General features: G+C 41.8%; 2 protein-coding genes across 2 annotated transcripts; one reads left to right on the top strand and one right to left on the bottom strand.

Moving 5' to 3' along the window:
- The first annotated feature begins 51,048 nt into the window (after positions 1-51,048).
- Positions 51,049-81,108, top strand: LOC106657099. Its single transcript, XM_014378402.2, has 7 exons — positions 51,049-51,285; positions 74,161-74,353; positions 74,453-74,573; positions 74,910-75,057; positions 75,133-75,220; positions 75,294-75,645; positions 75,880-81,108. The coding sequence occupies exons 2-7, from the start codon at positions 74,250-74,252 to the stop codon at positions 78,823-78,825; spliced, it is 3,759 nt and encodes a 1,252-aa protein (XP_014233888.1). The 5' UTR covers positions 51,049-51,285; positions 74,161-74,249; the 3' UTR covers positions 78,826-81,108.
- Positions 81,109-81,866: 758 nt separating this feature from the next.
- Positions 81,867-117,797, bottom strand: LOC106657100 (UNC93-like protein). The gene is made up of 5 exons (XM_014378403.2): positions 116,952-117,797; positions 110,871-111,090; positions 99,356-99,518; positions 90,078-90,345; positions 81,867-84,927 (listed from the first exon to the last, which is right to left on the bottom strand). Exons 1-5 carry the CDS (start codon positions 117,709-117,711, stop codon positions 84,593-84,595), a joined length of 1,746 nt encoding a protein of 581 aa, XP_014233889.1. The 5' UTR covers positions 117,712-117,797; the 3' UTR covers positions 81,867-84,592.
- Between the last annotated feature and the right edge of the window lie 26,382 nt (positions 117,798-144,179).

Raw genomic sequence — 144,179 nt, 5'->3', positions numbered from 1 at the left:
GTAGTCCGAGAGACGATGAGAGAAAGAGGGAAGGAGGGAGGGAGGGAGGGAGGCATTGCAATCGACAAGTATAAGACGACAAGGATAAGACGACCGCTTTTGCCGCTACGGTCCGAGGTAGTGTAAATCATTGCGCTGCTGCCTGTTCTGCTACCGCCTGCGTTGCTGCTGCTGCTGCTACCACTTGCCCCCGAGGCGAAGAATTCCAATTTTCTTGCAGTTGAACGCTTCGTTTGAGGGAAGGCTTTCCTCTTCCTCTCTAAGGATGATGACTAGTCCTTCTTCTTCTTCTTCTTCTTCTTGCTCTCTTGCCTTTTCTCTGTTCTCTCTCCCTCGGCCCTTTTCCCGCCTCGTAGTTTCGAGCTTGTCGGAGAGAAATTTGTTCTTCTTCCACCTTGTTGTAGTATGTATCTGTGTATGCGCAGTTTATATACGTGTGTATCGTGCGAACTGTTACGCACCACGGGGCCACTGCACTCCAGAGTGGGTGGTATATAGATACATATACTGTAGTAGTCGATCGTTATTATCGTCCAGAGAGAGAGAGAGAGAGAGAGGGATGGACTTTCTTCTTCCTTTGCACGCTGCCGCGCCCTCCCTTCAATTCCACTGCTGCTGCTGCGGCTCAACCGAACGAGGAGAGAGGAGCCGAGACGAGCTCGCGCGTTTGATGCTTGTACCTCGATGCGGTGCTTATAGGCTTCCCCCCCTCATCTCGTTCAGACGCCTATTATATATATGCCGTAGTAGTACGAGACGACGAAATCTGCTAATTCAATTTGTACTTGGACGGCAAAAATGTCACGGGCATCAAAGTTGCGCCCGGATTATTACTATTATAATTATATCGTTCGAAACTTTTCCGAAGTTACTGTCTGCACACGGCAGGTGCTCAAGACGAGAGAGAGATAGAGAACCAGTGGGCCCTTCTCAAGTGCGTTGTTGTTGTGTTGTTCCAAATTAAATGAAGAAGACGTGTATCGAATTCTCGCCGCGGAGACGCATCTTGAGAGACTCGTTGGTATGTATGCAAATCAGCGTGTAGGTATATATATAGCTCGCACACTCGGACGCATTTGCATATACTCTCCTACTTCACCTCCTCCTCGATTGTCATAGCATATCAATTTTCTCCTCGTCCTTACTCGAGACGCGGTTCGGATGCGTCTCGCACCCGAGAAGATGTGTACGCGTGCACCGCGCGGCATATTGCAAAGTGCCAGTATAGTGAAATATTTTTGTCATCGATAATGAATTTATGCCATGCGCCGCGAGATGTGCATTCATTTTGCAGCTTCCGCATCCGACACTTTTGAGATATGGTATACGGTATTCAACGGAGAGAAAGAGAGATAGGAAGAGAGAGAGAGAGAGAGAGGGCGAAAGACAGCGCGGAGGGCGGACACAATGAACGTCAATCAATGTCTTGCGCGCGCGAGGCTCTCTTGTGCCGCGCGCCGAGCGTGGTGCCGTCTACTAAATCATGCATACGTAGTCTGTACGCGCGTGTCAGGGCCAAAGTAATTTTTATTACCCAGGTGTATTTATCTTCGAATGTTAAAGTTCGAGCGAGCGTCGACGACGAGCCAGCTCTGCTCGTCTATATATGTCGAAGTAAAAATGCATGAAGCGAAGAAAACGAGCGAAGCACTTTGCTGCGCTGTTGTTGATTATATACACATAGATGAGTCTTGTAATAATCGTGCTGAATAATTGAATTTGGTATTAAGCGCGCGCGAGAGAGAGCCGAATTTATCGAGTTAAGAAGACTCCCTTCGCAGCCTGCGAGTAACAATGTCTCGTAGTACATTGCAGTTTCGTCGTCGTCGTCGTCTTCATCATCTCGCTACCGCTCGAGTAAAACGAGAGAGAGTTACAGAAGATTGCGCGCGCGCGAGGAAGCCTATCTTCCGCACGAAAATTATACACCACGGAGCTTGCGATGCGTAACGCAGTAGGCGGGGTGATTGGAAAAGCTCCGTGGAGCGAGTAGTACGTGCTCGTACGTGCGCGTAGTTATGAAGTAAAACGAAATTTCACCCTACATGCAAATTGCAAGAATCTATATTTACATGTAGTTAAAAACGAGTTTGAATTTTGAATATAAATATAATAAAATGCGCAACGCATTGCAAGCTCACCCCTCCTGTAGCAATAATCATCGTCCTCGTCTCTCACGTGGTCTGAGCTGCTGTGCCCTCGAGCTTGCGGCAAAACATTCATTATACGAATATAGTACCATTTACCAATGAAAATTACGCGCGGCTGCTTGGCATAATATTCGTCGCACGGCCTACACATAAGCACACACACACACACACACACAAGTGGATTTATACATATAAGTGTGTCGTGTGTAAGTGTTTACCCGCGTGCCGGTTAACTCAGGCAACCAGAAGAGTCTTGTAATTTCAGATGCTGTATATGGTAGCAATTGCATGTGTCTCTCTCTCTCTCTCTCTCGCTGTCTTTTGAGCTTATACCGCTGCATACCTCGTGCACAAGAGAGCCTACAGCTCGAGTGTAATAAACGATATTCTCCGTGGGTGGCAATATGTTTCCAAAGTTAGTGGCGCTGCGGCATCACCAAGATTCCGCTCGCTGCTATACGATCGTGTGTACAGTTATCTGTATAGCCAGGGCAAGCAATACGTTGTGCAACTGTACTATGTGTGCTGGCAAAGAGAAACAGACGTTGCTTGCCTTGAGTATTTATTTAAATAGAAGAGTAGTTTTACTCTCTCGTGCTGTCTCTCTCTCCCTTGGACTATTTATATATATCTAAATGTGTATAGATGCCTATGTATATACGTTCACCCTTATATATAGTGCCGCGCGTCTCTTGCAACCTGTTGCTCTCTCGCGTATATATATATATATACGGCCCGGCGTATATAGTGTAGGACTCGGCTGCTGCTGTGCAGCGCCAGTAGTAGGACACTGCGAAGCTCTCTAGCTCGCACGCGCACACAACGTGTACGGCATTCTAACGAGATATTCGTTTCAAAACTAGAAAGTCGCAGCTTTATATCTAGATCAAAATCGTATCTTGCTTGTCCACATAATAAAGTTGAGCGATGGATTTTCAAATTTTGTTCGGCTTCTTTTTATTGCATACAATCATCGTGACAAATTTTCCATTTACACGTTACTCATTGTTCACAATTTCTTGCTCGTATAAGTACGTAATAACGCGCGCGCGCGAGAAGCAGCTGCAAAAGCAAATTTGATTCAATTTAAAATTACAACTCCCCCGGCGCTCGGCTCGCCCTGAGTGCGCACGCACGAGGCGAAAGGGCTCGTAAAAACGATCGTTGCGGGATTATTTGCCTTCCGCGCGGGCGACGACGAGCGCGCGAGAGCTCTGGTGGATTCGCCCAAAACTCGCGGCGGGCCTGGATAAACACACTCGTAGCAAGTTTCTTGGGGCGCGCGTCGGGAAATATTTTTCCGAATAACACACACAGACACACCGTCTACTTATAGCAAAAACATAACGCGCGTAACCGTACATTATACCGCTCCTCAATATTATACGCACATTCGAGGCGAGTAAAAAGCAAAAACACTCCGCGAGCGTAATATACGCGCGCGCTCGCGAGTTTGAAACCGCTGTAGCTGCTGCTACTCGTCGGCGCAGCGAGAGCGAGCAGTTTATTACCGAACATCGCCGGCAAATGAATATATAAAATGAAAAGTCGGGGTGGGCTCCGCGCGCGCCTCGTGCCTACGAGCTTTTCCCGAGCTTGCGGAAGGCAGCGCGCACGGAAATTTGAATAAATAAATACCGAAGCTTGCGAGCGGTTATAATGAGATAATATAAGTTTCATTGGCACGCGAGAGCGCGCGCGCGCGCGCAAGCTCGCGAGCAGGTGGTAGTGGAGAGAGGCTCGAAACTCTGTGGCAGTGCCGGATTAATAGGTTTGCATGACACAGGCAGGCCTGGTGGGAGGCCTATGTGAGGAGAGCGATTTTTCAAAAAATGAAAAAGCACAAGTAATTGCCTGAATATAAAATTTCTATTTATTAATATTTGAAATATCTTTAAAACATGTTGAAATACAAAAATTTGTCAATTTTGATTAAGTTGTTGTTTAAAGTTTAAATAACATTATTGACAAGGCCACTAATTAAATGAGTACTTTACGGCTTTTCTTATGTGATACATGAACGTATTTTCTTTCAAGACCGGGCTTTGAAATTATACAATTTTATCAACTTTATCGCTTGCAAATTTACAGATAAATATATTCGCCATCTAGTGATGAATCCTTAAAGTAGTGTTATAATTTTGAGAAAATTTAAATAATAATTAAAACAAAAACTTAAACACAAATAAGCCATCCATTGTCAATGTATTTGAAAACATTTCAGTAATGGTTACTTTTTGGTCATCAAACCATTATTAATATCGATCACTTCTACCAGGTCTGTTTCCGCTATTTCGGCCTATTTTTTTGTCCATTCGATTTCTCGAACAATCGGCCATGTACGAGCGAGAGCTGTTCACTCTTCGCAATCCGTATACGTATTGATTCGTTAATATGTAGCCCGGGTCCCGTATAAACTTTACCGTAAGACGACTACAGTCGCTCACGTTTTCTCATATTTTCTCTCTGATAAAAGTATACACTAGCGGCTACATGGATATATGCGTATTACAATTTGACGTTGCCATTAATGTGTAACAACAGAAGCTAGCAGGCAACCTTCGTGCAAGTATAACTTAATTAAATTCTGTCGAGTAATTGCAAAGTCTAGTGCTTTCGTGGACGTAGGGTTAATACGCACACACATACACACTTCTATGTACTCACATCGACTAGGTTTATATATTTATACTTTCACGCGAAATTAATCGACTTCACATCTTACCTATATACACGCCGAAAGTAAAACATTTTGACTGCTGCTCGTGTCTTCCAATTATTACCAAAGAAGCTCAACTTTTCAAGCAATAACAGCCTCTCCCGTGTGTAATAATATTTTACCTATTTTTGCCCGTCGAGTGAAAAGAGTATAATAATACGTGGCCGGCCAAGCGCGTATTACATACTCCGACGTGAAATGCGTATGCACTGACGTAGTAGTGCAGCCGAACGCGTAAAGCTCGCTCGTGGAGCTTTCATCAATCTATTCGACTTTTTCAATTGGTATTATTTGCATTTCATCGAAATTACACACACACGGTGCATAACCCAACCCCTGAACCTTTCGTATATTCACGTATGAATCCATGAGGCGTATAAATAGAACCGCTGTAGCTCGCGAATTACCTCTACATAACTTTCTCTCTCTTTCTTTCTCTTTCTCCGACGTATAATTAGAGAGAAAATAGGGTAGAGTTTCGGAAAAAAATGTCCGCGAAAAAAATAGATAAAAGCTCAGAGAGTACACCACCGCACTTTGGTCTTTCTGTACACACAGGCAAATTCTTATCGAGCTTTATACTATGTACACGCGTGTAGTGTGCCGCACCGAGCACCCATCATCTCTCTTTCATATTTATATATGCACTTGATGTTGTGCAATGTGCAGCGTGTGCAGTGATACGAAAACGTGCGTCATAGCTCGACTCCGTTGCTGCTGCTGCCATCGTATATAGATCGAGAGATAAAAATACGCGTGCGCGAGGGAAAAAAAATACTCCGTACACGGTACTTTTGGATGAATAAAAAAAGAAAAAGTTAGAAAATACACGCGGCGAAATTTTAATTCATTTTCCGAGTTTATCAAAAGTTCATTTTTACGCGTTGCACGCGCGGTTGATCTTCAACAACGGCGCGCGGCCGGACCAGCAGCGGCCGGTGGTGGCTGAAAAGTCGCATTTAATTGAACCCCGCTACCCTGCAGCGCGCGCTAAGCTTTATATGCAGCCATGCGCGCGATACACTGCCCTTCCGTACTGCGCGGTCCAAAAGCCAAAAGACGCGTACACATATACAGTACGTGCGGAGTGTAATATTAAAGAGAGAGAGAGAGAGAGCGTGAAAAAAAATCGTTGCGCGTGGCGGGGTAAATTGGATTAGTTTTTTAATTCGAGTGAAGTGTGCGTACAGAGAGCGAGGGGAGAACAATGCTATAAACGCGTGGATGCACGTACGAGTCGCGCGGACCTTTTTAATTATATCAAAATCTTTGCGCGGGGATGCGTTATAAGAGCTTGTGTATGTGTGGTTGCGAAAAAAAAAGGGAAATAAATCGAAAAATGAAATGAAAACAATTTCGTTCTATCTAATACACGAAGAAAAATAAAGATAGTCGGTGAGCCGAGACAGAGATAGAAATGCGGAGAATTACGATAACTCGCGAAGAGAGAGAGAGAGAGAGGAGAAGACGAGAAGACGAAGAAGAAACAAAGTCACGAGCGTCACGTACAATATATAGATAAGGTACATAACAGCTCTCCGAGACTCGAAAAAGAGAAGCGAGAGAGAGAGAGAGAGAGAGAGGAAAGATAGGAAGCGGAATGAATAATAGGCGAGGCAGTTCCTGGCGCTGCATGCCTGTATATATACTATATATGTACTTAGCATTCGCTGGCATGTGCCGCGCGCTAGCTCTAGAATGAGAAAAGCCCAAGCATATTATAATGAGTTACGCCACTCTCGGCAGGCAGCGCAGGCACGAGAGAGAGAGGAGATTTTCTGCAACATTTAGATGCACTCGCGTACTGCTACTACTACTACTACTACTACTACTACTACTACTACAGGGTACTCTCGGGTGCGTGCGCTGCAGCACCAGCATCAGCGGAGCGAAGTTTCTTCGAGCGGACGCACACGGGGTTGCGCCGCGCGCGCCCCAGACAAAATAAGAAAGTTGCAGCAGCAGCAACGACGCGGCGCGAGCGGTATATAATACAAACGCAACACAAAAAAAGGAAGAGAATGAGAATGAGGTAGAGAGAGAGAGAGAGAGAGAGAGAGAGAAAAAGTATTTTACGCGTCGCGAGCGAGAGCGAAAAAGAAAGAGAGAGAGATAGAGAGGGCTAGACCGTATTATACTTATAATGTATACGTCACGCATATTCAGCTCATTCAAAGTTTTTTCGGCTGCCGCCGCTGCAGCTTCCACTACGCTGTGTTATATAATGCATACGCTCGCATGGCACAAGGACCGTATGCCGGGCGCGCGACGGCGGGTGTGCGCGAAGCTAAAATTTTCTTCTCCAAAGTATAAAAGTATATACGAGAAGAAAAAAAGGTCAGAGCGCGAGGGGCCATACGATAAAAGATAAGCGTAAATGAACCGTATACGAGTGATACAAAAACTTATATACAGACACGAACACGAGAACACTCGAAGCTTATACTGCGATTGCCTGCTGTTGTGTGCGTAAGTGTGTATGTGTATTCGTACTATGACATACACAATGTATAGTAGCAGTAGTAGTAGTAGTAGTAGCAGTAGTATACACACGAAGCTCGTGTGCTTGTGCAGCGCTGTATTGATTGGGGAGGTCGCACTGCTTCGTGCCAGGTTGTGTGCGCATGGCACCTCGACGTGCCAGGCTGCGAAAAACGCCATCGCGAGCATCATGCGGAAGGCTTGCAAGTTGTGTATGCGTGGGTGTGTGTATGCACCAACACGCACATACACACACACACAGAGTGAAAGAGAGGCTGAATTTTGGCTTAGCAACATTAGCCACCCGGAGCACAAACCCGGAGTTAGAGGGGATAGGGCGCAAAGGAAGAGGAGGAGGAGGAGGATGGGCGAAGGGCAAGTGAGGAAGGGGGAGCCCAGTGAGGGCGAGAGCGAGAGAAGAGAAGATTGATGGATGACGAGCTTTTTCACGCTTAGTTTACCTCACCGCTAGCTGCACACGGGGCCGAGGCTGCTGCAAAAGCTGCTGCTGCCACTGACACATACAGCCATCGATCGGCTCTCTCCTCTCTCTCTCTCTTCTCTCCGCCACGGCGGATAAAGTACACCAGTACATATATATATATATATTTATACGCAATGGCAATCACAAAGAGTATATCTCGCGCACTACTACTACTGTATCTACGTGCAGGCGGGATAGGACGCGTAGGGATCGTGCTGATGCTGCGTCAAGCTTTTCTTCTCCCTCGCCCTCTGTCCCCCTTTCCTCCCTCCCTCCCTCTCTCTCTCTCTCTCTCTCTCTCTTTCATCCGTATATACCCCATTGTCTGACTGACTTGATTTCATTTGTATCCAAGCCGTGTGCTCGCGCGTCCCGAGCATTGATGAATTCACGCGCGGTAGCGCTATACTACGCGATTCAGCAGAAAATTTTACTTACTGCGCGCTGCACGAGCCTATTCTCGGATGGAAAACAGAGTGTTCAATGTCAATTTGATTATACCCCAAGCGCGGACGGAGAGACAACGACGGAGAGAGGACAGAGAGAGAGAAAAAGAGAACGAGATACATTACGTAATCTTGATGAAAACAACACCCGCGCGTGAAGAGATGTACAACGAAAAGAAAAAAAAAGGAATAAAACACAACTGTAGGAGGCAAGTTAATAGATGAGCGGCTTACCTTTTTTTTCTCGTACAACGAGTATAAAGTTAATTGGACGATTAAGAGAGAGCGAGAGGCAAAAGAAAAGAAAAAGCTTTCTCTCTCTCTCTCTCTCTCTCTCTCTCTCTCTCTCTTCTACATTCGTAATTTCGAAAGTATACATCCCAGCGCGCCGCAAGCTCACGCCATCGTCGCGTAAAAGCCTCAGAGCTAGAGCAGCTCTTTTTCAGCCCCCCGTTGAGAAAACTAGAAGAGAACGAGAGAGAGAAAGAAAACCAGCCGACACAAAAGAGATTTAATAAATTATGTATGGTATTCGCAAAAAAATTGCATTTCCACGTTTCTCTCGCTCGCTCTCGCTGTCTTTCCGCTACTTGCGGTTAGGTTTATAACTCTCTTCCTCTCTCCTTTTCTTTGTTTCAAGACTACCCTGACGTAATGCTCGTATGTATATTTATGAAAAATTAAAAAAATATATCCTCACGTGTACGTTAGTGGAACTCTCGTTCAAAGCCCCCGGAAGAGAGGGCTAGAGTCGTCGCGCGAGAGAGTTCAAACCGCGGAAAGATTAAAAGCTCTCGTTTATATTTATAATAATAAATCTTTATACGAAGTTGAAGGAAAAATCCGCTAGACTTTAATCTCCTCGGGCGAAAAACAACTGCGTTAATTGCTTTATTAACGCCGCATACATACAAGTATAAAACAAGTTGGAGAAAGGGGCGAGAGGCGAGAAATTATATTTGTGGCGAGGTTTTAGCACCACCGCGACGACGACGAATATGAGAAAAAAAGTTGACAAGCGCGCGAAAAAAATGCCGACGCAGAAGTAGATGGCGATTTGCCCGTCGTCGTCGTGCGCGTGCGAGCGGAGCACAAATTTTTATATTCATGAAATTTTATTCGTCAGCAAATAAAACCGTCATTTTTTTTTTTTGTGCGCTTGATTCTTTTTTTTCTGTAGAGTTGAGAGAAAAAACTATGTAAACTCAAGAAAGAGAGAGAGGTAGCCGGCTTATATAAACCTCAAAGATAGAATCCGATCTTTTTTTTGAGAGAGAGAGAGAGAGAGAGAGAGAGAGAGAGAGAAATACGGCCGAGCTTGCGCTACTACTTCCAAGTCGTCAGATATAATGCACTATCTTATAAATCTCCAAGGGATCCATCCTAGTTTTCTTCTCGTCTCCGTTGTTGTTTTTCTTTTTCCTCCTTAGATATATATTAAATCCTACGGATCACCTCGCTGTGTGTGTGTGTGTGTATTTATATAAAAATTTTAAACGAAGCTGGGGCACAAAAAAAAAGAGAAAAAAAGTTCACTTGCTCCATCTATATACTTTCTACTCTTGTTGTAGGTCAGTTATATCACTGGAGACTACAGTAGTTTCGGAAAATGTACTGCCATATAGACAGCATAATATACCCTCACTCTGTAAAATAGGTACCACTCGCGCGTAGCGAGTCGTACGTCATGCACACAGTAGTCCTGAAATGTATGCCTCGAACTTCTCTGCCCTGCTACTCTGAGAGAGTAAGAGAAAAGAACGTGTGATATATGTTTCGCGTAGTAGCATGGTTGTACGTGGGTAAAAAAAATTACCCGTACATTACTAGGTACAGCTTGTGCTTGTGCTGCTGCCGTTTTGCCGTGGCTTTAACATTTTTATGCCCCGTCTCATTTATCAGAGAAGTGTGGCGCGAAACTTCTCTCCTTCTCTACGACCGCTCTTAGGTGTAGTTGAGCAATTACCATGTCTCTAAGACACTCGTACAACCTCTCCGTAGCTCCTTTGTGTATAGTGGAAGCGGCGCGGCGCATTAAAGTTTTAAGCGAGTCTGCGGCACCTGCGGCACCAGCAGCAGCAGCAGCAGCAGCAGCTCGAGACAAATCAATCGCGCGAGGCAGTGCTGCTGCACAATCGCGTCTTCTCTCTTCTTCTCCGACGAATAATCGAATTCAATTTTTTTTTCTTTCTTTTTTTTTTTTGTTATGTAACCAACTCACGCGCCCGATCGCTCGCAGAAATTCGAAATTCCGAACGCGCGACGACGACGTATGGATCCCTTTTATCGAGCGCCTTTATTTTCCTCGTGTAAGTCGCTTATAGTTTAATATGGTCGTGATAAATCTCAATTTTCCGAAGTTGCCCTCGCGGCAAAATAAGCTTTTTACCCCCTTGGCGAGCGCACGAGAAAAAACCTATGCAAAATCTCTCCTGCGCAAGAGTCCGATATATATTGCGGGGTCATAATTTTTTTTTTTTTTTATTTTTCTCTAGCAATACGATTTTACGCATACGCGAGCACACATATAGCATGTATCGATTTCAAAGTGCGTTAAATTTCCATTAAGATAGCGGCTCGTATATATCATATGTATTTACCGTATCAAATTTTTTCACCTTACGTATATAACCAACCCATCGCGAGTGATAAACGCCGCTTACCTATATTAATAGGAATCGCGATACGAGGTGATACTTGAAATAAAAATGTGTGTTATACACTCGACGAGCTCGATTATATGGGGATGCTCATTTTTTTCCTCCGTTGCTGCCACGCGCACAAACACACGCACACATATACACATACACTTACCGAAGGCTATTAATTTATGGATGTTGTGGATTTGACGGGCGCTCGTCGCACTCGACGAGTTGGTTCTTGCCTGGTTGTTGTTTTTGTTGCATTCCTCCCCCTAGAAAACGAAATCGATTTTTTAGAGCAATCCGAATATAAATATATATCGTTGCGTGCGCGGATTTGCATAAACGATTATTATTATTTTTTTTAAACACTATACGTCAGACGCAGCAGAAATATCCCTACTTTTTGTATTTATTTGTTTTCTTTGGATAAACAGTTCATCCAATCGCGGCGCGATAATCTAGACACCTCGCACATTTGTATATATCGGCGTCTATATCGACAAAAGCAATATAAAGGCGGTGCTAACACGGAATGATTAGCAAGCTTATAGTATAGTAGTAGTAGGTACGTTATCGGCGCGCACGAAATAAGCGATGTCATTCGCTCTCGTCGATTCACATCGAGGGGTACTATAGTATAGACGTACGTGTGAGTGCGTGTGTGTGGATATATGGTTAAAGCTCGTTTCGTAGAATCCATCGATTTGACTGCTGCAGCCTATGCTATAAGCGTCGGGTATACGTATTCCGAAGAGCTACTATGAGCTATATAGCTCGGGGTAAATAACGTTGAGTGCTGTAGGCTTGATTGTTAAGCCTATGTATATATAGATGTAGATATGTATAGTTATATATTGAGCCCCCTGTGTATGTGTGCAATCGCGATACCTGGCAAGCAGCAGTAGCAGCAGCAGAGCTCTGCATGCCGAATTAGTCGAGTACTCGGGCTCTTCCCGGATCCTATCCACGCGCCGTAGCCACTTGCTCGCATGCGTATATATGTGTGTATGCTATATGCGTATGCTAGGCATATATAATGTGTACTCTCTCTCTCTCTCTCTCTCTCTCTCTCTCTCTCTCTTCGATCGACTCCATGCGCCGAGCCGTATGTTTACAAGAGCTTGCACACAGAGCAGAGAGCAGCAGAGCTCGATCTCGAATTATTGCGCCGCGCGCGCGCACGAGAAAGTAATACTCTGCGCCTCGATCGTTGAATGAGATATTTCGATTATAGCCGAAGCCAACCGCCGCCAGGGTTGAAATATATGTACATGCGAATGTGATCGCTCGCAGCAGCGCCGCTGCAAGCTCCGAAATGCGGAATAAGGAAAAAGATGCAGCGCGCAGCAGAGCTTGCGAGGGAATTCAGCTCGCGTACGGCGATTAACCAACAGAGTGAGAGAGAGAGAGAGAGGAAAGTCAAATGCGTGTATGTTTAGAGAGAGAGAGTCATGCACGGGAATGCCGAAACCCGTTCGGCTTTCTCTGCATAAACGCCGGCCGTACGTACGTATATATACATAGAGGTGTACGTGAGCCCGAGTCGCTGCTGCTAAAAGCCTATTAAGTACGCTCGGAACAGCCATTGGCCCTCTCCCTACCTACATCTACCCATATCTCTCTCTCTCTCTCTCTCTCTCTCTCTCTCTCTCATGTCTTTCTAATACCCTGATTGAGAATACAAAGTAGCGAGCTTAACGCGCTCGCTGTAGGGCCGCTGCTACGTAGGGCCACGCGCTGAGCTTGCACATGGAGAATTCATGAGCAAATATTAGCCAAGTGTTGTTACTCTCTCTCCTAGATATACATACACAGCGCAGCGCAGCTTGTGCAGCAACAACGACTATCCACAGCCAGTGCAGCAGCAGCAGCATTGTTGAAGAGAGGAGAGAGAGGAAGGAGAGACAAATAGTTTGCCGTTGCTGCGCTGTCGTGCATTACGCCGGATAAATAATGACTCGACTCCGCGCGGCAACGGTGCAAAAGAAAGCTCGCTAGCTAGCTGCTAGACCCGTGCCGAGAGTGAGAGATCGAGCTTTTACACGAGATGAAATGTAAATTGGGCATGGTTGAACGTACGCATACACAACATACGCGTGCACACACACACACACACACACACACACACACGCGTGACGCCACTGCGAAACTCGTAAAATTCATTTGTCATTGCGCTATATATACCAACGTCGAGGCGCAGCACTAAAACGTGCCCGCATATACTTTCGTTGATCGCGCGCGTCGACTGCAGCGCGTGAGTTACGACTTTTTCCCCATTTTCTCTCTCTCTCTCTCTCTCTCTCTCTCTCTCTCTCTCTCTCTCTCTCATTCTGATTAATTTTCATAATTGAGTTTGATTCAAATCGACAGATAGAAACGAATTAGTACGTAATTTTTTTAACCTCTCTCTACTTTTAATTATCCTTTTTTTCTGCTTCTTCTCTGACTCCCCCGACGATCGTATCCCGAAGATTCGTTCAATTTCGATGTTTTACGATGCTCAAAAGTGTATTATCGAAAGAGAAAAGAAAAAAAAGAAGAAAGAGTCCAAAGAGAGAGAGAGAGAGACAGCTCGATATGTGTTTAATACAAGAAAGCACATCCTTTATGGACCAATTCCAGAGGGATGCAATTTATAGATGTTACGTGCCGATTGCTCATATTCTACTTTTCTCGCGTTTTCCTTTTTTTTTATACAGATATACGATACATATATATTTTTTGACTCGCTATTTTTACCTATTTTCTTCTTTTTTTTCGAGCTCTAGACGTATAATTTTGCCCTATAAGTTATACACGCGCTCGAGGCTTTATGATCATAAGAAAATAATGATTGCGAGTTTCATCTTCCTCGTCTTTCCTTTTTTGTTATACCAAAGCTCTCGTCGACGTCAAGCATACGATTGAATACGTTTATCTCCTCTTTCCTAAAGCCTCTTTTTATTTGAAAAAAAAAAAAAAAAAATTGAAGCAAGCTAGCTAGCGGGTGTTTGAAAAAAAAGAAGGAAGAAAATGCTTTCTCCCCGCGAATTGCAGTTGCAGCAGCAGCTGCTGCGTATTCACGCTTTGACAAAAGTCATTAATGACACTCTCCTTCTAGCTCTCCACGAGTCTCCAGGCCATTCTCTCCTATCTTCTTCAAATCCTGTAATTTTGCATTGTAAATTTTCCAATGAAATATAAGAGAAAGTTTCACGTTAAAGGCTGTATCCCTGTTAAGAATCAATAATTTAAAATTTAAAAAGATGCAATGTAAAGGGAAAGAAAAATCTTGTCTCAAAAATAAAGCCTTTCTACGTTCTAAATCAAGTACCCTACCATCTTTTGAATGATTTGTCGGCATGATATTTTTTTCCATATCTCAGCTTTGCTTGGAAGAAGGACGCGTAAAGAATTTCATGAGATTTGTTACTAGAGGAAATTCACGCGAAGGAGAAAAGCTAAATGTGTATAAAAGTTCGGAAGTCTCCGACATTCTTTGAATACAACGATTGAAGCTTGTTTTTTTTTAAACATGCAATAACTTATTCTGAGAGTACAAAGGAAAATTTAGAAGAGCGAATAAAGGCGTGGTAGAAAAATTTTCTTAAAAATGTAATAAAAAAATTCTTGACCGTTCTACAATCTACGTACGGTTCATTATTTTAAAAGTACGTTATGATAACGAAAAAATTCACTATGTGATTATTAAGGTAAAAAAACGCAACAACATTAGAAGCACAAACGATAATATTTTTGATTTACTACTTATAAAATTTCTAATTAATAACTTTAGTTATTGACTTTCTTTTGAAATGCTATACAAAGCCATCATGTATGAAATCACCATATATACAATCTATATATTATTACTAACGCGTAAGTAATTTTTTGTATAAACTATGCTTATAGCAATGAATCATTGCACAAGTCTTATAAGTCATTGGAATCGTAGGTCCAGCCATTAACATACAAGTTTTCGAACTTCGTACCATTAACGTAAGAATTAAACGTCTTTCTTTCGGAGGAAATAAATACCATTTCGAGCTATAGCTAAAATATGAAATATTAATGTATTGTTGATAAAAAAGAAAAAGAAAATAATTTACTAGTTAATCATTAATTGATCACTTGAATTAATCATTTCTTCACTTCCATAAGTAACGATAATTAAAATCAAGAACATAAAAAACATGTCTACAACACATTTTGCGGCAGCACTCTTACCATAAGGGATCGTATGTACAAACTGAAAAAAATATCAAATATACAACAACAAAAAAAACCTATAAGAAATGGAACTTCATTTTATTTTTGGTTTTTAACTACTTTTCTGAAGTGGTACTTCCGAAGTTAATAATTTCAGTTAATAATTGCAACTTATCAGTAAAATAGAAGCGGTATGAACACGGGATTTATAAAGCTCAAATTCACATCCGTAACGGAATAAAAAAAGCTTCACTTCAGAAAAATAAAGCACACTACTTTTCCACTAATGATAGTATACAAACAAATATTGAGGACTGGACGATACCGTCACGCCGCGTAGTGGCAAAATTCTGTACTAGCGCACTAGAGCAATTTTGACGAAATAACATGGGAAATTCGATAAATGTACAAAATATTTAATATTTAATATTTAATATTTATTAAATCGACGGAAAAACTTTGAACTCAATTTTCCCGGATAAAGCGGAAAATTTCGGAAAATCTGAGCTCATCATCGGAAAGCTGAGGCAATTTCCCATCGAAATGATGCGTTACATTTTTCTTCTAGGTGCATTTAGATACTTTTACAGCGAGTTACAAATTTAACGATTCGACTAAATAATGCCGCGCTGTGCGGCACTCGGATATTTGACATTAAATGTTGTTTATCAACACTTATTTATCAACTTTTTAATAGAATTAAAATTTCTAAATTCATATTTAGGTATGTACTTTCAATTAAAAATGATAAATGTACAAAATTCATTGTGCAACATTTATTATTTTGTACATTTATCGAATTTCTCATGTTATTTCGACAAAATTGCCCCAGTGCGCTAGTACAGAATTTCGCCACTACGCGGCGTGACGGTATCGTTCAGTCCTCAATAGAAATGATAACAAAATAAAATTAGCAATATTTTCTAAGTCAAAACCCTGATAAGATCTAGACCACTGTGACTGAAATAACGTTTACAAAAAGTTTGTTCTTTAATAGAGATTGAAAGTGTTCAAACAATCTATAAAATACATAACATTAACTTCTTTTCTGCCGTACACACGACTATAATTATATTTTTAGATGAAGTTTATAGAATAATGAACGAATAAAATTAAGGAACTACACAACTCGATCGTTTTTTGATGCAAGCGGATATTTCGGAGGATTTTTTCATTTATTTTTGCAATTGTTTTTTTGTCCTTAAATGATGCAGCCCTGCAAATTTCTATGACTTCTACAACTTCTTTTAAATTAAGCCTAAAATTAAAACCAGTAACATTACCAAAAATTGAAAAGTTCAGTACAGTGAAATATTAGTTTTTATAGAATATTTTGAGACATTTTAACCCTATTTTATTTAATAGAACTGCAATAAATTCCCAATAAGAAATTAGAATAAAATTTAATGCACTAACGAACAAAGCGGATATAGTGCCTATAATATTTAAAGAAAATTTTGGGTAGTAGTGCTTTTCTAAAAATCTCTCGCCATAAATTTTAACGCATAATTCCTTTTTCATAGTGCTATTTCCTGTAGTCCAATTATCTACCATGTATTGCAGTAGTGGTCTCGACACAATTAACGTGTAATCTATTAATACTGCGCCTGAAAAAAGTCATTTATTGTTAGAAATGAAGGATTTTTGTAGATTGAAAGAGTACAACGCCAGAAAGTATAATCATGCCATGTTTCTCGCCATCGTTGAGTCGATTTTTTCCCAAATATCTTGCATTTTATTGTAACCGGATACGATCTACCGTAGATAATTGATTTTATTAAAGGAATTTTCAGTTTGTTTTTAATGCGATAAACTTACCTTCTCTCCGTTGACCAGGATCATAATGTACATAAGAATCATAACGAATATACAATTAGACAAAAATATCGCATCAAAGATTTCTGTACCGTTGAAACTTTTTATCTTTCAATCCAAACACAGGAATTAGTAACTACATATACAAAATTAATAGAGAAACATGAGTGTTATTATTAACGAAATGATATAGGATATCAAGTACAAGTTCACTTGCAATATTGATGAAAAAGAAGATCCAAATGCCGATTATAATTAGTCTTCCAAGTAGACGGAGTCCTTTATTCATGTCATCTGCGATGAAAAGTGCGTGACTACATAAATTTCCATAATACGCAAGAAATGTGGGTGTATAAACTTTTTCGGATGACAAATTTCTTTCGAAAAATTCCATAATCATTGTAGAAACTAAATTAACAAATAAATTAAAAATACCAATGAATCAAGTTGTTCGATTTTTACAATTTATAAGTTTCGTGCGTCAGCTAACAGTTTGAAATCTAAACTCAACAGTTGTAACCCTTCCGGCATTACACAGTTAACGCAGTTCATGAATAGATCGTACTTTTTAATAAGTAAATTTAGATGACATTGCATAGAAATATTAAAGTAACGGCATGAAATAAAAAAAGTTGCGCTACTGTAGGCTCATATCCCACGTGTTTTTATTTACCATTGTGCAATTGTATTGCAGTCAAGCTCTAAGTAAAATTTTAACAAGGTAAAAATTGAATATTTGATTCTGAAACTGTGACACGTGAACTGCGACGTGATTGAAAATTCCACGAAATTCGAAGATATGTTGATAAATAAAACCTAGAGATACAAAAGGTAACAATTTGTCAAATAAAGGAAGTACCGTCTTAAAAATTTTTTTTGCGTTTTCTACGAACTATGATATCAAGACACAATATGCTACTCTTATAACAGGATATGCAAACTCACTCGTTTACATATGCAATAATCTAAAGAACATTAATAATGGTAACATATTCAACAATAGTTAATTCTCAGCAAGATATGGAAATGAAATATTCACCAAGACTCAAGCGTGACCTAAAGCTATATAGCCAGTTTTTTTTCTTCAACAATGTTGAAATAACAAAAAATGAGCTGTAAACGATGTTCTCGTTTTCAATGACACACGATGGCATATTGACTGGGTTTTGATAAAACTTAATAAAATTGAAATTTTCTCAATAAATATGTTACATCTTTGCTGTTAACGAAGAGTAGCTCATTTCTCTACAGTTTTTAAAATAAATTTGTAATATTGTTGTGATATAATCCGTAATCACGAATCAATTTTTGATAACATGATGTTATTAGATTGTAGGGTATCCCTCAAGGTTATTAATCATCGAGCAACAAATTAGGACTTTTTGAACTTTTAAAACTCGATGTTTTAAAAAATCGAGATTGCACGAGACAGAGTAAAAAACTCAGTGTCTATAACAGGGGCGTACAGCTCGATGCATGAGCCCACTCAACGCTTATTGTAAAAAAACTTGTACTGAAAAATCCCTCTTAATAGAGTTTTACGTAAGGACCACAAATAAAGACATATTAATATTGTAGCAATGATAATGCATTATACAAGAAGACGTGTTAATCAGTTGCAAGCTTTTCTCCATCTGATCTTTATTTTTATATAAACATTAACATAGCAACGCAAAACAAAAGAATACAATAATAGGAACGCATGTGTATATATGTATTTTCCTACAATATTTAGTATACCAAACAAAAGATATGAGCCTACAGTAGCACCATTTTTTATTTCATGCCGTTACTTAAATATTTCCGTGTAAGGTTACCCAAATTTATTTATTAAAAAGTGTGAACCATTCACGTGTGTTGACTGTTGAGCTTAAATTAGTAACTATTAGTTGACTGGCAACTAATAATTTGACAAGATCCAACAACCTCATTCGGTGGTATTTTTAATCTATTTTATTGCCTACTTTCGATTCGAGAATGATCATGCAACTGTTCGAAAGAAATTGGTCACCCGAAAATCTTTATACACCTACGTTTCTTGCATATTATGGCAATTTATGTAGTCGCACATTTTTTGTCTCAAATGACATGAATAAAGGACTCCGTTTACTTGGAAGACTGATTACACTCGGCATTTGGACTTTCTTTTTAATAGATATTGCAAGTAAACTTGTATTTGGTATCTTATATCATTTCGTTAAAAATGAAATGTTATGTCTCTATTACTTTCATACATATAGGCACTTATCGTTGTGTTTGGATTGAAAGATAAAAAGTACAACATTAAAGAAATCTACGAAGCGATTTTTTTCTGTGTTTTTATATTCAGTATGGCTCTAGTGTACATCATGATCTTAGAAGATGATGATAAGGTAAATTTTCAAACTCAAAATGAAGTATAAATTCTTTTTTATAAAATCCGTGTTCTACGGTAGGCTTTAGAAAGTTATAGTAAAATGCAAGATATTTGGGAAAAAATTGAATCAACAATGGAGAAAAAAATGGTTAAGAAAAAAATAAGAGAAAGTTTTATCGTATCTGTTATTTATACTGGTATGTAAAGAATGAATAAACATTATACTAAACCTCAGGATTTTTGACGATGATAATTAGTGAAAATGAAGAGAAAAACAAGAAACTATTTAAGAATTCACGAAAGTCTTGAAATTTGGTTTATTAAAATTAATTCTGTATAGGATCTATATATGATCTGTGACTTTCAAACGCTTTTCGTAATCCTTCTATAATATTCTTGTTTTAAGATTTCATGATGTCCTTTTTGCGAGCTTTTCTTCTATTCTAGAATTTAGAATAGAAAAAATTTAAAGTTTATGATTCACATCATGTTATAATCATGATAACAAAACTATTTCCAGAAAAACCTTATGAGAGATTTTTTCAGGATTAGTGTTAATTGATTACGTGTCATTTGTGTCAAGACCACTACTGAAATATATAGTAGATGATTGGTCTACAGGAAATGCCACTATGAAAAAAGAATTATGCATTAAAATCTATGGCGAGGGATTTTTAGAAAAGCACTACTACCCAATATTTTCTTTAAGTATTATAGGCGCTATAATATCCGCTTTGTTCGTTTGTGCACTAAATTTCATTCTAATTTCTCATTGGGAGTTTATTGCGGTTCTATTAAATATAATAGGGTAAAAATGTCTCAAAATATTATATAAATAATATTTTACAGTACTGAGTTTTTCAATTTTACATAATGTTACCGATTTTCATTTTAGGCGAAATTTGGAAAAAAATTTTGTTGACATGGAAATTTGCAGGGCTGCATCATTGATAGACAAGAACACAGAGGCAAAAATAAATAATGCTATTCTCCAAAATATCCGCTTGCACCAAAAAACGATCGAGTTGTGTAGTTCCTTAATTTTATTCGTTCATTATTCTTTAAACTTCATCTAAAAATATAATTATAGTCGTGTGTAAGGCAGAAAAAATTTAATGCTATGTATTTTATAGATTGTTCGAACATTTTCAAACTTTGTCAAAGAAGATACTTTTTGTAGCCTGTACTGCAGTCACAGTGGTCATGATCTTATCAGGGTTTTGGGTTAGAAAATACCCCTAATTTAATTTTTTTATGATGTCTATATTTGTCAGTATACTTTTTATCATTAGTGGAAAAGTAGTGTGCTTTACTTTTCTGAAGGGAAGCTTCCTTTATTCCGTTCAGGATGTAAATTTGAACTTGATAAATCCCATGTTTATTATGTTTACAGTTCATCCCACTTCTATTTTACTGATAAGTTGTAATTATTAACTGTTATTATTAACATTGGAAGTTCCATTTCAGAAAATTTGTTAAAAACCAAAAATAAAATAAACTTCCAGCCTTGTGGGTGTTTTTTCTTTATATTTGATATTTTTTTCAGTTTGTACAGACGATCCCTTATGATAAGAGTTCTGCCGCAAAATGTGTTGTAGACATGGTTTTTACGTTCGGAATTATACTTATCGTAATTTATGGAAGCGAAGAAATGAATCAATCAAGTGATAAGTTAATCCTACGTTGGTAATTTTCTTTTCTTTTTCTTTTTCTTTTTTATTAAAATCAAATCAAAATTTTATATCATAATTATAGCGAAAAATGGTACATATTTCCTCCGAAAGAAAGGCGTTTAATCCTTATGTTGATGGTGCGAAGTACGAAAACTTGTGTATTAATGGCTGGACCTACGATTCCAATGACTTATAAAACTTCTGCAGATGTGAGTTAAATATTTGATAAATCTAAATATTCGAAAACTTAGCAACGATTTATTGCTATAAGCATAGTTTATACAAAAAATTACTTACACGTTTGTAATTATTTATAGATTGTACATATGACGCTTTCATACATGATGGCCTTATATAGCATTGCAAAAGAAAAGTAAATAACTAAAATTATTGATTAGAAATTTCACAATTATCAGTAAATTAAAATTATCATTACTTTATGATTATGTTATTTGTGTGGTTTATTTATCCCATCAAAACAACATATTAAATCGATAAGCTAATGTAATTATAATAAGCAAGTAACGAAAAAAATAATGATTTCAATTAACCACGACGCACCATCGATGGTTGTCAATAGTCCCATGAAAAAGAAAAGATGCCCTAGACTTCGAAGTTCAAATCAAGAAACCTCTTGATTTCAAATGTAACTCCCAAGTTCATAATTTTCGAACGACTCCTGCGAAATTTGAATTATATACAGGAAGGTTGCAGTCTCTTTGGCGATTCTATCGTATTATAGCAATTCCTGTGATTTCGCTCCCGTAAATTTTCCTGCTCTGAAATATAACCAAGAGCTAGCAGCTATATACATAAGTATATAGAGGTGTTGCGCGAGAATTGCTCCTTGTATAACGAAACAGCACCTCTCTCTTTCCCTCTCTCTCTCTCTCTCTCTCTCTCTCTCTCTCTCTGCACGGGCATGCATATAATATCTACGGGAAAGAAGAGACGTCTAGACGATAGAGCACACCAGCATTGGGATGGTGTTGCTAAGTCGACACACACACATACAGGCACACCCACATACAGAGCAGTCAGACGTGGCCTCTCTGACTCCGGTGGTCTTGAATTTCTCGAAATACAGACGTCACTGGAGCTAGTCTAGAAGAGGCCTGGCAGATCGAGAAGAGATCTTTCTCTATCTCTCCTTTGCCTCGCACGAGCTCCTACATCGGAAATACTACTACTACTACTACTACTACTACTACTACTCTGGCAGCAGCAGATTCTATACGATACGTAGGGGTACTCTTCGCTAGATTAAGCCCTTGTCATTCCGACGCCCGACTGAACATCGCTTATGCATATAGATATATAACTGTCTGTACGTCTATCCGTGCGTTTGTACCTGTGCGAATGTGCGCAAGTCGTTGCTTTGACTATGGGCGCATGTAATGCGCCGAATAATTGTCTATACCGTATAAATGTGCGAGAAGATGAGCCCGCGCGCTGCTTGGCAGATATATACACAGATATACTTATATATATCACACAGACGGATACGTATAGGTAATACGTACGTATGTACGGATGATCGAGCTGCAGGCTATATAGGCCACATGCACTTTGGGGGAATGACTCGAGCTGCTGCCCGTCCGAGTAGCAGCGCGCCCATATATACATGCTCGAACGATCGCCCACGCAGGCAGGAGAGCGGCTGAAATCAGGACGCCGCGAGAAGAGCCCCCGAGTAAAATCGTTTCATTAGGGATGAATAGATACATCGTTCCATCTCTCTAGTTCTGCTGTATTCTATGTGTCTGCTTCTGTATGGCCTGTCGAGTACTGCGCGCGATGTCATACGTACAAATGCTACACGTATTTATATAACTATATGTATCGAGCATTTGACAATCGTACGGCGATGATGTACAATTAAACACACGTAATCAGACGCGACTATTATAACTCATACCGCGAGAGTAGTACAAACGCAAACACTCGCGTGAAATTCGCTGCCGCTGCCGCTGCCGTTGAAGAGAGAAAACGAGCACCACTCCCAACGTTATATATACGCATATATACTACTTCTCTCATTCTCATTCTCTCTCTCTCTCTCTCTCTCTCTCTCTCGCAAGCCTCATTCCGTACACCGTGTGCACGTGCGTATATGCAAGCTCTTATATGGAATTAATCGAAGTTTCCAAGCTTCGCACTCGCGCAAACTTTCTCTCCTGCTGTAAATACACGCATCCACGCGCACACATCTACACACAGACAGGTAGTATACGTGCGCGCAGTACATGCGTGCTGCGCTGCTGCTGCTCGCGCGATGGGTGGGCCGAATATATACGAAAGCTTTCACCATCCAGCTGTGTATAGCTGTGCGCAGCATTTCTCCGATAAAGCTCGAAGCTACTATAGCTAGCTAGACTCGCCCGCGTGCATGATTCCGTCTGACAAGTGCATTCGGTCGGAGGGAAAATCAAGCAAATCAGTCGGCGCGCGGCCCTCCGCGAAAACCCGCATACACACACACACACACACACACACACACACTGATTGTACGCGAGAGAGAAATTCGTGCGCGCATAGTTTCGAGCTAGACGTATAAATGCAGTTAGCGTTACACGGTATACGTATGTGCGCGAGCTATATAAATGCAATTTATCAGAACATCTTATCAGGCGTACGGGAAATCGCATAACAATGCGGTGCCTACGAGGCTTTAAAGTATGCAAAGCTTATTTATTTTCTCCGTTTCACCCGTTTGACGCTAAGTGTGCACATACACGTGGGTAGAAACGTACTCTGCACTGGAATTCGTTGACGCGAAGTACAGTAGTGGAAATAAGACAGGGAGCCTTCTCTCTCCTGCTCGTAGTCGAGTGATTTAATTATTGCGCGAGCTTACAAAGCTTCGCTCGCGCTAGAGAGACTACTACACACGACTTGATGGGGATTGGCGGTTTCGTTGCTGCTCCTGTTATTGTTGTTGTTGTTGTTGTTGTTGTTGTTGTTGCTGTTGCTTCAGTTGTTTTTGAAGCTCGTATATAAGTATTATAGGATAAGGAATAAATGGAAAGCGTCGAGAGATCCGTGAGAGAATAAGAGAAGAGCAGAATCGGATTTATACGAATGGCGTAAGATTTATATAAAGCGACTCTCGCTACTCTTATCCTCGGCGGTGGCAGCAGTCGCCTCCACTCGTGCGTGCGCGCAAGCTCTTGTCAAATGAAAGGCATTACAATTTTTCATGCCGAGCCGAGAGAAAAAGATATATTTATTTCGGTGCGATTCGACTTGATAAAGAAAAATGTCCCGCGCACTTTTACCGCGACACACCACACGACCGGTAAATAATATGATGGTAATGAAAATAAAAAGTCCCCGACTAAGCGATTACGTATAGGAATAATGAGTCGCAAGCTCGTTTCTCTCTCTCTCTCTCTGGTCGTCGCGATGATCGCAGAGTGAGAGACGCAAATCAGTGAGACCTGTGAAACGTCAACCGGAAGCTTTATACGAGGCAAAATCGAGAGAGAGAGAGAGAGCATTGGGTGCGCTCACGGTAGCAGAAACTTTGGGTGCTGCTATGGTAAACGATAGAGAGAGAGAGAGAGAGCTGTGCGTCCTTCACGTCAGCATGATTTGCATGGTAGGTAGGACGACTGTATATACGTATAGGTAGAGAAAACCAGCAGTAGGTATCCATCTCCTCTCTTTCTGGGTGTGTGTCGACACCCACCCAGCTCGCCACCGCACACTCTGTGAATATTTGTTCGGGGCTCGGACCAGCTCGGTCTGACCAACCGAGAGAGAGAGAGAGAGAGAGAGAAGGCAAACTCGTTTCGCATGGCACACACACACTGATTTCTCTCTCTCTCTCTCTTCTTGGCCGTCGGCGATAGTAGCGTGCTTGGAATCGAGCAGCTTCTCTCTTTATTTCTCTCTCTTCTCCATCCTCGTTATCCGTACATTGCGAAGAACGGAAAATCTGCTGGACAAGTGGAATTTTTCCCTTATTCGCCGAGGAGCGAGCGCCGAGAAGGCGCTTGGACATATGTGACTGTCGTATCGGAGAGAAGGTCGGGGCGAAATAGTCAAATTGTGCACGAGTGTCGGGCTGCATGGAAGAAATATTCATGTCCCTGACAGCGCAGCGAAAGAGAGAGAGAGTTTGGCAGTGTTTGTCATCCAGATAGATCTGTCGACTACACTTTTTTTTTTGCTACCTTTCACGATAATGAAATTTATGATACGAACCCGCCAAACTATATCTTTTTATTTGACGAGCGCGATTCCGTCACGCGTTTGTGTTTCGTTTTGAATATTACTCTTTAAATGATTTGTTGGGGCGCGGGGGCATGGATATTCTTTTTCATATCGCGCGCTGCGTTGCTTCAAAAGGAGAACGTGAAAAGAATTTTATGAAATTTGTTACTGCGCGCGAGAAATTCGCGCAGGGGAATAAAGCCAAATGTGCATATACACAAGTTCGAAAGTTTCGGTCGTTCCTCGCAAACTTTAGTTTAAACTTATATACACTTAGGTTGGAAATTTTTTTTGAATGCAATCATCGATACTTGTATTTTTTTAAACGTGAAATAACTCATTATTTAAGTACAAAAGAAAATTCAGAAAAGATTTGAACTTGTTTTTATTCAATAAAAACATCGTATTAATGTTTGTTATGATACGTCATAGTGCGACTAAAGAACATTTTCGACCGTTCTACATACGAATTACGAATAAAGGCACGTTGTTATTTATTCTACAAAGAATGCTAGAGTTTGTTTTAGACCACTACTTTAACATTTCTTCATAAGGTCACCTCAATTAATTTATTAATAAGCACGAACTTTTTTTAAAAGGCATTGGAGGTAGATTTTAAACTATTTATAGGTGACAAGAAAACTGCAAAAAAACAAATAAAATTCATAGCAGATTTACATCAGACATTAACATATTAAAGTAACCGATACCGACTTTTATTTCATTGCTACAAATTTCATTATAGGTTTTAACTGACTTATTTTCATGATTGAATCTAATATGGTTTCAAGAATTTTATTTGACGAACTTTGACATGTAATCATCGTTAAAAATGAATGTTTTACCCAGATTCATTGTTTACGTTAATTTCTATAGCAATAAATGAAAATTCAATTACGATTAAAGCCAACCTCCACCACTAGTTTGCGCGACCTTTAATAATAAATCTGCAAGTGGCAATTAAGTTAACATAATAGTATAAGGCAAAGCACGGCTTTTGAAAAAAAAGAAATACATAGTAATACTTTATGTTATCGTGCATTATACCTTGAAAGTGATATTAAAACAGTCACCACATACTTGGAAGACTAATAACTTTCGATATTTGGAATTTCTTTGTAATAAATATGACGAATATATTTGAACTCGTCATTATGCACCACAGCATTCACAATTTGATTTTATCATTCATTATCATTTTCATAAATTTAGAAACTCTGTTTGGATTGATCGAAAAAAACTATAAGAGTAATGAAATCTTTAAAACGATATAAATTTCTATTTGTCTATTTGGTACAATTATTGTTTATATACTAAATATGGAGGATGGAGAAAAGGTACTTATATTAAATTCACAACAAACTATATTTTGGATACAATTACAATGTCAGTTTTAATTTATCCTAAATACAATGGGAAACATACAACACCTCTTTATTAAAATACTTAAAAATTCAGAAAAGTGAATAAAAGTATCAAAGTTTATCGATCATATGAGTTGGAAAAGACAAATTATCGATTCTGAGGAAGATAATGAAAGCAATTTTTTAGTTTTATGCCACTGTTTAATATTTCTGCATAAGTTCCCCACAATTCACTTAAGTTATGTATTTTATAGATTGTTCGAACATTTCCAATCTTTATTAGAGAAGATACTTTTTGTAGCCGTTTCTTCAGTCACAGTGGTGTTGATCTTATCAGGGTTTTGAGTTAGAAAATATTCCTAGTTTTATTTTTTTATCATGTATACATTTGTTTGTATACTATCATTAGTGGAAAATTAGTGTGCTTTATTTTTCTGAAGTGAAGCTTCGTTAAATCCGTTAGTAATGTGATCTGATAAAGCATGTGTTTATTTTGAGTGCATGTTGTAATTATTAACTGGCATTAATAACGGACATGTTTTATACGTTCGTAGTCTTCATTGCCTTTGTTTATGGAAGCGAAGAAATGATGAATGCCAGTGATCAATTAATTCGAAACTGGTAAATTATTATTTTTTCTTTTATGTTAACATCAAATTAAACTTGTATATCACAATTATAGCACCAAATGGTACATACTTCCTCCGAAAGAAAGACGTTTAATCCTCATGTTAATGGTACGAAATTCAAAAACTTGTGTACTTATGGCTGGACCTACGATTCCAATGACTTATAAAACTTCTGCAGATGTGAGTTAATTAAAAAATACAATCTAAATATTTGAAAACTAATTATCTATCACTACAAGTATAGTCACGTTATACGAATAATCACTTACACTTTTGTAATAATTTTCAGATTCTCAATATAGTGCATTCATATGTGACGGCTTTGTACAGCACGTCGAAAGAAAGTCAACAACTAAAGTTATTGATTAGAAATTCTACAAGTAGTAAATCAAAATATTATCTTCTTGGAATTATAATATTAGCGTTTAATTTCTTAACTCTGTTATTTTTGTTATATTTTTACTTAGGATAAAAACAACATGAGTAATCGTAACTTATTTATCAAAGTTAATTCTCAGTAGGACATGGACGAGAAAATATTTACCAAGGTTCAAGCGCGGCATTAAGCTATATAACGACTTTTTTATCTCCCGTCAGCACGATGCTGAAAAAAAGCTATAAAAGATGTACTTTTTCCATTTAACCATGATGCATTATTGATTCGCTCTTAATCGTCGCGCGGAAAATTACGACTTTTAGCAAATTCGAGTTCGTACGTACGTACGAATGTACGGGTATGTGTGGGTGTGTGTACCAAAGTGTCGCAGTTTCCAAGCAATCGGCCTACATATTTTATATATATAGGCGAACAATAATGTTCGGCGCGCAGCGGCATTTTTGCCCGAGCGAGAGAGAGAAAACTAAATTAGAAGACGCGTTGTGAATACGCTTGGCGCCTCGCCAAAATCATTCGAGTACGCGTGTGCGCACATACATACCTATATACTCACACACATGCACACGTGGGCGACAAATCTCGGGTGTATTCGCAAGGCATCATTTCGCCATTGATTTTATATCGAGGCATATAAACGTGAGTTTAAACGTTTACGATTTGTATATAATGCATCGAAGTCGACTTTGGATTCGGCGTAAGCTATTAGTAATGGCCCTCCGCAATAGGCAAACTTTTTTTTCTACTTCTTTCGCACGAAAATAACTCGATACAGATCGAGCACGTTTGTCATATTACGCTAGCAATCGGCAAGCATGAAAAGGATTCGAGAATTGTATGTGTCTGTGTGTCTGTGCCGTCATTGTTTTGATCGATGAAAGAAGACGAAGAAGAAGTGCCCTTCTACATCCTCAGCCGAGAGGAGAATCTCGAATTTCGTATACGAGAAGTGAATGAGTTTATTTTTTTTTTCTTCCTTTCTTTTGCAATGCGCTCATCGTTCTCATTTTCTCTTTTTTTTTTCTTCTTCTTGCCTCTACTTTAAAATGTTAAACCGAGAGAGAATCCGAGGTAAAAAAAAACGCGGGTAGAGAGCAAAAGAGGTACATTTCGTACCCGACCACTCATCGCGGAAATTAATCGAGTGCAAAAATATCGTCCTGTAACCTGTCGCTTTGAATAATCCACACGAGTTTTGCTTCCAGCGAAAAAAAATTTTTTTCATACGTATACACGTTATTGTACCTGCGTATGTATTAATAAAAGATAAAGGAAGAGGGAAGAGAGAGATGAAAATTCCCAAAGTCACATTTATGCGGATTAATTTTTATACAACGAGCAGCGTACCGAGAGATGCATATTATAATCGCGCGTACGCGCGTCGAACTCTCGTTCGGCTACTCAGCTGCACACGGCTCAGAGCTCCTATCCCCTTTTTGAAGTTTTCTCTTTCGTGTATATACGCACACATACACACGTTCAACGCGTTCCGATCTGACTCAGGCAGGCAAACTTTTCTCTCTCTCTTTCTCTCCCTCTCTCTCTCTCTCTCTCTCTCTCTCTCTCTCTCTCTCTCTCTCTCTCTCTCTCTCTCTTGATGTTGAGGAAAGTAGGCTGCTGGCTGGCTGGCTGGCCCCCATCTTCCTTGTTCGCGCTATATACGCGAGCGAGATAGGCAGTAGTAGTAGAGCATAATCATCCGTAAAAGCCCGTTTTGTTTTTCCCGCGCGCATCTTCCGAACTCATTTAACTTTCAAAACTTCAATCTAATCTCGTGTAAGTGAAAAGTTTCAAATCTCGGGTGCGCTGGCATAGTCCCGGAGGCGAGAGGCGCAAGAAAAATATGTTTTATTCATCGAATGGCGCGCGCGCGCGCGAATTCGCAGATTCCGCGTGTGCTGTATTATTATTATTTTTTTTTTTCACCCTTCGCTTTAAATATAAGCACGTAGGCATTACCGCTATAGGTTCATTGTCAAGTGCAACTGCTACACAATTGTCAATCAATCATCTCGAATTCCGGGGCTTCACGTACACACATACACAAATGCAGTACTACTGCATTACAATTATATTTGCTGGACCTCTACGTATACGAACGAACAATGACGCTCGCTCGCTCGCTCTGGCGCAATGTGACATGATTAATACCCCTTTGTCACGGGATTTATATATGTATGTGCGTGTGTGTGAGTGTGCGTATGCGCGCTGCGGAACGTGTAATGGGGCTCTTTCATAGCGCGCACGGATTCGTACAAGTGTCTTTTAATTACCACCTCTTTGTCAACTGGATTGAATTTCAGGGGGGCAGCAGCAACTCTCGCGAATTCGATCATCTTCTCCGTTGTACACACAAATTGAGTTTCATTGTCACCGATCGCTGCTGCTGCAGCGCCCAGTGCAGTGGAAGAACTTTTTATATTCCCTACTATAGTACCCTTCGGTTATACCGCGACCAATGCGGCGCAACACTCTCAATTGTGTGCATCGATGTATACAATACGCATCGAGAGTGATGTAGGTGAGTGTACATACAGCATTACTCGTTTCCGCGCGCGCGCGAGTTTAACGATAATGAGGATTTACAGCGCATTTGTTTCGAGGCGCGGTGTGTATCGGGACTCCGATGTAATTATTTCGTTGTAATTCGACACGATTATGCGTTAAATACGCAGGCAGCGCGCCCCGCATTATTACGCGCGTTGCGTATACACAACAAAAACAGCGAGAGCGAAACATTAAACCCAGCTGTAAAACACCGAAAACTTAATTGGCCTCGAGGAGCAAAATTTATCAGGAAGTTTTTGCCTCGTCGACGTCAAAAGTTGACCATAGCAGCAGCAGCAGCAGCAGCTAGCTTGCTGTATAGCGCATAGAAGGCAGCAACGCACTCAAGACGAGCTTTGAGAGTTTACGCTAGATATTTTCAATGGTTTCTGTTTACTCTCTTCTATTTCTCTCTCTCTCTCTCTCTCTCTCTCTCTCTCTTTCTGAGCATTGCAGCTGGGAGAGAGATGCTATTGAGTTCGTTTGACGTGAAACAGCAGCAGCAGTAGCAGCAAACCGCATAATACCGGAGAGAGAGAGTCGCGGTATTCCTTTTACCCCAAGTGGAGAAGAAGGAGAAGGAGGAAACTTTTCAATTGATGAAGTTGCATAGAGAGGGTACAAAAAAAGCAACCGAGAGAAGATAAAGTAAAAATTTCCTTCTCTTTTTTTTTGCAAGTAAGAGCGGAAGAGAGCGAGCTGGAGAGCTTATTGCACTCGAATCGCGGCGGAAACAATGAAAATACACACAAACAAACGAACGAGACGCGCGGAGCGTAGTGCCTCCTTCTTTTGCACCTTAGGAATGCACAATTTTACTCGTGTATCGCCCCCGTCGGCCTCCTCTTCTTTCAGTAGTAGCCATCTAAATGCAAAACCATCATCGGAATGCTACTATATACATAAAAGCATCTCGCGCGACACAAAGGCAGGGAAACATATTATAACATTACGTATATACATTCATCTCGTCTCGCGTGGCATTAAACAGAACGCGGGAGGAAAACTCGTGTCTCTATATTACGCGTACGCATAATAACACACTCGCGCTTCAGGTGCGATAATATCGCCGGGAGATTACTTTCCTCTCTCGGTGTGTATATATACATATGCCGAATATTATATACGCGCGTATCGTAATTATTGCTCATGGTGTTAACGCGAGGGGAAACTTTGCTCATATAAACTATATACTACGAGTGCGTCTAACCTTATTCGAGATTTCAGCTTGAAAATTCATTCATGAGAGAGGAGAGAGAGATGGAAACTCGAGCGCGTAAATACGCCTGTAGTATAATGTATATATATACCTAACTTCGGGGGCGAGGGCTGCAGTGCGTATATAGCTATATATATAGCTCTCGAGCGCGCTTCGCGAGCGTCTGAATTTCAGAATCTCATAAATTAAACGACGTCTAATACCGGCGCTGCAGCAGCAATAGCTTATACACGGACTCTATTACCGAGTGCACTCGATGTTGGCACGAAAAGGAGAAAAAAAAGAAGCAGAGAAGGAAGAAAGTATTACGAAAGAATTAATTTTTTTTCATATCTTTTCTGCAGCCGCGCACAATGTATCCCGACTCGTACATTACGTATTAAAAGGTAGCTCACATCACCGGTAAAGCGCGCGACTGCCCCAAAATTTGTCCCGGCTGCTGCCGCCAGAGATCGTATATAGAATTGTGCGCGAGCTCTCGGAGTGGTAGTGCAGTATCTTAATGGAGCCCTCTAGCCTGGGCCGAGACACGACTCGACGAATATCACCATTATATTTTAGCAATTCAACAACGCGTGCTGCTACGGCCGCCGCTCTACACGGAGGTTTTTTGCCTACCATGTACACAGGCAATAGGTGCTTCTAGAAGCTCGACGCGCGCGAGCGAGCACCGAGTTAGCGAGCAAGCATACACGCACAGCACAGAGTCTATACGAGTTGCCGCTGCTTCGCAGTTTTTGCGCTCGTCCGCGCCCGTGTGCGGCTTCTCTCTCTCTCTCTCTCTCTCTCTCTCCAGCTCCCTTTGCCATGCAAATATCCGCATGCGAAATACGCGTGGTATACGTATATATGCTGCGGAGGAAAATTTTCTCTCTCTACCGGTCCCGAGCCAAACGCGCCGCGAAAACGTTTCTCGCGCGCCGTACTTCGCATTCGTAATGTAACGAAATGCAGCGCAAAGTACGTACGTACGTACGTATACCATCATATACGAATGCATATTATATAAAAGCTGATTTTCGTGCGGCGAGCACAGCTAGGCAGCTAGCTCTCTCTCTCTCTCTCTCTCTCTCTCTGGAGCGTCTGCGATGAATTCATCACTGCTGCTGCTGTAGCTATGTAAGTATATATACGCTCTGCGGTGCACGCGTGATACACGCCATTACGCGCGTATATAATTTAGACGCAGTGCGTGCATGTCTACACGGGCATACACACACACATACGCGTATAATGTAAAGCTCGTATACGTACGTGGTGCATTAGGCGTCCTACACATCTACACGGAGAACAATCAACGCTTGCGTTGGGCGCCGCGTTACGTACCGCAAGTTTAATGCGGCTCTCTCTCTCTCTCTCTCTCTCTCTCTCCCGCGAGCGAAACGGCTTGTCTATATCAGCTCTCGGGCTCTCTCGCAAGTAGTGAACTAGGCGCGTGTCATAATGTGTGCCTCCTATCTCTTCGCAGTGACTGACTAGTTGTTGGCAAGTGGCTGTACTACTACTACTGCTACAGCAACCTCGAGGTCATGCGGCACGGCGCATTGCGTATGTATAAGTAAGTGTTATGTACATTATGTACCGCTGCTGTTGCTGCTGCTGGTACTGCGCTGCTCGAGCTTGCGGTTTGATGTAAGCCGGCAAGAGAGAGAGAGAGAGGCTTGAATGACTATCACCCAGTCAGGCAGGCCGGCAGACAGCGCACACACACGTACACGCGCAAATATATACATCAAGCTCGGAGCAGCAGCAGCAGCAGCTCCGTCACTTCGCGCGCACGCATATACGTTATTATATACAGCGGCAGCGGGAGCTTTCACTCCCGTATACAAGCCGCGCGCGGAGATTTTAACTCGACTCTCGAGATATACGTATTTATGCGAAATTGCGCGTGTTGAATACACATACACGCAGCGTGTAGCAGCGTGTACGTACCATGAAATCGATATAATGCGGGCTAGAGCGAAGCTCGCAAAAGCTGCTGCTGCACGCAAGCTCGGCTGTATATATGCATACATATATACATACCGACACTCGTGCACCCACACACACACACACACACACACACACGATGCATACGAATTGAGATTAATGGGATTGTCAATCAATCATTATAGGTAAAGAGGAGAGAGTTAGCTAGCTAAAGCTAGTAGCGGCCGAATCGTAACTGCCTCGCCGCGCGAACGAAACGTGTCGTGTGTGTGGGGGGAGGGAGTTCAAGCTGCACAGCAGCAGCAGCAGCAGCAGCAGCACACGCGATGATTAATGCGATTTGCGAATCACGATATCGCGCGCTCGCTCGCTCGACTCGGCTCGCTCCGGTCGTTGACAGACTTCAGCTCTCTCTCTCTCACTCGATGTTTTTTTTTTTTCATTGAGACTCGGGCAGGTCGGTCGACAAAGCTCAATAGCGCTGTGTGCCATGGAGCAGCTCGTTTTTCTGATTGTTATTTTCACAGCCCCCCGTTAATACGAGCTCTGGCAATACATACGGTAGTAGGAGCGTGTATAAGGGTCCCGGCCAATCGTTTCCGCGCACGATAATCCCTTATATATAACGCTGCTACTGTGTTGTAGGATCGCTTTCTCGCTTTCACACTTATAAGAGCCTAAAGCTCTAGCTGCGTGCCGCCTTTCCTCCCCCCTTATCATTACGTACATAAAGGTATTATTGCACTGCGATGGTTTCCGAGGCTACGACGACGACGACGGATCGCGTAGAGCGACTCGAAGCGAGAGAGTTAGATAGAGAAAAAGAGTAGGAGCTTATGCAGACGTACACATATAGTATGTATATATCTCGCAGTAATCTACTGTGTAAAAGATAGAGAGAGAAGGGTGTGTATAGGCGCGCAGAGTGGCAGGATGAAGATCGCGCGTCGATTTCGCGACGTGTATGAGACTTCACGACGTCGTCAGTCGTCTTCGCGCGCACTCGAGTGCCTCTCGCTCGCTCGACGATCAACTCGAGCGAGCTTTTATTCAAACGCAAACTCTTCCACTGGGCTTGCGCCTATAAAGCAACGCCTAGATATATACAAGTCTAGCTATACACGATATTTATTCTGGCGTGTATACAGCAGCGGTAGCAAGCCTGCGTGTCTGTGTAAATAATTGTAAAATACTAAATACGAGCTTTTGCTGTTGCTATGTTGCTGTTGTTTCGTATCCGTATTATTTACCTCCTTACGAGCCACGATATCTTCTCTCAGCTCTCTCTCTCTCGCTCTCGAGCAGGCAGAGTTGGTTGCTTGCGAGATATTAAGCTCGTCGCGCAGCTGCTTGCGTGGCGCGCGTTATTAAACACGTCGTACGTACTACTACGCGTCGTCGTCAACCGTCATACCGACTTGTATACGTACACGTATCGCCTTCGCTAATATATACGCAATAATACGGGCGCAGACACATATTATAAACTCTCGCGCGCGACAGTTGTAAGTCATTCCCCGTTGCGCTACAGTAGAAGAGCTCGAGAGAGAGAGAGAGAGAGAGAGAGAGAGAGATGAAAATGTCTTATATCCAATCTAAATTGCAATTGCAAGAAGACACGCGCGTGCGAAAGAGAAGCTCGTCACTCGTGAAAACGAGACGCTACGGTGATGGTGGTGGTGGTGGTAGTGGTGGCTTGACGAGCTGAGAACAACCCAATGAAAAATGGCTCGATAAAAGGCCATCAACTCGCAGCTCGCTCGTCTTCAAGCTTGAGAGAGAGAAAGAAAGGAAAGCAGTTTTCCCAAAACGAATCGCGATTTATTATTGTTACTGACTCATTATCTCGATTTATCTTCCAGGCGCTGCCGCTATACTAGCAACACCACTCGGGAGTTTTCATCCGAGCGCCATGCCAAGTCTCACCGGGGCTGCTGCTAGGTCTTGAGCGGCAGCAGCTCCTCCACTCGCTCTCTTGAAACATTTGTTAATTGCGCTAGTACAGTCTGCCATATAGCTCCCGAAAGTTTTCTCTGGGCAACATCACTCAGTGCCTTGTTCTCTCTCTCTCTCTCTCTCTCCCTGCATAGCTGCAATGACATGCCGCCTTCGCTCGTGCACCCGCGGACCCGCAAAACGAAGAACTCTGTTACTTTCTGCCGCTGCTGCCGGGCAATTAAGAATTCGCTCGGTGAATCGCTCAACGAAGCCCGCGAATTTTTGCGTTCCGCGCGCGCGCGTGCGCGTGTATATATTATAATACGCTTGTTTAATTGGGAAACATCTTTCTTTCTCTTTCCCTTTTTTTCTGTCTTGACGCGCGAACGTGAACCAAGCCGACATGGACGACGACGAGCGCAAAACTTTGTTGAGTTGAGTAATTTTTTTTTTTTTTGTTTAACTTCTTTTTTGCACAACCTTCTTAGTGGCTTATTATTAAGAAGTTCGAGGAAAAGTTGTATAACTGCGTGGAGTCGAGCTTCGTTATCTCACATGGTTGGACCCGCGGTGGGGTCACAAAGGACACGCAATTACTAAAATAGCAACAGCGCGGCCGGTCGTTAACTTCATTCGTGAAGCTTATTTGAAGGAAATGTCGTCGTTGTCGTCGTCATCGTCGTCGTTCGCGTTCGCTCGGTCATCCAACGAGAAAAGTACGGCAATATTTTTGTCAAATTTACCACATGGGACAGTATATAAATTAGCTTCTATATGTATATAACGTGGTCAGTGCGTATACGACGGATGACTTTAAGTGTGGCGATTAATCAATTTTTCAGGCGCTGAATTGGGATTCAGACGTTGGAATTGGGATGCATCATCTAAATTGAGAGTCGGTTAAACGAAGAGGGTTATACATCGACGAGAGTTATATACGCTCGCTTGACCAAAACGCCATAGTTCAGAGGATAGAGGAAAAAAAAACGAAGGAAAAAGAAACGTATAGCTCCCCCGATTAGCAAGTATAAAAGCTCTTCCCCTGGCCATTCGCGAATTTATAGAAGCTTTTACGAAAAAAGCTCGCGGTCCACGCGCTAAATTTGTATCTGAAATATATCGGTGTAGCAGTATGCATTCGCGTTTGCGCGAGGAAACACTGTAAATCTTCGCCTCTCTCCCCGTGCGCACGTGCGTGCGTTAAGAAATTGCGAGAGAGAGAGAGAGAGAGAGAGAGGAAGAGAGATAATCTAGCATAAAATATTATATATTTACTCGCGAGCTTACTGCATTTTTCACTCGCATATATAGCTCTCATCTCGTGCGGTTTATCTAAAATAATAATCAAATATATGAGGCGCGAATCTGCACATCAAACGCGTGGAGCTGCCTATTATTATAGTGCCTCTCTCTCTCTCTCAAGCCTAACAAGTTGCACAGAAAAAAGCTGTGTAAATTAAGGTTGAAAAAAAGTATATACGCACTAGTCACGCGTAATAAAAGAGCACAGATTATTGCTGCTCTCTCTCTATCTATCTATATCTATCTATCTCTGGGTGCGCATCGGATCGCTGCCTGATATATAACGTGGCAGCTCGTACGTATACGTATACTATTACTCGTCGCGTATCAAAGGGTACACACGGGTCCGACACGCGTAGAAGAGGCTCGAAGCTTTTTCACGATACCAAAAGCGATAAGAGGATCCCCGTGTATTCGTGTGTGTCTGTGTATTCATGGGTTCAAATACACGTATAGACAGGCAGGCAGGCAGCAGCTACGTATACATTTACATGGATGAAGATGGAAAATGAAAGAGGGCAATAAGCGCGCGGAGCTAGCTGCTGCCATGCCTCCCGAACGAAGCCAAGCGAAAACGAAATTCATACCTGCCTCGGAGCGTGTTCATACACGTACGTACATACATACATACACAGAGAGATGTAGGGAGGCAGTGTAAAAGCATACATATACACAAAACGAAAGAGAGAGAGAGCGAGAGAGAGGCGCTTATTAACGCCGTTCAATATTCCAGGCGCGGCAGCAGCGACGACGACGACGATCTATGTGTATTCACGCAAGAGAGCTGCTGCTGCAGGGGTAGGAAAAAGAGTAGAGGCAACGCGAGCGAAGAATTGCTCAGGGTGTATACTGCGATATAGAGCGAGAGATATATCTATATAGAATTATACCCGCGTACGCTTGAGATAACGTAAAAACTCACGCGTGGTATAGTATGTACCATTTATTTATCAATTTTTTTTCTGTGCTACTTCTTCTTTATCTTCTTCATTTCGATGAAACTTTTTCGCAGCTCTCTCTTGGTTATACATATAAAAGCTCGAAAAGCTCGAAAAGTGAGAAGAGCAGCATTGGTGAAGCGTGAAATGAAAGTCGAGCTTGCACACGTATCGTGCAGTTACGCGAATTGTAATATGCGCGTACAGTTAGATAATATGCGTAGCTACTGCACTGCAGATGAATGTATAATTTTCACCCCCGCGCAGTACGCCACCGCGCGGAGCGTTGGAATTGATACAGCTCGCGCAAGCTCTCGCGAGCGAGTCGAGGCGAAATAGCTATTCAAAGTCAAATTGCTCGGTCGTCGTCGTAGGAGGCAGGAGGAGTAGCGCGAGATAGACCCAGAGAGAATGAGAAAGACGGATGAGACTCGAGCGCATAACTTTGCAAAATTTATGGCGCTCGCGAGCGAGAACGAGAGGCTGGCTGGCAATTAGTCACACGACTCGCGGCCCATTCGCGAGCCGTATTTCATTATATTGGTCTTTCGGAGGGCAAGAGCGGTAGTATCGAGATTAGCAAAGGGATCCTAAATAATACACGAGGCACACAAATTGCCAATTGCAAAACGACGCTACGAGAGAAAGTATATAATGTATAAGCCTGCAGAGAGAGCCACCGCGTGTACGCGCGGATAATAGGAATTTTAAGAGGGCTACTATATGTACGCGGCGGCGTCCGCACCAAAACCGCTGCGTGAAATTTTCGGGATGCCGTAACTCGGCCGCGCGCGCTGCATAGCTGTGGCTCGCTCGCTCACGTACGCTAGTGCTGCTTGCAACGGGTCAGCGCAAAAATTTTTAATCCGATTATTCAGCGCCTGTGTATGCAAAGGATATAAAAAAAAGCCGCCAAAGCGGGCGCATAGCTGGGCAGCGTACCAGTATGCGACCTGCGCCTGCGGATTTACATTTGTGAGCATTTTGGATTCGTTCTTTGCGTCGTGAAATCGTTCTATTTTATTTTTCTCCACAAATGTATTTATATTTAATCGAAAAAATTGTCAAGCTTTGTCTGTGCCGAGCTTTACGCTCGTTTGAAAATATGTATTATATAAACAAAATTAGCATCCGAGTCTCCCACTCGCGTTGAAGCTTGCGCGTGTAGCATTCAACTGATTAATATTTCATAAGTTACTTTTCGCTCCTACTTTCCTCGCAAAACAAGTGGAAGATAATTTTGTGCAAGCATTAATGCCGAGGAAACGCTAAACTAATAAATACGGCATCAGCAGGCAGCATTTTTCCAAGTGTAGTGTAGCATTATACTAGAAACGCCCGAGGAGCTATTTTTCTTTCGACGACCCGCTGCTGTTGCGCTGCTGCTGCTGTTTTTAATGAATTTTCACTAAATTCGACGCGCAGATACCGTCGTAAATATATATCTTTCGTCGTGCATCAACTTGTCATTCATTTTAACAGCTCTTATATATTATTTTTAAACCGCTCACTCTCTCTCTCTCTCTCTCTATCTCTCGTTTTCGCTCGCTCGCGTGTGGCAACCGAGAAAAAAAATAAAAAATAAGAAAAAGTTGGAAAGCCTTAATGATGGATGAGCTTCTTGATGTATAGTACGTGGCATGCCTTATCCTCCGCATCTCTCTCTCTCTCTTGGGTTGAAATTTATAAAAAATGATCAAGTAGTAGCAGCAGAAGCAGCTTTTGCTATGCTGCTGCTGCAAGTCAAGCTCACGCGTATTCTCTCTCTCTCTCTCTCTTATGTTTAAATGATTAAAAAGGTCAACGCATCATAAATCTTCTAAATGTAATAATCATCTCTCAGGGGGATTTTTCTCTTGCCACGTCCCACGAATACGCGTTGGTTATTATATAGAGAAAAATGTTGTGTGTGTGTGTGTGTGCGTCTCACGCAAAAATCCATATTTACAAACTTAAACTCGAGCGAGCATTCGTAACTCTATACGTTGCTCGAGCTTTCGTGAGCAAGGGTTAATTTTGCTGCTCTGTTCTCTGCGCTGCGTTAATGAGGCATACATACGCGGCTCCTCCCCCCCTCCCCTCCCCCTTTCCCCCCAGCGCCCGAGCTATATAGCTGCTAGAGTTCTGCGCGAAAACTGACACGATTTTGCACTTGAGGGTTTTCCCGCGTTCTATACAACACAACGAGCAATACTACGTATTATACATATAAGAAGAATGTGCTGCTGCCTACTTATACTGCTCACTGTTCACACTGTGCACAACACAGGCCGTAGGCAAGCAGGCAGGCAGTGAGCTAGGCGCAAGTTTCGTAAAATATGTGCAACAGGTGTCGAAGGTTAGAGGCAGCAGCAGAAGCAGCAGCAGCAGTGGGTATAGTTTTATCATATATCCAACGCGAACATCGAAGCTCATGCTCGTGCTCGCGTATTATGGTATTTAGCCGCACCGCGCCACGCAGCAGCAACGCACACGCACACACACACACAAATATAATTTCGCGCGCGAAATTTTCGCGCCTCAAAACCCTAAACTCTCGCGTCGAGTTTGGACCTTTTAAGCCGCGCATTATAATATGTAATTCAAGCGCTTTATGCGCGATCGATAATTTCTTACGACTATTTATAATTATATATGCATGCGCAACAACGTTTTGTAGGCGTACAAATGCCGTGCACTTGAGATTTTATCTCGTACACGGTATAATATCGTAGAGTGCTTTATATACGCCATGCTCCTAAAGAAAGTTTCTTGTAGTTTCATGTTAGGCGCGCGCGGCACATTTCATTATCCGTAAGACGTATAATTACTTTTGTCACGTTATACTACACGTTCGACTCACGTGCATGATATAAGGAGCGAGCGAAGGTAGGGAGGGAACGAATTAACTATCGAATTAGCGTGTGTATACTCCCTTGCAATATTTCGCAAACTTTTGAAAGATGCATAGAAATTATCGATAATTCAAAACGTTGATTACGGTGGCCTCGTATTGCCAAGGAGAGATGCGAGCTTTTTTGGCTTTTCATTACTAGTTCATTAAAATTCATCGGCTATCATTTTTTTTTATTCTCATCCGCCAGATTTTCCACCCGCATAAAGCACACATCGATTGAAGAGCATTAGGGAAGATTGCGCCAATTTTTTTTTCGCTATCTTTCTTTCTTCCATACTTTGTTCCGTGAATTATCGATGGAACAAAAAAAGGGTTTTTTTTCAAACCCTGGCATATGTACACACACGTATATACAGTACGGCTCCGGATGAGCAGCGATAATAAAATAAAGTGGCGTAGATATTCGCTCTCTCCTTATCGCTCGAGCAGGGATGAGCGCGTAGCAGCAGCTTCCGTTGGTAGTGTATATGTTCGTGTATGTGTATCTTCCGCGTCGAGTGGCCGCGCGTCTATGTAAGCTCCAGAAGCTGCGTGGCATAGTATACATATAAAAGCAGCAGCAGCAGCCCGATAAAAAAAAAAAAAGAAAGAAAACAAGAAAGAAGAAGTTTTTTCGTTCATATCGACAATAGAACTCGCTGCTGCGATCGAGGATATTGGCTATTTCACATAGTCTTTATGCTTCGCCGAGTATACAACACGGTGTAGTATGTGTGTTTATATATACTGCGCAGGACTATAAGCCATAAACGGCGAATGTCGCGATCGTTTTTACCTCGATACGCACTTTTGTCCCCTTTACCTATAACACATACAACACATACGAACACGCATACTACTACTACTACTACTACTACTTGATCGACGACATAGCGCACCTACACGACAAGAGCTGTTATCCAGGGGAAATAGCACTGCGAATTTTTTCTCTCTATCGATACATATACACACTCGCACGTAAGCTCGATGACGAAATTCCTTCCGCGTATAATATAAGAACAATCGATACGCGAGAGCGATAGCAGATAGCTACAGCATCAGCTTCACCGTTTCGCCATCTGCGGCAATTTTCTTTTATCTTAATAAAATTTTTTTCACCCCTTTTTTTTATTCGGATCAGTTTCTATTTATGATATATACATCGCTCGCGGTTACAATAACTTTTTGCGTATTTTATATTATATACGAGAAAGAAAGAAAGAAAAAAAGAAAGAAAAAAAGAAGAAAAAAAGAAGAAAAAATCATTGAACGTATTTTATGCGACGCCGTAGCGGCGTCGATCGGATCATGTATTATAAATATAACGGAGTTGCGCGCGAGTTAGGCCGCAAAAATCGATGCGTCTTGACTACGTATATAAGCCACGATATATAGCCTCGGCTCTCACTCGACTAATTAAATGCCGATGGATATGTGCAGACGCTCGCAGACAGCAGACACGTTCGCTCTCGCAAGCTCCGTGTGTATATAGATATAGCCGTTAGGCACACATACGTATGTATAATACGTATTACGTGCGTAAACACACAGACACACGAGGGAGAGAGAGAGAGAGAGAGAGAGAGAGAGAGCATTAAGTAAAGAGCATTAAACCTCTTCTCGGAATGAATTAGCAACTCGATGCGGCGGCGGCCGCACACAAGTCTCGCCGTTATAGACACGCGCGCAGACACACAGCGGGACACACACATATATATACGTATATATCGGTAACGAGGATGATCATGCGTGAGTGTGTGTGTTTGTCTACGTATAGTCGTCTCGTCCTATTCTGACCTTATCCACTTGCTCGAGGATCGGACGTGTCTATAGATATATCGCGCGCGTGCTCGAAGTTAGAAGGGCAGAAATGTAACCTCTCTCTAGTATAGTAGAGCTTCCATCTCTAGTGATGGTGCTCCTGCTCTGATGCTGCTGCTGCTGCTGCTGGCTTAGGTATGGGTGGTGGTGGTGGTGGTAGTGGTGGCGATGTTGCTGCTGCTTGGTGGGAGAACATGGACTATACTACTATTGTGCCACGATCGATGCCGGCTTGCAAGTGCGCGACTACTCGCAAGCTCGCACTCACACAGATACACACACGCACATTTATATCTATATAAGAGAAGATCTCGCACACGTGTTTGTATACCTTTTTACTAATACACATACGTACGGATGAAATGCGAAGCGTTCATCTCGAATGGCATAGAGCTTTTATGCTACAGCTCCCTAGAAAGCACGTATATGCATGTCCGATCCGTGTGTGCGGTTGGCTGCGCCCGTTTACGTATAGCTCTGATCCTCGTAATGCGTACGATGGATTTGCTCTTTTACTCGCTCGCGATATACGCGCATTATACATTATACGTATCGCGTTCGCGTGTGCGTAAAGCACAGCATGCGTCGAAGAATCTTTTGAGACTAGCTCTTTCGTGAGCTTTTTTGCCTCTCTCTCTCTCTCTCTCTCTCGTCGATGTAATTTGTCAGAACTGCCGCTGCCGCTACTGCTGAAGCTGTAGCTGGCAAGAAGAATTGAGCAAAAACAGAGAGAGAGAGAGACAAAGAGAAGAAGAAGAAGAGAGAGAGAGGAGAATGACAAGACAAATAGCCGTGAGGAATCGAGAGCGAGAGCTTTCGGAAACTCGCTCATGCCGCGGTGGTGGTGGTGACTCGGCGAAAAAATTCAACCCTCCGCGCGCCCGCGTGCTGCTGCTGCTGCTGTGTGACGCTCGAGGGGGATCTAGCTTCAGCTCTCTTTGCCAACTGCACTCGATCAAAAACCAATAGCCACGTACGTAGACACACGCACACAAAGTATCGACGGATGCTGCGCGCGAAACGTCATTTTTCGGGGTGGCGTCAGCAGCCCTGAAAAGTATACAAACCTCTGTGCGACGAGCGAGATCGTGTCGAAAAAGCTCTCGGAATACACACATCGACGTATACTACGCGGCGCGCGGACGTGTTTATACAGCGTGCAGAAGAAGAAAACCAGACGTAAAAAATATTAGACTCAACCCGCGACGACGCGCTATCTCTTCTCGAGCCGCGAACGGGGCATGCACACATACGTATACCCGAGCGCTTATACTACTATGTTACGCCAACACCCACCCACCTAAACACACTAGTACACATGTATATATTTATCTTAACACAAAGCCATGGGTGCAAGCTCGCGACTTAGACTCACTCTCCTAGCCCTCACGAGCTTGCAAGCTCTCGGATACCACGAGGATAATTCAGAAAATAATGTAGAAGAACTATATTTTCCGCGATTGATATCAATTCGCTCTATTATTTTATCACGGGGCGTGGGTGAGTAAGAACGTATAAAGTAGCGGTCGAGCTTTTTTATATATAACATCGAAGCACTTAATAGACTGCGGTTATTTTATACCACAGTGATACATAATACGTATATACGTCTGAGTCGGGGGTCAGTCGACGAATATATAATAATACTGAAAATATATAATGAGCTTTCAACTGGTTGTGGTGAGCTTTGCATGCGTATTATTATACATATACGTACCTCACAGCTGACGCTCGAACATGTTGCTCGCCACTGGCACTGCTACTGCTGCTTCTGCTGCTGCTGCTGTTGCTGCTGCTGCTACTGCTGCTGTCGCGCACTCACATTCGCACGCGCCTCGCCTCTTGTATAGCCTCTGTCTTCTCTCTCTCTCTCTATACGCATGTACCGATACGTGTGTGTATACGCGCTTGTGTGTATTGCGTTGCATATAGATATTATAGGGAACAACTCGGCTGCGGACTGCTGCTACTACTACTACTACTACCAACTCGCACAGCTGAGGTAGCAGCAGCAGCAGCAACACATAGCCAGCCGCGCGCCGCACCCGCGCACACACAGATGCACAGGCAGGCAGCGACTCCTGCTGCGAGTGTATACGTGTGTGTGTATGCGTATGTACGTAAGCCCGTGTAAGTAAAGGGGGGTATATACAGCTACATATCTGTATATATATTCTATAGAAGTGAGGCTGCTGCTACTGCCTATAGTACATAGCCCAGTCTCTAACGCGCAGCAGTGCGTTTCCTACCCACCGGTTCACTGAACAGCGCCCGACCGACGGACGAAGAGCGAACCCCCTGCTGCTGCTGCTGCTGCTGCTGCCTCTCGACGCTTACACATAGCTTGGGTTTGGTGGGTAGGTATGTGGTAGTAGCCGACGACGACGACGACGACAACTACGACGAGCGAGCGAACCGACCGACGCACACGCTCAAGAGGCAGCGGCAGCGGCAGTCAGGGCGCAGGCGCGTAAAATTGCGTCAGCGGATTCTGTGCAGCAGCAGCACCACCACCAGCTTATACTTTCATACGGACATATTTATATATGCTGGAGATCGCGCACGAGAGCTTTTTCGCCATGCACCGACGCAGACGACGACGACGACGTCCAAGAGAGCTTTTCGCTTTTTGTTTGTATACTACGTCTTGTACTTGCGAGCTGAGTGAATGCGTGTCAACTTGTCGTGATCGAGTCGCTCTCTCGCTCTTTCATTTTCTTTTTCTTTTCTTTTTCCTTCTAGGGCAGCCCCATTGTTTTCGGCCCATGTGGCGCGCTTTTACGATCCCGCGTGGACGGTTAGGCTCTTCAGAGCGTGAAAGCTCTCACACATATATCGTACTTATACGTGTAGAGAGAGAGAGAGAGAGAGGGAGAGAGGTTGAGCTTATCTTTTGAAATGAGTTTTCCGGTAATTGGAAGAGGACAACGTAGAGTGGAATGCAAAGCAAAAATCGCCAAGGATTTGTAAAAGCTCGAGCTAACGCAAAAGACGGGGCTGGCGCTTGAACGCGAGAAAACAATCAAAATGTATCTTATTTAAACGCCGCTTTTTCTGCCCCTTCGTAAAATTACTGCCACATTTATGAGGAATGGTTTATTCGGCGTGACAGAAGAATAGACGAGGATTTACAAGTACAAAACTCGATCTTTTCAAATTTTGACATAAGATGCAGAAACACCTATATTAATACATTTATTTTATACATTTTTTATTTTATATTTTATACATTTTATATTTTATATATTTATACATTTATTTTAAGTTTGCCACTTGCAGATTTGAGGTAAAAGATGCTCGCCACCTAGTGGTGGATGCTGGCATTAATTATTTTTGAATTTTCATACATTTTTTGAGAAATTAACGCAAAATCTATTACGGTATAAAACCATTAATTTCAAAGACAATTATTAAAAAATAATGTATTTAAATGCACTTTCACCCATTTTTCGTGCTGTTTTTTTATAAAAAAATTATTTAGATCTGATTTATTAATTTTCAATAAATATTTTATGTAAAAGTACCATAAATCAAATTTAATATCGGTTAATTTTCACTTTAATATTTGATTTTTAAAGTCTGCATTAAATTATTATTTTTTTTACACGGTGTAAGCGGGAAAAGAAAAAAAATAAAATAACGCAACAGCATGTTTTTACTTAATATGCGCAAATACATTTACAATCACGTACCAAGTTCGTGCTTGATCAAGCTAATTTAAGCTTATCAAATAGCCATGCCTGTCACGGCTAATGTGCAGCAGAAATCAATAGACATATGACCATTTTTTGCCGTGGTAACAATCAAAACATTTTTCGAATAAAAATCACAAGACCGTCGATTCGATTTTTCAACTATTACTAGGTCAGAGTGCGCCTCGCATCTCTTCATTTCCTCGCTGCGATTCAATCGTTAACATTACGCAGGATTTTTTTTGCCCCACGGAAATTGAATAACTGCGCAGGGAAAAAAACGAGCGAGAGAAATTGGCTATTCGCATGCAGTCGAGAGTGTATATGCTGCTGCATTTGTAGCTGCAGCAAAAATCAGCTCTCCAAAGCGCGCGCGGCACGCAACGAGAGAAAATTTTAGAAATCCAAACAGGTGGTGGTATTTTTTTTTCCTACGAGCTTTGCGCTCTTCGCGCGATGCACAGTTCGGAGTGAGTTGACGTTCCTTTTTGCTTTTTTATTATTCGTTTCGACTCGAACTCGTGAATTTTCATTTCTTTTTTTTTTTTTTTTTTTTTTTTTGTTTCAATGGACAAGTGGATCGGTATTCGCAAAATTCCCGAGTGCCCCGTAAAAATAGCCCCCATCGAACGAGATTAACTCTTCAATCCCTCCCGAAAAGTTTGGAGAGTAGTTCGATCCCCGCGACGCGTCCAGAAGCGTAAACAAATTTTGCCACGTAATCTGTCATACGTATATAACTAGCTTTGTCAGGCGCAGTGTCAAATTAGATTATCGCCGATGCAGATCCGGGGGATCGGTTATCGGCACCGCAACGCCTGACTAATTGGTAACGTCGTCTTGGATAAACAGACGCTAAGCCGGCCGATTTATTATTTATACGGATCCACGGTTAAACGGTGGCGTTACGGCTTTGAAAAATGACTCAACGTTTAACGACTGATACGTATTTTTATACGTTCTCGTTATTTACGAGTAATACACTTATTGCGAAATGATCTTGAAAAAAAAAAAAAATCATCGGTACACTGGGTCATCCATCAAAATCATCGAATAGGGCTATACGGCGCTGCTCCCTGTAAGTATAGCCGAAATTTACGAGGGAAGATGTTTTCTCTTTTAACGGGTAAATATACGCTAGCAAGCGAGAGCCCCACAATGGTTTGTTTTGGCTTGTGCTGCATCGTGTCTTACATTCGTGAAATTTCACGAGGTTCTCTCCTTCTTAGCTCTCCTTTTACCGAGCCATGCATTTTTTATTTATTTTTTCCTCCCCCTATCGCAATCGATAAATTATATACAGTTATATATCAATGTCTTTTACTTTGTGCGCGCGCGTCTATGGCTTCTCTTTTTTCCTTTCTCTCTCTCTCTCTCTCTCTTTCACTCCCCCTACACGTTTTTTTCTCCTTGGCCTTCTCCTAGGATATGGGAAGTAAGCCAAAATATCCTCAAATGCTGGCAAGGCAATTTATCTCCTACTTGTCTGCGGACGTTTCACGGCGTCACATCTACTAGACTCAAATACCAGACTTCGAGTGAGAGAGAGGAGAGATCTTTTGGGCACGCTGCGGTACTACTCCCATTCTCTCTCTCTCGTACGCGATTCGAGATAAAAATTTTTTTCATTCCCCAAAGTTTTGCCCTCGAATATCTGTGTGTGTGTGTGCGGTGTGTATGAAAAAAAATCGTCGCGAAAAATGTTTCGCGAGCGTGCGAGCACGCGCGCGAGCCACGGCCGCTTTATGTAAGTACCGTTACTACGTTTTTGATAGCGCGCGATAGAGAGATATGTCGCAGCGCGAGTCAAAAGAAAGGGAAAAACTCGACGCTCTTTATCGTCGTTAAAAAGTTTTATTTTTCTGCATCATTACACTTTTGAAATAAGTGTACCTATGAAGCAAAAAAGTAAATAAATACAAAATAAAAAAAAGAAGAAGGGAAGGAAAGAAAAGATCGCCTCGGCATCGTACAGTACTAACTGTATACACCCTGGAGACTTTTATTTGGCTTATTCAATTTCGGAGGTCACTTTTTTTTATACACTCCAACTTTGTTTCCTTTCCGTCTCTTTGCTGCCTTTCTCTCGCTCACTCGAATGTCGTACAGTGACCCACACTCACACCTTTCCTACTGTGCGTTGCGACGCTCGACCTTAGCCGTCCTCGGCGAGAGAAATGACTTTTATATATATAAACGCGCGTGGAGCGGCGCTACGGTCCGAATTTTTTTTTTCTTTCTTTCTCTTTTCATTCTTTTTATTTTTATTTCCTGTTTCTCCACTTCGTCCACGGCCATACTTTCTAATTTTGCTATATCCTTTTTGTCTTAGTTTCCTGAGCGGAGCTGCACTAAAGCCGAGTAAGCTGAAGTAGTATAACCCTCAACTTGCAGGTATATAGTTATACGTAATTCTTTCTCGCGTTTTCTCTCTCTCTCTCTCTCTTTCGGTTCGGTTTATCTACGCAGTTAGTTCTAGGGTGCCGTGCACGACACTCTCTTTTTTTTTGCACCGTTTTCTACCTCACCCCAAGTAGTTATCCGTTCGTTTTTTCTCACTCTCTCTCTCTCTCCCTCATTTTCCATTTCCACGTTCGTAATTTCTTTCACCTCTGACGAGTAGTAGCATAGTCCTGTTCCCTTTCAAAAGAGCGAGCGACCCTTCACCCCTTCGTTTTGCAGCGCTGATGTTGAGTACATTTGATTTGCCTTGGACTCTGTGTGTGCAGGCAGCTATATAGCGCCTCGGCTTTGTTTCACGCTTGCAAGCTCGTCTCGCTCGAATTTTTTTTTGCCTCTCTCTCTCTCTCTCTCTTTCTCCCCGTCTTCTTGCTGTATACGTATTTATACACGAGGCATTACGTATGTATACCAAAGCCACCGTGTCACGTGAGTGAGTATGCGTGTTTGTGTGTATATAAGTGTGGCGCAGCCAAGCCATTAATAAACCGTGCGCGCAGTATTTATACGCGCGCGGAGGCTTTAAAAATATCCACCGTGCGCGTACTTGAAGAAAAAAGCTCGACAGCGCGCTGTCGAATCAATCGATCGCGCATGGCTGCAGCAAAAGCATCAGAAGCAGTAAAGGGAGAGGGGGGGGGGGCTGAGAAAATAATAATAAATAAATAACGAAAGCGAAAGAGGTTTAGCGCGTTTACGCGTGAAAAGCTCTCAAATATTTGTCAGCGATAATACTTGCCATTACAGGTCGACTTTTCAGCACGCAGCAGCAGCAGCACCATTACCACCGCGACTTTATAATACAAAGCTCGTGCACGCTTGCACCCGAGCCGCGAGAGGAGTGTACATTATGAAAATTGCTTTTACACCCATAGCATATAATACATGGGGATAGACCACTGCACAGAGAAAGAGAGAAATATATATATTCGTGTGTCTTTGTGTAAGCAAGATTCCTCGATCGCTCGGAGAGCTTCGTGTATACGTATATATACACACAGAGACGCGTAATGCGTAGGTATGGTAGCTGCTGCTAAAGGTTGCTGCCAGGTCTACTACCGCTATATAGCCCTTAATTTCCATTCCACTGATAAGTCAGGCTCGAGCTGCAAGCTCGCGCGCGCGGCTGTACAGCTCGAAAAGGAGGGTACTTAACTTACGCGAGAGAGCTTGCACGAGCTTGCAGCAGCAGTAGCTATATACGAGGGAGAAAGAGAGCCGCGCGCGCGAGCGAGCTTATTGCCAGACTGCTGCGCTGCTGCTGCTGCAGGCAGACATTTCTATCAGTGTGTAGAGGAAGGCGCATCTCTAGACTGGTATGTATATAGAGAGGGAGAGACAGAGAGAGAGAGAGTAAAATATATGTATATACGCGCGATGTAACACATGGCTCTTTATTAAGCCCTATACACTACTACCTCACAGACTGTCGCGCTCCACTCTCTCGCGAAGCGTATAGTGCAGAGGTATATATACCCCTCGTACCTACTACTACTACTCTTGTCTCTGTGCCAAGTAACTTCGCGAGCGTGCACTTAGATACACACCACGCACACATACACCCATACGTATATCATATACGTACACCCTCAAGGCCACCACCTCAAGCCACTGCGTGGTATTTCTACGTATATACTTTCTTTTCGGGTGTGTGAGTATTCGCTGTTAGATGAGATCTCGATGCTTTTATACATAATAACACTCATAGGATTTGTCGCGCCGCGAGTGAATTTTTCGTCAAAATCGTATTCCCATCGGCGTTACTCGGGTGTGTGATATATATTATACAGTGCAGCACACGCGCTTTGTGCGCTGCAGCCTACGTATATATTAATACACGAATATAGGATCGCTGCCTTTTGTACTTCATTTCTTTTACTTCGAATTGATTTTCAAAATTTCGGTTGTGATCTTGTGCCTAGTACCTTGTGTGGTAGTGTTTCTCTCGTAATTACTGAATTATTTTTTATACTTTTGTTCATGTGAGTTTTTAAAATAGAAAACTAACAATATTTTATTGTAGAAATGTTAGTTTGACGAAGAATTTTATGGAATACATTTGATTTTATTATTAGCATCTTCTCGTAGAAAGGATATTCCTTTTGGAATATTTTTAAATACATAGCCAATAATTAGCTTGCTTTCGACTCTTTTTCTGTTTTATCGCATTTTAAATAACTTGAAAATGACAATTATTTGTTTCAAAGAATGGAGGCCAGTTTTCAACCTCTTTAATTATGAAAATAATACTTGACGCGTTCGCCACTAGATGGCGAGTACATTTATTCGTGAACCAGCAAGTGGCAAAGTAAAGATAAATATTTATATTTAAGTCAGTAGAAACAAACTGTAACTTTATTTCTCACATTGTTTTCATCACATTGTAACGTTTATTGACAGCATAAAATTCGAGTAAGTTATTATCTAAAGTATACACACCCTTTCAATGGTAATTTTTAGATTCCTACATTTAAAATGTAAAAGGTCAATTAAATTAACATTATTAATTTGAATTTAATAATATTATTTTTAATTTTTTTACTTAATTGTGTAATGCCGGAACTGGCATTATCTGTTGGGCCGCCCTGAAGAACCATCGTCGCCTTGATGAGTATATTATTAGTTATAAGAATAGTTATTAATCATTGTATTTTGAATCTGATTTCATGTGATCGCCAAGTGTGAAAGGACAGAACGTAAACACGCGTATACGTTAAGATACGAGAGCGTACATGTAAACAGAGGAGAGTCGAAGATTTGCTTCGAGAGCGAACGGAGCTCGAGTGTGCGAGTTGAGCGCGACATCCTCGGGGATGTCTACGTCGGATTGACGAGTACCGCGCGGGTAGTGAGATCCTACTTCACCCGAGTGAAGAGTGCGAGTGCCGGTACAAGTCGACCCGAGTGCGCGAGGAAGAACCAGTGGATTCAACGGTCGAGCGGACCACAAGGACAACCAAGGGTGGATCTGGACCAGGAGAAGATCTCGACATCGTGCGGTGAGTCGGGCCCAGCCCTCAGTCGTTGTGTTTGTTATTCGCACGCGCCGACGCGCTCACCAGGGCTACGATCGTCGCGTCTGTCGTCGACCGGGCATTCTGGTACTCTCTGAGGCGGTATGGAATTTATATCCCACGGCCCCAATAATAAATAAATTAAATATAATCAAATAAAATAAAAATGAAGATAATTACGATGCATTTATTGCATACCACATAATTCCAAAGAACTGTTTCTATGGTCAAACATTCTTTTAGGTGCCATAAACTGAAAAAAAAATCATAACTCGTAAATCGCAATGATATACGACAACACGAAAGTCGTAATATTTTTATCTCGTAGTCTCTGTATTCGTATCATACCGATATCAAAACTTACGACTATTTTAGCGAATTGTCCAGCAGTGAGTTGTTCATAATTTCGTCAGCCCGGCCTACCTCCCAGTTGAGAGTGAGACCCTTATTTAATTCAATCGTTCACGAAGCATGATATTTTGTATGAAGAAAAAAATTTGATTTACGACAATCTCACTTTGTTATGGTCGTCTATCAGTACACTTCATGCGTGAAGATCGCGTCACTGGTTTTAATTTCAGTTTCGTTCAGTAGAAGCTGCAGCGTGTAATATCGAAAACCATGCATCTACTTATGTAATTATTTCCATTTTGCTAGTTGCAGATTTACAGATAAAAGTACTCGCCATCTAGTGGTGAAGGCTTAAAGTTGTATCATCGGTAGAAAGTTGGTCTAAACTTTTTGAAACAAAATTAAACTGTAACGGATCATTGAAAACGAGCTCAATATTTATAACACAATCGTAAACAGAAAATCAGCCAAAAGCAAACCAATCATTCCAAATGCTTATTTTTTCAGTCATTAGATCACCATTAATTTCTACCGAGAGCCATGAGAACCTATGCACAAAGGGAAATCGAGAAAAGCGAGCCCTCGAGGGCTGCTCGCGTATACACAACATCGCCTTGACAGCTTTATACGCGCGTCCTTTCGATCCTCCTGCGTCGAGTACCTGTGTACTGCGAGACTCGAGCTGCGCTTCGCTCCGCGTGCATTAGCGCAGAGATTTCAATTTATATGCGTGATATATAATACGACGTGCTCGAGTACAAAACACTCGCGATTTTGCCGTCGCGCTATAGCTACGCATACATAGCTCGTTGACACAAAGACTAGAGCCATATAAGAGAGTGGTAGTCTGTATGCATACCTGTTTCGTCTTACACGTATATAATTTTGTTTGTCGCGCATATAATGAATCAATTTTCATTAGGTGATGCTGCTGCTGCTCCATGGGGTATACACTCTATGTCTAGTACTCAAGAGGGGCACCTTTGGCATCGTATACTACAGCTCTTCGAACCCGACGACGAGTGATCGTATCGTCGTCGTCGTCGTCGTCGTCGTCGTCGTCGTCAGCGGCAAAGCATGTCAGGTATAGGCACATCATAGATATAATAATAGCAATTACTATTGCTCGCGTGCACGTGTGGTATGTAACTTAAAGTCGGAGGGAGGGGGGGCTACTTCTCCCCGTGACTGCGCCTAGCTATATCTATCTGACTCGCCGCACACGACAAAGCAAAGGGACATATTGAAATTCCACCGATTCGATGAGTCGGAGACTACCTATCCTATACTCGTCTGCTCACAGCAGTGCACAGGTGTCTGTGTAGAGCTGCTGTCCAATATAGCGAAAAGTGTATCAGTCAGACGTCATACTAGCTAGCTACTGCATATAGACGACGAGTGAATGCGATTGTGTGCTTCAAATACCACTGAGCTACTCTCTTTATATGCTGCTGCTGCTGCTGTTACTATGCCTATAGCTGCCGTTGTGCTACAGAATTTCTCTCTCTCTCTCTCTCTCTCTCTCTCTCTCTCTCTCTCTCCTGTACATTTAAAGCTCAGAAGTTGAATTGCGGAGAAGAGTTAATTCATTTGAAGAGTAGACACTCGTGACTTTGCGAGAGCAGCAGCAGCAGCAGCAGCAGCAACTGCAGTGTATATACGTGTGTGCACGCGGGAGGAGTTGGTATTTTACGTATACGCGAAACTCAGCCGTTGCTTTTAAGTACTACACAATTGTCCATGCATACACACAGACATCGTACGAGAGGAGTGCACAAACACACGTATACAAATATCTGCTGTAGGATAAACTCTCGAGCGTCTGAACGGAGTAACTCTCTTTCTCTCACTCGAGTCTCTTTCTCGAGCACACAGCGGGAAAAAAAGCTCGGTAGTGAAAAATAAAAAAAAAAAGGATGAAATAAAAGGAAAACCAACGGTGAACGAACGTAAAAGCACTTATTTGGAAATACGTTAAAGCAAAAAGGAAAGAAAGAAAGAAAGAGTATACACGCAGGAAACAAAAAATATTTTAGGGACTAAAGCGCAGAATTTAAATGCAATTATTTAGTTAAATCTTGAGAGAGAGAGAGACTCTCCACAGAGAGATACAAAAAAAATTTTACCTCGCGAATAATTCACAGCCCTTTTTGCATGTGTTTGCGTACGCTATATACGCAACAGCTACTACCACACCTCTCCTTCGCTCTCGTTCTCTGCAGCAGCAGCAGCAACAGCAGCAGGTGGAGACAAATAAATGAGTAAATAAAAATAAAAAGTAACGAAAATGGTCGCACGCGCCGTGGGCTTATCGATTTTTCCTCGCGCACGATGCGTCGTTGTTGTTGTTGTTGCTGCTACTATCGCTGTTGCGTCGCGTGTTGACCGAGAGCTGTCTACAGACCTCATGCTGCACCTATATACCACTACCACTGCTTTTACCATACGCGTATTTAATCTTGAGAGGCAAAAAAAAAAAAATCAACCGTCGACAGAATGCAGAAGAGATGGAGGAGGAGGAGGAGGTGGTAACTCGCTCGCTCGCACTCAGCTCTCCCTTTACATGTATGGGATGGCGTAGTCTCTCTACGTCTGCCACATATATGCGTGCAGCACACTGGTAATAGGTGCACGGAACTTTCCCCGGAGTTCTCGCTCGCTCGCGCGAGAGAGAGAAAAAGGGTTGGTGGCTCGAGAGAGAGAGAGAGAGAGAGAGAATGCAAATTGCCACCGTCACTATGCGTTCGTCCGTCCGTTCGTTCGTACATACGCGCGTATGCTCGATTCGCCGTTGGTCGAGCCATCTACACCGATGCTGAGAAACGAACTCAATGAAAAGGCTTTGGCCTGTATAATTGATGGTCCGAATGACCCGAGAGCTGCTGCTGCTGCGCTAGACTCACACACACACACACGACGCTCTCTTTCTCTCTCTTTATCTCTCTCTCTCTCTCTCTCTCTCTATCTCGTAGCGAGCCGAGCATTTACGTATACCAACTACTACAATATGGAGGTGCACACGCGTGTACACACACACACACACACACACACATATATCTAACGAGAAAAACGAATTGAACGACGTTACAGTAGTGCTGCCCCCCGCATGTATTGTGTTGCGAGCCGCTGTAGCTGCTGCTGACACCATCACCAGCCACCACCACCACCTATTACTAACCATCTCGTGCATATTGTGCAGACACACACACACACACACACACACATTACACACTCATACACGTATGCATGTACGTAAAAGGGAAGTAAAATTTTCGCATCCTCTTTCTCTCTTTCTCCCTATAATAGCTATTACTAGATGCTGCGAGCTTGCTGCATATATATACCGCTGCTGCCGTTTCATTTTCCTCTCGCTCGCTCGCAGCAGCAGCAACAGCAACGGCAGCAGGCAGGAGCTTTAAGCGCGCGTGGGGGAGGAAGCTTGCCACCCAGAAAATTAATGATCTAAGAGGGTTCGCTGACCTTTGGATAAAGTTTGCAAAGTTCGCGCTGCTTTCTCTCTCTCTCTCTCCCTCTCTCTGCATGTATGTGTCTCTCACCTACTCTACCGCGCCTGTACGTACACGAACACACATAGCTGTGCGATATCTCGCAAGCTCTATACATACGTATCTGCGCAGCTTTCGCTTACGTACGTGTGTGTGTGCGCACGTTCAAGTATACATACTCGGCCCTTTCTGAGCTGTCGCGTATTCTTATCGTCATGGGCTTGCCTCTATGTATTCATCTCTGTACACACACGGACGTACACAGACATACACACACCCACACCCGAGCACGTATAATGCGAGAGCCGTGAGCGCGCGCTAAGTATTAAGCTCTGCTGCTGCTGCGCAAGAGAAGCCGGCAAATTTACTTGTATACGCTGATAAACGACTTGATGCACTTATGAATAGGCGCATTAGTTAAACGTCAAATAAGCTTACGTAGCGTACTATAACTATATACGTGTGTTCTCTGAGATGTGTTTATACAAAGCTCGCAGAGAGAAGAGAGAAAGATCGCTCGCCTTACGCGTTGGGGTAGATATAGATGTGTTTCGACGTCCTTCGCGCGAACAAAGTTATACATACACATTTAATACATATGTATAAGTCGACGCTATATAGACACGTAGTTCTTCGTTCGTTCTCCATTCTCGCGCGGGCCAAAGATCTGCATGAGAATGCGTATCGAAAGCTCCGTTAGCTACTGCTGCTGCTCCTTCAGTCCTCGAATCACAGTACACGTTTGGCAGCAGCAGCGGAGCGCAAGCTCGAGGCTTTTAGGAATCTCGTTCTATCTCTCGCTTATTCCATGCGAGAGTCCGAGCGCGTCGATCGAGAGAAACAGCTCGAACGAGCAACGAGGAAATTTGAGGCTTGCGCTTCCAAAAATGCACGTGAACACATCGCTTCGATTTACAAATGTCGTTGGAAGCTATATGGCACCTTTCGGAAACCAATACCCGTACTCGATCGCGTCGTCGGGAATTTAAAACTTTCGCTCGATGCATCGCTCGTCATTTGCTCAAATCCAACTACCGATCACAACGTGTTTATTACAAAGACAAAATCGAGCTGTCGCTTTGTTCATATAGTAGAGATCTATTTTGCACAATTATCATATGTGACTGCCGTACTTATTTATAAGTACTATACTTATCTTTTGCGCGCGAGCAAATTGTGCGTCTGGATGGATGTCATTTTCACTACAATTTCGTTTTTGACACGCGAGTGTCTTTATATATCGCAGTATACACTAACTGCGCACAGCCAGTCGACGATGGAGGGGGAAGGTACCGCTAAAGAGTTCCTCGCCAATGTATAACGAGTATTAATTTCTAATAGCACTCGCAGGCTATAGGTGAGGACTGAGGAGTCCCAGGTTCGACTCCTGGTCGAGGTTGAATTTTTTCACTTTGTGTACAATTTAAATTGCACCGTCGCTTCGATAATATAGTCACCTTTAGATGTTTTCAGATCCGCAGATTTGAAATTTGGGTAGAAAAATTTCACGTATTTTAAATCATCAAAATCATCGCCTAATCTTAGCTATCGTAGAGGATAAAAAATCGATACTCATAAAATTGTGCGATTGAACTACTGTCTAAACTGATTGCTTAGAGAATTCTAAAAAAAAATTGGCATTAGTACACTTTGTGCTTTGACTTATTTATAATTATTTTACTTTGACACTTGCAGATTCACAGATAAAGGTACTCGCTATCTAGTGGCGAGTGCTTAAATTATTATTTTCGTTTTAAAAGTGTTTTTGTAAATTCATTAAATTTTTTTTCTTAAGTAGAATAATAACTATCAGAAAAATTAAAATACATTTTATATTTGTAATAAAATTGTAACAAAAAAAACTCTCAAAACAAGTCAATTAATGACCATGCATGTTGAAAAATTTTAAATGACAATATTTATTTAAAATTGGCTGATTTATCTAAAAAAAAGCAATCATTCAACGCCAGGCCATCACTTAATAATAAATTTAAAAACTCGCTGCATCGCGACAATTCCAACGACCAATCACCGACACGTTTATCGCAATATGTCACTATCAGGCTTTCACCTTTTTCAAGAAATACGGAAAGGACGTAAGTGACCAGGGCTATGTATAATACAGTCCTCGGTGAATGCGGCGATCACAGCATAGCGCACTAACAACAGGCAGTGGCATTCGAGGCAGTGAAACATATACACGCAATAGAGAGGGTTCGGATAGAGGAATACTTTGAAGTTGCGCGGAGCTTTCTGGTTGACACAAGAACGCCAAGAAGCCGCTGCAGTTGTCGTTGTCGTTGATGTTGTTGTTGTTGTTGTTGTTGTTGTTGTTGTTATTGTTAGTACATACCCTGCCCCTGGTACACTGCTGTTATACATATAGCTAGCTCGTGTGCCAACCACCGCACCACCGGACGCTGTTATCAAGGACACGCGCCTCGCTCGGATTTTAGAGGCAGCAACGTCAACCTCTCTCTCTCTCTCTCTCTCTCTGTATAGCACCATTATAGTCATCAGCAGTCCTCTGGGCACACAGCAGCAGCAGCAACAACAGAATTGACACTCCAAAGTCCAAAGCTTTAGACAGTACTAACGTGGCTGTGGCATGGTGTGTAGGTAGGTAGGTAGGTAGGTACAGAGGTGCACACCATGGCTGACGCGCGCGGCGGCGGCGCCGGTGGTGGTAAGCGGATATACGCACACACCAGTACACGCGTATAGTATCAAAGGACACGTTAGTCGAAACAAAGCCGCACCACCACCACCACCGCCACCGACGTCTCTGTCTGTGTTTGTCATACAGTGTCGGTGTGCATTTGTCCTACGTAGTACACGCGCGGATATATCGCGTTTGCTCTCTCGTTGCGCGTCGCGCGCGCACGCGAGTCGTCTAAGAGCAACTTTCTGTCAAAGGGTCCTTTTGTACGTATTACTGTACATACATACATACATACATTAACCACGCTATGTAACATTTTCTTCTTTGTTTCATTTTATTTTATTTTATTTTATTTATTTTTTTTTGGTTCAAGCGTCGCAAAAGTATCATGTATACGTACGCGAATTGGCTAGCGGCGATGCGCTTGTCATTCTCCCTCGAGAGCCCTTCGTTTGATCATAATAATTACGTCGTATATATATGTGTGTGTTGTGAATTGCCCCCTGTAAGCGCTTCATATAATGCCTCTACGTCGCGCTACTCTTCTGCTGCTATAACTACTATACCACTGCTACTGCTACAGGAGCACTTGTCGCTCTGCGTATGCCACTGCTACGCGATACACACTTGTGCCAGTGACAGAGAGATGAGAGAGAAAATTTTTTACGCATACGTATATTGTTAGAGAGCTTTATATACGTTCTTCAACGCTGTGAGATGAGAGAGGGATCCTTTACATTCTTTTAATGGACTGATTGGCGGAATTATGTAATAAAACGTTACGTGTAAGCGTTTAAATGGCCTTGTATACGGAATGTTGCTGCCGGCGGCTAGGCTTTGCCCAGACACGCACGTACACACACATACACACCCAAGAGGCTTTTGATTCGTTTCGTTAGGTGTTTAATTTACGTTTTCGCGAGAAAAGAAAGCTTTGAAGCTGCGCTGCGGCTACCGTAAACGTATGCAGTACGTACGCTGCATATTTTAAGGAGCGTCAGCTGCACTCAAAGGCTAATTCTTTCCTGTTTTCTTTTCTTTTATTCGCATACCGCACATAAGTGTCCTTTTTTCTCCTCTTTCTTTCTCTCTTTCGAGTTTGATAATAAGATTTGCATACGATTCAAAGTATTCGCCGAGAGCTGTCCAAAACAATATTGGTACTGCACCAGTGCAATTGTCGTGCGCGTGCATAGATAAAAGGCAGTAGCATAGATGCAGCACACGATGCAGCAGTAGTAGCTACATATCGAGCGCTATATACTTCCACGGGGGGAATTTTAGGGAATGTATAAAGCTTTACGTTTAATATAGACACACATACAGCATTGGCAAGCTCGAGCTGCAGTATACGCAGACCGCACGATAATCAGTTAATACAGGCTCGACTATGCAGCGTACGGGTCACGAGCCAAAGTAGCTTTTCCCCTCTTCCCTCTAAAATGTGCTCTGCTGCTGCTATCGCTGCCGCTGCTCCCTCTTATTCCAAAAACCTAAATTAGAATCTAGATAAAATCGCGAGTAGATGGTGTACTATACGTATGGCGTCGTTGGTCGTTGAAAAGCTCGGCGAGGACCACTAGATCTCTGCGGCGAGATTAAATAGAGTGATGTACACTTATACATCGCAGGGAAGAGGATGAGTGGAGGAAGAAAAATTTTTTTAAATGCCACGAGGACATTTATATAATTGCTGCCGCTGCCGCTGGAAACTACCTCTGTCGCGAGACGAGTATAAAAGACGTGTCACGCCCGGCGAAAGTGGGCATTAAAAAAAAAAAAAAACTGTAATAAATCGTAATTGTACGCAAAACGAAATATTATATATTCAGGGTTGGTACATGCCACTGCGTATCTCTCGTTGTGCGTCCGCGCGTACGCGTGAAAGACGAGCTGCAGCGGTAGCAGCGTGAATTTTTAGTCGAGTACAAAAAAGTGAACACCACTGACGGAGCACAGTAGTGGCACGGATTTGACCAGAGACTTTTGTTTCGAAAAAATACAATAAAAGAGAGAGAGAGGAGTAAATTCGAGCATTCGTGTGCGCTTGAAAATACATTCGCTCTGTCTCTCGGTTGGATCGTATGGACGTATTGTATACAAGTGGACGCGAGGAACGCCACCCGATGTGTGCAACTGCAGGGCGTTGCGGCGAGCTGTATTTCCTTGGCGAGAAATCGCTATTTTTCATAATTACACTTTCGGAATTATACGATGTAATTCGTGTGTAAAGCGTGTTGCAGTAGCAGCGGTCTCGACGCGACGCGCATAGTCGCACGCGAGCGAGTGAGTAACAAAACGTGTTAATCCGCGCGTGGCGACGCGTCGCGCGATCGTGCATGCACACGTGCGACGACGCCAAAATTTTCATATACGATTTTACGCGCACGTCCGGCTAGCTCTCGCCCCCGAAAATTCGTACCGTGGGCAAATTCCGGCGAGTCGCCTTTTATCGAGATTAATGGGCATTTATATTTCTCTCTCTCTCTTTCACCTTTCGTGCACAAAATAAAGGAAAAAAAGTGTGTGTGTGTGTGTGTGTGTGTGTGTGTGTGTGTGTATGTGTGTGTGTGTAACGATAAATTTTTTATTCGCGTGTCTCAATTTCTGTAGAAAATTGCGTACGTATACGCAGACAGACACAAATTCCCTTTGAATATATATGGGTAAGGCTCAGAATTTTTTAAATAAACCTGCGCTCGTATGTCACCGATCTTGACACGCTTTTGATATGTTATAGTACATGGTAAAAAGGTCCCAAAACCAAAATTTTAGACCCCCCTCCACCCCTATAAATGTCCATTTTCGATCTATATTTTTTCTGAAGGCCTGAAGCTATTAAAAAACCTGAAAAAATTCAAGGTTGTTTGGATTGTTGAAAAGTACCTTCATGAATTTTTTCAGATTTTTTAATAGCTTCAGGCCTTCAGAAAAAATATAGATCGAAAATGGACATTTATAGGGGTGGAGGGGGGTAGGAGGGGGGAGGGGGTCTAAAATTTTGGTTGTGGGACCTTTTTACTATGTACTATAACATATCAAAAGCGCGTTAAGATCGGTGACATACGAGCGCAGGTTTATTTAAAAAATTCTGAGCCTTACCCATATATATATGCGCCACCACTTTTACCTATAGAGTAAGCTATTTCTATGGTAATTACACGATTTTTCCCAAGCGAAATCCAATCACAATCCCCTCAATGACGTGCCTCTAGCTCGCTACTGCTACTGCTGCTGCGCTACGTCAACCTATAAAAGGATAAAATTTGCGCTTGAGAGTCAGCGCGCGAGAGAGCTGCAAAGTTAATTTTCTCGCGCTTGAACCGAAGCTCTCTGGGTAGAGAATCGGGGTGAGTGTTATGTATTTTATTATACATATAATGTGAGAAATGTTTTGCTTTTATATATAGGCGTGTACGCCAGCGAGAAACGCGAAGCAATCGGAAAATTACGCGTCGAGTTAAATTGTTTATACAAGCGGCTCTGCGAGATCGAGCGAGCTCGAGTGAGAGACGATGATGTCTCGAACTTTTTAGGGCTTGGATACTTAGTTATTCATAAGGAAAATTAAAACCGTACTTGTTAATTTATTTACAGGCACAAGATGCTGCCTGTAGGTATAGCTAGTCGCGCGTCACTCATTCTCTCGGTCTGCCCAAGGGGCCGCTCGAAACGCGCGCCGCTGAGGGCTCCTCGGGAGCTAGTTAGCTAGTAGATAGATGTGTAAGCCTGCTTGTAAGCCATAGCCGCACAGCAGCAGCAGCAGCAGCAGCAGCAGCAGCAGCAGCAGCAGCAGCAGTAGGGGCCGTACCAAGTATATATAGTTTCATGGCCTCGCCTCTCTCTCTCTCTCTCTTCTCTTCACCTCTCTTCTCTCTTTCCTTTACCCCGCCCCCCGCCGGTTTCGTGTGTAGGCATGGGCGCAACGCGCGGATGACGTCATACTCGTGCGGGGAGTTCATGAAGAACATATCGTGCGCCTAGGCCCTATAATACCATATAGTAAAGAGACTCACTTCAAAACTCTTGCAGTCGCTGTATGTGCTGCCTCCTCTCTCGATGATGTTACGACCGCCGAGCGAACTCGTGTATGATATACGCACATGCACACGTGTGTGTTCCAAGCTGCACGAGCAGCTACTTCATCTTGAGCGTGTGCCGCGCTTACTCACATCGCCCAAGTTTTTCGGCGGCTAAAAAATGCATATATTATATAGAGTACGTGATATATCTATAGTATAAGTAGGCGGAGGCTGGAATTGCCAAAATGTCGATGAGGCACTGTGTACGTATACTTATATACTCGTCGTCTTCGTAGCGATAAGAAAATGTTCGTCTACGATAACAAGTTTTCCGAAGTGAAATCGTGACTAGCCCCAGCCGCGGGGCTAATCGGAATTTTAAATTTTCTCTCTCTCTCTCTCTCTCTATACGATTATATATGGGCGCTTGACACTTTCTAGCGAAAATATTACTTAGCATATATTATTATATTATATGATAGTCCACGCGTGTTTGAGAAAAGAAAAGCTTGACTGCCTCGGCGCGCAAGGGGACACTACACACGGCTTTAGGGAAATATATATATATGGCCGATTCTCTGTGAAATCGAATGGCCAAAAAAATTTTTTTTCTGCAAATATGAAAAACTTGCTGTTCCCGATGTCAGAAATGTCCCCAAATTTTATTAGAATTTTTGGGACCATCTATCACTCTTTTTCAGAGGCCCGAAGTTGGCCATTTTAGGGTTTTTTTGAAATTCATGAAAAATCACAAATATTCAAATAATTCCTGGATTAAAGTAGAATGATTCAAAAGTAAAAGTGCCCAGCAACTTTTTTGTTGGAAATTGTCCAAATTTTCAGAAAAAAAATATGCCAAAGTGATTGGAGCCACCTAAATACCTACTAGTGGGAAAACATAAAAAAAAACACAAAACAAGAAATCTACTCGAGTTCGAACCGGACTTTCATTTCCTAAACTATGTAAAAAGCTTCCCAAAGATGTCAACTACTGCCTGATAAAGTTTTGTAATGGGTCTTAAAGTTTAACTCAATGTAGATAACAATGTGTGGTGAAAAACGTGCAAAAAAGGTCAAAAATGGGCCTAAAATGCCTAAAATCACCAAAAACAGCCATTTTCAGTCCTTTTTTGCACGTTTTTCGCCATACATTATTGTCTACATTGAGTTAAACTTTAAGACCCATTACAAAACTTGATCAGGCAGTAGTTGACATCTTTGGGAAGCTTTTTACATAGTTTAGGAAATGAAAGTCCGGTTCGAACTCGAGTAGATTTCTTGTTTTATGTTTTTTTTGCAGTTTTTTTGCTTTACATTTACCTAGATTGTTCCAATCACTTTGGCATATTTTTTTCTGAAAATTCGGACAATTTCCAACAAAAAAGTTGCTGGGCACTTTTACTTTTGAATCATTCTACTTTAATCCAGGAATTATTTGAATATTTGTGATTTTTCATGAATTTCAAAAAAACCCTAAAATGGCCAACTTCGGGCCTCTGAAAAAGAGTGATAGATGGTCCCAAAAATTCTAATAAAATTTGGGGACATTTCTGACATCGGGAACAGCAAGTTTTTCATATTTGCAGAAAAAAAAATTTTTTGGCCATTCGATTTCACAGAGAATCGGCCATATACGTATAGCACTGGACGCGCGGCTCGGATTGAGCCAAGCTTTTGGCTTAACGCTTGCATATCATAATACGCGCTTTAATGCATATACCGTACGACGCGGACGGTTTACGCCTCAAGGGTACAGTCTCGTCTTTCTCTCTCTCTCTCTCTCTCTCTCTGTTTGTACAGTATATACCGAGTATACTAGTACGAGACGTGGTCGGGCCAACGTATCGCGAGCTCGGATGGGACAAAAAGCCAAGCATATACACAGAGACAACTTAGAGACTCTATTCGACGCTGCGCTCGAAAATAAACGGCAAAAGCTCGTACTCTGCGCGCACACACACGTATATATTTAGAAGTGCTTTTATAAGCCAATATATGAGGCTCGAGTTTTCGGGGAGGAGTTGGTTTTCTCTCGGCGTTGCTATTTAATCAAGTTATTTGCCTTGTAACAGTCCTACTACAGGCCTCGAGGCTCTCTGCACTTCCACCTGATTATTTTTTTTTCTTCTTCCTCCTCCTCCATCGTCTCCTTACTGCTACTCCGTTCGAAACTTCTCTCTCTCTCCCTCTCTTCTAGCCGGCAGGTAAGACAGAGAGGAGAGAGAGAGAGAGAGTAGTCGGAGCCGTGACGCGATGCCTTAATTAGACATAATAATGACTTTATAAACGAGCACGTTTTCTTTTACTTACTACTCTCTGCCTATCTCTCTCTCTCTGCCTCAGCGGCAGCGTTGTTTTTTCTTCTCTCTCCCTATACCTTTTTTTTCAAGACCGAAAACTTTTATAATTTTGCATAATTAAGGGCATCAGCGTCAAACTTTATTAAGACTTTTCCGATAGTTACTTACTCGCGCCTCCTTTTTTTTCTTCAAATAACCGAAATTGGAATTGAATAGAACATTTTAATCAAACTAGAAAAGATAGGCGTTATAAATTTTGAAAAGCGCACGAATAAAGTTTTCGGGATTGCCTATCCAACTATCGCCCCCTCTACATAATATAACTTTTGCGGGCGCAGCGTGGATATACGCTCGCGAGAATGACAAATAGCGTTTCATATTCCCTGGCCCGTCCGGCCTCGGCGTGAAAGCACGAATAATCCTTAATCTTACATTTGAAATGAAGAAGAAGTAAAAAAAAAAGAGCTCCAGACCGCGTCGAGGTCCGATATTACAACTCGACGGGGTAGGGTGTTGAAAGTATAAAAAGTCTCTGCTCTAAAATCGGAGAGAGAGAGAAGTCATAGCGGATCAGGAGAAGCGTAAAGGGAAGGAAGAAGTATAGGAAGAGTCGTCGATCTTCCAAGCGTGGGCAGCTACCATCGTGCGTGCTGCGGCGCAAGCTTAAACTTAAATTCTGATACACACACATACATACATACAGACGGCATAAAATATCCAATCTTACGCTCGAGTCGATGGGCATCAAAAGTTCTCAACCCTTATACACACAGACAGACAGACGCACTTTATACGTATACAGCAAAAGAATCACCCTTAGCGTTGCTCTATCTGCCTCGAAGCTATATCTATAAATGCGAAACGACGACGCGTAGTATACCGCTACTATATTAAGCGCGTGCGGGGCATGTTGCTGCTGCAGCGTTGCGCGCAGAATCCGAAATTCGAAGCGTTGCTGCCACTACTACTACTACTACTACTACTATGTGCCATATATATATATATGCTATACTCTCCCCGAATTCTATCGACGAGAAAGAAGGAGACGGAGATAAATAGAAAGAATGAATGTATCAAGTTGAGGATATAGGGGCGCGCATGCGATAGAGAAAAGGGAGGGAGGGGGGCGCGTTAGAGCGGTTCGCTCGCTCACTCGCTCTCTGTATATAAACACCTATATATATACGTAATAGCTTACAGATACATGCGCAACTCGGCGCGAAACTTCCCCTTTCGTTATTGCACGTGTATGTGTGTAAGCGTACTTTCTCCCTTCCATCGCGCATTGGATTTACTCACTGCTGCGCCGCTGCTGTCGCTTGTGGTATACAACATGGCCAACACACTCACACACACAACGTGCACACGAGCGAGCGGGCTTCAATGAATGTACCTACGCCGCTTACAAATACGACGAGGACGACGCCGAAGGTACGCCGAGTTGTATATATATATATGCGCCGGCATTTAGCGCCCGAAAAATATTCGGCCCATTATGAATGCTTTTCATCATGAATGTTATATGAAGCGTCTCGTCTCGCACAGAGCATCAATACGTAGAGCACAAAAATGTAAGGTGTGTATGGGGTGCATACGTCTTTGTGTGTGGGTAAATGTCTGTACGAGTGAATGAAAAGTCACCCATATTATATGGAGTACATATTATATGGAGCGGACACGGATCGATTGATTCACGAGTACTATACTCGGTATACAGCACTTAACAAGCTTATATATACGAAAGTCTTGACCTTTTTTTCCTTTTTATTTTTTTTTATTTTTTTTTTTTTTTATCTGAAACTTTTTTTTCAGATCAGAAGTCGAGGATATAAAGACGACAGCACTTATAACCGAGGATATATAATGTCATCAAAAAATATATCCGCTAAATTAAGCTTTTCGACTTATAAACGAAATAATTAACGCGCGACGTGCAATATCGATCGCAATTAAAATGTGTGCGTGCATAATATAAGCGATGTAACTCGAGAAATCCCGAACTACACGCAGCAGCACTTGGACCTCGTTGTTGAAAATGTCGCTTCTTAACTCACGGCGCTGTTGCTCAACACGAGCCGTCTTCTCGGATACGTGTATATTTAATACGTGTTGGTATACACGCCGAGTTAGAAGCAAATTGGATTTTAATCCAGTCCACACACTAGCACACACGCACACACTTGTATGCAACAGTCACCTATTAATTTCAAATGGCATCTCGATGAATAATTCATTGGTGCCGAGCACGGCAAAGCGTTGTCTTTGCAGCACAAGTCGATGTGTGTGTATGTATGTGTAACACACCTTTGCTTACACACGCGTTATTAGAATTTCTAATCGAACGTCTCTGGGTGTCCGATACCTTGTCCGAAATTTGGGGAAATTTGTGTATTAAATATTATACATCACACATGCGGCACGCGTTGGCCGATCATAATTCAAAGGCAATCATCGTCCGAATCAGTCTCGAATTTATGATAATTCGAAGCAATTAACGCGCCCGGATGAGTCAGAACATTGCGCACGCACACACACGAACACATACCCTCTACGAATACAGATTTCATTAAATCCTAGAGGTATATAGGTGTGAGCACATATTATTCGTGGGGCCGATTCGCTCTCCAAATCTTTTAATCTCGAAATTGATACAATTAGCGCCGCTCGGGATGCGCAATTGATCATTCGACTCTCAGCCGCGCGCATCGCATACGTATTCGCTTATCATTAACGAAGCAATGTTATTTTGCGCAGCAGAGCGTCTCTCTGCCACTTGTATACTATGCATACGATGTTATTGTGCTATACGTCGCGAGAAACGCTTCGCGAGGCGCGTAGTAGAAGTAGTATACTACGGGGCACCACACGGGCAAGTCACGCAGATCGATATGGGGAAGCAGACACAGAGAGATACAAGAGAGAGAATAGCGGAGAGGGATGTGAAGGGCACTTTTGAAAGGCAGAAACTTTCTCCGGCAAGCGCAAGTGTGCGTATGTGTGCGAGTTTACGACCAAGTCAAGCCAAAAACTTTGGTAGACACATGCCTATAATTGGATCATCGGGATTTTTGCGGTTTTATTTTCTTTCCTCTATAACAACAAATAACAATAACAAAGTCAAATCAAATCCCACGCGTATTTACTATAACTTAATCTACTCCGAAACCCGCGAGTGTAATGCGTACTACTACTATTACTAATATGCACTGCCACCACCACGTGTGCTTCGAATAATGATGATTTTTGCCTGTTAGGTACCTATGTACTATACTCCTCCACACTCTGCGCTCCGAAGGAATCCGACAAAAATCAGTTGTAAATCGGTGTAAACCCGATCCCCAAAGCGAATCTCGCCTTTCTCTCTCTCGCGCTCGCGCTCGGTTTACTATATATACTGCAGCTATATAGCGCGCGAGCATGAAACGGTATAAATGCCTGTTCCACCCCCCCGCCGCTTGGAGTCGATGGTTGGTTGTATGTGTGTGTGTGTGTGCACTTGTGTGCGTTAACGTAGGGGTACTACCGGCGTCGGCACTGCACACACATACACACACGCACCTGCATACACCATCGCGCGAATTTCATGTCGGTATATGCGTTTATATGCAGTAGCAGCAGCAGCAGCGGTGGATGATGGTGGCGGTGGTGGCGGCGTCAGAGGCGACGAATGAATGGACGAAGGAGAGGGGCGCAAATAGTGCGTATATATACGTATGTACGTGCATCGTTGTGTAAGTGCATGCGGCACGACTGTACGACGGTGGTGGTGGTGGCGGCGACGGCGACGGCGGCGATGCGCGCAAAAAGGGAACTCGTGTGCGCGCCTCTCTCTCGTCGTCGTCGTCTCGTGTGCTGCTGCAAGCGCCGCCACCGCCGTGACACCGTGGGCTTCTCTCCACTACCTCCATGCTCTACTCTCTCTCTCTGTGCGCGCAACTCTCTACGCTCTGCTCTCTCTCCCTCGCGAGGGATACAGTAGATAGCGGTGTAGCGCAGCATTACCCACTCAGTAGCAATATGGCCGTCGCCGAGAGCACACGGCTTGCTTGAGGCAGCAGCAGCTAGCTCTCTCAGCGACAAACACCCTCGACGAGGGAAGAGAGCGGAGACCTCCTCCCTCGTAACGTTTAAAGTTCTCTTCGGGGTAGAGAGAGAGAGAGAGAGAGAGAGAGGCCTGCAACGTCGTGCCGCAGAGTTCTTCGAACTGCTCCTAACGAATAGAAATAATAAAATAAAAAAAGGAGCGCGAGAGAGAGAGAGAGAGAAAATAATTTTTTGCCGTTGGTCCTGGTGAGCGAGAGCGAATATATCACACGCTTGTGCAGAGTGTGCTGTGTGTAACTGTGCGTGCCGCAACTTTGGTGTCGCGTGACGTGCGAGTGCGGTGTGTTGCAAAAAAAAAGAAAGAAAAGTAAATTCGAAAAAGAAAAATCAAATTCGGAGGTATTCGGAAAAAAAAGGCACGCGCGACTACTACTCGTGCGTTGATTTCGTGCGTGCTAGAGCGCGTCTATGTCTGCGCATATACAGATTTTAAAATTATTAGCAGAGCAACCCCCTGTATAGAACGTAGCAGCGGCGACGAGCTCCGAACGCAATTTTGTCATCTTACATAATTACTACATGCCACTAACAGCAGCAGCAGCAGCGTGCGAAGATGACGATGCAGCATCGGTATCAGACTCGTTTCATTAGCTTGGCTCGTTGCAGAAAAAAACCAGCAGTCGTCGAGCACTCGTCGTTGTCGTCGTCGTCTTCGGACTCATCCTGCGAGCGAGAACAGATTATCGTTATTCGACGCGGCTACGACGCCGGGGTAGCAGCAGAATCGCAGACAGTATGGTAGTGCGTGATTTTCCTCCTCTTCGCCACCGAAAAAAGAGAGGTTAAGGATCGAGTCGAGTCGAGGGAGTGCTCTGGAGTGCTGGGGCTCTGGCTGCTTGTGGGTGCCGCTGCTGCGTCTCTCTGCCTCGCACGCACACGCGTAACACGCACGCACGAGAAAAGTAACGAGTGCGCGGGGGTCGCAAATATAGTATATACATCAGAGAGAGAGAGGAAAGAGGCACACGCTCGTCGTAGTCGTCGCAGCAGGAGAGAGAGAGAAGCGTCGCTCTGCTGCAACCCCCCCGAAGAGAAAGAGAGCGAGAGGAGGGCCGATTAATTGCCTCTGCTGCGAGCCTAGTCCGTGGTGTGCTGTTGCTGCATTTTTTCCTACGCTTCGTTCGTTCGTTTTTTTCTACTCTCGTTCTTACCACGCATACCACTCGCTCGCTCTCGCTCTCTCTCAAGATGATGCAGTCGGCGGCGGTGGTGGCTGTGCAGCACCAGTCGGCGAAGGCAGCAGCAACGTGTGCTGCTACTACTACTACTGCTACTACTACTACTACTTCTACTCCCGGTTCGTACTTACACCCCCTCTTTCGTCATTGTAGCATGCTGGATTTTTTCCATTTTTTTTTTTTTGCTGCACGTTATTCAACGCATGTCTGCTCTTATATATTCGCACGCGCGAAAAAGTTACTCACCTTATTTTACACTCTCACCTCTCCCAAATCACACAAGGGTGTGTGGATTTCGTATACACATGCTCGAGCTCCTCATCTCTGCGCCGCGCAACACTGTCGGTGGGCTGCTGTGAAAATTATACTTCGCGTGTGTATTACGGTGTGTATGCATGCGGATGAGCACAAAACTTGATGTACCTTCATCTCTTGTACGTACACTCGCGCAGTCACTCGCTCACTCATCGAGTCACATATTATGCACATCTGTGTATATCGTACGCCCTCGCGAATCGTCGCCTCTATATCGCACTTTCGCGACACACAGTGAGAGAGAGAGCCAAGTGCCGATCGATGTCATATATATTTCGCTGCTGCTCTGTAATATATGTAGAGCTTCCCTTTGAGCGACACAAAAGAGACGACGCGATAAAATGTGCTCTATACATTGTACAGTGCCTATATGCATACATCTCGTTCATCGTCCGACACTTTCGCGCATTATCATTATAATTATAATTATTATAATAATAATAATAATAATAAAGACGCAGCGTGATCCACACACAAACACAAAATGCAGCGGCCGCGTATGTACGTGTTCGCATAAACTCTCGGCTCGCCCGAGAAAAACGCCAACTTATATTACAGTATACGCTGTGTACACGCGGCGCGCGGCTCGGCAGCGATGGACCCCCTTTTCTGTTGACAACCCCGGAGTATACATAAATACACATAATGCTCGGGGCTTCGTTTATGTTTTTTTTTTTTTTTCGTTGCCTTCTTTCTTAGGCGTACATACGGTACTGGCCTTCGGCCCCGCAGTACTTACATTTAGGTACGCGCGCGCGCGTGTGTACTGTGTGTGTGTGTGTGTGTCGCTGCAGAGAAAAGGGTCTCGAGAAAAGAGAGAATTCGTTGGTCGAACGTATGTACTTCGTTTATATAATACACACATGGATGCGCTCCCAAGTTTTCGCTCGATATATCTCTTATCTTCGTTCTTCTTCTTTCGCTTTTGTTTAAATAATGGCGCTTTTCTTCTTCTATACTTTCGTCGCAAAAATTGAACGCGTTAATTTTCCTCGGCTTCTCGTTTCTTATCGACCAATTTATACGTATAACGACGACGCGCTGTGATAGTGGTACTTTCATTTTAATTGACGTTCGAAAACTTTTCGGGCGCGCGGGATTATACCGAAGATTTTCATCTATCTCTCGCTCGATGTATCTGCGCTTGGCAGTGTCTCTTTAATGTTTTGGTCCGCGCCAGCTTCTTATCTCTCTCTCTAAACTCGACTCGATTATATTCTTTACCTCGAGTCAAACTTTTTGCGTCTATATACCGTATATAAACCATCCTGTCTCGAACCTCCCGCTTATTTTGTTAACGCGCGATGAAACAGGAGCGGATTAGTAGGTGGAAAAAAAAAATTATTCAAATTGATTCGTCGATGCGATGCGATCGGTCGTCGGGGCGCTTAATATGACGCGCGCGTGAATTCGTGTCGAGTCATGTACAATCACACCGCCGCGTGGTTTATTAACCTTATTAAGCTTCGATGAAAACTCGACGAGTTACGACAGATGTTTGCTTTTTAAATTACGAATAGTACCAATACCTACATCGAAATTCGATATTTTATTTTTTTTTTAGATCATAAATTCGTATTTTATGTAGCGATTTGTGAGACAAATTCATGAGAGTATTTACGGCCGGCAAATTAGGTTGGAGTCACTTTTCTATATGCAAATATTGATTGCAAACATGATTATTATCCTCTCTCTCGCGCCGGGTAATTAAGAGAGAGAGAGAGAGAGAGAGAGAGAGAGAGAGAGAGAGAAGAAATTGCACGCGCCCGACGATAGTTAGTTATAAGGCTCGAATATCGAACTTTATATACAGGCGCGATGACAGGTTAATTGCGTAAGGCTCGCTCGAGAAAACGCCTTATATAGAGCTGTGATTATCGTATAATAATAAATTTGTATACCGAGAGCTTCTAATAAATATATGCGATTATCAAACACACGGAGTGTCGAGCGAAGCTGCAGCTTATTAAGTTTAATATGCAAATCGCATTGTGTGTCGATGTTTGAAAACTTTTCGCAAGAACAGGATACAAAGCGGCATCAATTATTGAAAAGTATAAAACCCAATTTAATGTTTTAAGATATCTTACCTAGCTCTCGAGAACGACGCGATTGTAATGTATAATGTAACAAGACTTTGCGAATAAAAAAATTTCCATTTAGCACGATATTATATTAATGAAAGAATCATCTCGAATAACGATTTTAAAATGTAATTACAATCTCAAAACTCACACCGAAGAGCAGCAGCACAGAGTCCGAATCTGAAAATTGGCGATTCATCGTGGCATAACTCGATTCTAACGCATCAATAGGCAGTCTCTTGTCAAGTCTGGGATCGTTGTGTATAATTTACAAACAAAACCACGCAATTATTCAAACGCAATGTATAACAGTTCATCGATGATATACAGTCGCGTTACGTATTCTACCGTTATCCCGCGATCGTATCTTCAAATTTAGATAACATGCCGGTATGTTATAACACAACTCTCGTATCTCACGTGTCATCTTCTGATCTTCCTCTCACTTTGATTGGATTGTTTATTTACTCCTATATTTTTTTCGCGTCGAATCGATCGCTGCTCTCGCGACGCAAGCAGCAGACACCCGATACACGCGCTGCGGTATAATATAAAAAGGCCATTCAATACCCAATTCTCCCCGAAAAAAACATCCGCAAATTTTTCCAAGAAAGTCGCTCTCTTCTTTTATGCTACACCTTCCTTTTGAGCCAAAAACTCTGAAACTCTCTTGCCTCTGCACAATATAAAGTGTCTCCCAATAAACATTCTCAGGCTTATATAGGTAAATACGCGCAGGGCGACGATGTTACGATTCCATTCGGTCACTGCTAGAAAAAAAATGCGCGATAATATAATTTATGAATTTCACGGTTTTTTATTGTTACGTGCTAAAGATGCGTAAGTATTACATTTTCTCTCTCTCTCTCTCTCTCTAAAATATGTGTCCGTTACGTTCACTACACAACAGCAGTTGCGGCCGGCAGCTGCGTCTCTCTCTTTCTCTCTCTCACTCTATGCGTATATTCCCTTTCTCTCTCTCACTCTCTCGACACTATACTAGGCGAGCGCTGCGCTACGCGTATTGTTCGGGAAATCTCATTTTAGTCTGGCAACGGTTTTCGACGCAGTAGCATCTTATTTCCTCGCTTACGCTGCGTCTGTGTGTCTGCGCGTCTGCTATACGCATGTGTGTCTGAACGCGTCTTGCTGCTGCTGCTGCTGCTGCTCTTTCTCACTTTCGGAGCAACGTGAATATCACTAAACACGCGCTCGCTGCGTTAGAATGATTTCTAAAATTTATTTCCTAGGTTTTACTTTAAAACATGGGTCTGTGTTGCTTACCGAAGTTTGCCGAAGAGAAATTTCGTGAGTATTTTAGCCATTAAACAAACGAATTTAATTTAAACAATTAAACGATGTAAAGGTGGCGGATTAAAATCGTATTGACATGGCATTTTACTCGCTGCAACACGCGTTGTATGTGTGTGTGTGTGGTTAATTTTCACCCGGCTTTACACTAATACGTGTACACATTTTCTTCATTCTCATTTTTTGGTACTGCACTATTAGTGCGTAATGCGGCCCGATTATTATTGCTTATTTTTGGCATGATTGTTTAACAGCTACTTATTTTATACTTTTTTTCCACATGTGTATGAACTCACTCCAAAAGCACTATTTGTGGAAAACATTTTAATTTAACACTGCAAAAACAATGACAATTTCAATTATTATAATAACTTCCAACTTCTGAGTTATACGACATATTGTTATTTATTATTTGATAACTAAGAAGGAGGTACAAATAACAAAATGCTTTTTATTTTTTTGTACAAACAATTCGTAAATTAATTGCTTTTCATTGCTTATTATTACGAAATTAACAATAAATATAATGAAAAATTTTACGATCGATATTATATTTATTTGATATTACGACAAAGGAGGTATACCTTTAAAAGTAGTCAATTTGTAATTTTATCTTTTGTATAATCAACAAGAACTGTATCATCATATGAAATATATTGATTTACTTGACGTTTAATAATTCATTTATCGAGCGACCTCTAACACCTAAGAATTCAACTAAACTTCACTAACTTACTCGCTATAGTGACGTGTGTTTAGAAAGTACCCTACACATACATACATGCGTTTTCATACATATATATAGCACGCACAAAACTTTCAAACGCGAACTTCTGTGTGGAAAACATCTTACGTGTAAAACTATGTTTCAACTGCTATGACTTTAAATATTAGTGTTTTGAACTAATTATGCGTGTACACGTGTTTAAATACAACAATGATAAATTATGTCAACGATATTTTCCAAATGAAAACACGAGAAGCGTGAAAAATAAATATGAAATTTTTTACCTTTTTTTCCATTCAGAATCCATAAAGACTAAAGAAAACATCAGCCATGCGAGAGAAATACAAATACCTCGTCCAATTGGATTGCTCTTGAAAAAGCCAATCACAATGGAAACATTTCCATGGACGAAGGAATTTCAGGGTCTGTGCAAGTCGAGTCTGACTCCGACTCGCTCGACGACCTTAATAATGCTGATGACGTTTTTGCTTAGGTAAACAGACACAGTTTTGAGATTATTTAAACATAAAACAACCACCGTAGGAAAGCCAACTTTTCAAAAGATTGATGATTTCTTTTCTTTTAATTATAGTAATGCTAGAAAAGGTTTAGAGCTGTGTTACAAGAAATCTTTACGAGCTGCGAAATTGAAGGAAATAATTAAAGAAGCATTACCCTTCTTTACTTACCTTCGCCGTTTCGAGAATTCTGAGGTAAGGGCCCATTAATTCGTAAAATATAGACACGCTTTGTTATTTCGCTCTCTCGCGCAACAAAAGCATCTCTAGCGAGTTTCGAAAGTTTAAAGTTTTAATTCAAAGATTAAATGTAGTCATGATTTTTCGTAGCGCTTTTGCGGATTGATTTTATTTGGAAATAAAAATATGTCATCGGAGAAATGTATAAATTTAGCATTGCTAAATGGCGTCGTGTATTGAATCGATAATCTGGATTAAAAATTATAAAGCGAGAGAACATTGAGTCAATTATGTACAATGAAAGATTTGTACCCGAAATTATGAAAATAATTGAAAAATGATTTATTTTAGGATAAAAAGCAGGCACAATATTTTGAAACGATGTCTGACTTATTGGCTATTTATGTGGACCTGGAGTTGATTTCGTCAAAAAGAGACGTGCAGCCACAAACCGAAAGCATTTCGAATAGAATTTCTAGTTATATCATATTAAATCTCGGTAAGCATTATTTCTTATGCTATTTATTAATAGCTTTGTTGATATTTTATAATGAAAACTGTTTATATTTTACAGAAAATTTAACAGAGTATATGCTCGAAACTTTAATGAAAGTAAGCCTGATAAGCGAGTCCTACAACAATATACTGGATCCAGTTTTCATGTAAGTTTAATCAAGATTCTTCGGCCCTTCTCCGTGCCACTTTCAATTTATCAATTCTTTTTTGGCTTTTCAGGAGAATCTTCACTCGGATCCCCGCGAACCCGGAAACCGAGCTCATGTTCGTGCGCTATCTGCTCGTGTTCAAGCTCTGGAAGCGCATGAAGAGCAACATCAACGATCGGGCGAAGATCCAGAGCGCCGCGATGCGCTCGCTCGGTCCCGCGCTGCCCGAGGCTCTGCCCAAGTCGATCGTCGAGCGCGTCCTGCCCCAGTCCTCCGATCCGAGGATGACCAAGTCGTATCTGCGCGCGCCGATCGACTTTCGCAAGGCCTGCGCCGAATTTCTCGATTACGTACGGGAGAAGAGGTCGGCCAGGAGAAAGAACGCGGCGGCGGTGGTCGTGGACAAAGAGAGAAATTCAAGGGTTTGTATTTGAGCGATTATACGTTCCGACCCTTTTTTTTTTAATACCATGAATCATTAGGTGGAGATCGTTGCATGCTTTCTAATAATTTGCACGAAAAAAAAGTACCAAAACTTTTTTGATACACATTGTCATTTGTGGGGTGAAACGAAAATTAAAATCAGTAGTTTGAACGGAGAAAAAAAAATCCAATAAATAGGATGATGATCTATCATTTTTGTTCTAAACTTTCAGCTGAATTGTTCTAACGTCATAGAAGATGTGACAAACAAAGTAGATCGTGTAAATAGCTCTTTAAATAAAATTAATAAGTTAGATAGTACGCTCGAGTCAAAAATCGATCCCCGCGCGAATCACAATAACAATAACAATGTCGGTACGCCCAAGCAAATTACCAATAACAATATCAATAGTAAAAAAGTCAAGAACAACGATATTCTAATCGATTTGACTGACGACGACATCACGAAAGTCATCAAGCTGTCGAAGCGAAAAAAAATCGGCTGGCTCGAAGACGTAAAGAAACACACCGAGATGAGTGCCAACGGCAGCAACAAAATTACACTTTCAGCGAAGCCGAAGAGAGAAGACGCATTCGCGAGCAACTTCACGAAGATCACGATAACCCCGGAAATTCATTACGATCGCAAGGCGTTCGCGGCCAGTCCCCCGGTGAGATGCGCAAAGGCCGACGCGACCAACGACGAGTCGACTTTTGAATCCGTCGATATATCGGAGGTAAAGGACAAAAAGCCCGAGGTATCGACGACGACAACGACGGCCGACGACAAAGCTGCAGCGGCGGTGGCGGCGTCAATGGAGCAAGAAAAAACAACAACAACGACGACGCAGCAGAGTCAGACAGCGGTCGTTCAACCTCGCTTGATCGTGAGTACGCCTACGACACAGGGACAGAACAAGAAGAGGAAGTCCGACCCAATTATTGCGCCGGCCTGTGTAGAGCGTAATAATATGTCGGAAAAGGAAGAAAAGCCTGTTTCCAAAGCTCTACCTCGTCCATTGGTCGATAATAATATATTTGAAAAAGACGAAGTTATATTGCCTGCTCCTTTGACGAACGGTATATCGGAGAAGGAAAACAAACCTATCATCGAAGTCTCGAAGTCCGTTTTGGTCGTTAACAAATCCAAAAAGGACGACCATCCCGTTCCTACGGTTTTAAAATCACCCGTCGCAAAGCCGAACGAAAAAATCGACACCGAAGCCTTCAACAAATCTTCGGTGATCATCGATCCATTGATACAAAAGGACAAGATGGACGTCGACGTCGTCCCACCGCCCTGCCGAGAATATCAGCATCACAAGTCGTCTCAGATACGCGACAGTATTCTAGTATCGACCAAAAATCTACAAGACGGCGTTGCAAAAGTTGCGAAACAAATCAGTGCCTTGCGCGATGCTGATCATAATAAAAAAGTTCCGAAGAAGCAAGAGGTCGAAGAAAAGTCGGCGCCAGCAATTAACAATAAAGTATTATCGGATACCGATCATGTGTTCACTGAAATCAATAAGTCTCTCGGTCGCGAAAAATCCATCGCGGACGCGAAAGACGAGAAAACGGTACGAACCAAGCTGGACTTTGGCTCGAAGGTGATACGCGTGGCGAGCGAAGAATCGCTGCGCGAATCGAAATCGAGCCCCGTAAAGATCAAGTCACCGCTGGCGATGGATTTTAATGATAAAATCGACGAGCCCTTAATGGACGCCGAGAAGTACGCGGACATCGTTCAGGCCAACGACATCGACGGGCTCACGCTACTCGCCACGATCTCGGCGAGGCACGTCAAGGTCAAGTCGGAGCTTGAAAGCGCTGCGGCCGAGTATCTCAACGAGAAAATGATGAAGCTCGAGGCCGACACCAATCCGAGGCTGCACCAGGAGGCTGCGTACGGTCACGAGTTCAAGTTCGATCCCGCGTCCATCGACGGCAGCAACGAGCACCCCAACGTCATCCTCAACGGCGAGACCGTCCGCCTCTTCCAGAAGTCACCCAACAGCAATCTCTACATCATCAACAAGGCCGAGATGGAGGAGATCAAGTTCAACTATCAGAACAGCGCGCAGCAATTGCAGCAGCAGATCAAGACCGAGTTCAAGCCCGACCCGGAGACGGCTTATCTGCACGGCCGAGACGTCGTCGCGGAGAAGAAGCAGAAGAGCGTCGTCGTCGTGTCCCAGACGCCGCCCCCGCCCGAGCCCTACGATCATCATCGCTATCCGAGCTATCTGCCGCCGAATCCGTACTGCGCCTTCGCGCACGTGAGGGGCGCCCATCTGCACGACTGTCACTGCGCCCTGTTTCGCGCGGTGCCGGCGTACTACGTGCCGCCGACCGGAGCCCCAGCCACGTCAAATATTGTACAAAGCGATATGGCCGTCCACGAGTGTTCGAACAGTAGTAGTGGTGGAAAGAGGAAGAGAGACGAGAGCCAGGAACAACTGGAAAAAATTATGGGTAGCGCCGTGGAGCAGATGCAAAAAGAGCAGCAGCAGCAGCAGCAGCAGCAGCAGATCAAGAAGGTAAAAGTAGTCAGGTCCAGTGGTTCGAGCAGTTCCAGCTGTAGATTGCCGATAAAGAAGCGCTACATGGCCGAGCAGAAGCTGCAGGAGGAGGAGTACAATCAGCATCGTCGAACACCGGTGCCGCTCGCGGTCGAGTCGGTCTCTCCGCGAATGCTGCTCGACGACTGCCGCGACGATTCCGACATTTTCAACTTCGCGGCGGCGAGCTTGGCGATGCACGAGAAGCCACCGCAATCGCCGTCGGTGATGTTGTTGGACCTCGGGGCTACCGTGGAAGTCACGTCGAGCACGGAGTCGCCTACTACGGCTGCTGCGGCTGCTCCTCCGCAGCGTGGCAGGGGTCGACCCAGTGGTAGTGGCAGTAGCGGTGTCCCCGCGTCGCGCAAACGAAAATCGAATGCCAACGATAACGTCGGAGTCATCGTCGAGAAGAAAGCGGCCAAGAAAACGATCGTCACCAACGGCAACAGCAGCAGCAGCAGCAGCAGCAGCAACAACAACAGTAACAGCAGCAACTCGAAGAAAGCGCCCAGGGCGTCCAAGCGAGCCGTGCCCGTGGTCAATTACACGCAGCTGCAGTCCGACGATCAGGCCTCGCCGGCGTCGAAGCGCAAGCGCAAGAAAAACGCGCGATGATCGGCCGCGTTCCCGAGGATTTTTTCGCCGTCGGATCCCGGCGTGACGTCACTGAAGCTCAATCCCAAAGACATTGAAGATTACGAAGACGAGGACGAAGAAGAAGAAGAAGATCGGTTGTACGCTCTGAGAGTCGCCGCGGCCGAGCTTCCGTTAACCGTAGTAAACTCGAATAATGATAAGTCGCGAATCATTGCAGGTCAAATCAATACGTTAAGATATTTTGCCAATAAATTCGTTGCTCCCTGCTTGGGTATTTCATGAATAATTTTTTGAGATGAACTAACTAACACGATTTTAACGAATTCATTTCGATTATTATATTCTACTAACGTCGTCTGAAGTTTTTTTACGATTTAAGATTTAATAATAAGGTGAGAAAAAGTATCCTAACATTGCTATTAATACTCAGGAGACAGATTTAGTTTTTTTATTCGATTTTATTTTTCTACTCGAATGTATATTTTTTTAATGACGTGATGTAGAATCGTCAACGTTTTTAATATAAAATCTTGACTCTATTATGTTATAATTGCCAATTATAACGAACTATTTTTATACAAAAATTATTCACACGAACTTGTGAATATATTTTTTTCGATTATAAATAAATATCGAGAAACTAATTGAAAGACATAATTCAAGTTCATTCGATGCATAACTTGCATAACTTTAATAACTATATTAAATTTTCATTTCAGGTAATCCGAGCTCGACAAATTCAGCCTGGTTGAAATAGCATTAATTATTTTCTTACAATTAATTTGCAATCGGCAGAGAGTCATTCTCAAAAAGGTATTGAAAAAAAAACATTCCAGTTGGCCAACGGAATTGTTTTTGAAAAATTCCACCGAGCATGATACGAAATATCATGGTCCGCGTCAGAGAGGTGGAGGTTTCGAATTGAAACATTTTAATTATCGACTGCTCGGTACCATACTTTGTTTCTATAAGATAAGCTTTAAAGACCCCCCCGAGATAAAAAATTTTTTACATAAAATCGAGGAACAAAAAGTTCGAAACTTTTTTCTTCGTGCAACGACACGATTTTATTTGAAAAAAACTCGCCTTGCTTCGAACAGCGATTGCATTGATATTTGTAGTTAAAAAGAAGTAATTATTAATTCTAGCGAGAGTTTAACATAAATTCATCTGAGCCTTAATATCTGCATATCCTTTCCCTATTAAGAAAATTAAAAAAAATTATCGAAATGATCGCTGCTCGAAGTTCTTGATGGACATTTCTTTAATAAAAATAAACTCAAGACTTAAAAAACAATTAAAGCTAGTCAAAACGACGTGAACTCGTCACACCAATGAGTCCAAGTGTTCAAGTATTGTTTACCCACCCTTTAAAAAGTCATACAATTGACCACTTTAGTTACTTACGTTTTTAGTGAACGAAAAAGTACTTGATGTACTTAATTTTTAAATTATTAGAATCTCGTTTTAAAAGTACTTAAATAAAAAAATCGCAAAATATAGTGTGTGTTCAACGACCATAAACTATTCACATTTAACGGCGAATGTGCCAATAGATCATTTTTAAATAAATCAGTTGAATCGTCGATTCAATGGTTCATAGATACTTATAACCAAAAAAAAGTAAAAATGTTTGTAAGTCCGTGACATTCTAAACTCATATAAAGTTATAAAGATTCTCAATGCGTTATCTAAAATAAACATTACGGCTATAAAAAATTTAATTTCCGAAAAATTCGGTAATGCCGAATTTCTAGAGTTTAAATCTTGGATTCTTTACAAAAAAAATCCATAGTTCGATCCGTCAAGTGGCCAAACACACATAATTGAATGTTTGTAGTTTTGTATCGAAGCAGCTCTTTACTCTAAAAAGTAGTATTCAAAAGAAAATAAAGTAATTAAAAGATGCTTATGGTATAAATGTTGCATTCCACATAATTATAGACAAAAAAATTAAATTAAATAAATAAAATAAAAATGAAAACGAAAAAGCATGTAGTTGTTCCTGTTATCTCCGTCGAAAGGCTAAACGTTTACTTCAATGTTTGTCATCTTTTACAAAAAAAAAGTAACACATACACATTGTAAATTGTAGTCTTCTCGAGTGAAAGACTGATAATACTTAAGTCAATTTGTGAATATTGAATACTCAAAAAAAATTGTATATTTTTTTCTCGCTGTAAGTATATATTGTTTCGTGTAAATATTTGTAATTTATAATTTGTTATCATCCTCCTTACATAGGTGTAAATGTTAAATCAAAAAATAAAAAATGAAGAAAAGAAATATTTGTACAGACTACGAAAGCTTTTTTTCCTTAATAAACTAACGGTAAAAAGTGTACAATTGATTCTACATAATCATCATGATCCTATTAACAAAAGAAAAAAACGAAACAAAGTTAAAAAGTTTTCCTATCGCAATAGATGTACAAAATTAGATTTGGATTGTGGGAAGGAGAAGAGGTCTAGAAGCAGAGATAAACGGATCGAAAGTGTATTTCTAATATAACGATCTATAATTACCGTTGCCAAAACAAATTTGTTCACGAGAAAATAAAAATCATCAAAAATAATTATAATGGAGTCTACGGATGTTACGCGTTTGTGTACCAAGTTTCGAATAGAATGAAAAAAAAGAAGAAAAAAATAATATTTGTAAATAACTCTACGAATGGAAATTCTGAACATATTTGCATTTTACAGAAATATTGAAAGTGTATCTTTCAATGTGTTTTGTTGATTGAAAATAAAACTACCCTTATACTATAAATCTTTGTGAATATTCAATTTTTTTACTCCCTACCACAATATTAAAGTATTCTATAAAATAGTGCCTTTTTTGTTTTCGTCGTCAAAGGAAAAGAGGATTACTGATCGTATCAAGTTTGTCTGTGCTGAATTTTTCAGGGGTTGTTGTTGCAACACTTTTCATTCAAAAACAGTTTTTTAATCTTTATTACGGATTAAATCATTTAAATCAAAAGTTTAATTATTTTTTAACGGGATTTTCGAAAATCCAGGAAGGCAACATAGATATGTCTGAATAAAATACAATACTTTTATAATTTTTTCATTATTTTAATTATAATCAATTACTTTAGTCAATTTCAGCTTACTAACGCTATATATGCATGTTTGAAGTATCATAACAAGTTACAATAATTAAAATGTAAATAACAATAAATTTGGGTCTAGTTAATTATAACAACTATCGAAGCATCACTCGGCATTTTCCAAAGATGAAAACGCAGTAAGTAACGCAATAAAACGTAAACTAGGCAACAATAGAATATATTTATAATATGCAATTATTTAATAAGGCTAATGAGTGGAGTAAAATAATTACGTGCGTGCGATTACAAATGGAAATTGTTTCTTTTTTTTCTTCATTATATTTTCCGTAAACTGCGACTCATAACCATACCGATCCAATATTCAACGATATAACAAAACAACAAACGATTCATTATTAAAATCGTACAAACGTTCTACATCTCGAGTTTTCTCGTTTTGTTTCCAATATATACGTTGGTCACACTCACATATACACATTCATACGCACACAATCACCCACATAATACAAGATGTTATACATTGCGTCTCACCGAATATCAATCGATAGCTTGTGAGTATAATAATAATAATATGTAAAATTATATATCTAGATTTTTTTCTTCGTCTAAATCAAATTCGCAGGAAGAACGCGATATTTAATGCCACTGTTCATACCGTGCATTTCCTTACTTAATAACACAGAGACGTTCTGTACAAGTTTTCGTACTCATTTTTTTTGCACAATCCCGCGTGACATTCCAAAATTAAAATGATAATATTAGCTACCGATATTACAATGACAATAGTTAATAGTAAATTAATTAATTAACAACTGTTGTAAGTATAATATAACGTGATTAAAAAGTGAAACATTTAACAAATTCACACCTGCCACTTTTGTTATTTTTGTGCGTGCGCTCAAGCTCAAGAAAATGTTTCGTCATTTTATCGATAAAAATATATATTTATAATAATAAAATATAGCCTCTCTCACGGCGTTCATAAGACCTATAATCAAGAATTATTTTCATGCTCATAGCCTTACCAGAAGACACTTACAACTTATTTAATATTAATAATTGCGAGAGGTATATAGAGACTCGAACGACGAAAAATAAAAGAATTTTTTTGATGTACTGTGGTGGCAACACAATTGCGGCAGGTAAGCATACATGGTATATAAGATTCCTTTTCTTTATATATGTTTATGAATGTATAAGGAAGAAATTCTACGAACGACGCATTGTGAACATCGAATTATTCGGTCGAATGTAGATCTACATGATTCTTTCTCTTTACCATCTTCTCGAGATTTAAAATTTTTTCTTTCTTTCTACAATAAAGTATATATTTTTAATGTCAAAATACTGTTTCAATTAGTCTTTTGAAGATATAATTCCAAGTCATTTTTTAGAACAATGCTCGACCAACTGTTAACTGTTTTTTTTTTCGAACACATTTCATCCCTAATTATACATAAACACCCATTCAAATACAATTGCGATGAAAATGAATTTCTCAGAGCGAACGAATAGACTTCAATAACAAAGTAAGTAGTTTTTTGCAAAAATAAAATTTTTCTCGTTTCTTCCGTCTATACATTAAAACAATTGAGGGCCCAAGCTCAGCCTCCTAGCATTATATCTCACAGCCTACATAATCTAGGCCCCGTCTTAGTTTTCTTCCAACACAATTATTAAGTCTATTCTCGTTGTATTCGCTTTTTCGTGTGAACATTATATTATACTTTATAATTATATATATGTACAAAAAGATTTGTCTACTCATCATGATTATCATATCGAAGTTTTCTACAAAAATAAAATTTCGACTCATCGATATTTCTTATTGTTGTTACAATTCGTGATGATCTGTCGTACACCTCGAGACCGGGATAAAAAGAGAAACAAGCCAATAGTGTATGATATATTTTCGTTACATGTAAAGGCACTTAAATGATTATCATCGTATAACATTCATATGATATTCAAAAGGCGGCCACCAGCTTTAGCCCACCTATTTTCTCTCTCTCTCTCTCTCTATATATATATCGTAAGTATACACACACATCGTGATTCGATATCGATGATTTCCTTTCATCGGACGCGGCGCGGCGCGCGTCACATTTCGCAAAAGGGCTACCTACTGGCTACCTACTGCATTTTTCATGGAGCATCTAGCCGTGCTATGCTAGCTAGCTAGCTCTGCGCGCCTATATATATATATATACAGCATACACATACATTCTTCTGGGCAGCTTTCAATATTCAATTCGCTTCAGACACGAGAGAGCGAGGCGCATTGCGCTCGTCTCTCTTCTATTTTTATCTTTCTCTCTCTCTCTCTCTCTCGTTTTCTTTCTCCCGACGTAGTGTTCGACCGATAAAAACCGAATAATAATCACCATAGGCTCGAGCTTATAACAAAAACAAATTTTGTGTAATCTCTCTCGTGACTCTTCGTTATCACGCTTCTACGTACGTGTAGTCAGGAAAACGATAAAAAAAACGGGATAAATAACTGAAATAGTTTTTCGTGCGAGAATGTAAAAACAAAAACATGCGTCGAGTAAAGAAGAGAAGATAAAAGAGAGAGAGAGAGAGAGAGAGAGAGAGCGAATGTACACAGGACACTCCGACGACGACAACTTCGCATCGAGTAAAATAAAATATACTTAATCATAAATAATAAAGACAAAAATCAAATCCGCGCGCGAGGATTGATCATCCTCACAGATGCGTGATAATGATGTCGTCGTCGATGTCGTCCTTCTCGTCGTCGGTCTCGTCCAGCTGTCCCGCGGCCGCCGCGTCGCTGGCCGCCTGCGCCGCCTTCGGATTCTCCGCCAGGGCCTTCAGTCTCCTCTGCTTGCGCCTGTGCAGCAGCTCGACGATGGTGTAGCCGATGCTGCCGATTATCAGGACGTTGAGCATCACGTAGAGCTTCATGCGGGCGCACAGGTGGGTGCTGTAGGCGTAGGCGATGACGAAGCCCGCCGACTCCCACAGGCGGAAATTCGAGAAGGCCGCCTCCTTGTTGCGACGGAACAGCGTGCCGTAGAGGCCTGCGGAGAACAAAACGACAATTCTTCATTCATTACCTTCGAGTTTCAAAGTCATACGGATGATGATTTTCGGATTGCAGCGCGCACAGCGCGCGGTAATAATCAAAGTATCGACTTTCGTTACGTACTCGCTCGATCGAATTTATTTTTTCCGAGATTATACTTGCGCAGAGCCGAGAGAGAGAGAGCTCTTATACTATGGGTGCGCCCCTGACATCGCCCACAATTACAGTTATCATACCGTCAAAGGAATATTGACTTTTCTTTCTATCTCTCTGCAGAGTTGCTGCTGCTAGCTGTGTATATAGCTTTTTGCAATACCCCAGTGTCATTAAAAGAGAGAGAGAGAGAGAGAGAGGAAAAAATACTATAGCACTCCTGCAGCAACAACAACAATAACAAAACGAATTCATAGCTCGAGCAAATATATAGCGAGAGAGAAAACGAGAGCAGATGGCGTGTCGTTATCGAATTAAATAATATAAGTTGCCAGGGGTTTATGGTAATGAGGCCTCGAGCTATTGTGCAAGCTGTAAAGAATTTTCGTTTAGTTTTTCTGTTTTTTTTCTCCGCGCACGCAAATTTAGTCAACCTCCGCTTCTGCCCGACGGGCAATAATAAAAAAAAAATAGAGAGAAATATGGAAATACCAGCATTTATACTGCTTTTTATTCGCGAGCGACAATTGAGTCGCGCGCCTGATCAACCCGAAAAATTTGACCAAGCGGATGATGTAAGTTAGCACTGCTTAATGAAAGGACGTAATGAATAACAAGTCAAACACAAACACACGTAAATTAAAGGAGCCGGCGCCAAAAACGGCTAGAAGTAAAAGAATTAATTTTTCTATTCTTTTTTTTTCTCTCTCTCTCTCTTTCCCTCAAAGAAAGTAAGTATAAAGTCTAATTGCTTTCAATTAAAATACTCGCTACTACTTCTCTCTCTCTCTCTCTCTCTCTCTCTCTCTGTAACCCAAAACGCCTTGGTAACGCAATTAAAACTTGTTGCTTTGTATGCGCGCGCGCCTGTTGTAAGCCCCCCGCGGGGTGAGAAAAGGTACGTTTTGTTAAAAAATTGACCTCATACATCGCGGCTCGGTGTGTGACGCGAACAAAGTTCTTTTGATTAAAATTCATATTTCATCTTGCGCGCGCCCGCGACTTTTTATACATTCATTGCCACGGTGGTGGTGGCGGCGGCAGCAGGAAAAATTGATTAAAGAAATATCAACAAATCACTTGGGAATTCAGTAGCAGAAAAAAAAATTTGAATGGGAAATGGGCTCTCCTCTGTGTGTATGCACACCGTCAATTTATATACAGAGCAGCTGCACCTCCGTGTCGGCGGCGCGAGAGAGAGAGAGAGAGGAAAAGATAATTATTTAAATTCATTTGAATCTCCGTTAGTCTTTGAACTACTCTCGCACACTCATTTATACGCCTAAGTTGGGAAAAGGATTTAAAGCCTAGTAGGTAGTGGTAGTAGTAGTAGTAGCAGTAGATCGAAGCAAGGTTTGAAAAAGTTGCCCGTAAAAGAGCAAGAAATAAAGAGAGAGAGAGAGAGAGAGAGAGAGAGAAGGAAAGAAAGACAAAGACTCTCGGGCTACCTTACCGCACTAGTCCTTTCAATTTGCAGAGAGAGCGAGAGAGAGAGAGAGAGAGAGAGAGAGTGAGAGTGAGCAAGCGAGAGAGAGAATCATTTTCTTTGATTTTCTAATTAATGAGAGACGATAAAAGAAACGGTTGCTGCTAGCTGCTGCTAAAGAACATTTTCAAGATGAAAGCTCCACGTTTCCATGGCGCCCTATATACAGCGCATATATTGTATAGCAAAAAAAAGCTTGGCTTTATATTGTTCCTCTCTTTTTTGACTCTTTCTTTTTTTGAGAAATAATTGCTCATAAGAGACACACGAGCGACGTCTGAAAAAAGCATGCCAAACAAACATTACACACACACACATGTATACATCGCGACAATTTGTAGCACGGCTAACGACTTACGAGTATACAATATGTACGAAAAAATCTATAAATGAACGGTCTAGATTTTATAACGACGAAAAACATAGTGGCGCGACAATGGGAGAAAAAAGAAAGAAGACGAAGGAAAAAATCGCTTCTGCTGGGGCAAAAAACGATACGAAAAAATGTATACAATTAAAGCCTATAAAGGCAGCTTCTATACTGCTACAGCAATAACAGCAGCAGCAGCAGCGGAGCATTACAGATACATAATAGGTAGTACGATGAGTAGCGACCTTGTGCAGCACGGCTCGTGGGTCTCGGTGCGCGAATCGATCTTTGATTTGCAACCCAAGCGCCCCAGCAGCAGCTATACAGCAGCTTCGAGGAAAACTTTATACTACTTTTTAAAAAGGTCCAAGTAAGAGCCCGAGCGAGAGTATCGTTTCTCCTACCCGACGAGCGATAAAAAAAATGTAAGAAGGAAAAAATAACGAATTTATCGATCGATCGCACAATGCCGCGGAGCAAAAGCAAAAAAAAAAAAGTTTTTTCCATCCTTCCGGCAAAAGTATTTACTTTCGCCGTACGCGTAGCGTAGAAAAAGAAGAACTTTTGCCAACTTCTGCGTGTCCGACAGATGCAGTGGTTGCTGTGGCCAGCTCAGCCTAGCAACGTAATATTTATAATTTTATCGCCCGTATTACTTAGCCTACTACTTGTCGAAGACACATCAATACGTAGAGGCGTTATACTAATTACGTGGTAAAAATTATGCAGAGTTCTGAAATATCATTCGCGCATGATGGTATGTCTACGGACGAGAAAGAATGTTGTGTGTAACTTGTTACACACAAATCAAAATAAAAATAATGTTTTTTATATTAATGTTATTGATGCTCGCCCCCCCGACCAGCATCACTCGCTTCGCTCGTGATGCTAATGTCGGGGCGAGCATCAAAATTCGAAGCTTAATTACAGAGTCGTATTTTAAATTTTAGTATGACTCGCTTCGCTAACAATGCTAAAAGTAAAGGAAAATAATTCGCAGCACATGTAACTGATTTCATGTAAAAGTCAATAATAACCATAACCGCTTTGTTTTTTGCACAATCAGACGGCAAATCAAGACCTCGATGCGAAAGAAAAAACAAATGCAAGTCCTTCTGTGCATTGAGATCTTGAATTTATTTTTTTATTTTGAATTTATTTGGATAATTTTATGAAAACTTTTGCGCGGGGATGGAAAAAAATACTATTTCTTACACGGGTGAAAAATGAAACACCCTCATACACGTGATATGACGCCTCGGCTTCGCCTCGGCGCCATTATCACGTGCATGCGGAAGTTTCATTTCTCCCCCTTGTAAGAAAATCTACTATTCTGTATAAGGTAAGTGTGTATCGTTAACCTTGTGCTCTGCTCTGCGCTGCTGCTGCTGCTGCTGCCACTCGATTCCTGCGCACCTTATCTCGATAAATTACAATATAATATGCAAATCGCGCTTGACGTATCGCGGGTACGCGCGCGACATTTACAACGATACATTATATCGCACGCGGAGGAGAATATAACGCGTTTATTACGGGGCGACTCTAACTACGTGTGTGTATGTACAATTTAATGGGCATTCTTGAATTCCATAGATAATTATCAGTGGTGGAGCCATTATTGCTATACACAATATACGCTCACTTTTAATAGTCGCGCGAGAGCAAAGAGTATCCTGTGCGTCGTGTGTGCACGTGACACTATAGACTCTCACCTCGAGAGAGAGAGAGAAAGAGAATTTATATGCCAAGTAAATTTTAATTTCGTCTGGACACAATCGAGCTAATTTTCTCTATAGCAATGAGTTGGCCCGAGAGAATGCAAAAAAGCATAGTATTAACAATCCGTGCTTTTTTCTACTTTAATTAATTGTAAATAAAATTTGATTACGCGGACACGATGCCGAATAATGACTGGGTGGTTGGTTGCAGGCGATATCGACAAATTTGAAAGGAACGACTCGCGCGGGGTTGCGATAAAATCAAAGGAGACCGGGACTCTATTTTTTCGTACTCGTGTGGGTAGAAAACGCATCGTTATTTATTATCATTGCCATTTGAAAGTGCAACTTTGTGATTGCTTCGCTTGGCTCGAATAAATATAAACAGGATGCAGAAAAAGAGAGATAGAGGCACAGGCAGAGCTTGTACATTATCGTCGATTCATTGATTCGGAACCATCCGCGGCGTGTACTATACAGACGAGAGAACACCGGTTAACAGTCCCATTTATAATTTCGAGTCAAAGGTGACACGAAATTTCAGGGCTTCTGTATCATATTCTTTATTTTTATTTTAATTATAACGTTAAGTGCATCGAAGGAAAAAAAAGCTCCAATACTGTTGCGCGTTCTCTCTTTTATTTCGACGCAACGTACTGTATGACTGATATTTATTGAGCGCGCCTGTGAATTCTACTCTTCTCTCGGATGAATTATCCATCTCGAGCGAGAGAGCAGCAGCAGCAGCAGCAGCAGCGAGCTTCGAAGTCTCTCAGTGATGAATGATTGAAAATATATAAAAAGGAAAATTAAAATATAAAAAAAGAAGTAAATATGAAGTTACTTTAAAATGACTTGAAAATTGGCAAAGCGAGAGGAGTCGAGCTTGCGGCTCAGAAGAGCGTGAGAAATGTTCGCTCACCGACGAGCGACGTCTCTCGAGGATTATTTCTCATCGGGCGCGAAGCGAATTAAACTTTATGTACAAGGAGCGAACGAATACACACACACACACAGACAAGTACGAAAACACAGACCAATAACGCGAAGTAGCATCAATCAATAGACAGCTGGGTGTAATACCCGTAGCCCAAGAAGATATCTGCATTCAAACACAAGCCTCGGTAGCAGCAGCACACGTCGATGTGCTCAAAGTTTCGCGGGGCTTATGTATATAGCTCTAACATGCGCACACACAAACAATACGCTTTACTGTATATACACTCATAACGACACTCTGCGGAGCTTTTGAAACAATCGAGACACACAAGCTTCTCTCTCTCTCTCTCTCTCTCTCTCTCTCTCTCTCTCTCTCTTGGTCTTATCCCAACGATCGTCTTCTGCGCAAGCTCTCGGATATTACTACAGAGAGAAACTCCGTGTCTTGCGCGATACTCTCAATTATCGCTACTCACCGTTGATTTGCGTCTGCCAGACGGCGTCGCCGACTCCCCACAGGCCCGAGACCGTGTAGAAAACGTAGGCCGCGTCGGGATGCGGTCGCCACATCAGCAGAACGCCTATGAGCGACGCGTGGACCACTGCGCCCAGGGCTATCAGCGGTTGGCGCCCAACGAACTTCATCATCGAGCCGAACAAGAGCGAGCAGCCGGCATTGACCACTCCGAAGCAGATCATCACGTAGCCGACCCGGTGCACGCCCAGCGCGCAGGATATGTACGCCTGGAGGAAGGAAAGCAGTAACAACAATTATTATCATTATCATCATTATTATTATTAATATTGTTATCGTGTCTTGATGAAATTTCATCCGCAAGCTTGTGAATATTTAATGCTATTATCTTCTTATGTATGTGCCATATATGATATGTATACCACACGCGAACATGCCCCCGACCAATTATGCATTACAAGAGGGATCTCACGGATGCCGTGAGTTATAATGTATATAGAACTAGCTGCTACCACCGCGTTTATTATGCTACGAGCTTGTTCGGCCGAGCGTGCGCTCTAGCAAACATCAGATACATCGGAATCAAAAATTACCACTGCTATATATACTACTAGCAGCAGCAATAACGTTTCGCAACCCTCTCGTGCAAGCGCGGCAAGTGTATGGATTCAACGAGAGAGAGAGAAGCTTACAAGGTCCGTTTGAAATTAGATAATCCAGACCACCGTAGGGCATTGCATACATACATGTACGCGTCTATGTATGAGCTTTTTCATTTGATCTAGCCTGTAGTAGCAGTGGTGCAGATTTGCCAATATATACATAGATAGAGAGAGAGAGAGAGAGAGAGAGAGAGAGAGAGAGAGGAAATATGCGTACATAGAGAAATTTTGAGCGATGCCAAAAAGAGATTCCCAATTTAATGGGACAGTTGAACGCACGCACACATACGTATACATGCGTGCGTGTAGAGGGTGGGGAATACGTAACTTTGTTTACGGCAGCAGCAGCGTCAGTGTAAAATTAACGTATGGGAATTAGATTTTATACGTATGCACGTGCAGCAGCTCCGGAGCTTTTATCCGGTCAACGAGCAACGTATACAGAGCCTGTATAAATATATGTACGCGTACCCACACACGCAAACACACGCATACACACACACACACTCTCACACTCATAGACCAAGCAAACTGAATAATTGGCTTTAGGCTCGGTGGCGATGTAGCCGCACTGCACCGTTGCACAGTGTCGATTTACCTCTCTCGATGCGCGCGCCTGCATGGATGCTATATCGCCGTTCACGCGTGCATAGCGAAGCAACTGCAAAACGAAATATATTTTTTTTCGCTGCCGCGTGACTCTTTTTCATTCCCCGCCGTATTATTATTACGTGTTTCGGGCTTTTATTAAATTTTTTAAGCTCNTTTTTTTTTTTTTTTTTTTTTTTTTTTTTGATCTTATACGCGGACGCACGTGTGCACGCGCGTATACACTTTTTTTTTGCAAAAGTTTTTCATCCTCAACGGTTCCGTGCGCCGAAGCTCGTCATGCGAGTATAAGGACACGTTGCCATACGGATATATATACTTTAGCACCACCGATTGAATATTCATGCCCGTATGCTTAAAATAAGAATAAGGATACTGGGAAAAATTTCTTCGAGTTTCTAAGAATAGAACTGGACTCTCTCTCTCTCTCTCTCGTCTAGCAGCTGCTTTACACGATAATTTGCGCGCGAGCCGCATCACTCGCGAGAAGGATATAAATGAAAATAATTACATCGCTTGCATACTTACACTACATGCAGCAGCGTATCGTTTTTCCACTTTCGTACCGAAAAAAAGGAAAAAATATAAAAAAAAAGAGAATCATCCTATATCTCCGTATTATGGACACGGCGCCAGGCTTAAAATAGCTCGTAGGTATGTACGTACGGTGATCTCGTTACGCGCGCTCGAACGGGTAAAACGCGAATATTTTCCATCTATAAATAGATTTTAATAAGTGGCTATAAGCTATACGCGAGCGCCGATGATCGGCACGCCATGCCAGCACTATAGATACGTCATAAACGCGATTATAATTACCATATACGGTCGAGTTGTGCAGGATATACTACTACCTATACTCATCGGCTCTCGAGCTGTCCCACATTGTGCGTATACGAGAACGATGGAAAATATTGTATATCGCGATCGTCGCATCGGTGCACACTTTCCATATACATACACATTTGCCTCCGCCGATCGATCGATCTGCAGCGAAAGACGATTCGCGCGACATTCCTCGCACTCGCGTTGAGACAGAGAGGTGAATTTTCATTTTTCGATCGCGATCTCTGCTCCGCGGGGCGAAGATCTCTGTATTGACAAAATTGACTCGTTTCCCGCAGACTACGACGCGATGTGGTGGAGAAAAATGTTAGGTTACGGGGGAAATACGAAGGAAAAGAAAAATAATCGTAATCTTTTTTTTTCTTTTTGCCCCGTTAACTGTAACCGGCGCCTACGGGAAACGAGACGTATTACATAGGCGCGATTCCTCGGTTTCTTACTTACGCGCTATACGCGACGCTCGTCGTGCGAATCGGATCAGAAAGAGAGAGAGAGACCCCATGAGAGGGTTATACACATCCGAGTGTGTGTGTGCTGTGCAGTGAAAGACTTGACGATGTATGTGTACCAGAAATAGATCGATAATGATATACCCTCTCTCTCTCCTTGATGTACGTCTATTTATGCTATCTCTCTCGTATAGCGCCTTATATATAGAAAAAAAATATCATATATATAGAGTGAGCGAGGAAGAGAGACTAGAAGCCAGCGTGTGCCCTCTCATCCGAGGACTCGTTTTTTCTCTCTCTCTCTCTCTTCGTTTCTCTCCTTTCCTTTTCGATCTCTGATGCGCACTGCCGAGATTACGCTCACTGCTCACGAGGTAGGTAGGGCTTTAATTGCGCGCGACTTTTCTTTCCTTCTTTTTTTTTTTTTTATTTTATTTTTCGCTGCCGCTGCTGTTTCGTGTGCGACTTCGCGATTATGTACCGCTATATAAGCCACGAGATTTTCGCGTATTGGAATATACATGAATAATAGTAGTCGTAGTGGCAAAGTCTCGAAGGATCGAAGGGTAAAATAAAAAAGGAAGTGTGCGTAGGTTCAATTATCGTTTAGCTTAGAACCGCGTCCTCGAATTTCCCTTGCGAATCGATAGGTTAAAAGGCGAGCACATAGATAGACACATCGTACAACCCCGCCTCTATTTTCTGCCACGTCGGAAAGCACAAAGACAGAGAGATCACTTTAACTTATAAAACTAACGACTTCGAGGCTCTTTACTCTTTATATCTCTCTTTTGTCGTCGACGGTGTATAACGAGGGCCTAGCGCGCTATGTACCTAGACCTCTACACTCGTTACGCATCGTGCGGGGGAAGAGGTATGAATATAATTAAGAAAATTTCTTTCCCCCTCACCCTCCGTCCATTCACTTGCCCTTCACCCTTTTGAAGCAGCAGCAGTAGTGGAGTCGCAGGTGGAAAAAGTTGCAGAGAAAAAATTATTACCGCGACGGGAGAAGATCCTTCTTTAACGAGAAATCCATCTCTCTGTCTCTCGGCCTTGTACTCGCGACGTTGCGTTGCGAAAAAGCCTTTATCCGCGGCAGTTTATAATGATTCTGTCATCGGCTATACGGTCCTGGTCAAACTTCGGAAAAAAACATTTAATTTTGCATCGCGCGCGGGGGTCCTGGGATAAATAGATCATCGAGTTTCCCATGGCGTGTTTTGTACCGTTACGATTCAATTGCTTGTAGCATGATTTAATATTGAAACATTTATTTCGTGAGAGAATTTAGTGTGGCAGTGACAAGAATTATATTGATCCATACGTATAAACTCAAATTATTGGGTTTTAAATAGTAATTTCATTCAAAAATACGAGGTGCTAATGCCAAACTTATTGAAAAAAAAATATTCCGTCGATGCTTGCCGAATCGTATCAAAATCATTAAGAACAATAGGTTAGAATCATTTCAAACTAAACGTCTTAATGTCCTTCAAACTCTTCAATTTTGTTCGTGTGTTTAGAATTACACTGTCTCTTGACACCTAGCGGTTGACGCGATAACTATGAAAGCGACGGGGCGCATTATCGTCGTACGTGAAAATAAAAATTAATGCACACAAATTCTAACGACTGATCGGAATACCTTACTTTCGATGTCATCAATTAAAGTATCATTTTTTCACAAGGAAAATAATAGATATGAAGTTAAAAAATACCATTATAAAATGAAAGAATAAAGAGAAAAAGTTTGTAAAATTATTGATGGGACTGCAGTAGTTTTTCAATTACTACTTGTTGTTCATATGACTTATTCAACTTCATTTCTAATATTTATGGGTTTAAAGATATTATAGATCTCTATTGTTGTGGGAATGTTTCTTCTCATATGTATCGGTGTAGTTTGAATATTAATAACTGCGTATATGGACCGTTCGACGACGGTGGGGGAAAGAATCGCCAAGGAGCCATGGCAATCTCGAGTAAACTTCGCTAAAATATCAGTAGTGTGTTCAGTCACTAACGAAAAGCTAAATTCCTGCGGTAAGCAAGTGTTTACAAATTGGTGAAATCTAGGTGTAGTGTTTTTAGCTACTCGAAGCACATAACCTCACATATTTTTTCTCAGTGTTCGAATATTTTCTCAAAAGTTGCAGTGATTACAATCAAAATAACGATGGGAAGCAAAGAAGACACGATCAGGTATAACAATTTTCTTAGCACGTCATGATATTTTTTCAGGCAATCGCTTCATTGAATTTTTTTATCGCTTAGCGTGAAAGAAGAGCCGACCGATACTGGGGCAGATGCAGGTGATGATTACCATTTCGATTCGTCGGACTTTTGCGATGCTAAAAACGTTCAATCATTTATATTGTCTCATAAATCATCTGTGAGTTTATTGATTTGAATTATGTTTCACTATCAAAACCTATTACACAATTTTCATTTTAGGAAAACAACATGAATGAGGTTATGTCATTGCAGAAAAAGATAGATCAGAAAATATTCATCGATTTTGAGTGCAGAGATGTTAAACCTGAACCGAAGTCATTATTGACAATCATCTGCAAAACTGAAGATCAAAGTTGTCTACCTACTGTGAAAATAGAAAACGAAAATCAGATCAATGATAATAATCAAAATATATTCATTGATTTTTCAATACATAATCGAATTAAATACTTCGATTGTCATATCTGTAACAAGTCATTTGGACGAAAAGGCCATCTCAATGTTCACAAAAGTACAGTGCATGATCGTAACAAACCCTTTAAATGTAATATTTGCCAAAAATCATTTGGACGAAAAGAAAATCTTAAAGTTCACACAAATACAGTACATAATAGTAGCAAACCCTTCGAATGTGAAATATGCCACAAATCATTTGGATACAAAAAGAATCTTAAAGTTCATATAAATGCCGTACATGATCGTAGCAAACCCTTTGAGTGTGTAATTTGTCACAAATCATTTGCGGAAAAGAGTAATCTCAAAAAACACATCATAACAGTACATGATGGTAGAAAACCCTTCGAGTGTGACTATTGCCACAAATCATTTGGACAAAAACAACACCTCAAATGGCACATGAATACAGTACATGATCGAAGCAAACCGTTTGAATGTGAGATTTGCCACAAATCATTTGGACAAAAACCAAACCTCAAATCCCACATACATGCAGTACATCTTCGTAGCAAACCTTTTGAGAGTGATATTTGTCACAAATCATAACTCACATCATTGGAGTACATAATAATAGCAAAACCTTCGATTGCGATATTTGTCACAAATTGAATGCATCTCAGAATAACCCCAAATTCACGTGAAGTTGGTTTATGATTAGATCAAACCCTTTGAATGTGAGATATATCACCGATCATTTGTATCTAATAGTGACTTCAATAGACACATAAGTGTAGTACATAATCATAGAAAACCCTTTGAATGTGAGATTTGTCACAAATCGTTTGGAAAAAAAGTAAACCTCATTCAACACATCGACGGAGTACATAATCGAAGTAAACCCTTTAAATGTGAGATTTGTCAAAAATTATTTTCAAAAAAGAGTAATCTCAAATGTCGTATAAATGCACATGATCGTAGCAAAACCTTTGAATGTAAAAACTGTGACAGATCATTTTTATGTAAGGGTAGTCTCCATAGACACATAAATAAAGTACATAACCGTACAAACTCTTTCAATGTGAGATTTGTTAAAAATCATTTGGACAAAAGAGTAATCTCAAAATTCACATAAATTCAGTACATAATCGTCACAAACCCTTTGAATGTGAAATTAGACCATTTAAATAAGAGATTTGTCAGAAATCATTAGGATAAAAGAGTTACCTTAACAAGAACATAAATGCTGTAGTACATGATCATATCAAACTTTTTGAATTTAGCAATAGTCCAAAATTATTTGTATATCAGAATTGAATACCAAGGTACATAATGAGATACGTAGTCGGAGTGAACTTCAGGAACATGGGATTTGTCCGGAGAAATTGGACCCTAATGAAGTCATCTACACTAAAAACTGTAATTTTACGCTTTGTACATTTTTGAAAAATAGTTCTTATAAATATCCTTCAAATATGCGTAGAACAATAAAATGATTCAAACAGTTATTTATTTTGTCTCGATTGTGAAAGTCACTTTTTAATAATTAAAAAAAAAAATTAACAATATTTCGTGTTGAATTAATTCTTTGACTGTTGAAACCTTTCTTGAAGTATCAACTCCTTATTGATTTTTCAATAGAAAATCTTGGCTTCGAAGAAGTAGTCAATCATTAGCATCGCCCGACAACCCCCTTAACTGATTCCAGTATATACGGAAAATTCAGTAACACCAATGGTTGACAAAAAAACAATTCTGCAAGCAGTGATAATTCAGTCAACTCAATGCAAATTTCATCTCGTATCTAATGATTGAAGGATATTACACGGAAAAACTATTGACCATGTTTCACGCTCGAATACATGTATGTATTCTCTGTAGAGATACATTCGCGCTTTGAGTCGAGCACAATTCATGCTCAGTCAAGAGTGCGAAACGCCCTCGAGTTGTCTAGCACTAACTATGATCTTAAGTCAGTCTCTGAAGTCTCAGCTCAGTCTCGGGGCTGAATCGCGCGCTCAGTGCTGGTGACGAAACGAGCTGAGTAAAACTCGCGTGTGATTCGTTTTCAGAATTCGAGCGTGAAACATGATCAAAAGTTTTTCCGTGTACTTTACAGTTATCGTTCGACTCTGATTAACACGATCGGACAAATTTTCGTACTCCCTCAATAATTCTTTAGATAATATAATTTTAAACATTTTACTTAAATTTTATAAATATTTTGAGATCCATAAAATCTTATGAAAAATTAAAATCAACATTCATTTAGACAATCCGCTTTAGTGAAAATGCAATTTCCCGTAAGATTTTTCATATTTAATTATACAGATAGGAACTATCGCATTATTATAAAAGCAAGCCCTTTTCCGATGTATCAGCAGCGACTTTTTTCAGAGACAGCAGTGATTAAAAAACGCGTATCCTACGAGAGAAAAGATGCCGCGAGTCATTACCTCACCCGGCGTCGACGACGAGGATGTGAATAATAAAAAGGATTTTCCACCGCGCGGTTTAATTGTCCTTGCTTCAATCTAAGCATTTAATTGTTAGAAGAAAAGCTCTCTGCTGTACACAAGAGCCGGGTATATGGAGCTTTCGCGAGCTTGCAAGAGACAGCAGCAGCAGCTCGCAGCGTGCACGAGAAAGGAATGGAGCACACAGCTCGAGCTCTGGAGCGGGCGACTAGAGAGAGGATATACAACGAGAGGAGAGATTGACAGTAAAATTACAGAATGCGTACAATGAGAATGAAAGAGAGCTAGAGCAAGAGAGCGAGATTTCTCAATATGTGTGGGAGCTCTAGGATATATATAGAGGAGTGAGCTCGCGAGTCAAAGGGTATCTTCCAGCTCTTTTCATTTCAAAGCAAAGCGCATCGCATCGCATCGCATCGGATGGGTACTACTACTCGCGTTCAGGCATTTTTATTACAACGTAGGCTCGTTAAAGCTCTGCGCGTGTGCAGAGAGTCTAGTTCGCAATTTAATCCTGACGTGTATACAGTACGAGAAGCAAAAAAAAATACTAATAAAATAAACGTCGTCTTATTTTGGAAATCGAGCTTGCAGCAATACGGTTAAAGCAAAGTTAATCTACGCGTTGCACGCGCACCTATAGTCGCTGCTGCCGCTGATGCCTATACAGGTGGGTAAACGCCGCATGTCAAAGTTACGATACAAAACTACTCCACGCAATTTTGTGTTTACACGTATACGTACACGGGGATCGGCAGCGGAGTGGCAGGGCCAAAGACCGATACAGGGTCAGACACGGCTGTGCGGGGGAGGCGAGCGAGCGAGGTAGACGTCAGGGAAATGGCTTTCATAGTGGCGCGGCGCTGTACATTCGCATACCAGTACACACTCCAGCGGCAGCGGCAACGCGTCGGTTCATCAAACTTCGATTTTCCGAGAGTTAACTGCAAAACTGACACACGCGCGCGCGAGTGTATATGCACGCAAGCGTATGTACATTTGCAAGGTAAAAGAGACATTCATGAAGAGCCAGAGAGCTCGAAGTCGATGGGTGCAAATAATAATACTACGCAGCGGCAGCAACAGTATCAGAGGCTTTTGGATATTTCAACTGATTTTTCGAGCGCATGAAAGAAAAAAAGTTGATTCCGCTAAATGTGAAGTACACGCATACATCATGGGTAAGGGAGAAATTTTTCATTGCCGAGCATTTTCAGTCGATTCGTATTTTCCTCTTTTGAATGCGGCTCGCGCCGTTGTACATGTGTACCACCGGTTAAATTAATTAAAGTCACACAATAGAGCTCTCTCTCGCGGTGGTGATGGTGGTGGTGGTACGTACATAATAATACTTTACAGCGACGAACTGCACGTGCATCGAGTGAACGAGAGAGTATAAGGCACGGGTACTACTGCTGCTGTGCCGTCGAAACTTTTAATTGACATGGCGCGAGTATACAATGCAGCGGCAGCAAAGAGAGTCGATGCATAATGCTGCACTTAAAATTATAATAATAAACACGCCTAATAATGCGCGAAACGGCATGACGAACAAATCGATACCCATTATTATGTTACAATATATCGTTATATTGTTTTACGTACCTGGGTGAATTCGGCGCCGATGAACGCCTGCTCCATGCCGATCCACACGGTGATGGGTATGAGCAGCTGCTGATACGGCTTCTTCAATTGGTAGGCCGTCGCCGAGAGCAGCTGTATGCCGCTGAGCGGCTTGCTGTCGTTGCGATGCTGCTTCTCGCCGTACCTGTAAGTACGTATCGATATGATTATGCATCATCGCGTTGCGGAACACACGAAAATACGAGCTTCTATTATACTTTTTAAACGATACATATGAGATAACGAGTTAAATTTTCCGTGCTTCAATAAATGCAATTATGTTCGCTTTGCCACTTGCAGATTAGCAGGCATAAATGTGCTCGCCATCTAGCGGTGGAGACTCAAAATGACATCAACGTATTTCAAATGGTTGAACTTTTTAACAAGACTAATGATGGTACTGTATTTTGATACATTTTAAATCGTCAATTTTGAGTTATTAGATCGCTATCAGTGTTCAGAATTTTGACCAGACGAGGTACACTGCGAATCTGGTCGATTCTCAAAATCTCGAAACAAACACGCGTAATCGCTATAACTAAGTGTTGTATAGTTGTCGACTATTTGAATAGAACCGTAGTAAATGTACGAATCGTGTTCAGCTCACCTTGACAAGATTTTCAGGGTAATGAAAACCCGATGGTGTTTTTTCTATTTTATTTTAAAGGATGGTGTACTTAACAAATACAATATTTCGTATTTACGTTCGACTCGTTGTAACAAACGTATAAGATTCGTTCGCTCCGGTACATATACACACAAATTACGCATGACCCAACATTACGTATACAAATATGGTGTAGGAAAAACGTATTCCTCGAGGAGTATCTCTTCAGCAAAGTTTCACATGGTTTCCTCGGCTATCGATTCGCAAACTCAACTCGCCTGGAAGAGTCTAATTTCCCGAAACATGCCCATTATTTTATTTTCCTCAGATAATATCGTATCTGCGGTATATATTCGCATTGGATCTTCTCTCGGATATCTCTCGGAGAATATCATATCGTAATGAGCGAAGTATCGTAACGTCAAATGGTAAACACGTAGAAGGATTCGCCATGTCCGAGGGCTGAATAGCCAAGCGCAGCCTGTAAACACGCGTACGCGAGACGCCTCGAGGCCACCACGGCACAGGTTGATCCCTGTATACTCGTAATAATCATCGTTATGTATTATCCTATCGGCTTTTGGTAACTAGTCGTAACGATAACAATGACATCGACGATTTTAGGATGAAATACTGAATCCACTTTTGATTATACGAGTTTACAAAAAAATAACTAATTATTACTGCCACTTGAGAACATAATGCCGTAATGAAATGAATTGCGCATTTCAACTGTAAAAGTAAGCCAACGTCGCGAGACAGAGGCAAGAGGAAGAGAGAAAAGGAGCAGCACAAAAAAAGGAAGTGTAAAGAGAAACACAAATTGCAGTTTTGCAAGGACATTAAGATATGCATTAGACGCGTAGCAGAGTGGAAAAGAAGAAGACGAAGACGAAGAAGTAGCAGCAGCAGCAGAGGCATCATCGTCCCTCGCATTAGGGGGGCAAAGAAAATGAAAGAGGGAGAGAGAGAGAGAAGAGAGCAAGAAAAAGAAGCAAGAGATTAGAAGACTTAAAAGATGTTTTTGTGTGCGCGTCGCTTCAAAAGGAGGATTTCTTTTTCTCTTCTCTTCGTCTTCGCTCGCTGCTCTCTTCATCCGGTTTATATTATTCGAGTAGATTCAACCGTGTGTATTACCGGTGTGCCAGAGAGAGAAGGAAGAACCGTTCAGACGCGATTTTTTAAATATCTTCTAATTTTTCTTCTCTCTCTCTCTATCTCTACCTGAGACAGCAAATTACTTTATTTCTCAATTTCTTACGCGTTTATAGAATAATATAAATCGAAAATAAATAGGAACGAGATTGTATTAGGTGGAAAAATTATATTAACATAACCAGGAAAAGCTTTTTCTCCTTCTTTCTCGCTCGCTCGCGCGAGCTCACGTTCTGTTTACACCCTCGAGAGACGACTCGCTACTATAGCTCTTTCTTTTTTCTAGTCCTCCCTCAACCTTGTGTTTTTCGTATTATTATATATACTCGAGTGTGTAAAAAATACATCCCCCACGCACACACACGCATACGTATAAGCGAGCAAAGCTGACACTATATAGCTTCAGTCATGATAAAACTACGCCAAGTTTGTAAATAAGACATGACAAAGTTTATTCTCGTACATCTGGTATAAAATATCTCGCGCGTCGAGGAAAAGAAATACTGCCAGCTGTTTATTTTTCTTACGCCTCTTTTACTACGTTTTTTTTTTTTTTTTTTTTTAATTGATCTGCATGGGGTTCGCGCGAGCACGCGCAAAAAATCAAGTTTTTTCTCTCTCTTCGCTGAATTCTCCGAGTAAAGGCAGGTATAAATGATTCACACCGAATACACCTGAATGGTAGAGAATATCGTGCGGAATATCGGGGCGAAAGCGAAACAGACTTTATTATGCATAGGGACCCGTGCGCACAGTGAAAAGAGAGATCCTCGTACGGACGCCAAATCCAATCTGTATGTCTAACGATCCAAAATAAAATAACGATTGCATGATGAATTCGTTCGTGCACGAGAAACGCGATTGATTTTTCTTAATGGAATAACTGGATGTATTAATAATTGACAAATGTAAGCAAATTTCTCCGTGAACGGCCAATTAATTTTATTTCGCCAGCAAACTTGTGTTTCGAAGGCTTAAGTGTAAAACATTGCTTCGACTTTGTAACGGCGTGGGAATCAAACATGATAGGAAGAAGTGTATCGTCTCGTATATCTCCCGCACATATTTTTATAACTTTATATAATTATTTTCACTTTAGCCGTTTATTTTGATTTGTAGATAAAGGCATTAGCCACCTAATGGTGGAAACTTGGAATAGTAATATCAAATTTAAATTGGTTAAAAGATAAATTCAATTTTTGAAACCATAGAAATTGTCATTTTCAGTTCATTTAAGTGGGTTCAATAATGTGATGTGGAGGATCCAAATTAATTTGAGTAGATACAACTTATACAATTATTTTGACTTTGCCACTTGCAAATTTACAGCTAAAGGTACTCGCTATCTAGTGGCGAAGACTCAAAACTGAGTTTTAAATCGGTCTAAATTCTTCAAAACTATTAGTCATCTTTAGATAATTAAAAATGCTATTTATAACATAAGTTAAGGAGGCTGTAGCGATGCAAGGTGGTTCTGTATTAGAACGCTATATGCGTTACGCAGCGTATAGCATTAGCATGGCAGAACATAGGGGAAATGTGTTGGACTCTTAATATTTTTGAAAATGGTCGGAAACACCCATTTATAATTGTATCATTCGAAAGCAAATAAGATTTCCTATAACATATATTAATTTCATTAACTCTAAAGTGATTTGAGCTCACAGTACACTAAAAACTGCCACTTCCTATATAATTCAATGTTAAATGGCCAAAACTTTGAATCTCATTATTTCCCAAGTTTGCATGGAAATCCCAAATTTTTTTTACCAAAAATCTTGTAATTTCATGAACCATCACTTCGATCTAAATTTTTTTTCATTCTCGCTACAGCCTCCTTAAATAGAAAAATCGCTAAAAGCAAGCGAAGGCAATGTATATTTACAAAAAGTTTAAATGATAATTCTTTGGTCATCGGGACATAGTGAATCTTAATCATTTCCAACGAGTTTTGAACAATTCGCACATATGCACCGTAATTAAATTTATCATCCATCGAAATAAATCTTCTCTTTTTTCCCCGTATCAAGTTCATCGAGCTCAGATACTTCATACGCGTTTCAAATAATGAAAGAGAGAGAGAGAAAAAGTAGCTCTCACCGATGCGCGCTGGCATATGCAACGTATACATCGTTCGCCTGCACGCACACACACATACACGCTCCAGAAAAGCGTGTACATTATATTATAACACAAAGATGCAACCTTGACTTTACGGCGAGTTACGAGTGTGTAGTACGGCGCTCGTCGGGTATAAGGATTACGCAACAGCGGTGTACGTAGCAGTAGCAGTAGTAGTACGGCACGTGAGTTTTTTTTCTGATGGATGTGTTCGCGTCTTCTGAATCTGCTCGATCTCTTTTCCCTCCCTCCATCTCTTCCTCAATTTTTTTTTGTATTTCGCGTATCATCCGCATACGTATGTTATGCGCGCCGACACACACACACACACGTATGTGAGCACGTCCTTCCGGCAGCACTGCACATGTGTGTACTTATGTTATATATTGTAAACGCGGATCATGTGATTAGCGTTGATGCGAGCGGTATTATACAAAATCGAGCAGATATACACACAGGCAGGTGCAATTTATCGTCGTGTTCTTTCGTTCGTGCTCTGTGATTTTCCATATCATATGTCCAAAGTGGCGTTGAAGTGTTCGAACTATTGAGAAATCGACTACTTTTGAAACTGCATAATTTGGACCGAGAAATTAATGAAGAGAAGAAAGAAGGGTATCTAAATAATATCGCGTATATTGTTAAAAATATTTACTTTATAATTAATGCAAAGGTGGAGGAAGTTTTTCGCCCACACGTGAATGAATTGAAATTTATGTAAAAGCATTCAAATAAATATGTGTTAAAACTTGAGGAATTTTCATGAATCACGTAAAATAAAATTTAAAGTTAAAATTATTTACATTTAATATTTTCAATTCACATCAATTTTCAGATAGTTTTTACAATTTTTTACAATTCTCTAATGTAAAACGTTAATTGTATTGAACGTGTACGTTTGAAATCAATGACATTATTTTCATTGCTTGTGCTAGAAAATTAATTTAATTTCGAAAAATTCGTTACCATCAACAGGATTGAATTCCGAAAACCGCCTTCGAGGGTTCTTCGGACATCTTAGAAAAAGCGGAGATTGCAAACATAAATTATGCTCGGGTAATGCCAATAACATTGATATAAACCCAGCTTTGACTTATATACAATTAATTTGACATTGCCACTTGCAGATTTACAGATATAGGTTGGTCGCCACCTAGCGGTGGATGCTGGCTTTAATGATGATAGAATTTTTCATGAATTTCATTCCTAATTTCAGTCAAAATGTTCAAATCACGTTGTTTACATTCATTATATTTTGTATTAAAAATACTGTGCATAATTAAATTTTCTTGAATTGTTTGAGAATAATTTGTTTAAAAAATAAATCAGTACTGTTACATTTATGTTCATCGAAGATTTCAATAAAAATCAGTATCGATTACTTAAATTTCCATTTCTGTTATTACATTAAATCTACATTGAATTCAAGTATATTTTTCAACAGTGTGGGTAAAAAATCATAACTGAATAATATAAATAACACGCAGCTTCTTAATCCCTCGCGATCCTTGAGCTTATTTTTCTTTATTATACTTATATCGCACAGCCAGCTCTGGTGCGAGCAAACGAGCCAATCGACATTTTTCTTCGTCTCTCTCCTTACAAGCATAACTACCAATACTAATAATGCATTCGACAAATGATCGGCGAGTAAACTTCGCGAGCCCGAACGACTCTTGCGCCCTGGGATAAATCAATACTCTGTAAGCAGCTCACCCAGCTACAGCAGCATCACGACTGTGGAGTATAGTCTGTATACAAGCGGCTTATATACACAACGTTATATATATATCGCTTATAACGTATCGTGATTTATTGTCAAAATCGGCCGAAAAGCATCGCGGCACGTATCCACGTATTTTGCTATACACACCACTGGTACTACTGTAACTAGCTCTGCGCGATAAGATGAATGGATTCGACGCCGACTCGCGCGCGGCTTTTCGATGCATCGCAAAACGGAGAGTCGTACTACTGCTGTGCTGTAACACACACACACACGTATAGCACACACAGCCTCCCTCTTATCGTGTGTCGCGGCGCGCGCGACTCGAATTCATATACGTGCGCGCACACAAACGTGCATATACGTACACACGACAAATTATAATGCGTGCCCGTATTATGCCGAGAGTAGAGAGAGACGCGATCATCCTTCCTGCCGTGCGCCACTAACTTTATTGCTTCGTGATTTATTGTTTATTATTATTCTTTTTTTTTCCTCTTTTGTTCCTTCCAACATACGTACACACACACGAGAGCAGTTGTAATATGTACAAAGTGGGTCAAGGTACGAGCCGTGTACTTACATTCGATATTTATTATCATCTTTTTTAATTTTTTTTTCTCTCTCTCTTCTCTCTTTTTTTTAAAAAGAGAAAAGAAAACGCGCGTAAATTATTTCTACAACGCACGGATTATTTCGCGTGTACCCGATGTTGCTGCTCTTTTGAGCTCTCGTGAGCCGCGCGCAACGTTATGTATTATTTAAATTTAAAATGTAACAGAGATATTCTTTAATTCGCAAACGTCGAAATAAAAAAAAAAAAAAAGACCGAGCGCGCATACATAACATGACTCCCAAAGAGCGCGTGCGGTCAAAAACAAAATCCTACTCACTCTTTTTTTTTGTTGTATGTGCTTGCCCACCTACCCCACCCCCTGTTACAACAGGAAAAAAAAATAGGGAATGACATAGTCCGCGCGCCGCACACATGACTCCGAATTTGCTCTCTCGCGTATCTCGCGTAAATTGTACAGCTCGGAAAATACAAAAAAAAAAGGTAGCGAGAGAGGGCCATAGGAGACACACACATACCGCGCGAGAGAAAGAAAAAAGAATAAAATAGGAAAAATCAACAATCGAGACTAGTTACATTCGGGCGCGCTAAAGATTTCCTTTGAGAACGGGAGCTAGCTGTATAGCTGTGCGCAGCCCTCGACACAAAATAGCAGCAGCAGCCGAGGCCAAAAGCCTCTCTATACGCATTTACGCGATTCGCATAAATATGCCGGCTCACGTAGCAGCAGCGCAGCACCCACCAACGCCACCAGAGCCACACCAGAACTGCCCTTGCCACTTTATTCGGCTGCGCGGCATTTATCGCAGCGGCAGCAGCAGCTCGAGGTAGAGAGTACGTAGCTCTCACGCATACAAACACATACACACACACACACACTCACCGAGGCACACACGGCATGTACATTTAGATAAAGTAATAGTTCTATGTACATAAGGGAGGACAATAAACCAAGTGAAGTACTCGTGCTGCGTGTTGTATTTGTGTGTACGTGTGTGTGTGTGGAGCGTATAGAAAACGTCCAACTCTCGAATTGCAACTGTTGGTTGCGTTTGTATTTATCGAGTCATTCGATTTAGCACGTCGATGAATGTATATATTTATACGGCGTGGAGGCACGTATTCCCTCTGCTCGCCTATTATACAGAGAGAGAGAGAGAGAGAGAGAGAGAGAGAGAGAAAGAGACCCGTACTACTGCTCAATCCTAGCCACCCGTTCATTGTCATCTTTTTTTTCTTTCGTTTCTTATTTTTATTTTTATGTATTTTTTTTTCATTTCAACGTGACATTGAAAAAACGTAATTTAATGTAGGCTTTTGACGTGGACGAATATATTGCGCGATGTAAAAATAACAAAAACAAGGTTCATGGATGTACATATCGTATACAGTACAATCGGTTAATTGATGTTTACATTTGTCGAATGGAAAGAAAATAATAAATAATGAATAATCATCGCACTCCCAAAAAGTTGTGCGTTATGGATTAATAAAAATTTTTTAGTGCACTAAAAAAAATCACAAAAAAAAGAATCCTGTTACATAATACACGGGTATAGGCCAGGCATTGAACGTCGTAATATATATACGCCTCTGTCATCATTTTGCAATCAGCAGCTGAGCACACGAGTTCACCTATTGCACGGATTATATTATTATACATATCCGCATGATAATGCGCACATGTGTGCATGTGCGCACACGAGCCGGACCATAATATAACGCGTACATCGAGTGGCGCATCAAAGCGTGACGCGGTAATGAAAGAAAATGTTTATCAGCATTGTGTATGTGTGTGTGTGTGTATATTGTGCAGCCGCAGAGGCGGCCTTTCGTGCTGGTGCACACATGCGCGATATAACATTATACTGGCACAATAGCCTGCGGGCCGTTTACAATTTGACTATTATGGTAGTTCGGTAAAAAAAAAAATCTGTCTGTTGCCGCTGAATCAACACAACGGGGTGAACAACAACAACAACAACAACAACAACAACAACGAATCGAGATATCGTTTTTTTTTTATTCGAGCATTTTTTAATTTTAAAAGTGTTTCTTGGAAAATCACCAAGCACGAGTTGTAATATCGGCGCACGAATTAAGTAATGCAAAAATCAGGTCAAGTAATAATTGTTTCTCCAAGCCAAGGCGTATAACAGCTTCAGCTGCCGACCGATCGGCTTAATACCGAGAAAATCTCTACCTCGATATAATCACTCGGTGAGCGCGCGCGCGCGAAAGACTTTCATTGCATACGGTTATACCCGTGTAAATACAGTATATGACGCATTAAAAAAAAAGAGCGAAGAAACCTTGAATTTCTCGTGCGGTACGCGTGTGCACAGCACATTTCGATGAAAATTAATTCGTCCAACGTTGATTGAAAAAATCTCGAGATGTTTGAGTTTTTCTGACGCTCGTATTGCATTGCCTCGACAGACGTACTATTTATCAGCGAGCGCGATCTCGAGAAAAAGAAAAAAAAACAAGAAAGAAGATGCGTGTTGAAGAAAATGACGATGAATTATCGTCACGCGAATTTCGGCTACGTATGACAACTTGCTGAGCTCATATTATAATTACTGGTCTTGAATCGTATAGAGATCGAATGCAGATCTTGAAATGAATCGTCGTAAAAAAAACTCGAAATTAACAATCTTTGTGTAATGCCAAAACTCGTGTGTGCCCGGGTATAAATGGCAAGAAGCCAGTTCATATGCTTGTTCATACAACATATTAAACGAAAAGATGCCGCGGTAGCGATGACAGTAGTATATACATACGTCGTACACACTTATATTTGCGAGGATACCGGAAGCCGCTCGTTAATTACGTTGCCTCTGCTGCTGTTCAATATCATACGCTGCTCATGAGCATGAGACAACAAAACGAGACTGCTCCGTCAATTTCGTTTCCTTTTTTTCATTTTCATCGTTCTTTTTTTTTAGCTCGAAGGAGAATCCGATTCTAGATCGTGCAATTAATCGTCGATGGTTTCAACTAGGTTTCAACGATTAAATAATTGCCTTATAACGTCTTGAAAAAAAAAAACGAGTGCACAAAAATCGATGCGTGGCAATAAGACGTGTGTACGTGTATAAACGCGAGCAATATTTTTACAACCTCTGCGAAAAAAAAAATTACCCGCGCCACGGCGAACAATGAGCTATAAAGACCGCGAAGAATCGCGTGTATAAAAATGGAGGATTTCAATGAAAACAAAAAGTACGCACTACGCGTCGGTGGTATATACATCATTTTCGCACTCGTTAACTCGTGTCCGCGTAACGGCCAAACAAATATCGTTAAACGAGACAGCTCGCGGTAAAGTGTGGTAAACGCGCGCGCAGCCGACGGCATAATTTCAAAACTATAACAATAATGAAATTGACGTAGTCGTCGTGTGCGTTATGGGATAATCGTATATAATGTAGAATTACACGCATCCGTACGCGTGTATATTGTACCGCAAATCGTCGAATGACAGGTGCTCAAAGAGACGACTATATATGCCGCGTGTAATGCAATTATTACGATTTATTTATCGGCGGAAAAAATATTAAAGCTTGTAAGAATTAGATACGGTTAATACGCACGCTCGAGTTCTTCCATAATAATGCCGCTGCCACTTTGGATATAGTCACTTAAATACGTATCCGTCATATCAATCAATTATTATGCATTAGTCTTGTGATATATATTGCAGCAAATTTAACCGCATGCTACTACTACTACTACTACTACTACCGCTGACTTACTGCGTTACATAAGAAAATTGAGGATTTTTTTACTAGTTTTTTTTTTTCGTCAATGACTAGAAAGTCCTCCACGATTATATACAGTTTTGCGCGCGAGGATATATAATTCACCGACTCGTTGCGGTTTCAGCTGGTTTACGCGGAAGATTCCCGGGACTCGAGCAATTATTATTATACTCGAGTTAAGAATTGCAGACACATAATTTCGCGTAATCGTGTGCATAACGACGACGAGTTTGAAAATTACTTACTTATGTGCGCGTAAAAGTTGTTTCTTTTCTCTTTTTCAACTCAACGTCGAGATTTAACTCGCGTGGAACAATGTCTACTTGCGGACGATTCGGACACGTTATAAGCTTTCACGGGGTTGGGGGAGGGGGGGGGGTGGCCTCGAGGTTTTCGAGTGTGCGTTATACACGCGTTTCCAAAACAAACCCATTCGAATCGCAGAGTCGTGCGAGGGGTGGGTGGGCGGCATAGTTTATCGTGTTTTTAGGCCATCTCTCCGCTGAAATGCGGCTGTGTGCAGCAGTTGGCGCGGATATATACTTAACTCCAGAGAGAGAGAAAGAGGATTTCAAGTGGTTAGAAACTAGTCAAGAGCTATTGTCGCGCTACTAAAATAATTCAGAAGTACATTTGCGTACGTATACGTGTGTAACCGTTGATGTAAAACCTTATTAAAATGTTTAGCTGTGATTATACATTTATGCGTATCTCTCTCTCGTGTATAAATACACGAAGAAGGTTGATAAATGCTTTGACTGCGCGTGTTTCGCTCCACTCTCGAGAGACTTTTCGAAGACTCGGGTTTATGATCTTGTTTTAAGGAAATTATATTATACTGAAAATCACAGCGGCATAAAACTGACATAAAAGCAATTATGATCGGAGACGAATATATATAGCCTGCGAAAAGTGTTCTTGCCACTTGGGAGTTTACAAAACTCCATCTGTTGATGGAATCAAGAAATTTCAAGTCATGGAAAACTGTGTTTAAAATTTTTTTTGATGTGAAACATCTTTATCAGCGTTTGGCATGAGGGGTAAACCCGTGAAAAATGAGTGTCCGTTCGTCCATCCGAGCAAGAGCAAATTTGGTAGTATAAGTGTCTATACAGCGTCGATTTGCGCTGCGCGCTGCTATTGGCTGCCGCGCTAGCTACATCGAAATCGATGACTGCTTTCTGCTGCTGCCGAGACTGTTGCTCTCGGGGGCACATATATCGCGAGACTTTACTCACTATCAGGTATATTTTTTGTATTTTATAATTGAAAATTTTATCGCCACTTGCGACTCTACGATACTCCATCTGTTGATGGAATTAAAAAATTCGTGGGAAAATGTGAAAACTTCATTTCATTTAAAAAAAAAAAGAAGTAACCCATTTTTTAAATCGAAATGCAGCTGTATACAATATTCATGTGTACAAATAAAACACTTGTATGTATTACTGTGTATTTACGTGAATTCATAAAGACGTTTCTTTCCCAATGCCGCATGAAATAAGTTTCACTGCAAAAATCGTAATTGGAAAATCAACAGCCAGACTCACCTGGAGAGTGGATCGACGAAGAGGGCGACGATGAGCACTGCGACGAAGACGCAAGTCAGGTAGATGGCCGAGATCTCGTAGATCTCGGAATCGGGCGGCCTGTGGAGATTCTCGTGGCCGCCGTTGCCGATGATGCAGAAATTGGCCCCGCAGCGGCTCACCTTGGCCGCGGTCGCCGTCACGTTGCTCCCGATCTCTTTGAACTCGCCCTCGCTCAGCACTGAAAAATAAAGAGAGAAAGCGATTACTTTGATGAATATAAACGTTGAGAAATGCAAATCTGTCTGGGCAATTATAAAGGGATCTGCGTTCGTTTGTTTGCGACGATAGTATGTTTTACTTTGGGAACCTTACTAATTGTAATTAATTATAATTGGTTAAAGTTAAACTATAATTATCAGTTAAAATGAAATCGAATGGATAAAAGAGTCTATTTTCACCCATCGGGATTTAAAATTTGTACAAATCGATAAGCCAAACTTAATTATAAATTATACATTCTGTTATTTTTATTTTACTTATTAGGTCAATCAATTTACAATCAACTCATTGGTAAATTTTCTCAATTATATTTCAAACTTATAGCTCGAAGACTATAAAAAAAACTCTGTAAATACAGTTTCTTATATCTACTCTCGACTCGCAGCTGTGAATTTCAATTAAAAAATTGGAAATTTTTCCGAATCTCTCTTCGACGTGCTATGTACAAGATGACATCGTAAAAAATGTACCCAAGTACCGTATCGCGCGATGTAATTGAATATTTTTGCGATCGAGGTCCTAGATGCAATTTTTAGTTATCCTCATATACTGCAGCCTGAAGAAGATTGACGTGACAAGCCGATTTTTGCATGAATAGATATCGCGCGCGAGCTCCCGAATTTCTAAATAATGTATTCCGTGGCCAAAAATTTGCAGGCGAGGCACTCATCTTGTTCCTCTGTTTCCGTCACGTGTCAAAATCGCGAAGAAAGGAATAGTATATTACTGCCCTAGGCCGGGAAAAATAGAAAAGTCCCAGGGCGCTTGAAATAAGCGACCGAGACGAAGCCGGGGTCGATTAGCACATGCACTGAGGCTTTCTTTTTTCCCGGTATAGGCCAGTATACGATTTTACATATAAGGCCCCGGGCCCGAAAATAGCAATATCCCGTTTAGCGCAGCGGCCGGGAAATGCTACTTTCGGGCCGCTGGTATGTAAAAAAATATTCATCTCTCGTGCATCTTTGAAGCTTGAAGCTCCTAAAAAAGTTCGCGCAGCGATTTATCGATTACACGACGATGTTTCGACAAAAAGCCCGGCGCAACGAAATATCGACCCCCCCTAAAACGCCACAACCGTAAAATATATTATATATTATCAAATACCAACAACTTTAATATTTGGCAGGTAATATAATCCCCCTTCCTTTCTTGCGTACGTACACACGCTGCGCTATGTTCGCCAGCTGAAATCTCTATCCTCCTCCTAGCCTTTAGCCTCTATCTCTCCTTTTTGGCTTGCGGAAGACATAAGCAAAAGTATAGCCAGCCACCGCTGCCACCGCGTGGTTCAAGGGGATTTATTTATAAAACCGCCCCCCCCCCTTTTCCCTCGCAAGCTCTCTGAAGCTAGCTTGCTTGCACTGAAGCCTTTTCCACCCTCTCTTCTCTTGCTGGAAGCTATATCGCTCATGTGCCTTGCAAACAACGCTCAGGGCGCGCGCAATCGCAAACTAACACAATCCATTTAGCTAGACTAATCCAAACACATCCTCTGCGTGTGTGTGTGTGTGTGTGTGTGTGTGTGTTTCGCGACGAGAGGAGCAGTTGCAGCAAGAAAAGCAGAGGCCGCGTATGCGACAGCTCCATTGAATTATGTATTATGTAACGTTGGGCCGAGATTTTAGGGATTGTTATTTCTATGAATGACATTTTCAGAAAAATATTTCAATTGTTAATCTCAAAAAGTGTATTAGTATTACTACTACTAGTAGTACGATAGAGAGAAATAGACGAAGAGAGATCGAGAAAACTGGTTTAACTTTTCGGACGTCTGTCAGTCATTGGAGTGTACCGCTGCTGCATGGCCGGCTTCAATTACGATTGATAAATCCTATCGAAGGGGGATTTTAACGAATTAGCCCCCGGGTGCTTTTGTGTTCTATATATATTCTGCTCTAGCTCGCACGAAATTAATCCCTGATCCTATTCTCGCTTTAATGAAGACAGGAAGCCGTCGAAGAGACTTATATACATTCTGTGCGTGGACAATTAGAAAATCGAACCACACACCGCACCGCACGCGTTGAGCCTCCTATTGAAAAAAGCAAGGGGAAAAAGATATAAAGAAGCAGTAGGCACCCCCTCAAGTAAAATAAATAAAAACTTCCTTACAAACACGGGATCCGTGCGAGCGATAAATCGGTCGTCGAAGGCCGCGAGACGTTTAAAATTGACACGCCTCGAGAGTGCGATCCGTCAAACAATAGAAAATAATTCCCAGACTTGTCTATATAATATATATTTTAAGCTCGTTCAGACGTACACAACAAAAACATAAGCCGAAAACAGTAGTGGTATAAGGCTCGGAGAAAAGTTGGTGCGCGCCGGCTCGAAAACAACTTCTCGCGCGCACAACGGGGAGTTGCCAAAAACTTCGATTGGCTCAACAGTTGGAGGCGCGAAAACAAAAGACTTATTTTTGCGAGAGAGAGAGAGAGAGAGATAGAGAGGACGCGGACGCGTCGGTGCACGCTCGAGATGAAAAATTCAAAAGAGTGTACGAGGCAGTAGAAGCAGCAACAATCGTAAACAAATCGCAATAATCGGATCGACAATGGTAAATCTGTTTATTTTTTGCAGTAAAATGTTTTTTTTGTTTTCATCGATATTTTCAAGTTTGACGAAGGCACTTGTAGAAATATTCGACAATAATAATGATAAGAAATGATCATTTAAAATTTAATAAAAAGCATAACCATTTTTTTGTTTATTTTTGACGATTTTTTTTGTTGCAATTACATTGCAATGAGCTTATTTCAAATGACCTAAAAATGGCAGTTTTACTTTTTCAAAAACACTAAATATAATAACATTACTTTAAGCCTCGTCCGCTAGGTGGCGAGTACACTTTATTTGTAAATCTGCAAATGGATAAGTCAAGATATCTCTATAAGCATTTTTGGAACAACCCAGGCATTGTAGGTGTTAGTACTACTTTAACTTTAACAGAATAAAATGATAATTCGATATGACTCGGCACGCTCGCTACGCTACAATATTAAACGGTTACAATATCCAACGTTTCATTTCAAAATATATACATCTAACACAAGTATAATACATAAAATATTGAGCATTTCTATCAAGGGGCTTGTTTCGAGAAAATAACTACTGTCTAGCCGAGCTTTGTATTTCATTGTCGATCTGTATAACGAACTGAAAAATTTCACAACCTGATCTTACACCTTCCTCCCAATGAATATTGCAATTTTATTGTACACATGTATACACAATTGTGAATGTATTCTGCTGCTGCTGCTGTGCTCCCGGAGAGCCGGAAAAAAATCACTGCATACGAACAACGCTCGCAAATACTGGTTATTACCGGTTCGATACAGATTATTATATATACTTCTCTCTCTCTCTCTCTCTCTCTCTCTTGTGCGCGTGTATAATGACGCTCGCATATGTATATGCATTGCATGCATGAATATATATACCGTAGTTGACGTACACACAAGATACATAAACTCGATTATTATTATTATTATTTTTTTTTTATTATTCATCGGATTCGTCGGTGGCTAATGATAACGAATCGAACCTCGCGTTAATTTTTCTTTTTTTAATTCGCGCCGTTTTTTGCAATTCAAAATTCCCCCGGTCGAAACGCGAGAAACCACACACGCGATAAAGTAAATATACGCACGCGAATGTGCAGTGGTGACTACGTGCCGTGTTTGCTTTTGAAATAGTTTTTAATTGCCCAACCCCCGCTTGAAACCTCACAGGCATTGCGCAGCGACAGAGTGACGGACAAGTGAAATTCTCTCGCCTATAACCCCCCTCGTTCATCAATCGAAACTTTCGGTATGTCCAGGCGCGCGCGCGCGATAGATCGAAATATGTAAATGTCCGAGGAATCGCGTAGTAGAAATAAAATCAAGTCATAACCGAATTGAATCACACGTCGCGCGTTGCTGGTACAACTCTACGTACGAAGTTATATAGCATTTGTTTATTTGGTCCCCCTGCAGCTCTCGCGTATGCATGATGCAGCACAGTGATGTACGTGTGCCAGCGGCAGTATAACACCGCGCGCGAGATATCTCGTCAACGCTCGTGCACGCGAGTAATAAACATTTGCATTTTTTCGACGTGTCCAGTTTGAATCGAAACAAACAAACGATTCGTAATTCGAGATGTACGAGCGTGCGCTAATTCATATTTCAAAAACGAGCAGTCGCGTGCAACACTTCGGTCTGACCACAGACCGACTCGTTCTACTTGGTATGATGGAACATGGATCGTCATTTCGGGATAGGGTCCCGTCAAGTGGCCATGATGATTATCGACGGTTCGATTATCATTTTTATTCACGAATCTCTCGTCTGTTTTACGTCTCTGGCCTTTTTAACAAGCGCGCACCCTCTACTCGACGTATTTCACGCATTTATGCCGCAGCAGCCATACAAAGAGCGGCAAAATTACGCGGGTGCACGCGCGCCTATGTAAATACAACGTGATTTCTCGCGATCGCGTCGAATCGCGTGTGTTATATGCTCTATCCGTAACGCGAAAATTGTATGCAGCTCTTGTTTCACGCTCGACGCGCGGACTGATTGATTAATCGTATGAATGCTAATATTATAATATGTATATTACAGAAGAGAGGAGCAATTGATAGCTGTCGCGAGCGTACTCGAGATCGACCCTCTCTGGCATTGATGTCATTTAATATAATATTATGATGTAACGCGCGCTGCTGCACTTACGTATTTGTACATTCGCAGCCGTGTGCGTGCGAGCGGCAACATCAGTCGATATTATAATATACACCCGTTACGACGATATCATCGTCCCGTATGTACGCGTATATTTTTCCGGCGCATTTTGCGTACCGATCGAATGCCTTATTCGTCGTATTATAATACGATTGAGGTATTATGTACGAGGGGGCAGTAAATAATGCGCGTAAAAGCTCGGCGCAAAAAGCTCCGTATCGTGTTTCTTTCAAAACGATTTTTAATTAAAGTTGTAAACAACGCACTTTTTCAAATAATTTTAGATCAGACGCGTAGCTAAAAAAAATAGAGATAATTCGTGATGAGCGTTGCCAATTATAAGCTTCGAAATGAACAATACCTGCACGCAGTACGGGTATATATACTACTGCGAAGGAGCTGCTCGCGCGACGCAATTAGTCAACTATTATAATACGCGACTCGAGCTGTACACACGATCCTCTCGCTCGCTCGCGATGCGAAAATATTCACTTGGAAAATCCAAGTGTGCACGAGAGGGTGTGCGGGGCTTGAACCTGCGCGCGGGCATGAAAAATAACTTTTAACGAGCTTTCTTGTGTACAGTGCACTGCAAGCACCGGGGTCAACAGCTACGTATATACACGTACGTACGTGTGTACGTACGTCGGGTAGCCCGGCCCGATGTTACTTTACATGCTTATATATCGAGGATTCATAATTAAACCATAAGAGCCGGAGAGTATGTAGAGTGTGCCCTCCTCCGCAGCACGTGTAACTGGTATACACACGCGTATGAAAGCAATGAGAGCCCGAGAAAGTTTGCCTCGTGCACGCGTACACACAGCCGAGCGGGTACATATTTATATGTATATTTACGAGCGAATGCACACACATGGGTGTATGTGTGTTTAAGTACTCGAGTGCTCGCGGCATGTGTATCGTCGTTGCCGTTGTTTGCCCCTCTGCGTTACGTATTTACGTGCGAGTTAGCCCGCAAACTCATCCAGGCCCAAGAGCTATAGATATTCCAAACGGAATCGCTCCTTTTTCGTCCTCGGATTTTATCGCGCATCCGCAATAAATAATAACGAATATAACGGTTGGTACTCACCGAGCGACGAAATTAGATTTCCCCAGAGCTCGGCCGTCTGCCAGGCCAGAAAGAAGAATCCGAAGAATCGCACCACGATGGCGTCGGCCGGCTCGTCGGTGAGCTTGGCGTACACGCCGCCCACCTGGGTGAGATAGGTGGCCTTGGCGGCCCACATGGGCGCCGCGCCCAGACCCAGCAGCACGCCCGCCGGCACCAGCGTGTAGAAGCGCGGATAGAACTGCGAGCCGATGTAGGGCGCGTAGCAGAGCATCGACAGGCACAGGGTCCACTTGACGGTGAGCCGCTTGATGAGGAAGGTGGGCACGAAGATGCAGCTGAGCACGAGGGCGGCGTAGATCGCCGACAGCGACACGGTGCCCAGGCCGTCGCTGGCGTTGATCGACGACTGGAGATTCGCGGTGCCCTGGAACGCGGTGAACTGCACCATGAACGCGACGCTCACCGTGCCGATGTTCTTGAGGATGCGCCACTTCTCGCCGCGCGACAGCTTGAACTTGCGGGACGACTGGCCGTCGTCGTCCGGCAGCTGGGGCGGTTTTCGCGGCTCCGGGGGCATCTCGTGCAGCGCGGCGGGCAGCTCGTCGTCGCGCTTGAAGCCGCGATTACGGTAGCCCGAGCTGCTCAGGCTGACGTTGCTGAGGCTGACGTTGCTGCTCATCTGGTTGTTGTTGTTGTTGTTGGAGGTGGGGGGATCACCGCCGCCGGGTCCGGAGCCGTCTCCCGAGCCGATGCGGTTAGCGGCGCTGTCCGATACCATTGTTCTACTCGTCGACGTCGATGATGATGATGATGATGATGGCGATGGCTATCGCTGCTGCTGCTGCTGCTGCCGATACCTGCCCCGTCGCTGATGACGATGATGATGATGATGATGTTCGTCTGCCCTGTGGATAACACAATTAACGGGGAGCACAGCGATAAGAGAGTTATATTATAAAGAGGATAGAGAAAGAGAGAGAGTCAAAGCGAGTTGACGTTAATTTTAATTTTATGCCAAGGCCGCAAAAGCCATCCACTCGCACCCTCGCTCTGCTTCTATTCGTGTTGTAGCGTAATCGGGTATATACCGGGTTTTTAGCAGGGCTTTATCGGCATACACACGTGCAGCGCGCAAAGGTCCATCACTGTATATATACATAAAATAATGCGATGCTGCCGCTTCGTTTACAAGGCGCGCAGTAGCTTTGCTGCCCTCGCGTACACATAATATGTATCGAGTAATTAAAACGAATTGAATTTCGTCGAGTAATTTCGCGCTAATGATAACTCATTATACCCACCAGAAAATTTTCGTTTCAACCTTGCATAAAGCAGAGCAGCAACGTCATGCCGTGCTACGCTGACCCTAGCATTCGAGCTTAATTACAGTAGCCCACACGCCTTTAATCAACTAAAAATTATTCATTAGTAGTGCGAGATTTATAATCACTATGGATAATAGAAACATCGTGTCGTAGATCAAACGATTTTATGGCTTATATTGTTGATCGTTTATTTATTTATTGAGTTTTTGATAAAATCGTTACAATGCACTACCGCTGCAAGAAAGTTAATCCAATCTGCTGCTGGCAAGATCGTACGAAATAAAATTAATAACGCACGCAGCTGCTGCTGATGCTGCCGCTACGCACGAGGAAAAAGAGAGAAAATGAAAATTCCCTCTTCGCTAATTAGCCGCCGCCACCGCCGCTGTCGCGCAATATGTGCCGTACATTATACAGATGCAGTTTGATGGGTCCGGCTGCTGCAGCTTGTGTCGCGGATACATGCATGTATATGTATATAAGCGCTCGGGGGTCAATAAACTGGGAAATCACTGGGCTCCACGCACCGCGCGCGCAATATACATAATACGCGACAGCGGAGGCAACTCGATATCTCCGAGCGTGTATGTGACTGTCCGTGCGTGTGTGTGTGTATATAATCTTCCAATGCGTATACACGCATATAGTGGCACAGTGAGTCGTGTGCAGTATCGAGCGAGCTAATATACATGACAAAATAATAATTGTTGTTCGTTATACGCTGCGTCTCCCGGCCACGCGCGCTTGTATACATACCTGTTTGTTGTTTGCTCATTTGTTTGTTGACGTTTTTTTGTCTCTGTTTTTTTCCTTCCGATATTGTATATACACACGTTCGATATACATCGTACGTACATCGCGTGGTATTCGTATTATATCGTATACGGCGCGCGCGTGTGTCTCTCCGAAATCACACGTGCGTTTACATAATTTAAAGAGGTGAAAAGGAAAAAAAGCCACGTTTCAGCCACGTGAAAAATCACCTCGTGTCCGTGTAACTTCGGTCAATTTTTTCAATATCGCGTTTCCTATTCATTTATTATTTTTGAATGCGTGTGCTTCGTTTACGCCTTGCCACAATTGCCGCGGCATTTGGCAATCATTATTGCTGTTCTTCTGTGCTTTCACTTATACTATTATATTCACTTTACCACTTGCTGATTTACGAATGAAAATACTAAGCCATCTAGCGGCGGAGGCTGGCATCAATCATCATTGAATCTTTATAAATTTCTTTGAGCAGCCAAAATAAAATATAAATCAGCATTGAAAAATTAATTTTCGATTTAAATGCATAAATTTAAGTTTTGTTTCTTTTGGCATTAAAACCATTGTATGACACTTCAATTTCATGGATGTTTTAGGCAGTTCGAGTAAAAAAATAATTTCATGTAAAAAGAGTCCTCAAGCAGAGACATCATTTTTTTTATCCAAACAAACTTTTCAGCAGCACGGGAACAAGTTTCCATGTGCAACTTTGAAACGAGAGATACCTTCCACAATTTGTACGTATGCTCCGACTCTCGGGTATGGTTTTTTACGCCGTCGCACGCGATCCTTAACGCGAGGCATATATATTTAATTGATGGCTTATTTCTCATGTCCGCGTTTCGCACCCACACACGTATACACAGACGTAGTAGTCATGGACAGACAGGCAGACAGTCAGACGGGGGGCAACATCGTCGAAATACTGTACTATATAAACGTGACCGAACTTCATGCCAGCTTTAGTTATATATACGTCGTATATGTATGCCAAGCGAATTATACGTGCACGAGTGGACCGTTTGATTGGGCGATATTGTCTTTCTCGCGCGGCCCCATGGCATACGCATATATACATATACACCTATATGTACTTCTACGTTGTGAAATGGAATCGCGCCAGTCTGCGTGCTGCGCGTGAACCGTGGTATAACGTACACATACGACGCATATAATATGTGAGCGTGGCTGAGGGCTGCAGCCGTCAAATTTCCATGACTTTTTCCGCGCACCTGCACCCGCTGCACACCATCGCCACCACGACACGTACGTATCGCGTACACATGCACGCGTTACAATTGCATCTCTCGCGCTGCCAACTTGAAGCAGACCTTAAACTATCTCGCATAGCTGCTGACCGGCCGACTATAATAGATATAGTCCAGTCCAATTAGATCTGACTCTATGTTAAAAGTGAAAAAATTCGCGACCATCGTTTCTCACCGGGATTCGTTAGGGTTCCATGGTAGGAATGAAGTAATAACAAATGCCACAGTTGGGTCGATTGGAATTTCAAGAATTGGGCCCTTTGAAAATAGGAAAATCGGGTTTTCGGCTACAGAAAACCGTACATTTTATGAAAAAAAGTTTCAAACAAAAGTTGTAGGTCTTTGCAAGACCTTCAATTTAATATATATAACATTGTAATTGATTACTTTATTTATTAAAAATGCCTCAATTGTCAATATCAATAAAAGGGACTTACAGACATCGTAAGAATACCTAGGTGTTCTCAAATCAAAGATAATTTCTTCTAATTTTTTTATATACGATAAAAATAAGTTATTTTACAAAAGTAGATAAAAATAAAATTTAGAATTCTTATAATTCATCTTGAGTCTGAGAAAATGATTGGGGATTGTTTCTGAATAAATTGATGCAAGTATTTTTTATTTCAGTAAGCTGCGTAAGTATCATACCCTGGTAGGCACGCACATTATTTATTGGCTAGTTTTTGGCCTACGAAAATCAATTCAATTTTATACTTCGAATTTAGTAACGATTTAATCAACTGTATTTAAGAACTTGAGCTTTTAAATGAAACGCTCGTATTTTTTTTCAAAACCTTGCTTTTACTTATATGATTATTTTTTCTTTTTACCACTTGCAGCTTTGCAGATCAAGGTATTCACCATCTAGTGGTGGATGCTTAAAGTGGTATTATCGATATTTAAAGTGATTGAAACCTGGTCAACGTATCGTTAATGCTTGTACGTATAAATGAATCCGGTTACGTCGCTTTTATTGCTAATAACACTATCGAATTTCGAAAACTTCCAGCTGAGAGAGGTACAAGGTATAATGTTTTCGAAACCACGCTTTCACTTATACGATTATTTTTTTCTTTCATGACTTGCAGATTTACAGATTGGAAGGTTCTCGACATCTGGCGGTGGAGTCTTAAATTAGTATTAACGTATTAAAGTGGTTGAAACCTTATCTTAATTTTTGGATTGTTCAATATGCGCATAATATTTTTAACATGATTATAACAGAAAAACAAGACACTTTATGATAACTAATTTAAGACGATGGAAGATCATGTTTTTTAAAAAATTTCAAATTGTCAGTTTTCATTCTTAGATCCTTATAAATATCGGGCTGTACTATTAGGGCTAAGATTGTAGAATAAATAGTTGTGTTAATTGAAATATTTACAATATCGTGCTTTTTTGCATGTTAAAGTGAACCTGCTCTACGAAACTTTTTTTTCTGAGTAAAATTTATGTGTCTATTTTTCGATGAAAATTTAAATCAATCAATCAAACTCCATGGCACGAGCTAGGCAATTTTTATACCCATTATATATAGTAAGCAGTCGAGCCGCATCTTGCGCGAAAAAAAACGAGACACATATCTCGCGAGTTAATTTTTGTTTTTGGCATAGTTTTAGCTTTGTATACGGCATAATATGCATACACACACATATACAGAACATATACAGCGCATAGAAAGCGCATAATTTGCATACGCATTGCGCGTTTACGCCGCTACTCCGGCGCGCGAGCTCAATTTATCGAATTTTCACACTCTCGAACGTTCGATATATGTCTATGTATACTATGAGCGTGCTTATAAGAGAATATGAATTCCTGGCTCAACTTCTTTTTCCGCCATGCAGCCGGCGAATTAGCCGCGTAATAAAAAAGAGCCTCGCGCGCGCGCGAGATTTTCTCACGACGAGTAGTATATAAGGGGCGCGACAGAAAGGAGACGATTTTCTTTTCATTTTTTTTTTTTTTTCTATATTCTTTCATCTCTTTCCCTTTTTTTCGGCACTCGAGGCTCTTAACCTCGAATAAGAGAAAATATATAGAAGATAGAGAGAGAGAGAAGGAAACGCAATTGTTGTAACTTTTCAAAGACTCGCGCGAGAGCGAGGCGCGCACTCGAGGTGGTGGTGGCGGTGCAGGACAAAAGAGAGGAGGGCATCGTCTCTCTTTCGTAGTCGGAGAAGGAGGGACAATATTTAACTGCTCGCGAGAAGATAACTGCTTGGAAACGTTGTGTTGTGCAAAGCGTCGAGTCCGTGTCGTCGTCGTCCTTGTCGCGCCAACCCAGTCATTTTCATATATATAATAATAATAATAATGATGATAATAATAATGACTATGATAATAACAGTAATGCGCCGCCGACTTGGTCGCTGTCCGTCGGGAAATGCCGCGCGCGCCTCCTCTCTTGTGTCCCTAAACTCAACCGAGTGTAACGCGCAGAGCTAGCTCGGTGCTACTACGATGCTGTCACCGTGTATGTATATAGCTATATATATACGTGCGTACCCTATTCTCATTCAAATGCTCGGCTTCTTTACTTTCTCTCTCTCTCTCTCTCTCTTTGTCGCTAGAATTTCTGGAGATTCGGTCTTTGACTTTTGAAGAGACCAGCGAGGTATTAAAGTTGTGTCCTACGACGATTACTACTTTTGTAGAGGACGAGTTTTCCGAGTAGAGAGTATGTTTTTTGAAACGCAATGGCAATCCTTTTTTTCAGAGCTTAAAATACAAACGATGGTATCACGAATAATCGTACGATTTCGAACTTTTCTTAAATTAAAGTCAAAACTACGATGTAAATTGTTCGGTTTCGAATTAAATGCCAAGGTATTCAAAATAGAGTAAAAATAAAATTGTCTAAGCTATAAAAATTTTAATTTGATTTTTATAATATTTTAATCAAGCTAAACATAAAAATGAAAGTTTTCACACGTGTGTGTGATATTCCTATAAAATGTCATAAAAGAAGATCACATATAAATCTGATACAAACTTAGTCGGTATAGTCCATATGTATAAGTCAAGCAATTCGCGTTATTTTGAATAATTTTTACAAACCCCTGTTAAAATACGCGTTAGAAACGCTACCGTAAAATTACCATTAAAATTCAATTTCCTTAAACAGCATCACGCGATCGATTTGTGAAGTAACGGTATCATCTAGAATTTTGAAATGCTATTTTATAATCAGCCTTAAATTTTATAATTTTGGGGCGAAAATTAGTTTACATATTAAGTCCTCAAAAATGTTCACCGAGAAATGCTCATCATGCTCAATGGTCTAATGATAAAAAAATGCCAATTTAACAAGTTATAAAATACATAATCATTTATTTGCATTCAATTTTTTCAAAATACTTAGACCACTTTAAATGCAATATTAAATAAATTGTTCAACACTAGATGGCGAGTACATTTAACTGTAAGTCTGCAAGTGGAAAAGTCAAAATAATTTTATAAGTAAACAGAGAATCTTACGTCGTGATAATAATTTTAGCGCTATTGACTAAAATGGATGCAAATAAGAGCATATTACTCTAATACCGAAAACCCAGAAATATTGCAGTTTTCTGCCAGAAAATGAATCGCTGATTTATCTATTACCTAATGCAATATTTAATTATAAAAATGAAATCTGTACAAGTATATTGAACACGTATTTTTCATTCTCGTATTAGAAAAATCATACGATAAAATTCAACAAGGTACCCTCGACACAACCTAATACACCCTAGACACCTGTGTAGTTTCAATGGCCGAAGGCGAGCTCGCGCAGATGTAGGCTCGCGATAGCCGTGACATTCGCCAATGAGACATCACACGCGTGCACGACGCGGCGTCGCCTGCGAAAGCCTCGGCAAAAAGGGATCGATAAGTTCAATGCAATCCATCTATATAATTCAATGCTGTGTCCTATCGGATATTATACAGTAGCTGTGAAGCTAGCACACACACACACACACACACACACACACACACACACGATGCTCCGCTGTGCCGCTGCGTACAAGTCCTCCTTTTGCTTATATACGTATGTTAGCGTCCGAGCGCGTTCAATTATGCCTCATACAATCATCGAATTACGCAAATCGGATTTATAAGGGAGGCGTAGAGAGAGAAATCCTAGCAGCCTACTTTTAGGGAGGGTGCGCTTGAATTCGCGTCTACCCGATTGCATTTCGTCAATCCCGTCATCATCGACGACGCGCAGTGCTCCTATATCGTCGCCCCAGCGCAAGAACAGCACTAATAAACTCAAGTGGCAAAAAAGTGCCTTAATCGTATCCTTTTAACATAGGACTAAGGCACGTTTTTGCTACTTGAGTTATTTGTGCGGTTCTTGCGCTGGGGCGACGATATATTTCTCCATTAACGTCGCGGCAAAATTCGTTTACCTTTACCCCCCTATAATAATACAGAATCGGAAGCCGATTGATGACGATGACCCGGGCACACAGCGCGAAAACTGCAGCGAATCCTCGTTGCAAGCCCATTATTATGGTATATATAATATATTAATAACTATAACAATGCGGCCCCCAATTAATTCACTCGTGCGGGTCGGGGGGCGAACGGCGTCGATGTGTAAATCGGCTCTACTCGGCAAATTAAGATTCGCAATTATCAAGTCATAGCTGCAGCAGTTGCATCTATATACCTATATGTACAAACCGAACTGCACACGACTGTCGTTGATTGACTATATTATACATACAAAAGCACACACTTACGTAACGTACATGCGTACATCGACAGAGACACACATATATATAGACATATTCGATCTCCGTATATGCGGCAGTGGCGTGATGAAGCTTGCGCTGCTGCTGCTGCATGCATCGAATTTGATGGAGGTATGCCCGATGAAGTTTACTCTATAGGCGTGTACGTCGTCTATATACATAGATACAGAAACACGTGTGTGTGCGGCCGGAGAGGCGAGTGAATACAATTTATATATACACACATCTGTACGGGAATTCTATTGATTGATTGATGAACCAGTGTGGCGGTTACCGTGTGTCTCTATATATAATATATAGTAAGCCCAGGACGTTCAGGATACATAAAGGCCGAAGCTTATGTGGTTCTAAAATACGTACAGATATATAGATATACAGTTAAGACTTAGTCACGCTCGAATCGTTGATTGAGACTTGCCACTTAATTAGAGCTTACGGATGTGTCCCTCCTATAATATATAATACCGATAGTAACACCTTGATGCTCAATAATATCAAGCTGTACAGTGTTGAGCTGTTTTTTTTCAAGTATACGCAAATTTTCATATACCGACACGCGCTTTGCACCGGACACACAATATAATGGCTCGTGTGCGTGTATGCATGACGCAGTACAGTAGTATTTCTCTCTCTCTCTCTCTCTCTCTCGCAATTTAATGAAAATATCGCCGGAAGATTTATTGCTTTTCATTAAAAAGGCGGAAAGTACTACGCGCAGTGCGCTGCCGCATCTCGAGCTTATACAGAGCGCTGTCAAGACTTTCTCTCTTTCGCGCGCGTTCCGCAGTATCTATGTATCGCGCACTGCACGAGCGGAGGCTAAATCTTCCCGCACAATACAATATTACACTACGCGCGGCCGTATGGACGAGAGGTGCTTCATCATATCTTGACGAATGTTGTGCGTCTGTGTGTATGTGTGTGTGTGTGTGTGTGTGTGTGGGCACCCACAATGGTTATGACTGCACGAAATATCGGAGCACGCGGAATATAATGACAATAAACGCGTATTAAAGATGTATTTATTATATTATATCTGTATAGCGATCCTCGAGCTTTCGGTCGGGGCAGCCGAGAGGTGAAAAGTTAAGCGGCCAGGCCACGGGCTATGCAAGCTCGCAAAGTTTGGAGAATGTGTATGTAAGCGCAGATAAAAGCTCTGTGTGTGTGCATCGCCGCCCGCGCGCCAAGAGTCATCGATCAAAATGTTCGGTCGGACCAGCGACAGTTAAATAGCTGTATAAATGTGAGCTGTGTGTGGGTGCTTGCGCTCGCAAAGAAAGACCTTTGTGTGCTCGAAAGCGCGTCGATTTTAATTTCTATGTGCTTGCGTTGAGCGAGCGATCGACGATGCGGATTCAGGCTGCGAGGTTGAAAATATTTACATTGAAATTGATGTAAAAGTGAAGGAAATATTTTTTACCTCCCTGTGGATAAAATTGATTTTTTGTTTGAAGCATTTAAATTGATGCGATTTGATTTACATTTCAAGATTTTCATGAGTACACTGATGCATTTCAAGGATATGATAACAAAAAAATTGACCTTACTAATGTGATGGTACTTTGACTTATACATTTATCTTCACTTTACCACTTGCAGATTTTGAGATAAATGTAATCGCCATCTAGTGGCAGACGGTGGCGTTGATTATCTTTGAATCTTCATAAATTTCTTCGAGCAATTGATGTAAAAAATAAATCAGTATTAGAGCATGAATTTTCAGAGAAAATTTTTGAATTTGAACATAAAATTAGGCCTGCATTCTACGATACTTTTACGATTCTAAGGGTTGAATTATAAGTAAATTTGAAGTAATTAAAAGAGGCAATGAGTGATGAACTTTTTGAGCTGAAAATATTTACCGATTTTTCGTTCCATCTAAGAAGATGGCATAATTTCTTATGAAAGCATTAAAATTAATGAGATTTTTTTTATACTTCAAGATTTTCATGAATCCATTAGCGATATAAAGTATAAAGCAAATATATATAGTTAATGATATTGACAAGCTAAATAGAGTGTATTTCAATATTTTAAAATAATTGTATTTACACGAACTCATGTATATCGATGTTGTGCCGGTTTGTATGTGTAACTTTCGCTCAGCTGACATGTAGCCGTTAGCTACCTATAATCGCTCTGATGAGGCTGATAAACTCAGCGAAACTTTAGCGATACTTTTAATAAATTTTGACGTTTTTTGCAAATATTCGTGTTTTATTAATGTGTTTTATTGGCAGAAGCATCGAAGTTCAAGTGTCACCCTACAAAAATTTTAACTACTCAATGTATAGTTAAAAAGGTGCTTCGACTTACATGATTATATTTTTATTTTACCACTTGCAGATTTACACACCAAGGTACTCGCCACCTAGCGATGAAGTCTGACTTTACTCGAATTCGCACAAAGTTAATCCGAACACATTAATTAGAACATTAATTTTTTAAAGAAAATCTTTAAATTTGAGAATGGAATTTAACCTTTTCCGTTCATTTTTGCATTAAAAATAACTGTGTAATTGCATTTTCATGTACTCCTAGTTTGAGTAAAAAACTAAATCGATACTCGTATATTAATTATCACCGAATATTCCATACAAAAGAACCTCAAATAAAGTGCTATATCGGTCGGTTTTCGTCAATGCCCGATATTAAATTAAATCTGCCTTAAATTCAAGATTTTTCCTCGACAGCATAGAATATTGTAAAAGTATCGTCCGCGATGACGATCATCTATGCGCAAAGCAATGAAACTCTTGATTTTATGTACCCACTTCGTCGAAGAGGAAGATCTCGCGCGAAGCAGACGCGTATACAGAGACACACATACGTATACAGGAATATATAATATATAATTCGCTAATTGAAAATTTTCCAATGCGCTCGCAGGTCGTACTTATTATACATACCGGTTTTTCGTGTGTGTGTGTGCGTGTGTGCGTGCATGTGCACAAACGTAAAATTTAACGATAATTCCCAGCTTTGGTTCTCGAAGCCTCGCGCGAGGAGAAAACTTTCACGCGCAACGCGCGGCTATAAAAGTAGATCGCGTAAGAAAAAAACAGCCTCGCGCCCGCTTGCCGCGCACATTGTAAGAAACGTTCGCTCGCTCGCGTCTTATCGGCGCGCGTGCATTAATATATATTTTAGACTTTTGCGAAAACGTTATCGCGAGGATTTTCAACTTGCGTATAATATAATAATATTCAGCGCGATCATCGTCGAGTAGTCCAGAGCCGCGTTATTATCATTATTGTTACATATACGTCGTCGTCGAGAAACTTCTGGGCTTTTCCAAGAGCTGCTGCTGCTGCTGAGTGCACAGCCGCCGTCGCTGAGATTTAACGATATTTGGTTTTGCCTTTAGCCGCTTGAGTTTATCATTCGTTAGGAGTTGGCAACGAGAATATCGCCCCGCGTTCCCACCTATCCTCGCGCGCGGGAGTGACATTATTCACGTCCCCGCGGCGGCGGCCTTTTCCTGATATACATACATTTTCGAGTAAATGTTTTACTGTATAAAATAGCACGCGGGTGCCTGCGTCTCTCGGGCGTGTGTTTGCGTTAATCATTTATTACTATATGCTCCGATAAGTGAATTTTTAAAGAGAGAACTAGAAGGAATATAAGCCCGACGATTTACACACGCGGGAGATTAATCTTGGCACGTGCGCGCGCGAGACTGAATTATCGCCCCACGTGGCGAATTATTATAAAAGCGGCATGAACTTAAATTTTCTACTAGGTCGTGTGCGTGTGTATTTTTGTTTCCATTCAAATATGTACGTATATAACATATGTGCGCACGCACAAGGACGAGGATATATATTGTCCGTCTGTGTCTCTGATAGATAAATCCGTAGTGTCATCCTCCTCTTTTGTGTCATTAATAAAGACCGCGCACTTTGCCGCAGTCGACTGTAATTGAGAGTCGGAGCGACAATAAAAAAAAAATAGCATAATTCTAGATCATCATGCTGTCTGTACTCCGTGCAAGTGCTGTTTAGCGATTACGTGGCATCTGATGCAGAAAAGTATACGCGTGTATATGGATATTGTACGAGAGAGGAGGACCTTCTTCTGATTGTAATGTCATTATCGCGAATTACTACTGCTACGAGAGAATACGTCGAATTTTCGAGGCCCTAGCCTAATGACGAGCAAATATTATACCTCCCCCCCGCGTATGTCCAAGTTAAAGTAATTGACGTAATCGTAAGAGTATACACACGAGACAGAGACGAGGAGTAGCAGTAGCAGTGTGTACGGAAAAGGCTGCCAAGAATAGATTATAGCATAATATAGGAAATATCCTGGCAGGAATTTTATACTAATGAAAATTCTCTCTTCCCCTGTCCCGTGTGGCGATTTTACATTATTGATGTGTATGAAGACCGTCTCATCAGACATTCGCGAATTTTCTTTTCTTTTTTATTCCACAGCACTGCCAAAGACGACTGTACGATATTACAATGTAATAATGAGGAGGATCGTTTCGCAAACTGCACGACGATTATTATTAATGTCAACGAGTTTATAAAGACCCGCAGGAAACTCAAGGTCGCAGGCAACTTGGTGGCAGATCTTTCCTGCAATTTCACATTTTTCACAACTTTGTGTTTGTGTTGTGTCTGTGTACCGTGTATCCACTCCCAAGCGCGTCGTCGTCCGCATTGCGCCACACGCAACTTTTCGAATTGCGAAATCGGAGGGGTCCATTTATATTTTTGCGCGTACAACGCTGCTGCTCCGCGCTATTGTAGCTCATTTTTTATCGAGTACATAAGCTAATTATTCAACGTCACGGCGGCAGGAATCAAAGTGTTCAAGTTTCTTTTTATTTTTATTTTGCTCCTTTTTTTTTATAAATTCGAGCATGAAAAATCACACGCTCGCTCGGGCGAGAGCGGAGCAGCTAGCAAAAGGGCGGGCTGTCATACGTATATATACTATGTAAAACTACTCTTTTTTTTTATTTCATTTTAACGCGACCGGGTGACTCTCTGCTCTCTCTCTCTCTCTCTCTCTCTCTCTCTATTCGTCCAAAAATCGTCGAGCTTGATATTGGATTTCAGCCAAAAATTCAACTTAGCGCGCGCGCCCGCGCGCACATTGAAAGTGTCTGTCTTTCATATATACGCGTACGTGCAGTAGCATTCGATTTTTCAAATCAGTCACTTATGCAAGCAAGACGCTCTCTCCTCTAGCAAGGGAGATAGAAAGACAGAGGCAGAGAGAAGATAAGAGACACAAAAAAGGAAAAGGAAAGAAGAAGCAGCTAGTAAGAAGGAAAAGTTCAAAAAGTTCTAAGTAAACATAATTTTTTCCCCCAAAATATGCAGGGACGATTCGTTTGTAGCAAAAAAAAGAAGAAGAAGAAGGAGTAACTTCTTTCCCAGAGCAGTATACCTAAATGGGTCAAGGATCTCAAACTCCCTCTCTGCTGCTGTTGCTGGTACTGGTGCTGCTGAGCTCGAGATAGAGAGACACACGAGAGAGAGAGAGAGAGAGAGAGAGAGAGAGCGAAAAAGAAGGAGGAAAGGAGGAAAAGAAAAGTCACTCGTGTTTGTAATGACCGACTTCTTCTTTTTTTTTCTACCTCGTGCTTCCTACTTCCCTCTAGCCCTTCTCTCTCTCTCTCTCTTTCTCTCACAAACTTTATATCTCGAGACGCATATTTTGCACTCGAGAGAACTTTTGAAAAATCCAAGGGAGACCTACACAGACGCGCAGGGGAGAAGGGAAAAAAACTCTCGGCTCTCTCTTTCGTGATAGTGTAAATCGATATACATACACGTATGTTTAATACGCCGGGGCATGCTCCGCGTACTTATATATATTTACACATGAAAAAATCTGATCAAACGAACTTTGACTCTCGCAGTTATACGTAACGTAACGCATGTATACCCGTACGTATATATGCCGATATATATTATAAAAGAAGTCAAGGACTTTTGCTATTGCCGCACGCGTTAAAGGTACGGCAAACACACACACACACATAGACTTACTCCAGTGCCCTTCGAGCTGCGAGTGCCAGAGCTCGATGCTTTTTTATATAGTATAAGGAGTCGAACGAAAGACTTTTCCCTTATACGTAAAGGAGCGAGAGAGCCGCGCGCCGCGATCGTAAGAAATGATTCGACTTTTCGAGCGAAAAATTGCTCGTAAATAACTGCTCCCACGCGCTTTATTATATAAGTAAAAGAATAAAGTTTCAGAGTTTATTGATACTACTTTTTCCTTTTCTTGCTTTTTTTTTGCTACGTTATAACAAGGTATATTCCGATACATTTAACGCGCAGCTACGACGGCACGCGCGCGTGTAAAATAGCTCCGTTGGCTAATGAGTCCCGCGTATGTGCAGGACGTGAAACAATACGAAAATTGGCTCACGAGAGATAATAGTGATAATAATAATAATAATAATAATGGTAAAAAATAAAATTGAAGAGGAGAAACATATACGCGAGTTGTACACACAAGAAAGCTCAATTTACCGGAAGGATCTGTATCCATACGTGTGGATATCTATACCTCCGTGGAGCAGCCTGTGCTGCTGCAGTAACGAGACTTGGCCAATTGTATAATATACGAAGAATTCACGTATGCGTTATGTGTATAACCTGCGCTGCGCCGAGAGATGTTTGAAATAATAAAGCTCCCGCGTAGCGTATGTATATACCTCCCTTTTTCCCTCCTCTCTCGTCCTCTCTTTCACCGGATAACGAATTACGTCCTCTATCTCACTGGCATATTTTTCCTCGTGCGCTATAACGCCGTTTTCCGCTACTGCCGCCGCTGCTGCTGCTGCTACGACGCAGAATTTAATTAGGATCATGTGAAATCGTAGGATATTACTTGGAGACGAATGTATACATATCCTTCTCGCCGTAGTCCTCTCGTACGTATACGCTCGAGCTGATGCTCAGCTACCGACGTATATTACGTATATAAGTCGGCAAATATGTGCCGCAGCAGCAACGCCCGCCTCTTTATATAGCATATAACACACACACTTGTTATACATGTATTTCTTCTCTCTCTCTCTCACTCACTCGGGGGAATTTTGCTAGAAATTTACATATCATTCATTAAAAGTCTACGGGCGGCGAAAGATACAGAGAGAGAGAGAGAGAGAGAGAGAGAGAGAGAAGAGAACAGAGAGAGGCGACGCGTAGAAATCTCGAGCTTTCGTTGCCGCAGCGATACAGCTTCCTATTTTTACCATTTTTTTTTTTACTTTATATGTATTTGCCCATGCGACGCGATGTGTGTGCACTGTGCACCATACTCGTATATATATACATGACCGAGCTTAACGAAGCGTATTGTGTGGGTGGTGGATTTATAGAGAATAGATGGATTATACGTGGGCAAAGCTTCCCCGGTGTAAAAACGATAGGAAATTATTCAATACTCAACGATGAGGAAGCGTCTTCCACTGCTTCCGCTGCTGCTGCTGCTGCTGCTGCAAGTTGACTGCGGACTTGACGCTGTACATTCGCGTTAAATTATTTCGTAGATTTTCTTCTTCGTCTCTTTCTCTCTCTCTCTCTATGTATATTTTCGTGTGGTGCTATTTCGTCTTGTATATGTACACTCGTTGTGTTGCGTTGCTTTTATTTTTCGACCACAAGGCACTAAAACTCACTCGAGGAAACAACGAACTCTTACGCAACCTTATACACAACGGTTAGGCTGGTATATAATACCGTACACTACGCGAGCGAGCAGTTCGATTTATCACCCTTTGCTACCTCTGCTCTACGTTATATATATATATCGTATATCTAACACACAGTGCTGCGAAACGGCTCGCGTCGCGCGATCGAAGTGTACACGAGGCGGCACCAACGACGAATAACCCATAAGACGACGATATGACACGATGAAAAAGAGAAGAAAGGAAAAAAAAAACACAGGACTCGCATAGGCGCGCAGACGACACGAGCCGACCTTGCGTGAGCGAGCTTTTTTACACAGCACGCGTGTGTTATGTAGTAGTTACGTACGAGTGTGGGTGTATAAGCCTTTCGCGGCTGAGGCGATGTAAACAGTACAGGTGGAAGTGGTGGTACGCGCGCGACGCGCAATTCCTGGCGGCGATGTATCGATCACGAATAAAAAGGTGTGTATTTATACGCGGCGGCGCTGGACGACTACTACGCGTGTCTTCTTATAAACACATCGCGGAATGACGCGCGGCTCTCGACTATACCGCGTCAACGACAAACTGTCACCACCCCCGGTTCCCATCCCCTGCGATCCAGCCCCGTATAGCGATAGCGAGCGAGCGAATTGTTACGACCGCGGAGGAGTTGCGACGACGATTCTTAAAAAACAAGTAGAGTAAAGGGGCAGAGGTACTTGTGGCAGGGCAACAAAAAAGTTTTTCTTCCATCTCCGCTTGGTTCTTCTTCTTCTTCTTACTTGCGCCGAGATAAAACAAAAATTCATACAAACGAAAAGGAGGCGAGTACGCGTTTTTATCGTAAAGCATGATATACGATTCATTGCTGGCTCGTGGCAGTTTATTCGTTTATTCGCTCTATAGCTAGCTCTTGCGTGTGCAAGCGCGGCCGCTCTTTTATATTTACGTGTAAGTAGGAGAGCTGCATCTTTACGAGCGCGCACACACACACACAAATGAGATCCTGCACGCGCAGGGTAGGAAGAAAACTTGCAACTACTGTATGATATATAATAATTCTTCTTAAAAAAAAGAAAAGAGAGTGAGAGAAGGCAGAAGAAGAACAGTCGTGAAGAGAGCAACGGCAACGAGAGAGAAAGAATAATAAGGCATTAAAATCTTAGACAAAGAGCTTATGAGAGCGTTTATTAAGGCAAATTTATAACATGTAGATGGCTATAAAAGCGCGCTGCCGAGTTTTATGCTAAATAGCGGAGAAAGATAGGGAGTTGCAGAAAGTGAGAGCGGAACGAAAACAAAAACAAACGCAAAAATAAAGAAAGAAAATTTTTATCATCTCATTGCGGCTATTCTCTATCTCTCTCGACGATGTGCTGCTGCAAGCATACGCGAATCACGCATCTCGCTCGCGTATTACTTTATTACGTAGCGCTGATCTCGGGGCCGTCGAAATGAACACGATAATGGATCGATTGCTCTCGCCGCCGAGCCGATCGCGAGTGCGACTGATATATTATACACGCGACTACATCATAGCTATGCTCTCGCGTGCCCCGCGCGATCCGACATTTAGAAAGTACATATATGCAACGTGCACATTTTGCACCGCGCCACCGCGTTTCAGTACGACCGAGAGCTAAAACGACACATTATAATATCTATATTATAATGTGGTGCGCACGTGACTTGCGCGTCGTGTCGTGCACTTGTGCGCAGTGTATGAGTGTCGAGATACGTGTATACACATTTCTCGGGTGCAACGTCCGTACCGTCGTCGTCATCGTCGTCGTCTCCGCGCATATAATACGTATGCATATGACTCGAATTTGTATGCAATCGTTTTCATAATGAATAATATAGCGATATGCATACGCGTTGCGTTATAATGTTGTATGCTCTCGCGCGGCAGTAAACTGTTCGTGGCACGTATTGTATCGATATCAAGCTCGCTTCGCGTATACACATATGTATACATGTACGAGGAAAAGAAAAAGAAAAGAGACGGAAAAAACAAGAAAACAAGAGCAAATTTGTTGCGCTCGTACTCTCTGGCTGCATCGTGGCTATAATATTATTTTTATTGTATTCGCGCGTATCAAAGAAAGAGGCGAGTCTTTACGCTTGACGCGCTTTTTTATAATCATGTGAAAATTAGTCAGCGTGATTCTTTCTCCCCCCGCACGAAGCACGTGTCAAAACCAGGCGCGTTCAGGCAGCAATTTTTCATCCTCCGCTTTTCTTCTTCTCTTTTTTTTTTGGAGATTCGTTTGTTTATTGGATGAATCATACGATAAAGAACTATTGAAATGTCCTGCAAGCGATTACCGAGCGCTGCCGGCGAGCAATTAATCACACGAGCTCATTTTTTCGATAAAAAAAAATGTGCGTGCGCGCGAGTGTTTACGATGAGAAAAAGGAAAAACGATATAAATGAATATATACGAAGCTTGCTGCTGCTGCAAGCTGCAACATCTGTGTTGTTTGAACTTTTCAATCGAAACGCGTGCGATTCTCGCGCGCTGCAGCTCAGCTGTGCGTGTAGCGCAGCGTTGGAGAATTACCATTATGTTTTTTTTTTTTATTAAGCACGTCCTTGACTTTAGTCGCGTTTACGGCAGTTTTACCTATACATATATCGAGCTTTTTCTCTCTCTCTCTTTTAAAACGCATTAAAAATTTATCGCACTCGCGCATCACGAAGTAGCGGTTATAATACGGTTTTGTAAAAAAATAAACTACCAACCAGCTCCACGGGCCATAGGCGGGGAGTTAGGGTTATCTCGTTAAATTATGAAAGAGAGAGAATCTTTTACGCGGGCGAGCGCACATAAAATTTTGCAAAAACCCGTGCATTTTTTAACTTCCTATAATCCACGCGCGGGTAAATGTTTTTCCGAAATATCCCGCTGCCGCGCGAAACACACGTTTTTTTTTCGTCGTCGTTGCTGCTGTTTCAATCTCGATGCGCGCAGTTTTACGAGAGAGATAAACAAAAAACGGGATGGCTCTCAAAAACTTTTTCATCTCTCTCTCTCTCTCTCTCTCTCTCTCTCTCTCTCTCTCTCTCTCTCTCTCTCTCTCNCTCTCTCTCTCTCTCTCTCTCTCTCTCTCTCTCTCTCTCTCTCTCTCTCTCTCTCTCTCTCTCTCTCTCTCTCTCTCTCGTGAACATTAAAACTCGCGGGTAAAGTCAGGTGGGAAGGAGGAGAAATTTTCGCGAAATCGAAGAGGGCAAAAAAAAACTATATGTCGGAAAGAACTTCGCACCTTGGGCGACGATGCGCTCCGTTTGATACCCAATTTTGAAATAGTATATTTTGTAACAAGTGCGCGAAGCAGTTGACTTATCCAGGAGTTGTCTTCACCCGAGCGTAGCGAGGGTGCAAAGACTCCTGGGTGAGTCAACTTCCTCGCGGACTAGTTGCAAACGATATTTTTTAACTCTGCTTGCGAGAAACTAGGGTTTTCTGACGATTTAAGGTTAGAAAGCCCGTGTTTCGCGCACGCAGTGTTAAAAACGTATATGAGAGATCCAGTTATCTTCAGGTGGGGCATTTCGATCTATATGACACATGTATACACACACACACACACACACACACACACACACACATACACTACATATAGCTGCACGATGTATTTATATATAAAAAAAATCTAATAATAAAAAGAAAAGGTAAAGCACCGTGAAATTCGTCCCAAGTACACACCTGTCTCGTTTTTCTCTAGATATAGGTATATCGAATCATATTTTCTCTCCTGCGAGACTACCTTCGCCTCTGCTGCTGCTATAAGCTGTTTGCTCGAGTGCGTATATTTTCAATTGCCCGAGAGAGAGAGAGAGAGAGAGAGAGAGAGAGAGTCTAGTCTAGTTTAGTACGGGATCCGGCGTAAATACGCGCGTGTGGCACACACACACACACACACACCCACAACACGTGTGTTATAGTGGAGGAGCTGTCTCGAGCTCTCGTCGTTGTGTTTGTGATGAAAATTTATTTATTTATTTATTTGTGTCTGTCCGTACCTTGGACTGTGTGTAACAAACAATGCTGCTGCGCGCGATATTTGCACGTAGTACGTACGCGTGTACGTGCAGTCTTGAAAATTATCGTTTTTTATTTTCGTCCCTTTTTGTTCTCTCTAGCTTTTCGTTGAAAAAAAAGAAGGATGAAAGAGATAGATAAATGATAGAAAAAAAGTAACGCGCGCGTAAAAACAAAAAAGAATAAAAATGGAAACAAAACTGACGGAACTGTACCGCGAAAATCAAGATTGCAATCTGTAAGCCGTTGTATCCACATACAGCATACACACACACACACACGTATCCACGCATGAGGTGGAGAGTAAATTATACATTTGCAGAGGACAAAACGGCGGCAGCTCGTGTACATAATCATATATCTATAGGTACAGACTAAATCCAAGTGCCGAGAGAGATCAAACAATGACGAGTCACAGAGACGCGTGTGTAGTCGCGCACGCACACCCAAGCTCAATTTCGGTACAGTATAGTATGTATATAGCATGGAAAGGCTGTGGAGCACTCAGACTCGCGCCGCGGCGCACACGTGCACGTGTCAAAATTTATGCCCGCGAGTTTTTCCCGGGCGCGTCAACTTGACACAGTCTCGCGAAATATATAATATCGATCGCGACTCGCGCGCGCGCGGTAACGCGTTCAGAAAAAGAAGAAAAAGAAAAATCAGTCGACATAAATTGCCACTGTAATTTTTTTTTTTTTTTTCACGTCGCTGAACAAAGTGCTGCTGCTGCGAGCTCATTGTGGAAAAAATCTCTGTATGCGGCAGTAGAGCAGCCAGCCCATACCGGGGTGGTGCTGGAGCGGAGCTTGACGCGATATTGATTAAAACAAATTTTTTTCTCTACGTACGTCTGAGCACGCAGCGAGCTATTGTCCGATCATTGACGTACTCAAGAACTCGCAGCTCGACACACAACAAGTTTTTAGCTCTCTCGCACTCTATCTCGTTCACTCACTTGCATAATTTACGTACGCAATTTCCCATTTACAAAACTTTTGCACGCCGTAACACCTGCCTCTCTTTGTTATCATTGTTACTGAGCGTTACGTTATATTACGCTCGTTCATTATCGCGAAATAGTGGTAAAAAATTAATAATAATACACGCGCGCGCCTATATATTCGAAAGGCAATCTAAACGTTTTTTGCCCGTGCGTCCTAAATGTGCGTAACAAAGAGTTTAATTTTCAAAGGCTCGCGTGCTTTACAGCTGAATGTACACGTGCAGAGGCACGTATAGGCATGAATTAATCCGCGCGTTTACAGCGCCCTACACCGGCGCTGGTGGTCGGCGCATTTTACGACGAGTGTTCATTCGGCAGTGTGCACACGCGCACATGTAAACTATACGCATTCGTTAGAAAGTATAAAAGTAACGAGAGAGCGAAGTGACACTATAGCTGCTGCGAAATAGAAAGGGCGAACGAACAAAAAAGGGCCTATATACAGAGTTTGCGTATGTATGTACGAACCATCAGGTGCCATCCATTCGACGCGCGATTGATCGACTTTTTCTCATCGGGACATAGTGGCAAATAGTGATCGTGTATGGGTGTGCACAGGTGATGTTGAACTCGATTCTTTTTTTCTCTTTGTATGAGCTTTTTACCGATTCGTCGACCCCCGTATGAAAAAAAATTATTCTTCTCGAATGAGGGTAGGTGATAAGACCATCAGAACATTGCCAAATTTATGCGCAAAACATTTTCCCAATTTGAAGTACGAATTGACCTAAAAATTAATCTATACTTGCATCGTTAACAAAAGACTCCTCGCGCCAAGTAAAGTTTTCAGCCGAAAGCGACACTAAATTTTCTAAAAAAAAAAGAAATGAAATTGAGCGAACAACTCGATGAGTTTCACACCGAAACAAAGTTTTCACTGCACAACGAGCGTATAACGTTCCCGACGTTGTAGCCTATTCAACTTCGCGTTTGTCTCAGTTAATACAGGAAACAAAGCATCCACAAGCTACGCGCAACGAGAAAATCGACGCGCGATCGGGGTAGTGTATAGTTGCAGCAGTTTTGTGTCGTTCCCACGCAGCAGCAGCACCACCGCCACAACACAAGGTATACGATTTTCCCAATTTTTTTTCCACGTCGCATCGATCGAATTAATATACGATATTCAACGATCGATCATCGAGCACGTTGTAAAATAAAAATTTGTTCATTCTTTAATTTTCATCGCGTATAATAATGCAATAATTGTGGGGGGATAAGAGGAGATGCGCGCAGAGCAGAGAGAAAAGCCCGCAATTATTATTGTATACGTAAAGCGCGCGTACATTGCGACAATTCAACCGCGAAACAATAATGATATCTTCTGGCTCGTTGACTGCGTGCGTCGTCGTCGTCGTCGTAGTCGTCGCATAGGTTGTTGCATCATGTGCGGTGATGTTTGTACGCGTATATATACACATACGGTGTAGAGAAAGAGAGACGCGACATGTACACACGGTACACACACACACACACACACACACACACACAGCTGGCTGTACAGGAGACAAATTTGAATTTAGCTTTGGGGAATTTCGCCCGGATTTTTTACCCTACGCGCGCAAATTGGCCCCCCGTCGTCGTAGTCTTGCGCTATACATATTCTATGCGCCTCTCTTTTCTCTCTGTATATGCGCCGTTAAACTGCGCTCCCACACACACACACGCGTACTTTTAGTACACATAACTCGCTCGCATCATTCGGAGCAGTGAAAAGCAGCGGCAACAGAGCACAGGAGAGAGACACAGAGAAGGAGAGCTAGTCGTACGTCTGCGGTGTACCGCTCGTTATCGTCCTGCCTCTCTCTCTCTCTCTCTTCTCTGGAACGACGAAAAGCGGAGCCCCGAAAAGCCGAGGACGACGACTTGAAGCGACGCGTATAAATACGCTCTGTGTGTCACCTGCTGTGTGTTTGTGCGTGTGTGTGTGTTGGAGGATACAAAATAGCTGTCGAGCCGCAGCTACAGCAGGTAGTACTGATCAAAAGCGCCTTTAGTATACGGGGCGCGGTACACAATTGCAAACGACGCGCGCGTGTGCGTGTAAACGCCGAAACTCCGTTTGCAGTTTTATACGCACGAGCGAGAGAGACGAGGATAATTTTCGGGGACTCTCCGCGAAGACAGGCCGCCGACTCAATTAACGAGGAATCGGTTAGCCTCTGCGCGTGACAAATTTTCAGCAGAAGACGCTCTCTGCGACGACTAACCGGTGATACCGCCGAGCGAGTGAGTGAGCGTCGCGAACACACACTCGCACACACAGATACATAATGTACAGTTCGAAATTGCCTCGGAAACCGCAAACGTGACTGCTGCCATATATACACGCGCGATATAAACACAAGAAAATAATTACGATGCGGTTTAATATATGTATATAGAGATATAAGTAATATTGCGCTCGCGCGCGCGGGACAGTGAAAGAGCTCCGCAGCAGAAACAGCAAGTGTGCGACTCCGAGCGCGAGAGAGCTTGAATTAAAAAAAAAAAAAAAAATTGTGTGTATATCGCGAGCGGTTATAAAAGCCTGCTCTTTGCAGCACCGCCGCGCGACGTCGTGTGCGTTTCGACCTCCTTTTACCCGAGAACGAGCGAGAACATCCCAGCGAGCAGCGAGCACAGAGATTGGTCCAATCTTTTGACGATTACGCTAATTATTATACTTACGCGTTAAAAAAACTATGAATTGTTGATAAACGGTTTCGTTTAAGCAACGTGCCCGTAGTGGTGTGTAATAAGTGGCAACGATAAAAAAAAAAGAAGAAAAAAGGAAAAAGATTTTCCTCCGCCGCGAGAGGTATAATAATACAAACAATGGGCGAATGATCCATTAAAAAATTATACGAGTGCGCACTGGAGAATATATCTACGAGAGAAGGAAAGAGCTTCTACCGATGGACTCAATATTCATCTGGAGATTTCGCTTTTTCCAAGCTTATAGTACATCGGCGCGCTAATATAAGAACTATCCGAGCTAGCTGCTGCAGAAAATATATATATATAGAAAGAGAGAGAGAGAGAGAGAGAGAGAGAAAAGCGACGCTATATATACATGGGCGATGCATTAACGAGCAGAAGAAGAGAAGAGTGTTCGATGCCGAATATAATGGCAATATGATCCTTGAAGCGCTACGCCGCGTTAGTTATATATGCCTACGTATAATACGAAAGGATATAATAAGTGGCAAAAGTCTTCGGGAGCTCACGGAATCGTCGTCGTCGTCGTCGTCGGTGCGGCAAGGTTAAAAGCTTGATGGATCGAAGGAGGCTCGAAGACGACTATTTTCGCTTATATATATATAGTAGACGCGCCGGTAATGTCCGCGCGCGACTACGCACCAGAGCAGCAGAAAAAAAAATCATCATTCGTACAAAGCCAATTGTGTACATCGAGCTGCTGAACGCGAATGCAATCGCCTTCGCGCAAATATATATAGTACAGAGTCCCTTATGATAAAAAGTGGCAGAAATATACGACGCAGCTTATTATTATCGCTCGCAAAACGGGTGCCTCCTTTTGCAGTATTATTATAAAAGAAATGAAAACTTTATGTCGAACGACGATAATAATAATAATAACAGTAGCGTCGCGAAACGATTGATTTTAGATGCGCGACGCAACGCAGGCACGCTCATATTGGATAATAGAACTCACGAATCAAAACCGATCGAGGGTGGTGCTGGGTAGGTAGGTAGATAGAAGATGACAGGAAGAGAAGAAAGAGAGGAATATGCCCTGCGATTTCTCGCCCGAATATAAGAAGAGAGAGAGAGAAAGCAGCTACTTTTCATCGCAAAAGCTTCGTCGATTTACGAGGCTCGGAGAGAAGAAGAAAACGTATAAGGTTTTATTATGGGTTCGTCGACTCGCTCTTTTCTTTTCTCGTCGGGACGAAAAAAAGTGAAATAATAATAAAAAGAATGAGGAAGAAAGAAAAAGGGGAAGAGAACGTTCAACCCTTTTGTTGGGTGCCGCGCGCGCGCGCAATTTTCGCGCCCAAGCTCACACACTCGCACGTACGAGAAAAATAATAATCATAATAATAGTAACAACAAAACGTTAGGATCGATCGATCGAACGTAGCATTTTTCCCGAGAAGTCGACGACACATCCAACACATCGGTACAGCATAGTGATCTAAGAATAGAAACACATATCTAGCGCGGCTCGTCGTCGTCGTCATAGAGGTATACAAAAAAACTTGCCACATTTAACCCCTTACTATAAAAGGCCAAGAGCATATCAGGTGTGTGTTGCTGGCGCGACGGCGGCGGTATCGTCTCCGTAGACACACACGCGCGTAATAGCTAGTTTTTCTCCCTCTCTCTCTTTTTTTGTATTTTCCGCTGCTACTGCAGTTGTGAAATATCAAAAGCAGGTACTTGGCGCTGCAGCAGCAGCCTAGCTGTGTGCCATTGAACGCTTAATGTCAATGCACGCATATACGCGACTACTCTGCTGGACTTGCTCCTTTTTTTCTTTTTTTTTCTTTTCTTTTTTTTTTAGATAAATAGTTATTACAAGAGCCTCTCATGAACGAGACTGTTTTTTTTCTTTTCGTCTCTCTCTCTCTCTCTCTCTCTCTCTCTCTCTCTCTCTCTCTCTCGCCGCGATCTCTGCGCTGTACGTGCCTCGGAGACGCTCCGATGCCGCTGCAGCGGCGCGTATGTGTGCCTAGCTAGCTGCTGCACCGCACGTTTATATACACGTCAGTGTATAAACAGGTGATTCGATTGTAGCCGCGCCGTACGCACATGCCGTAATGTATATTACGTTCGAGCTAAAAATTTTTTGCGCGCGCGATGCTCCACATATTTACTTATTACTTCTTCTTTTTTTTTGGACTTCATCTTCTTCTCGTGGATCGATGTGATCCAAAATATGTACGACGGTATATATGTTTATTGTTCAACGCAAAAAATTTTTTTTGCCCGCGCGTTTCCGCTGCTCGGCACAGGAAATAAAAATCGTTCGCGCGTACATCGATTCGTGCGAGCAGCAGCACGCGCGCGCGCGAAAAATTATGCAACGCGCGATGGATAATATTTTTTTCGCCGCACTGCCAAGTGCCTTTTGTTATTACAACGTTGAATTAATTGTTTGATAATTCCTCCTCTTCTGCTGTCGTCGTTGTCGTCGTCGTCGTAGTAGTTGTCATTGAAAACAAATGCGACGACACATTGTTCTCTCTCACATCTCACTCACTCACGCACAGACACACAGACACACACGCGAATATGAAACAAATTTTCACGACCTTCGGCCGAGTGTGGCCGAGGCTTAGTGAAAATGATGAATATATTGTAATGGAGAGACGTTGGTACTACGATTTTCGTTGGTAGTCAAGCGCGTGCTGCTGCGGCTGCGATGTTGACATTATTCATGCGATTATATAGATATCTATTATAGATAGATATAGGTATAGACGCAATGACGACGATGGTGTTACTTTCATATGCATTATAAAACGAGAGTAGAGTTAGGTACCTTCTGATACCTGGCTGATTTCTTTGACGTCACTTTTCACGAGATAGAGAGAAAGAGACGCGCGCGTAAATACCAGTTATATTTTACGGGCATCAGCATCAGCGGTAGCAGCACTGCTTTGAAGCCCCGGACGCTCGCTTTTGATCGAATATTTAATCAATTTTAATCGGAGCCTCGCGCGCGAACGCAAGGTGAGAGTTATTCGTGATTCGAAAAGAGGCAGCAGCTCGAGTCGCGTGAATCCTCTTCTAATTTCAATCGACTTTTTAATTATACGAGTTCGGATGTTTTCACGTACGCACCGAATGAAATAAAAAAGTGAAAATGTATCGCAATATATTCTAAAATGCGTGAGTACGAACGCGATCGTTTGAAGTACGAAGTGAAAAAAAAAATTTCCTTCCCGACGGTGTACATACGTACACGTTTTTGTTTTCAACGTTTTTAACATTTTTCGAGCTTGATTTTTCGCTCCTCTCGTCTTTGCAATTTAAAATGTGACAGCTGCGAGTCGACACATACACACAATTTAACGTTACCACTCGCGCGCGCGCGCGAAAAAAAAGAAGCCTTATCGATCCATAAATTTCATTAATGTTGAACACGCTTGTTTTCAGTGTAAATACAAAATTTTTCTGCTTTTTTTTTTCATTTTACGACGATTCGGCAATAAATTTTTTTTCTTCTTTTTTAACGCTGTCATAACAATTCGAAACGTACGTATACGTATTGTATTTAAAAACCTCGCGTGTACAGACACTATAAGCCGTGAATCATCTTTCGACTTTGGCGTGATTCTCGCGCTGTGTATCTGATCGCCATCGATGCTCGCGATGTATTGAAGTACCAGTCTATAATAGAGTAAATATCGAGGAATTTTCGGCCACTGGTGCGATAAGAGACGCGACGGCCCTTTTGTATACAACAGCTTTTC

This window comes from Trichogramma pretiosum, unplaced genomic scaffold, assembly GCF_000599845.2.
Source record: "Trichogramma pretiosum strain Unisexual culture from Peru unplaced genomic scaffold, Tpre_2.0 scaffold7, whole genome shotgun sequence".
Lineage (NCBI taxonomy): Eukaryota > Metazoa > Arthropoda > Insecta > Hymenoptera > Trichogrammatidae > Trichogramma > Trichogramma pretiosum.
Note: the sequence above shows the minus strand (reverse complement) of the source record. Positions and strands in the feature narration are given on the sequence as shown.

Excerpts from the sequence above, each read along its gene's own strand:
- LOC106657100 (XM_014378403.2), bottom strand. The coding sequence starts at position 117,711 with ATGGTATCGGACAGCGCCGCTAACCGCATCGGCTCGGGAGACGGCTCC. Across the intron at positions 111,091-116,951 it reads AAATCTAATTTCGTCGCTCG|TGCTGAGCGAGGGCGAGTTC; the intron begins GTGAGTACCAAC and ends TTTATTTTTCAG. Across the intron at positions 90,346-99,355 it reads TCGGCGCCGAATTCACCCAG|GCGTACATATCCTGCGCGCT; the intron begins GTACGTAAAACA and ends TCCTTCCTCCAG.
- LOC106657099 (XM_014378402.2), top strand. The coding sequence starts at position 74,250 with ATGGAAACATTTCCATGGACGAAGGAATTTCAGGGTCTGTGCAAGTCG. Across the intron at positions 74,354-74,452 it reads CTGATGACGTTTTTGCTTAG|TAATGCTAGAAAAGGTTTAG; the intron begins GTAAACAGACAC and ends TTTTAATTATAG. Across the intron at positions 74,574-74,909 it reads GCCGTTTCGAGAATTCTGAG|GATAAAAAGCAGGCACAATA; the intron begins GTAAGGGCCCAT and ends GATTTATTTTAG.